Genomic DNA, 121,410 nt, shown 5'->3' with positions numbered 1-121,410 from the left:
TGCCGTCTGATAGATATGCCAACGAAAGGTGGTTTTCAAACTGAAGGTGAGGGCTGCCTGGAAAACAAAACCAAAAAACCAATCCCCACCTTATACCATCACACAGCTTGAGGTTCACCAGCTTCTCCCAGGCCTCCCCGCGGGCGGCTGCACGGGTGTTTGAACATTCACCTCGCGGCCCTGGCCAGGGTGTGCGTGGCTGCGGCCTCCTGATGTGCTTTCCTCCATGTTTTACAATTCCTCGGTTTGTACTTTCTGGGATGAGAAAATGCATCCAGTGACTGTAAAAGGTCACTTCCATCTTCAGCACCATCCAAATCCATGATAATCATAGAATCCTTGGGCTGGAAGGGACCTTTAAAGGTCATCCAGTCCAACCTGCATGCAGTGGGCAGGGACATCTTCAACTAGATCAGGTTGCTCAGAGCCCCGTCCAACCTGGCCTTGAATGAATGGAATGAATTAATACTGGATGCATCTTTACTTAATTTATTGGACAAACGGATGAGAGATGATCTCTAATGATTACAGCGATAACATCTCACCAAGTGATCACAGAACCTAGCTTAAACCCGGGATGGCAACAACGGATGGCAACACCAGCAAGAGAAAGGCATATAGCTCCCATACCCCTGCTTGTTTCTAAGGTTACTCAGTCCCAAGGGTCAAACCATTGATTTAAAATCTTTACACCACTGAGATCTTCCATCCCTCTAAAAGCCATCACTGCTAGCTTCAAGAAACATCTGACAGCACTTCCTGTGTATCCCAAATACTTAGAACCAGAAAGTGTGCTGCAAGTGCTTTTGCTTAATTTTTAAAGCATGATTTCTTCTATTACCTTAAGAAATTCTTCACACCCAGATAAACTAAATCATCTCCTTACATGCACAAAAGTTGTTAATACAAGGCAAAAGAGCAAGCTCTAAAAATCAACACCTAATTCTACTTAGATCTTGCACCAAAACACTGATTCAGCTGAAAACCTGGGAGAAATTAAGGACATAAAGCACATTCTTCGTATTTACACAATAGAAGTGCAACATGAACAGATGGAGGATGAATGAATCCCTGCTGTTACTGCTGGGCTGAAAAGTGCTCACTGTGCTACCTGAATATATGCATAGGGGCCACTGCTCAAGGATGAGTTGTCCTGATGTTTCAAGCATCCATATAATCTTATGTATGTAAGAGAAACTACAGTCTGACAGGACTGCTTATGTTAGCCTTTTAAGATTTGTGGATTTTCAAACATTTTCAAAATATTACTCTTTTTTCAGAGTTTGTACTAAAATGTGTATTAATCTCTCACTTCACGATCTCCTTATCACCCAAATCTTTATTCCAGTATCATAGCGTTTCCACCCATCGGGTGTTAGCTGTATTCTCGGCCTGCAACTACAAATTTATCAGGCAGAGACAGTAGCTCCTTATCTCCTGTATATGAAGGAACTGTACACACACTGTGAAAATGGAGGTAGGGAATGCACAGTTTTCTGTACAGTTCTTCACTTTCTTCCCCTTTTGCTACAGATTGATCCAACTCCTGACACTCTTGTGCTCTTCTACTTGTAACCTATGCTTATATTAGGAACAATGCTTTCCCACCAGTGATTAATTCACATAGGCAATGAAACATAGTCCCACTCAAGGGTCAAAACTGGAGTCTATTATAGAGTTAGGATTTCACACAAAGCAGTCCACTCCTCAGCAAATACTTTTTTGTTGTTGTTGGCGAGGCATATAAATAATCTCTTAAAAATTGTCCCCAAAAACTTTTGTCATATCATTAATGTAGATTAAGTGACACAACTCCACAAAGAAATTTTCCAGAGTCTGTAAAGTATAGAAATGATTTTTATGATGCTTTTTAAGTAGGTAATAAGTGTTGATGTTTGTAAGCTGCTGCAGTACAGCATATAATGCAACAACAACAAAAAAAATCTTCTAAGCGATTTTCTTTTCTCTTCCCAACTTTTCCATCTCCTACAGGATTTTGCAGAATTACAGAACAGTTGAGGTTGGAAGGGACCTCTGCAGGTCCCTTCTTTGCAGCAAGGGCACATTGCTGGCTCTTCTTGTCCTTCAAGTGCCTGGAAACTGTTTCCAGGATTAGTTGATATTCAATACTCCAAAATCATGGATAAAATTAAGCAAGACTCACAAAAAAAACCGAAACAAAAACCCAAACAACCAAAATTAAGTGCATTTTTCACGTGATTCTTAACCTTTTCATTTAGCCTCTCTCAGATGTATATTTTTTAATTGTCTAATTTTTAAACAACTGAAAAGTTTGTCACAGTAAGCAAGCTTCTCTCAGGCACAAAACTGCTTCACTATTTCAGATTTCAACATCTACCCAATACCAATATAAATTAAAAATTATTGCTGTGCTTTAATAATTAATACATTTAATAGTCTGATTATGATAATACCTACAACTGTTTTCTTTCCCTCCTCCGATTTCCTCAACTTAAATTGATCAAAATCATGACCATGTAACATGCATGTTTTTGCCATCAGACAAAAACATTAATATGGGAAGAGGCTGTTATGGGGTAGATTACATGGGCAGCCATGTTACTCATTGTGTAACAACCCAAATAGTAAAGTAGGCAATGGAGGGCAAACCAGGAGGATTTGACACAAAGACCACCACATTTCAAACAAAAGGAAAGCTGACATGGAATTCTCCCCCCAGTTATTAATTATCAATCACGTAATTTAGGTATCCCATCAGGAAATCACTGGGAAAACATTGCTTTACGCATGTGTAATACAGGAGTGTCTTAGGGTTTATCTCCTGCTTGATTTGTATTTAAATGTTTTTCTTATGACAGCAGAATGACTAAAGTAAAAGTGTGGCGAGTCCTTTTACCGTCGTAATTTATTCAGTTTGGAAAGATGAGTAACCCACACATAGAAATAACTCTTTTGCTGCGATATATGACCATCCTAGAAAGATCTGCAAGATGTACTGGCAAACCTTGCTGAGGGTACCAGACTACATCTCTAGTCTAGTAAGTAGGTTGAAGACATCTTCCCCTAGAACTACTTCTCTATTCTCTTCCAAAAACATCCTGCATGTTACCAGGAAGTTACTCAGATGGAATTAAGTTAATTATAGGCACTGGAAAATATCTGCTGGTTCTGGGATGTTCTTAATCAGGACTCTTTCTGTTCAGTACCTTAAAAAGAACACAGTTAAAAATTTCCATCATAAGAGTAAGATTCACCAACAAGTCTTAGCATCCTGAAGTAGTAGCAGAAAGCTGTGTTTTATCTTAATGTCTTCAAATGAGCTTTTCACTAAATGCAGTAATAAATGTTTAGCTCATGAAGATACTTTTCATACTCCTGACCGACTCCATTGTGACTGCCATTGACAGGGCAATGGCAATTGCAGTCACTTCCAGCTGAAATGACAAAAATTACCAGCTTTTAGAATTGCATCGGTAGTCCTTTGTGTTGAAACAGCAAGTATTCTTATCTCCCATGATACAGCTTGCTAAAAGAGAATTCTAAACACACAAGGCTTAAAAATATCATTACTACAGTAGGGCCTTTCAAGAGACCAAACACACACATTCCAGTATTCCCCTAGGGTGGGACCACTTGCAGAAGCAGACCTTTGTAAAGATGTCTTCACAAAGTTACACCAGCTTTACAAGGTTTACACTGAAGCAGAATTAATACCAGATCAAGAGAAGAGAGAAAATGATTCAGTATGTGACAGGACATGATGGAAACAGCCCTTGTTTAGTAGTGATGTATAATATCCCTTCTTTTCTATAACAATCTAAACGCACCTGGTAAAGAACCTGCAGGTCAAGGAGCCTCCGCCAGCTTCAACATACTGTCACCAGCCAACAGAAACCTATCATAGTGGAGTCCTAGTAGTCAAGTTTCAAAAAGCAAAAAAATGCACATGTATGGTACACGCTTAGTCCTGCTTCTTTGGAATCTGCAATTAAAGGAGCAGCTTGTTCAAAATGCTGATTTTGATTTGTTCATTATGCGGTTTCCGTTTCTCAGACTAAAAACACCTGAGTCATCATATTCAGAAGTAGCGCACATGAGGTTGCAATATGCTTTGAGATGGAGGGTTTAAAGCTGCACGTTTCCCAAGTAACAAGAGGCTAGACTTACAATTATTTTCCAGTAAACATGGTAAATAGAATTGCATACATTTATCTGTATATCTGTTCTAGAAAACAAATGAAATAAAAGCTATTTTGAAGCAGAACTCTCCAAATAACTGTAAATGCATGCATTGTAATGTTTAGTTATCTAAAAGGAGAAACTGCATTACGGTAATTTTGTTCTCTAGCACTCATGAAAGACAGACAGACACCAAAGAATAGAGAAAACCAAGTTCATTTCTTTAAACTACAGTTTAATCAGATTTAAAGACACAAATTAGAAAAAAAACATTTATAGGCAAGTTAAAAACACCTTTAAAACATAACAGCATGCTGTTTCTGCAGCATTGCTGAGACAAATTAGAAATAAGTAATTATTAAAATATCACAATCACAGTGTAACTAACAGTGGTATTTTAATTTTACCATACACCAACACTTAGTTTATGGATCTGTTGAAAAATAACACTTTTTAAAAAATATATATCTTGGAATAATAAAAATGAAATTCACCGACAATGCATTATAATCTGAACCAGGAAAGGCAAATTTAGGAATACGGTAGCTATCCACTCTCAGGGGTGTTTTCTCACCTTAACATATGGGTAGTTGGAGGCATAACTACTTCTGCATTGAGGTAAAACTATTCCCTTGAATGTGTAACCAAGGCAGGAAAGAACAAAGTTCCATATTTTAAATTCTTAAATTGAATAACTTATTACAACATCTTCGAATAATGCTATATTTACCCATCTTATACTATTGTTCATTCAGTACATTTTGAATGTTCTCTTCTAACTCATCTAGAACACATCTGAGGTCTGGGATTTAAGAATAACTACCTAATTACTATTGTATCATTTTGACACCTTTGTTACAGTAAGACACATCAGAAGATTCTTCATAGAAATAGTCAACACCACTGGACCAAGGAAGGTACAAAGAAAAGATGTAAAGAGAACTGATAAACATAGAAAGGCAAAATACCCATAGGCAAATACTCCTTAACTTACTGTGACAAAAGATTGTTGCACCTTTAATACATAGTGTTGCACTATTCTGACTACCAGTCTCTAGGCACCCGGTTTCTCTATTTTTTGTTTCAGATTACGTGGTCAGAGTTTGGAAGCCTAATCCAACTACAGCATGGACAGCAGCTGTCTGTTCATATGAGATATTGTAGTGAAACCTAAATGAAAATCCAACTTGGGGTATTTCTGCCTCAGAGAACAAAAGGAAGAAGACTGTGCAGAGGTCTCTCTTACCAAGAGGTTCGTTTGGAGTAAGGTGCTGGACTGAGTCACAACTGATATAACAAGTTTCCTCCAAAAGTGGCCATAACTCAGATTTCAGTCATGTATCTGAAGTCAAATTTTGGATTCATAGCCTGCAGCAGAATATCCTGTAAGGGCAAGTTTTGCAACAGACTGAAAGAAGCCCTTTGCTTTCCACTTAAAAGTGTAACCATCATAACCAGATTCTATTTTCACTTTAGGAAGCAGAAAGCTTAGTACTCAGAGTGGAGCCCAACAGCCTTCAGCAGATGTAGTGTACAAGTGGAGGGCTCAACAATAGCCTCATGTAAATACTGATATGGCCCACTTTAAGTATATATATGCACACTATATGTAACTACAATTTGCCAATTCATAAAGTTTATACAATGTTTATAAAGGATATGCACATGGATTCAGAAAATCTAAAAACGTCAAAAACCAAAACCAGTCCCAAGTCACTGGACACACAGCTAATGCAGAGAAGATGACAAAGTGGCAATATTTACTTTTGCACACTTGTATACCTAAAGTGAGCAAAATTATGTTTTAAATATTTAACAGGATGAAAATTGATACAGTTGATGGCTAGGTTTTGTAAAAAAAACCAACAACAACATACAAAAAGCATATCAAAACAAGTTTTTAAGAAATTACATTTTTCTTTCATTCAGTTTTGACCATAATAAGTAACTGTTGCAATATTTCCAATTGTAACCTTGCAGGGTGACTTTGTGGATACCTGGATTTCATGGTGTTTGCAAAATGTCTAGGTTAAGACAGCAAACATACAAAAAATCCAGGTGGATGTAGCATAGAGCAGCTGCAGCGTGGGTCACAAGCAAGTAGATCCTCTGTCAAGCTCTGCATGTAGGGTTAGCTACCCCCAGGAACTCTGCAGTAAACCCTCCTGGCCACTGACATGATGTGTTCTTACCAGAGACTTCTTCACAGCCAGCTTTTCCACCGTGACTATGAAGAAGACCAAGACTGGCAGTGCAAACTAGCTTAGATCCAGACACACCTAGTAATCCAGTGAGAGTGGGCTCAATTCACTCAGTACCTGCTTAGATGCTTATTCAGCATAGCATTTAAATACTTGTTTAAGTACTTATAGCCAACTGATTTTTTTAACAGGAAATTTAAAAATACTCCCATATGCTGTTCAGAGTATTACTGGACCTAAATAAATATATAAAGGCTAATCATGTAGTGAAATGCTGTGATGAATCAGCACAGAACCAATGTGTATTTTTAATACGTAAAGTCTGCATCATATTGAAATCCTTAAACTTATTTCCAACTGTTTTTCAAACACTGATCACTTTTCAGCATAAATGGCAATATTTCTAAATTTTCATTGAAATCAGAAAATTCTCAGACCTGATTTCAGAATTCAGTGAGAATTACAAAGTGAAAGACTTAAGGATAAGGGAAAAGAAAGCCTAAATTATTGTAACTTGTGCTTTTAAATTTCTTTATCATTCAAGGCCAACTTATAAAGTTGAGCATGTGAAAGTTTACATGTAAGCAACAGTGACGCATTTGCAGGCAAACGTGAGGACACATTTGACCATGTATTTAAACAAATTGTCAACAATTTGTTTGCAAAGCTCCTGAGAGAAAAATCCAGACTCTGTTAAAATTACTTTTGATATGAACTTGACAGGAGATGAGGATCTCATAAAGGTCTCCTCTGCATCAGAGGAGATTTTAACACACACCAAATCAATGCCATCAAAAGAGGCACAACTACCTAGTGCACATCCTGTCATACAAGCATAGCATTTGTAGTCATATTACTTATTGCCATAGGGGAAACAGAACAAGTTATTTAAGTGTAAAATTCTTCTAATAAATAATATACTGTACTGGTAAAACTCATACTACAAGTCAGCATAGAGCAGGGAATATACAAAGATCTCTTCATAAAGTCTTCTCACTAAAGTATGTTTTGTTATCAAGAGCATATTGAAATGCATACCAATATTTTTACTTGGTAATATACTTTAAAATATCACCTATTACTGAAACCTTGTCTACATTTCAACTTAAGGAATGGCCATGGAAGAATAAGCTTCCTGAATAAGAAGGGTATATCTGTAACTGCAATGCTAACAAAGCCTTCTTGATTACAACAGTAGTAGGCACCACTGAAAGTATTATTTAAATATATATCTCTCTTTCATTAATACAGAATCATAAAGGTTAAAAAAGGTTAAGCAAGCAAACACTTACTATCGGGGTGACTACATTTACTAACTAACGTTAACTCATTAAGTGCCTGAATGAATTGTTCACAATAGGCAAATGCCTGCAAAGCACCATAAAATTATGAATGATATGATGTATTTACTTTTTTCATAGTGGACTGATCTGCAATAGAGAAAACACCTTTACCTTTTCGATATACGTTAGTTAGTAAGTGAAAGAATACTTAGAACCATGTTTCCTTCATGCCCCAAACATTTCTAGGAAATTTACTTTCTAGTATTTTTCTCAGCAAGAGCAATAGTAAATCACTGCCATCCTTTCAAATTCTGTATTATAAAATGATGTGTGTAAAAGATAAAAATTAACTAAAGTATCGGGGCTGACTGCTCTTGGCTTTCTGACTGAATTGATTAAAAGGATCCAGTGCGATAGCAAGGCAGAAAAATGGTAAAGCAGAAGGACAGAAACAAGAACAACAAAAAAATGTTAGTTTTACTAAAATCAGAGTGCTGCCATTAAAACAAAAAAAAACCTTTCCATAGCCCCCAAAAGAAGTAATTTGCATGAAAGGCAGATTTTGGTTCAAAGTACTTTAAATGTCATTGCTGAATATAAAAGGCTAAATTCTAGGACATCACACTTAAAAATAAATTCTGTGCAGAACTAATTAATTGTCATAATTTTCTTGTGCTGCAATTATTTGTTCAAACCATGAAGAAAAAAAGTAATTGTATTGCACGCAGACACCAGTCACGCCCAATTTTGAAACCCCTATCTTGCCACTTGTGCCTGACTAAAGCATCTACATTATTTTCTTCACTGTTTTAACTTCCCCATATACAAAAGTTCTGAACAAAACTGTACCTGTGAGTTCACTCACACTGAGCACCAGTCTTTCCTATCCTAAACCTGCTTATTTTCTGGGAGTCCTTACAACAACTGTTTTCATATATCATAATGAAGAACTAGCAAGCCTCCATCGCACATATGGCCGCACATGCCAAAACAAGAAAGCAACAGTACCAGAACATTAATGGGAAAAATGGCACATTAGATGTTGTACTGGCATCCAAAAGTGCTTGTTTGGGTAGATATGTAGACTGCATCAACAAGGTGAATTTAAGTTCAACAGGAACAAATGCTGAAAGAATGAACCCTAATTCTACTCAGCCACCCAGGAATGGGCAATTCTAATTTGTTATTTTATGTAAATGTCCCTTCAAGAACAGAAAGTGGAAAAATGTCTTTCCGGATTCTGTATCTGATAAGGATAATCAAACGTTAAGAAACTAGTGTGCCCTTACTTATAAACCACAGGAAAAAACATAACGCCATTTCAAAGAGTCATATGACAACCACCAGCCCATGTAACGGGAGGTCTCCTTGGGTAATCAAAGTGAGGATTTAGAAGTCAGATTATTTTATCTTAAAGATAACACAGCTGTCACTGACACAATGAACATCGCTGCTCATCTAGGTAGGCTCATCCACTCTCATCTCATACTTAGTTCCCCCTTTCTAACTGTGTTGGTTAATTACTGCTAACCTACGTATATGGAAAAGGTACGTTACCCTCCTGGAGCTTTAGGCAAGGAGCCAAAGGCCAGACACAGACTATCACAGCAAGGAAACAACTCTGACCTGACTTAGGATCTGGTTCTTTAGAGAATAAGCCAGAAGTACTGTGACTATTTTTGCATGGTAGTATCCCCAAAGGTGAGGACCATCACTGCAGTTCTGGTATTAAGCATGTTCACCGCACTAGTGCCAGATACTTGATGAAAAATTTAGGGTTCATAATATTATGACAAAATTTTTCTCATTCATTTGTAGGTTATTAATCAACAAGTTGCATTATTTTTCTCCAGTAGTATTTTGTGTCAGTTTTAAAGCTAAAAAAACCCCATGTGGATAAACAGTTTGTGTTTACTTAAAAAAATTATATGAAAATACAGAATATAAGCAATGAAAATGTAGCCCTTTAACAGTAGTACTCTAGCAGGGACCATCATCACAACAAATGGTCTGGAATAGATATAACCACTGCATTATTCTCTTGACACGCTTCCACAATTCAGCAAGTCAGATGTTCTGAAAGATTTCTTTCTTTCATTATGTTACCCACAAATACAACGTGAACTTTGCATCTAGAATTCTAATTTAAAGAAAAAACGTTTCCTCAAATTCATGTACTTCTTTGGATGAAGTGCCATCAATTACCAGGCATACAGAAATTGGTTATGATAGTAATTTCATGTTTGACTACCTGTGCAGTAGAGCTCAAGGTAATTTTACTATTTTATACTGAAAACATCAACTAACTACTGTATGCCTGAAAATTGAAAACAACTTTAAATATTAAAAAATATTTTTTGTAAAACAGTTCTATTCTAGAACAAGTATTTCTGGTATTTAAGGGTAAAAACGCACTTTTATTGAAATCCTGGTGCTTGCACATAGTCTTCTGCATCCTATGGCTGCCTTTCCTTCTCTAGCTGCAAAGCCCACTTGGCAGTATTCTATTGTTTTTAGGTACTTTAAAGTAAAAGAAACCTAGATTAGAGCTACCAAGCCCTGGAAAAGGTGAACCTTCAGGTGTTTGTTTTTTTTTTTTAATCCATTCAGAAGGGCTATGTGTAATTATACTCTTTATCAAAGAAACCTAGCTATAATTTGGCATCAGTATTGTTTACAGTTCTGTAATGTACTGTAATAGTTTGAGATACTTTAAGAAAACCCTCCAAATACTGAGATGCTTATTGCAATTCCCTTTTAAAGATTCAAGCGCCTTCTAAAGCCTTTGCATTTCCTGTTTTTATCTTCTTTATAGCATATAGTATTATGTGTTTGAAATATGCTTTCCACGTAAAATCAAACTTGAAGATACCCACTTAGAAACAATATTTCAGTAAATAGAGGGTTTAAGGCAAGTCATTCATCTGGAAAAATTAATTTCCATTTGTTAATCCTAGATTGACACAATTTTATTCCACCCCATCAGTACCTTGGGATACACAACGTACATTCAGCAAAGGGCACACATATGACCCTATGGACATACGTTGCAAGTCCTGAGTGCCCATTGAAATAATGGTAATAGCTTCATATAAGGCGTGACCCACAGGGACATGGCATGGGAGGGGTTAATTTGTTTTGTCCAGTCTTGCTATTGTATGTGATTTTCCTAGGTAATGCATTCTTTTCTTACTAAACATCTTTGCAAACAAATACAAACCCCTTTAAAAGGTGCTAAAAATGGGTTTCTGAAAACATACAAAATATATTCATCATAGTATTTCCTCAATCACTGTTTTAATGCTTGATATCTGCAGGTTATTTCTTGCTTCTGACTGAAACTATTATTTGTTGTGGAATAACTGTTCTTTTGCAAAAGATTTTCTTCTTCTAGTTTTTTGGACCACGCGGGCTGGACGCTTTCATGCTTTTTACTTCCTTTTTGAGTTCTTTTCAATGGAAATACCAACAACACCAGGATGCTGGCAATATGAAGACAGAAATAGCAGGAGCTAAAAAATAAACAAAAATAATAATTCAATAAAACTCTGACCATTCTTATAGGATGCTTAAGCAATAAACTGTCAAAACCTACTTGCATACAGTACTTTGCACATAAGACAGGAAAACATTAATATTTCCTTTAAGTAATAAGGGGGAAATCAGAAATTAAGTCTTCCCTCACAGTACTGAGTGCTGTAACAGAGACGTAAAGTGAACACAAGTCTGCTTTCAACTTTTTTTCACAAGTTACTTTTGGGAAGCCATTATCTAGTCTTGCTATAGAATAGTTCAAGTGCATATAGTAATCTCAAAGGTACCCTCTGGTTTTGTTTTTTTTCCCTGCCCCAGGAAAAATAAGTGTATTATGATAGGAAAACGAGAGCACTTTATGGTTTCTCATATACAACACGAACTACATTCGAGCACTAGAACAGACATACGGTTTGCTCAGCTAACAAATTAATCTTATAATTACCACTAAAATAACTTCAGAAATCTTATGCCACAGAAAATGCTTCTATTCCCAGTTAAAGAAAAGAAAAAAGAAACGGGTAAGAATGTGCTTACCTGTAAAAGGTGAAAGAGGGTTTTACAGAGAGCAGTACAAATGGCACGACTGTGTAACTTATTGCTACTTGAGTTGCCATCCATGTTATAATATCATAACATAGTTTAACAGCAGGAGATTCAACAAAATAGTGTCTGATATTGTTTCGTATCTGAAAAAGCAGATAATAGCAAGTTAGCTTAAGAATAAACTTTGAGAGTTATCTTAGTGCACAGAGTTTGTTGCACTTCCACAAAATCCAAAGAATGAATTTAAATGCTACAGTTTGGTCAAGAGTCTTTGAACTATTCAAAATGCCCATCAACTTCAATAGGAGCCAGTTCAAATTCCTTGACTTTTAGGATAGTGTGCTTCATCCAGCACAGGAATTTAGGTATTTATGCATTTAAGAGAATTACGTAAACAAACCCCACCCTAAATCCAATGCAACTTTTGACTGATTGTCTGAATGCGGCAGACATTCTATTCTATCAAGCCATTCTGTAAATAGAGTGTTGCAGTAAATGAAAGCCAGAATGATTGTGTTGAAACCTTCTCATGGTAAGACATTTTCATATACATGTTAATAAGATATAATTTAGGACAAGTAGGATATAAATCAGAATATACAAAACATCAGTTCTAATGACATATTTCCAGAGTCTTAATAACAACTAATATCAAGTGGGACTATTATAAAATGATTCAATTTTCTATGCTGAGTCTTCTTTGTAAAATTCTGTTCAAACAATGGAATACCAAAGGTATTTTAAAAAATCCAAAACCTACATAGGTTTGGGTTCAATTTTCTGTAAGTCTATAATTAAAAAGACACAAGTAGATCTTTTCTCCTCCTTCCTTTGACTGAACTGTCATCCTTGCTCACACTCCTATGTGCCGACAAGCCAAGATGGGCTCCATTCAGCCTTTGTGTAGCTTGGTATCACAGTTGCCACCTTCCAGTCATCTGCACTGAGGTAGTCCTCCCTGACAAGCTGCACACCAAAGTACACAGTTTAGCTTTAGAACTCCTGGTTCTAAAGAGTATGTCCAAGGCTTGCTCCTGCTGATTTCATTCTTAACATAAAAAACCCTTTTTTACCTTTCTTGTCCTTCTTACAGAAATTCCCCTGTAGATATCACGTTCCCAGTCAGCCTTTGTTTAGTTAAGCTATGTAAAACAAGTAATTCTAACCACATAACCTTCAACCTGCCATCTCCCCCCAGTTTCCTCCTATGCTCACATGCAGTGACTTGTTCCTGAGTTCTCTAAAACTTGGATGAAGTTTCACAGAATTTCTTGTAGAGAAATCTGGTGGTTTAGGACTTGAAGGACAACTTTTAAGATAAATCTATAATTGCCCCTAATAAACACCTGATTATGAAATGTGTAATGATTAAAGGGAGTAAAACTAGTTGCATACATGCTTAGGCATGACAGAAGAAAGTGTGGATCAGAGCTGCCAAACTTTGCAGTTGAAGGCTAGCAGAGTTAAATAATAAAACATGCTGAAGTACCTCTAACATATCTTATCAGTTAAGTACCTGTTAAAAAGAAACTAAAAATATTTTTATTTAATAACCTATTTTTGAAACATGTGAAATGTGAATACAACGCAGCTTACTAGTGAAGCCCAGGATGAAGTGCAGTGAGCACTCTTATTTACTGGACTCACCTTACTGAGAGAACACAATAACTTCTACCCATGAACCGTCCCCGAACCTTGGCCTTTGCACCAGCCCCTGGCTGATAAATGTCAAAAGTTCACTATGATAGAGTGGAAAGGAGAAGGGAGCTACACCTATTGTAAAGAAAGGAGTCATTTCTGTCCAACAAGGACTATACCCACATCTTTGTGAAGAAGGAGGAGGAGCATCTGTGTTATTACTGTTAGTAGCAATCTAAATCTGAAGTAGCACCTTCCCCTTGCTATTACAGCAACAAAGAGGGGTCTGCTTCATTTCTCATTCTCCTGGTTCTTTCAACAGAAAAGTGGTCTGTTATGCTGCTCTGAGGTGACATCTATTTGTTTGTTCCTCTTTCCCGTTGAGTAACAGATAAACCTGCCTCTGTTCTTACGCAGCTTTCTCAAGCAGAACTGTGAGGGATTTCTTGGCAGGTTTGCTGGTTCCATATGGTTCTGAGTAGCAGCTGCAAAAGCTTGTTAATGCAACTGCACTGCGGGTTGGTCAGTTTTGAATAGCAATTGCACAAGAGACTTATCTCCTGCTTGAGGGAGAGCATTCTTTAGTTACCATCTTTACAATAGTACTGGACAGAAATTAGGGAGGTGATGGACTCTATAAATACATAGCATTGATTCCCAAATTTTAAGCTACTCATCATCAGTGATTTTTTCATCATCAGAAAGTTTTTTCAAAATTCTTTTAGATAACATCATCCTGTTCAGCTTGGCATAGTAATAAAAGATCAGTTGATACAGAGGAAGAGCTTCCACAAAAAAGATATGCCACGAAGATGTTATAGGCCACATACAGTCTTGCTTGTTTCCACCGATCAACCCTTTCTTACAATTAGTCACTCCCACTGCTCTCATAACTAAAAAAGCAAACACCACGATCAGACAGACTGTGTAAAGTGCATCTTTGGACTACAGAACGTGATCAATTTTCTTTTACAAAACGTATTGTTATTAAGAAGATACTTGGTTGGTACTTACAGCTCGTGCTGCTAATGTCATTAGGACTCCTGTTAAAAACGTTAAATAATATCCGGGGTAAACCCCATGCCAGATAGCAGAAAGGATGAAGGTTTGGATCGTTGGGCTGAAGGTGGCTCGCTCATAGCAGACTCTAGCAAGTCAAAGACAATTCAGGATAAATAACGTGAGACAAATCACCAACAATCTTCCCAGTTATCATTTATACTTTCAGCAGTTTCACTCCAACGCATCATTTGCAATGCAACTGCAGTTTACTATTATTTAATAATGTTGCCGCTCTATTATCACTTACAGAAAATACTTAAAGCTATTCACAGCTCCCGATTTAACCCCTCAGAGCTAACCTATGCTCAGTGACACCACATATGGTACTTACTTATAATGAAGCGATACACAAGCATCCAAAGACGGGTGTTGGTGTTAATAAGGGATCTTGAGCCACCCAAGAATGTGTTTGAAAAGCTACACTGGAAGGCACAAACTACCCCACAAACTCTCATGATGAGTGAAATAATTATTTTTCATAAAATGAAAGCAGTTTATAGGAGAAGGGGGAAAGTAACGACTACCTTCAATTTTGAATAATAGAGAGACGACAGCTGGAAACATGTCTGTGTATGGCAATTAGGTGAGCATGACGCTGAAATTATAATTAATGACTCTCAGGATGTCAAACGAGGAGACATAAGGAATATCAAATAAGGACAGTGCTGAACCCTTATTTAAAACTGGAGACTCTGAATTATTAGGCAAGGTCCTACAGTAAGGAATTCTAGAAGGAAGAAGGGAAAAAGGAATCCGAGAAAGGCAGACTCTAGAAGACAACATTAAATGACACAATGACAAACCATCATGATGTGGAAGAATGATAGCAAACATGGTAAGGTCCTGATACGGCTTCATCAAGAGTTCTTTAATGTCTTTAATGATCTGAAAACCAAAAAGCAATAGGAAATATGGAAACAGATGCACACTAACATGAAGCAAAAATAAACAGCACAAGCATGCATGAACACAAATCTAAGGCTAACATACAAAAATGAATTTTAACTAAAAAAGACCATAGACACAGGTATGTAAAAAGGTTTTATAAACACACGGCAAGTAACAGAGAAACAGAAGAGAATGCACATCTATTATTCAAAGAAGACAACACATTAATGATACAGAGGGCAAAAACATTCACTACTAATGTAAATACTGTACTACAACTTCTGCATATACAAAAGATTGCCGAGACCAAACGATACAACATTAAAGAGCAGAAGGCAAAAAGACAGGATCTGAACAGGGAAAGATCAAAAGCTATTTTGCTACTTTAGCTTATTCCAGTCAAACAGATGTGGTAAGTTTTATCTTATGAGGTCCTCAGTGCACAGTACCAGCACAGCCCCCTCCTCGTGCCCATTAAGGTGAGACCATGGGGCTACGTAGGGTGCAGGCATGTGCATGTGTAGTACACAAAACTATCTGAGCACATTTGCCCAAAAGAGACCACCTCAAAGAGGAAAGCAACATGGGCCAGACTAAACAGTAACCACAGAATTTCAAAGAGACTTTTGAGACAAAGAATCTGTTAGCCTAGAAAGTACAAAAGCACTAGAAAAATTTGTAACAAGTCTGGGAGACACCTTGGAGCAAAATACTAGTCATCAAAACCCGATTTGACACTGCCAGAAGTTGCCCCACCAGCATCATGACCTCTGTCTCAGCCAAGACAGCGCATCCTCCCTGGTAGACACTGAGTAGCCTGCATCCAGCTAGGGGACTGTCAGTGCGGTATGCCATACATCAGGAGCAAGATCTCATCCCCATCAGCTGCACACATGTGAACTCGTGGCACGCTTTTTTAACTGGCATGTTAATCAGGGCGTTCACATGAAGCAGGAGCACCCACATCTCGCACAGGCAGTGCATACAAGCAGGGGGCCCACACTTCCAGAAGGTGTGTTTTTGTACCCCACATGTCCTTGGGAGTGGAAGCACAGTTTGCATGTAACCATGTGTGTGCATGTGGTCTTTTTTAAACTTTGGGATTAGTTACAGAAGAGTGATGTACTGGATTTGCATGACAAGGTTTTGGTAGCGGGGGGCTGCAGGGGTGGCTTCTGTGAGAAGCTGCCAGAAGCTTCCCCCATGTCTGACAGAGCCAACGCCAGCCGGCTCCAGGAGGGACCCGCCGCTGGCCAAGGCCGAGCCCATCAGCCACGGTGGCAGCACCTCTGGGGAACAGAGTTAAGAAGGGGGAAAAACAGCAACAGCAACTGCAGCCGGAGAGAGGAGTGAGAACATGGGGGAGAACAGCCCTGCAGCCCCCAGCCCAGAGCAGCAGGAGGGGCAGGAGGGGCTCCGGGCGCCGGAGCAGAGGGTCCTCGGCAGCCCCTGGGGAAGCCCACGGGGAGGCCGGCTGTGCCTCTGCGGCCATGGAGCTCCCCGGGGGAGCAGATCTGCACCCGCAGCCGGGGAGGGCCCCACGCCGGAGCAGGGGGATGCCCGAAGGAGGCCGTGACCCCGTGGGCAGCCCGCGCTGGGGCCGGCTCCTGGCAGGGCCTGTGGCCCCGTGGGGAGAGAGAGGAGCCCCGGCTGGAGCAGGGTTGCTGGCAGCACTTGTGACCCCATGGAGGGGCCCAGGCTGGAGCCGTCTGTCCCTGAAGGACGGCACCTGTGGGGGGACCCAGGCTGGAGCAGTTGGTGAAGAACTGCAGCCCGTGGGAAGGACTCACGCTGCAGAAGTCCATGGAGGACTGTCTCTCGTGGGAGGGACCCCAAGCTGGAGCAGGCAGAGGGTGAGGAGTCCTCCCCCTGAGGAGGAAGGAGCGGCAGAGACCAGGTGTGATGAACTGACCACAACCCCCATTCCCCGACCCCCTGCGCCGCTCGGGGGGAGGAGGGAGAGAAATCAGGAGCGAAGCTGAGCCCAGGAAGAGGGGAGGGATTTTAAGATTTGGTTTTAGTTCTCATTATCCTACTACTGATTTTGACTGGCAATGAATTAGACAAATTTCCCCAAGTCAAGTCCATTTTGCCCGTGACAGTAATTGCTGACTGATCTCTCCCTGCCCTGACCTCGACCCACCAGCCTTTCGTTTTATCTTCTTCTTATTTTGTCCAGCTGAGGAGGGGAGGGACAGAGCAGCTTTGGTGGGCACTTGGCATCCAGCCAGGGTCAGACCATCACAAGTGTTTAGAGTATGTACAAAATGTAATCTGTTCTAGTACTGATATTAACTCTGAATGTATAGTTCACTGACTAGTGGTTAATTATTTCTCATTAATGAATTGATAAATGGCTTCAATCTTTATCTGGTTTAAAATACCTTAACTAAGCAAATTTTCCTCTGCAAAGCATTTGGTCTGGTTCTATACTTTTATTACTAGCTTGAGTGGTAGACTGAGAAGTGTATTTTTCCTCCCTGCATTCCCTTTCTGGGGGGCGTGGGGGTGTTGGGGAAATAAAGGAGATGGGCACTGTTTTCTTAACAGATAGAGCACTAGAATCCAAAATGATCTTGACAGACTTGAATGATGTTCTGAACTCAACACAATGAAGCTCACAGTATAGAACATCTAATAAGAAAAATGGAAGATGCAAAACAGTACCCATCCCTGCAACATTACAGTAAAAGTGTAGCCGAGTATGAATACGAATCAACAGTATAAAACACTGAGCACCAGCTGAGCATGACTCAACAGTAGATTGCTGCTGCAAAAAAGACAGATGTAATACTGTGATGTATTAGAAAGAGTGTTATCTAAAGAAAAGAAAGGTAATTAATCCACACAAATCATTCAACTCTGCCTGTAACAAGCCAGGGAAAGACCCTGGAAGTCTCAGCAGAAGTACTACGTCCACTGTAAGAAGACAGGAAGTTTGGAAAGATGCCAAAAGGAGCAACAAGAACTACAGAGGTTATGCAAATACGACCAAAGACAAATGGAATTAGATGTTTTCTTTGGAAAAAAAGAATAAAGAGGCTGAGCGGAAATGGCTTTCCCAGACAGGAAACGTTATCGTGATATACTGTTGATATATGCTACTATGTAAATATCTGTTTTAACTTGCATGCTTGTAACAACACCTATGAACTGCTGTATTTTGTGATACACATAAAGAGTTTATTAAACTTCTTTATGATCTGTAGAACTGTTAACTGTGTTTTACTAGGAGTTTCTTTTTACACACAATCAGGGTTTAAGTCCTGTAATTCTGATGGTCCAGTTTCTCTTTAGAGACTATCAGAAAAGAATAGGACAAATGCTGATGTCTGGTATTTCAGGTGAGATAAACACCTAAGATTTTAGGTACTTCTATAAATGGTGAACAAGTGAGGTATTAAAAGTGGATGTTTAAAGTAATACACGAGCTTGTCCTCTATTCAAACTGCTGTAGCATTGCAACTAACCAAATGGCGGTAACACAATACATACTCTGTACCACTATTTATGGTCCTCGTATATAATCATTAAAACAATCTTTTCCTTGCAACAAAACTTTAAGAAATCATCCACCCTTCTCTTGGTTACTATGTCAGAATCAATATGGATTTAGATTATCCTCAAAGATTCTTCTGCAATTGTTCTTACAAATATTTATTAAAGGAGATGCTTTAATTTTTCTTCACGTCTTCTTTCAATGTCACCCTGAGCAAGTGATTTGCATTTTTTTCTTTCTTTCGATTCTTTCAAAAAAGGAGTTTTCATTTAGAATCATTCCATTTAGGAGATTTGAAAGTTTGTTGCAACACAACCTTTTCCTACTAGGTTTTAATACTGATAAAATTCTGTTCTCTAACTGAATTAAAATGCATTTTAAAATAGATAAATAGCTTATTTGCTTTAGTAAATGATATATTTCAATATCTGCAAGCATGCAATTCTTCTTGCTGACTGTCCTAGCAGTAGATTCTATTGCCTACGGAGCCAACTAGACTAATCACATAAAATTCATTTTCTGTTTTTAATTGGGTCAGAAAAATATTTAGGGAAGAAATTATCAAAGAAAGAGAATAAACTATAAAAAAAAATTGATAGAAGAAACATCCTGTTGCCAGCTGTCCTAGAATAACAGATAAAGTCATCTGTGTGATCTGAAGATGGACGTCTCAGTTAAAGTTGCACCTATTGGTAAGAGATCAACTAAACAGAGACTGGGAGAAGGGAAACAACACGCGCACACTATTCAAGAACACTTTTTCACTTTCTAGTTACCAGAAAGCAGTAGTAAAAGCAGAATGATGTAGTTCACTGGGCACTGCACCTGTTTCCCAGACAAGGAAAAATGTGCATCTGAGGGATACACATTTGCAATTTTTGTTGATAGCACATTGTAGGGTTTGATGTTTGCCGTGCAAAAGAAGAAGTACAGAAAGTTCTCTCATGGACTGTATGGAAGTTCCTGTATCACAGTGGGGCTAAAAATAATGCAGAGCTTCCACAGGCTGAGATACACATTTTGCCTGCTCTCAGCAACATGCACTGCTTTGAATGCTAAGAGAGAAAAAAAAGAAAAGAGATGCCTCCGCAGATTAATAGTTCTAGGTTCGCTATGACCAGTGAAGAAAAACAGTTTCTTTCATAACCTGACAGTTTACACTAAGGGAGAAGTCCTAAATTCAGAGGCTTTAATTCAAGTATTACAAAAAGAATGTCCTGTACAGTTGCTAAACAGCTGATGTTTTGTGGCGTTTAGCTTTAAATGTTAAGTAATCTTCAAAGAAATATTTCTCTAAGAAACTTGAGTGGAAAAAAGCTTTCCTTTAAGAAATAAATACCTTTTAAGCCATAGAGCTGTTTGGATATTCCAGTTATCAAGAAACATCTTGAAACTTGTGGAAAACTGTAAAGCAAAACAAAAAGTGTTACAAAATAGTTCAAAATTCTGACATGTAAATTATAAAAAAACCCCCCAATTTTCTGATGAGTTGGATAAGGTATTTACTCAACTACTTATAACCACAAAACATTTTGGAAGTCAACTGACAAGTAGAACATATTCAAAACAGAATCTGCTTTCCACTCTTTCCTAAGGGTGTGAACACGTCATTTCTGACTTGGAACATATTCACTGTCTTGAGGAAGAAAATGCGTAGGAAAAGTTACTGAAATTACAGGCAACTACCTACATGGGCATGTATTTTATTTCAAAGAGCCAGAAACAAACCTCTATTTGCTGGATTCTCAGATTTGATATTAGATCCCAACGTGTAACTCCGTTTTTATCATAGCCTCTAAAACCAAACCCTGCTGCATTATTAATTGCATCTGCTGCAATGAAACAAAAAGAAACAAATTAATTATAAACTGCCTATTTTTACAAATTGTGCATCACAAAACATGGAGTTTGTTCAAAATACTTATCACATTTTAAAAGCTATATATTTTTTTTTTTTAAATACTGAGGATCACTGTATTAGACACTTGAACAAATGGAAAAGAACCCAAGCAACACATTGGCTTTCAATACAAAAACTTGCACAAAAGCAAAAGAATGAAAAGTAGCACTACCTACTTTGCAGTACAGCTGTTCCCTCTCTCTCATACCACCTACTGAGACTTCCTTGAGCAGTTTGACAGAAAAACAAACTCAATGAGATGCTTCAAGACTGCAAAACAGTGGCTGGTTGCAATGATTTGAGGTAGCAGCTCAACACTCAGATGCACATCTCTGGTCTTTGTTATGCAGCAGCAGCGATGTTTAAAGTATATAGATAAAACCTGTTGGAGTGGGTCCAGAGGAGGCCACAGCAATGATCAGAGGGATGGAACACCTCTGCTGTGAGGACAGGCTGAGAGAGTTGGGGTTGTTCAGCCTGGAGAAGAGAAGGCTCTGGGGAGACCTTCTTGCAGCCTTCCAGTACTTAAAGAGGGCTTCTAAGAAAGATGGGGACAGACATTTTAGCAGGGCCTGTTGCGACAGGACAAGGGGTAATGGTTTTAAACTAAAAGAGGGCAGACTTCGACAGGAGAGAATGAAGAAATTTTTCACCAGGAGGATGGTGAAACACTGTCCCAGGTTGCGAGAGGTGGTAGATGCCCCATCTCTGGAAACACTCCAGGTCAGGTTGGACGGGGCTCTGAGCAACCTGCTCTAGTTGAAGATGTCCCTGCTCACTGCAGGGGGACTGGACTAGATGACTTTTAAGGATTCCTTCCAACCCAAACTGTTCTATGATTCTATAACTGCATGATTCACGTCAGGCAGGTACACAGTTGCAGCACCACACGCAGAGCAGTGCCAGCCTAACAGAAGAAAACAGTAATTCGTTAAGCAGTGCAGAGTTTGTCAGATTTCCACTAACGGCACAAGGCCACTGTTAACACAACTTCTGAATGTGAAGTGCTTACGATGCATGCCAAAGGTCAAATAGTTCAAAGCCAACAATACTCTTCCCTAGGAGAAAAACCTGCTACCGTCATGTGGAATATGTAGGAAAATACAAGGGATGTCACAGTCTGAGTACCACCTGTCACTTGCCATCATCACCTTTGCCTCAGCTTTATTAGCTCAGACACTAAAATTTCCTCAGCTGTACTTCTCAAAGTAGATGGTCAATTGCAAGAAAACAAGGTTTTTTTCCATACGTTGCCCCCGTTGAGCCAAGCACTTGGTTGCATGCACCCAAACATGGGCACACATCCGTGAGGCAGAAACCTAACCATGCATCCGCTTCCGTGGATAAATAAGTGACCATGGGGAGAAGAATGCCAGCTCCTCTCCCAGTTCAGCGGAGTCCTGAGGATTTGGAAGCAAGGTAGGCAAAAGGTTCTGCAGAAGCAATACAGATCTAGTCCTCTAGTTACAGGACACGAATTCTGAGCTAACGGAGAGAGCTCATCTGAAGCACTGTAATTAAATTGTCACCTCTTAAATTACAGCTAGTAAGGCAAGAGAAATTGCTCAGTTTGTATTACCATATTAAAAAGGGTTTACTTTATACAACAGTGACATGTAAGAGAAATTAGTATCTTTTGCTTTTTCTTTTCTTCTCAACAACTTTTGCCAACGTATTAATCCAGTGCATTTGGAAAGTAAAAGAAACAATTGACTCAGTTCCTTTCCTGAAGTTCAGTCTCTCCAGTTATCTACCGGTCAGGAAGAGGGCTTTATGACATTTGATTTAATATAGGGTAGTTTATAATATTTTTATTTGCTCATCAATAGCAGTTTTAAAAAACATATTTGAAAAGCAACAAAATTTGCTGCTATACATCTGATATCACTGATGTCGACTTCAATCATTAGACAATGATTTTATGCTCAATTAGAAACAGCTGATGACATGAACTCCATAATTTCTTGCTAGCTAGAGTACAAAGACTACGGCTAAAGTAGTCATTTTATTAACTAGCGTTTAAGTAAGTATTCATTTTAAGTAATTGATTTTATTAACAGATTCTTTTAAGTGCAAAGAATAGCAATGTACAACTCGAAAACATAATATCCAGCGAAACTGTTAAGGCCCCCTCACATTCTACTCATACCATTATGAAACCTTATTAGAAGTTTAAGTGAGGTAAAGTAGAAGAAAGAAGGTTAAAGAAAAAAGTTATTTAGCAAACAAAAAGTACAGTATTTTACCAAAGGAATGTTAGCAAGCACATAAGGAAAAATCCATCTGAAGTACTACAGGGAAAAAAGCAACGAACATTATTCATTTTTCAGATGACTCCTACTCTTTATAGACGATGATACTGGTGCTTAAGAGCACAGCATTTGAAATTATTTCATTCCACAAGAAGCCCCAGAATTACTATATCCATACAAGTGAAAGCACTTCATTCATTGACCAGGAATGAAACCAGCAGCTGTAAATGAGTCATGCTGCTCTGCTACACCAAGGCTTTCTTTATTGCATTGTTTCACACAGATTCTCTCTTGAAAGAATTATGAAACAAATATGTAAAAGTGGAGAGGAGGAGGAAACTGATGAAATCTGTTTTGTGAACCACTTCCAAGATGTCAGCTTACATAAATACAGCATTTTGCTGTTGTATGTGTTGGGTTTTTCTTCAAGTAACGTGAAGTGAAAAGCAAAACATTCTTTAAACTATATCATCTATTCAGTGTCTTAAATCAGTGACTGTGGGTGTTATCCTGTGGGTCAATTAGAACTTTTAGTAAACAAAGACTAAAACTGAAGTGTCACCCATCAAATTCTGAAAATATAACTGTGAATGCCATCTACTATTAGCACCACTACGATATAACTGAATTGCAACATATTCATCTTTTTTTCATGCTTGAATAACATTAAGCAAATTACTGATAACTAATTACAGAAAGAGGCTTAGAGTAACTTTTCAGATATGCCAAAATCAAAGTATTAAAATAAGTGAATTAAAAACAATAATCAGGAATTGTACATCAGACTAGATTTACTACAATTTTTAAAAACCAAAAAAGTCATTGCTCATTAAAGCACTATCACTCTCCAAAAAAACCTTATGTTTCACTCAGATTTATTCAGGAGACCATGATCTCATTTGCAACACTGTCACAACACTGTGCTTAGATTTATGGTAAGTTTTGTTTCTCAAAAAGAGAGAAAGCATTCAATGTACTTTGACATTACCTTGTAATACTTAAATATAATAATGTTTTCCTAAGGCCTCAAGAGGGCACTGTCACTTTTTAATACATGCTTGGTGTGCAGCATCTCAAATTAAACTCAATACATACACTTTCTTTCTTTTTCTTTTTTTTTTTTTTTTTTTTATATACATACTTACCTAAAGTCCATGCAAAATAATACTTGGGTCTGGCAGCCATAAGAGACACATATAGGTAGAAAAACCTTACAGGCCATGATGCTGTAGCTCGGAAGTTATCATCAATGTTGTATTCCACAGGCAAAGTTTTTGTAATAGTCATGTGGAAGAGTAAGGACAGTCCACATATTAAAAGTTTCTGTGCCACGGCTATCTGAAAAGTTTAAGATGGGAGACTTTGTAAGCTTCATTTGTGTTCATCTTCTGGAAACAAAGGCAAGTTACAATATTCCTTCCCCAAACAGACGTATATATACGTCAATTTTTCAGTAATTATGCAACCAACTTTAAAATAGTTGGTAACATTTTACAGAGGCTCAAGGAATATTGTTATCTTGATTAAGTTGTGAGCACCACTTCTGGCAAACACAGCAAATCCAATCTGACTATAGCGAGCCTCTAAAAACTCTTTCAATAACGGGAATATCTTTTACAACTCCAGTTTTTCTTATTTCATTGTCAAATTACTGAAGGAAGTAAGCCATTAAGACATCACAACACAAAGCATATGATCTAGGACAAGATGAGTACAATTGCAGAGATTCCAAAAACAATGGCAAAGCTTCAGTTCGTGGTCAGTAATGAATGGCATAACGCAGGTGTTCAGTTGCTGCCCAACTCAATATATCAATCATCTCTGTTAGATTACTGCAGTATTTAAATTATAAACCAACTAAAAAATACTGAAATAATTTATGAATTTACAGCCAAAATACCTCAGTTCTGTATAACCTGTTTTCCCAACTAGAGTGATCAAGGGGTCCAATAATGTACTCACAGACATGTAAAAATACATTGTTCAGGTAGGACCTGGACTCAGATTTTCCTCAAAACTCAGTTTTGCTATAACCACCACACTAAAGAGTACGTATTTTTAGGAAAACCCTTCTACGGTTCTATTATAAAACAGATAGGGCAATAATGCATAACGTTGACTGCTTTAAGTAGCTAGGCTGATCCACATCCCAAGGGCAGATACCATGTTCTGTGCACGTTCCTAAAGTAACACACTAACCAAGCACCTACAAAAACAAAGTTTGAGAGCTAGTTCATTTAAATGTAATTTTCAAGTTTTGATTTTAAGTAATCTCAATATTTAAATTTAAACATTACAATTTTAATTTACAGTACAATTCTACAAACACTAAGCTTGTCAAGAAAGCAATTGACCTAGCAATTTTTGTTTGAAGCATCAGAACAAAGAGATAACCAGAATCCTTCTTCTGTCCATCCTTCCAAGTACACCTGTCCAAACTTTTAAAGATAACATCCTGCTTCAATTAGAGTGCAGCTCACATACCTAGTTCCAAAATAAAGAGTAATTCTGTTCCATGACACAAAATGGAGCATTAAGTGCCCAACTGAAAACACAGATTTCTGCAAGACACGCAGTATCAAAGATTCACTCAGTCACACAGATGAAAGAGGTGGTGCAAGCAGATAAAAAAAAAATTAGACTTGGAAAAACTGTAAAATAGTGAGGGTAACTTTGGATACGGCATATATTTCAGGTGGCTCATCTCAGAAGATATTTCAGAGAGGATCCGAAAACCCAGATAATTAAACAGACTAGCTAGATAATTCAGGAGGCAACTACCTATTATCAGCTAAACCTGGTGTTTAATTATTTGTTTCTACTTGCTTTCTAATAAACTTCATTTTAATATTTTACCGTTTTACAGAAGTTAAAAGTAAAAGGCATTAACTTTCTAAAAATTTTCCTTTGTTTTTCTAGCAACTATTAATTCATCTCTCTTTTTGCCAGAGCAAAGGAAAAGTTTAGTTGGCTTAACTCCTTCAGGAATTTAAATAGAAATTAATGTTCAGAAAATCAGTTATTAACAACATTAATAAATCTTTAATTTTGGTATGCAATGTCTGCAAAAGTTAGATATTTGTAAATACCGAAAGGCATCACCCCAAAGTTCTGAAGACAGTTGCAAGGACTTAACTTCAAAGTCTAAGCAGTAATGTAAAATCTTGTTCAATTTAAGCCTGAGAAACAGTATTTCTAGGCTGGTAACATTAACATGCAACTTAAAGTATAAGCATAAAAATATAAAATAGGTATTTTCCATTCGAAGATCTCTATAAAGCCTCAAAATATGTTCTGGCAACTTATAAGGAAACATTATCTGTTTAAAGGCCTGCTTTTTACCATTTACCAGTTTTTCTATTAGTAAATACAAATCATTAATCTGTCTATTCAACACAATATGCTTAGTACCTCTTTGAAGGTTTTTAGCTAAATCACGGAGGTGAAAGCTCTTTTCTTTTAAAGAAAAGCATCAGAGTTTCAACAAAATTTATCTTAAGAAAAAAATAATCAACTCATACGGGGTTCTGCTATAAATTGTACTTTAAAATATAAACTCTCCAGTTTTCAATTTGTAGTTGTAGAAAAAATACTGTAGGAGGAAGGTGTTTTAATCTGTTTATAAAGTATTTAAATGATGTATTTGTACAATATTTTTTTTTATCAGCAACGTTTAGGTGTAGGGACAAGCATAACTACATCCAGAAATAGCATGACTTTTTTTTTTTTTTTTTTAAATTTTACTACTTCACTCAATAATTATAAATCCCAGAACCCCCATCAAGCATGCTAATACCACTCACAGGGATCAGTGTCAGGTATATTAGTGTCCTTAGCAAACAGCAATGGAGATAATCTCCTGCCTCTACAAAGACAGAGAGCTGAGCTTTCAAGACTGGTTTAAGCAGCGTTTCTGAAGGTCAGCCCAAACACGGGCTGCAAGGCAAAGAAGCAGCCCTGCCCTGTCTCCTCACCTGGACTGCAAGTTTTTGCTCTTTTCCTTCTAGGGAGTCAAATTAGAAAAGCAAATCAAGTGAAAATTTGAGGCGTTTGCCTTTTTTTTTTTTTTTTGTTAGTGACAAATGAGTTTTAGACTGTATCAAATGATCCAAATCGGGCCATGGTGCAGTGCAATAAGTGCAATATTTGCTACAATAAGCAAAGGACCCAGCACAAACAGCCAGGACCTACCAGATTCAGCAAGAGTTTATACTTGGATTGGCCTAAATATTATAAAATTACAGCCTGAGGATTGTTTCTAGCACTCCAGTTTTGAATACATTTATACAGAAACAGAAGTCCTTACCTGACGCCAAAATAATCTATAGCTCAACTATGTATAGAAATGCATTTGGTAAAACATTAATTCACTTCCTAATGCTTAATTAACTAGGTTATTGATACAAGCTTCTCTGCCAGGGCGTAAATGGGTGATCACTGGATTGCACATTCACAGGAGGGCTGCTCTGTTTTTACAAGGATGAAGTAACTAATTTAAAAGTTTAAAGTTTAATTTCATTCACTCTTTAAAGTTTTCAACATATCAAGTTGAAAAGTAACACCTGGTTATTGTGAAATAACTCAAAAACTACACTTCCCCAAAGCAACTGTTCTGTTAAGGAAGTAAAAGAACTTAAGCTGCAGGATAACTGTTCTCACATGAAGTAGAACATAAAACGTATTTTACAACAAAAAGGTAGAAAGGCTTGGCTCATTTAGCTTTGATGAACAAAAACTGAGCATCACTGTATAAAAATATCAAATGTGGCCAACACGGAGAAGGTAATAAGGTACATAAGCTAAAAGACAGTGCCAGGACAAAAGCAAAATGTGCATTCATTAGACAGGAATATAATTAGGTTGAAAGAGAAAGGAGTTCAGGAACAACTTTCTAATTGAAGCAATAAAGGCAAAACATTCACTAAGCTCAGGAATTTTAGAAAGATATTATTGTATAAACATGTATAACATATATATAAATATGTACCAAAAAGTAGAACAGGATCTTTTAACTTTTTATTTGAATGAATCTGTTATTCTCCTCTGTTGATAAACTATCAATAAGGAGCTCAATATTATATTGAGCTATGTTAAAACATACTATTTTGAGGAGGTTAGCACCTCAGGTAAAAATTACAGGTAATTAAGCAAGAACTTTATAACCTGTAGGAAGAGTCTGGATAATAACCAAGCAAGCAGATATGTGCTGACAGGAATCTTGTATTTTAAGGGTAGCCATAATAAAAAGAAACTTACAAAGACAGATATTAATTTCTGAGAGTTGACACCACTTTGAGCACCAACAATTGATAGCTTGCAAAAAGGCACAATAGGAGGGATATAAGAAATAAGTTTTAATACGTTAACTAGAGTCATTTCACATGCAATGAACACAGCAAAAATACTAAACCAAGGTAACATCATGCAGTCAACACAGGGTATAGAGGGGGAGGCTGGCATGAACTACTCAGAAATGAAACTTACTGTAACTCAGCTGAAGGATTTTTTTTTCCATTTACTAGATTAACATTTGCTGATCCCCATTACATTTCATATTTTGAGTTACCTAACAATTTATTCTTCTTGAAATAATGACATGAGAATCAAGGAATAAATTTAAAGTATTAATGTTTTTTAAACATTTTTCTAGAACAAGACAATGAGTATTTTAATTGATGCAGCAAATGCAGTAAAATTATATCACCCATATTTCTCCAAAAGCACACACTACTTTCTGGTGTTATAGAATGCAGCTAGATTTCTCTAACACCAGTTAGGAGATGAAGTATCAACAACATAGACAGTTTCTCTTTATTTTTATACCAAAACCTAATGCAGCATAAATTGCAAAAAGTTTCAAGCTTCTTAAGAGCAATTAATTTTAAGGAAAACTGCTTACCTGAAAGAAGAATCCATGATAGGTTTACATTTATTTCTACTCTGTTCAGATTGCTAGCAAGATTATGCGGTAAAAACACGGAAGTCCTACCAGGCAGTTAGTAGATGCATGTCCAGAAGTACTGATACTGGTGAATTTGGTTAGTTCTATTTATTTGCAATAATTTTACTATACTATTTTTCTGAAGAAATAGGATTTTAGTACATAAGACGCGATGCCTGTACTGAGCCGACACGATGTTTGAAAACAGAAGTGCCTGCCACTTTGCCAATACAGCACATCAGTGCAGGCTACAGACTACACGGTATCAATCTATGCAAGGAATTCTCTTGTGTCTTTCTCCCTTCCCCAATACTTGCTCCACAGCACACTTCTATGAGCTTAGTTACTTTGTCAAGATGTGGAGAGGTTTAAAGTGTTATCATCCTCCAGCCACTAGTTTACATTCCTGTGGTGCGAGTTACTACAACCACATAAGAAGGGTAGAATGGAACATGCAAAGAGTCCTCATCCACATTCAAAGGATGGAAGTGGCTGGAGATGACACAACCGATTGGGAAGCACTCCCTGTTAGCCCAGCTGTGGGGATGGTAACCTCCAGATGGTAGGATGTGACAAGCAGCTGTATGTGGGAATGCCTTCATCTGCTCCAGCAACAGCTGGTGGTCCATAAGATAAGCAGAAAACAGGTAATTGGCACTAGAATTGTCAAAAGCTATTTATCTGAAGTGTTCCAGTCAACTCCATGATAACTCTGCTTTGTATGTCTGGTAATAATTATCTTAGGCACACACAAATTTAAAAGTCTGATAGACTCCTATTTAAGAGAATATGAAAAGAGTGAAAAGATAATATTCAGTACCCTGAGCATTAAACTAATTGGATTAAACTTTAAAAGCAACAAGCTTCGGGAGCTTTTGATTTTAATCCACGCCATACAGTATCTCTTGTAAGGTATGGTCAACTGGACTTCCTTCTGTATGTATTTGGTCTCTTTTCCAGTAACAGAACAAAGCAAAAAAAGAAATATGTTGTATGGATTACTAGCTGTAGTACTAGGCTAGTACACCTTTTACGACACCTTCAGATCAAAATCCATCTTTAGTACCTCTCTACATGAATGAAAAGAAGAAAAATGAAACTATTTCTGTGAGTGTTTTTCAACTTGTTACACATGAATGTTTTTTACTTGCTGCAAGAAGACATTAAAAAACAGTAGATTTTCAGAACGCTTATGAAACCTTACTGGAACTTTTAAGTCTCATCAGCTTTCAAATGACAAATTGTGCACTTTGTCCTTACCAGGACTTTTTTAATGCTTTGAAGAAAACATGCATAAACTGTTTTAATTTAAAGACTACTTTTTACCACATAAGCTTGTTAGGAAGCTCCAATTTAGTCTGCTTTTATCCACAAGATCCAGACTGGAAACCATGGAGAAAACCTGCCTTAAAAAAAATAAGTATTTAACTTCTTAAACAGGGAGCTATACTGTTGATGAATGAACTCCAGATACAGCTCAGAAGTTATGCCTGTAAACGAACAGTGCAAACCAAGCTTTTCATGCAACGATTACGTAAGCATTGGCACTGCAAGTCATACATCTTACATTTGGAGAAGGATCCGTTTGTTCATATTTTGTATCTTCCTTCCCATTTGCTTCAGACTGTTGCAGTTGGTATGATCTGCCTTCAATGAAAGTAATATAGTCTTTGTAAGAGCATAACGGGCCTGCCAGGATACCCATGAAATTACAGTTGTAACTTAAATACTCCAGTAGACTTGGCATGCGTCTGTAATTCAAAGACAAGCAACTTGTGAGATGGAACGTGTAGTTCTACAGAATTTCCACAGTAGGAAAAGTCATACTCCATGTTATTGCTTACTCTAACTGCAGTAAAAACCACATGTAGAATAGCAGTTTATGTGTCTTTTGTAATCACAGCTTAAAACATTCTACACACAGCATTTCTTTCCAACGCATACTGAGCGTTTTCAGACAGATCTCCAGAACTCTGGTGACTCCCTCCTTGCCCAATAGAGGCATCTGGCTGAAGCTGAGCCTGGGGAAGGAGAAGGAAGGGTGTTTCCCTAACTGTTTTTCAGCTGTTTATGTTTTCCTTTTTTTCCTCAATAACTGAATCAGTAAACAAAGGTTTGTTGTTAACTGGCAGGAAAATGCCTCAAGTCAAGACTGTTTTGCCCAGGACAACATACTATTTTCAAGTCTCCAAATAAAGAAAGGAGAAAAGGTTAAGTTAAATACCAAAAACCCAGACTTAAACAAGCATGTTCCTCCACCAGCTACTTTATATGTGTACTAAGTGTTAACTAGTCTCCTATCTGATATGGCATTAATTTGCATAGACTGTATAGATCTTTGAATTAGTTTCTCAAATAAGAATAAAACCTACTTCTAGCGGTATTTTTGAGAATAGATGTACAAATTAAGCTACAAATATAAAAAGCATGGATCTGTTTTACATGAGTTTGTAAACTCTCTATCTTGAATATGAACTGTAGCAATCCCAGAGAGTATTAACATAGCACACAAAACACCAGTTTCTCCCCACACCCAGAAATGAAACTCTGAGATGTCTGAAAGCCTACCTTACAGCCAAGCACCTCTGTGATGGAGTCAAATCTTCATTTTTCCGAAACATTCCTAGAGAAGACGACAGGAAAAAAGAAAAAATAAAGAAAAGCTAAACCCCCACACATTAATTAGCAGTTTCTTTACTCAGCAGAGCAAGCCTCATGCTGCAATGTAATTTCTTAAGTCCTCATGCAATTTCAGAGATACTATGTCACATAACATTTTTGCTGGAGAGGGATCAAACAATTCTTACTGTTGACAAAATTACAAACTCTTGTAACCTCAGCTATATCCAACAGTGCCTAAACCTGAAACCACATGGGTTTCAGGAAAGCATTGAGAAGGCTTGTAAAAAGTGTTGAGAAATACAATTCCCCGACATTGGTTAAGATTTCAAAGTCTGCAGGTTTTAAAACCCTTTATTCCCAGTCCTGGAAATTGGATAAGCCCCAAACCCCTTTTAACACTGCAGTAGCCCAGGGACATTACACTAGTCATTGGACATTTGATGTATAGTATGAACACAGTCCAAGACAGACTTAAGCAATTAAAAATTTAAGGCAGACCTCAAGAGCACCTTCATGCTGCAAGTAAAGATTGTAAACAAGGTCCAGTGAAGCAGGCACATAGCAAAGGCTGCTCAGGCCTTTTTCATGAGCACTAACGAGAAGCCCTAGCCCCTGCTAGCAGAAGGGGGCAGGCCAAGGCCAAAATCAGCAGGAAGACTGAATTAACTTTCTTGCCATACATGGTACTTTCTGAAAAGCTGGTGGCCTACCCCTGAAAAAATAAGCTTCAAAATTTGTACTCACATAAAAGAGAAAAGTAAAAAATACGACCTTTGACGCTTTAAATTATTATAAAATACACTAATTCAGGGGCACAGAAGAAGCAGAGCTCCTTCCTTCAGACAGCCCTGGTTTATACCAGCCAGCACTGTTTGCCAAAATGACTACTTCAGCTCCTCCTGCAGCCTCTCCACTGGTTCAGACACTAGCACATGCATCCATTCCCCACTACTCACATTTACAAGTTTTCTTTGCCATCGTAAGCACTAAAAAAATTATTTTTTTACGCGCATAGCTTCCTAAAGGAAATATTTATGGAATCCCACTTCAATTATCTTCCTCCCTAGAATGAACAGAGGTAGTATAGATACAGAAATACCAATGCGTTTTATTAAAATAAAATTCAAAAGGTTCAACAAGGCCAAGTGCAGGGTCCTGCACCTGGGTCAGGGCAACCCCCGGTATCAAAAGAGGCTGGGGGATGAAGGGATCGAGAACAGCCCTGATGAGAAAGTCTCAGGGGTACTGGTAGATGAAAACCTGGACAAGAGCCGGCAATGTGCACTCGGAGCCCAGAAGGCCAACTGTGTCCTGGGCTGCATCCAAAGCAGCGTGGCCGGCAGGTGAAGGGAGGGGATTCTGCCCCTCTACTCCGCTCTGGTGAGATCCCACCCAGCTCTGGAGGCCTGAGCACAGGAAAGACATGGACCTGTTGGAGCGGGTCCAGAGGAGGCCACAAAAATTATCAGAGGGATGGAACACCTCTCCTATGAAGAAAGGCTGAGAGAGTTGGGGTTGTTCAGCCTCGGGAATAGAAGGCTCCAGGGAGACCTTCTTGCAGCCTTCCAGTACTTCGAGGGGGCTTCTAAGAAAGATGGGGACAGACATTTTAGCAGGGCCTGTTGCGACAGGACAAGGGGTAATGGTTTTAAACTAAGAGAGGGCAGATTTAGATTAGATAGAAGGAAGCAGTTTTTTCACATGAGGATGTTGAAACACTGGCCCAGGTTGCCCAGAGAGGTGGTAGATGCCCCATGCCTGGAAACATTCAAGGTCAGGTTAGACAGGGGCTGTGAGCAACCTGATCTAGTTGCAGATGTTGCTGCTCACTGCAGGGGAGTTGGACTAGATGACCTTTAAAGGTCCCTTCCAACCCACACTATTCTATGATTCTATGAAAATAGGTGATTCTATAGAAGATCCTCCTCCACTCACAGAAAGGTTGCCTTCAACTCCACCCACCCCTTGATGCCAGTAAAGCCATAGAGGGGAGCCCTTGTATTTCATCTAAGCATAAGGAAAGTTTCAACTGGAGCCTTTTTTTTTTTTTTTTTTTTTAGATACCAAAATCAGTCACGCTTAAGACAAAAAAAAAAGATTGGGGGGCAAGTGGGAAGTCAAACCTCATTTAGTTCTATGACTCATGGAAATACTTATATAAAGCGGACATAACTGTTGTCTTTGTGTGGCTCCAGGAACTGTGACCTATGCATACTTGCAACTAAAACTGTACTTTGGTCTTCAACAAAATTGAGAATACAGAGGGGTTATCAACTTGTTATCTCCTCTCTTCCAATATGACCTGGAAAAGTGCCTTCCTTGGCCCTAATCCTTCACAGTGGAAAATCATCCCCAATCACACCCACTGAAGGCAAGAAACTGAAGGACAAAGCATCACCCCGAACTTCATGCAGGCACTTTCTCTTCCCCATCATTATGTTTTCACATCATCTACTTGGTGCTACAGCAAAGATTTCTACGCTGATAACTGTACTGAATGAAAAACATAGGAGAAGCATTTTGAAAGGTCCGTTAACCTTTATGGCCACAAGTTCTCAGGTAGTAATCTTTGAATTTAACACAAATTTAAACAGAAATTTAACACAAAGACTCCTATAGAGAGGTGCAGATCACACGACGTGACTGGTATAGGGAAGTAGCCCATACAGAGCCACCAGTCTCTCACAGCATAAACAATGCAAACCGACCAGAGCAGGACCCTCCTTCACTGTTATATTCCATATAAGTATTTTACCCTTAAGTCATAAAGAGAAAGCAGTCACCAAGTGTGTCCAAATGAACTTGCATAAAACCAGACTAACCACTAGATAAAGGTAATTAGTCAAATGAAAGATTTCACATCATTTATGTGGTATGAAAAAGGAGGAAAAACCCTCAAACCTGAAATAGAAGAATCTAAGCACTGAAAAATGACCTCTACTTTTCGAGGGGTGAGGAAGAAGAAATTGGCATATTTAAAACAGGTTCAAGTTATATACATACATACATACATGAGAAGTCACTTAAGGCCTAAATAACCTGTTGCACAACACACTTGCTGTCTCAAACATACTGCATACAAGTAAACCTCCATTAATTTTTCATTTTCCTATCTCACTCAGGTTTTCCTCCAGCCAGCAGCTTCTTTGAGGTCAGTTCAGTGGCTTTCCCTGTGTGTTTTTTAGTGTTTGTTTGGTTGGTTTTTTAAATACCTTCTCAGTGTCTTGAAGGCCTATTTATCATCTTAGCACGCAAGAAGAAAACCATTCATCTCTGCCTCTGTCGTACTCTTGAAAGCTTTCAGAAAGCTACTGTTAACATTTTTTCATTCATAGAAAATACATACGGAAAAGGTGCTCTTACACTGGTGCTTATCCAGTATGAGCTGCATTAATACATATACATTCAATATTTCTCAGGCAGCGTATCTGCCCACGGGAACAGAGGGCTCATAAATCACAGCTGTCCCCTACCTACTACACACTGGAGATGAAAAACCCCAGTCCAACAGCATGCTGCTTCTAGGGAACCCATGAAGTTTTGTAACATTTCTCTGGCTAGAATTTGTTTTCTCTTGTCCTAAAGGAGGAGACTATTGCAAAGGCTGCAATCTCCTGCCATATAGGCTTTATTAAGGCTTATTATGACTACTACCATGCTCTCACTGCGATAATACAACGTTTACAATAATATCATAGCACCACCCCAGCTTTGCGGTCAATCTGCTTGAATATATCCACCTTTGTATTTACATGAAATCTGGCTAATCAGTAACTCCTTAGTAATGCTTAGACATAAGATTATATTACATTAATAATACTTAAACGTGGAGATCATTACAACAGCAGGCTCTGTTGTAATTACAGTAAATTTTAATTTCAGGTTCTGAAATGGATCACCAGTGGAGCCCAAATGCATGATGTTATTAAAAATATTTTAAGACCTGAAGAAGACAGACAGACAATAACAGTTTTAGTTGTTACTAGCACATTGGCAGCAACAAAAGCAAAGAGACACAGACACCAGCTGAATAAAATTGCAAAGAAACCTCCAAAAGCAAGAAAAATCAGAAGTCTTGATATCCAGAGAGCTGTGCAAACCAACGCAGGCCCAGAACAACACTTGAACACTCAGGAGGGGAAAAATACAATTCCTTTAAACACTAATAACATGTGCTTTATTCAAACTGATTTGGTAACCAACACTGCAACAGTAAAGACCATGCTGTCATTAACACAAGAGGGAGCACTTTAAAAAAAGATCAAGAGACAATTGGAGAGAGCGAGCGTTAAAAGAAACTCCTAGACATAAGAAGAAAGCATAAAGTTACCAGAAAAATAATAATAAATACACTCCCACACACCACCACACCAACAGCTGCAACTTCTTTGCTGTAATACCAGCATTTACAAAGTGGAACTGGGTCATGACGACCTATCAAAAATCCTTAAGAGTACTTAGTTCTACAAATGTAAGCGCACATTTCTCTTGTCTCAAGAGATGTTCAATTTTCTCTGGCTTATACTTTCACAATAGCAACCATCCAAATACATTTTAAAAAAGAAATAGTAATAATAACAAGAACAATAATAACAACAAAGACCTATTTGAAATCAGAAAAGCACACTGATAGTTTGAGACTTTTATTTTCATAAACATAACAACATTCTTAACTGATCACCTCTCACTACAACAAAAAAACCACCACTTAATCGCAGAAGTTGGCCAAAACACAGTATGTTCCCTTTTACCATAGGGTCACATTGTGACAATCGGCAGTTCAGCCTGGTAATCCTGTTCTGGTTTTGTAGGTATTTACACCCTATGTACAGAAATATATAAGCTGTTCAATGCTTTTCCACCCTTTAAGCAAGAGCAGGGATTGCAGGACAACCAAGGAATCAGGCCCAGCCAGCATGGGTTCATGAAAGGCAGGTCCTGCTTGACCAACCTGATTTCCCTCTATGACCAGGTGACCCGCCTAGTGGATGAGGGAAAGGCTGTGGATGTTGTCTACCTGGACTTTAGTAAAGCCTTTGACAGCATCTCCTACAGCATTCTCCTGGAGAAACTGGCGGCTCGTGGCTTAGACAGGTTTACTATTCCCTGGGTAAAAAACTGGCTGGATGGCCGAGCCCAGAGAGTTGTGGTGAATGGCGTTAAATCCGGCTGGCGGCTGGTCACAAGTGATGTTCCCCAGGACTCGGTTCTGGGGCCGGTCTTATTCAATAGCTTTATTGATGATCTGGATGAGGGGATCGAGTGCTCCCTCAGTAAGTTTGCAGATGACACCAAGTTCGGTGGGAGCGTTGATCTGCTGGAGGGTAGGAGGTCTCTGCAGAGGGATCTGGACAGGCTGGATCAATGGGCTGAGGCCAACTGTATGAGGTTTAACAAGGCCAAGTGCAGGGTCCTGCACTTTGGTCACAACAACCCCATGCAACGCTACAGGCTTGGGGAGGAGTGGCTGGAGAGCTGCCTGGCAGAAAGGGACCTGGGGGTGCTGGTTGACAGGCGGCTGAACATGAGCTGGCAGTGTGCCCAGGTGGCCAAGAAGGCCAACAGCATCCTGGCCTGTATCAGAACTAGTGTGGCCAGCAGGAGTAGGGACGTGATTGTGCCCCTGTACTTGGCACTGGTGAGGCCACACCTTCAATCCTGTGTTCAGCTTTGGGCCCCTCACTACAAGAAGGACATTGAGGTGCTGGAGCGTGTCCAAAGAAGGGCAACGAAGCTGGTGAGGGGTCTGCAGCACAAGTCTTCTGAGGAGCGGCTGAGGGAACTGGGGTTGTTCAGCCTGAAGAAGAGGAGGTTGAGGGGAGACCTTATTGCTCTCTACAACTACCTGAAAGGGGGTTGTGGTGACGAGGGTGTTGGTCTCTTCTCCCAACTAACTAGTGATAGGACAAGAGGAAATGGCCTCAAGTTGCGCCAGGGGAGGTTTAGATTGCATATTAGGAAAAATTTCTTCACTGAGAGGGTGGTCAAGCATTGGAACAGGCTGCCCAGGGAGGTGGTGGAATCGCCATCTCTGGAAGTGTTCAAAAAACGTGTGGATGTGGCACTTCAGGACATGGTTTAGGGCACACGGTGGCACTGGATTAATGGTTGGACTTGATCTTGAAGGTCCTTTCCAACCTTAGTGATTCTGTGATTCTGTAATACTAAAGTTGACCGCATGCCTTTAGAACAATGTGGTGTCTTTCTGCTGAATATAGGAATTATTTGCCTTTGAGAAAAGTAAAAGGCAAAGAATCTAGTTAACTGAAAATAAAGAAGAAATGTTTATACCAACTCAATCAAGAAACATTCTTCAATACTTCTGACACGATTACATTGGTCAAGAAAGAATGTAACAGTTCAAGTAACGGTCAATAGTTAGCTGTTCAAGAAACAGCTAACAAAACCATTACTATCAACATAACAGCAGGTACTGCAGTTTGGATGGGACTGCTCATTAGCTGCAAACCAAGAAGAAATTTACTTTCTAATTAGAAAAAAGGTACATAGTCTGAAAAACCTCCCAAGTGTATGGTGTAGTACCACAACCTGATAAGGCAGGTAGCAAGAGATAATTAAGACTATGGCAACTAATACAGCGCTTGCGCATAAGTTTCTCCAACGTCATCTTTATTTCTTTTTCCTCATCTCCTTCCATTTCCCATGTGTTTCATCTATCCATTGAAATATCTCTCCTTTCAGGGGCTATACTGGACAGAGATTATACTTTCACTATTTTGCAGGGGGAAATAGACTGTAATAGCCTATTTGGAAATCTTACACGTTTGTAATATTACAAAAGCAATATGAGAAAAAACAGCCTACTGTTGGAGCAAAGTAAATGAGACCTAGGGGGAAAAAAAAACCCCAACAAGTAGCATTCCAGGAAAAGCACATTTAAAAATTAGCAACTACAGAGCTGAAACCCAGGGTATAAGGGATGGGAGAAGGGTACACACAGAAACAAAGAGTTTATATTTTTTGTGACCGGAAAGCATGTGGGATAAGCCACTGGGAACTAAGATGAAGCTGACAGACAGAAGAGTCTTATGGTTCTGGTTTCTTACCTGTATCTAGCCACACATTTTTAATTGACAAATGCAACAGAGTAATATAAAGAAATAATTTGGAAGAATTAAATTTCATGTTTAGTAGATGGGTATTTGTGCTGATTTTGGCTGGGATAGAGTTAATTTTCTTCACAGTAGCTAGTATGGGGCCATGGTTTGGATTTGTGCTGAAAACAGCGTTGATAAAACAGGGAGGTTTTCGTCACTGCTGAGCAGTGCTTACACAGAGGCAAGGCCTTTTCTGCTCCCCACACCACCCCACCAGCGAGTAGGTTGGGGGTGCACAAGGAGTTGGGAGGGGACACAGCTGGGACAGCTGACCCCAACTGACTCAAGGGATATTCCAGACCATACAATGTCATGCTCAGCATATAAAGCTGGGGGAAGAAGAAGGAGGTGGGGGGGACATGCAGAGTGATGGCATTTGTCTTCCCAAGTCACCGTTACGTGTGATGGAGCCCTGCTTCCCTGGAGATGGCTGAACACCTGCCTGACAATGGGAAGGGGTGAATGAATTCCTTGGGTTTTGCTTTGCTTGTGTGCACAGCTTTTGCTTTATGTATTAAACCATCTTCATCTCAACCCACTTGTGTTTTCTCACTTTTACCCTTCCAGTTCTCCCCCCATCCCACCAAGGGGGAGTGAGTGAATGGCTGGGTAGTGTTTAGTTGTCAGCTAGGGTTAAACCACAACAGTATTACATTTAAAAAGTAATTTTTACTTTCTTTAGAGTTTTATGTATTATTTACTTCAAATTAGAGAAAAGAAATAAGAACAAGGTTGGAAGAGGCTGTGAGAATCTTTTTTTTTTTCTTCCTTTTAAGTATCAAGTCTAACGTTCCCTAGTCTTGCTGGCTGAATCTCTTCGAGATTTAAAAATAAATACATTGTGAGCTTCAGAACTTCAATGGGTTATGAATATAAACATTTGAAGAGACTCTTTGTTTAAGATTCATTAAGCACTAGAATTAAAGACAAGCTGCCAAAGCGCATACAGATTAGTGAGATTAGATTTGAATATGGACCTTTCCTGTAAAGATCCCTGATCTCATTCAGAATTGTAGTAAAATGAGTGAGGCTCTATTAGGGATGAGTGAGTTATAAGCAAAAAAGGGAGAATGCAGTGCCAGTATCTCTCTTCCTCTCCCCTGATTAAGTTTTCGTACCTTATAATTGCAAGAGTTTCTCTACTTGCCACCATCGCTTAGTTAGAAATTTCTCATGCAGGTAAAATCCTCCATTTTATAGCCCTTCTAAACTGCACCTGCAGACAAGGCCCCTGCTTCTAGAATAACTGTAATGCACCCTTCCTTCTCAAAAACATGCTAGTTCTAAATTTAATGAAATAAAAAAGAATATTCCAGAATACAGGATCTGAAGTACGAAAAAATCCCTTTTCTCCCTTAACTCTGTCATTAGCCTGAAGCGTTGCATAAATAAACCTAAATCTTGCCATAAAGAACGGACACAAGCAGCCTCCAGCTCATGTAAAAACATTTCTGCCTTTAGAATATACACGTGAGATGCCAAAGATAATCAGCAAGAAATACAAAGCAAATCTTAACATACTGACTACTCATTTTTGTCAGTGCTCATTTGAGTAACAACTGTAAAGTGAGGACTATCAAGGGCTTAAGTTCAAAATGTAACTCAGAGTACACCAAAGGCATACTGCAAATTTACCCAGGTGTAATTTTGTGATCCACGCAGCCTTTTGAAAAGTTTTATACAGCAGGCTTAAGTTAATCCTATGTAACGTGCACAGAATTTTCCTGCTTAAAGAAACCCCACTCGTAAGTGCACAGTGTTGTAACAGTTATAGGGGTAGTTGTTACTTACTTATGGGATTCCACACTAGTATTCAACTTGGAATCAAGCATATCCACTCAGCTAGAGAGATTCTTTAATATGCAGCATGAGTGGGCAGCTTTCATGATTACATCCAGTTTTCTCCAGGACCTTCAAATATAACACTGAAACCAGCTGAACACAACAAACAGGCTGCCAGGAAAAGAACAAGTCCAGGAGATTTGCCTTTATCACAAAACCAACCTAACTACAACTCGAGTCTTGAAGCTTACCAAGATCTTCCAACACACCAACACCTTTCTTTCATCTGTTTATTTTCTTTAACTCCCCTTGGACATACTGGTAAAAAATGAGGGAGGAAAATTAAGTAACTGGCGATTGATATAGCCAAGCTGATGTGACTAGAGGCTCAGAGTGCCATTAATCACTTAGTATAACGATTTTCAACATTATCTCCTTCTCTGACAGTGTATCTCAAAGTATTTTCCAGTGGAAGCATGGACCTTTGTACAGTGAACAAAAGCCCATTGACAGCAGGCTTGTTTTCATTAATTTCTTGTGATGGGCCCCTTTTAAGTTGTCTAGGGTTAAAAACCTTTGCTTTAATACAATCTCAGTTTCCCCTGTACATCTTTTCTTAACATCTCCTGACACCAGACTAGCTGCTGCTCCTGAATTCACATTGGTCACATCAACTTTTGAAAGTCATGTTCACACTGTGCTCCCAGCAACAGTGGTCATCCAATTCAAGTCAAGGGCTCTGCTAAACTGCAAATACCACCAGAGAGAAGTTTTCCAATATTACCAGCTACTCCCCCCAGACAAAGATTCTATAAAAGATCTCACATATGAGGTCAACAAGGAACAAAATTTCAATATTGATACTCAGAATTCAACGATATCTACAAGAAATTCAAACAGAAAATAAGCTGGGCTTACGAGGAAAATACAAATTACCTGACTTAATTTGGGGGGGTGGGGGTGGTGGATCTAGTTTAGTTTGAGATGAAAGTTAAGAATAGAGCTGACTAAATGAAACATTTCTTTAAAAATTACCAGGAACACTTACATGCTTGTCCCATACCACAACTCCACTATTTGTGCATGATGTCAGCAAATCAAGAATAGCTCTTTCCCCTAGCAAAATAATAGTATGAGGAAGCATTTACCTTTGATACTAGAATTACTACTTCCTTATAATAAGCTTTGTCCTCTAACTTGTGTACTCTGTACTCTAACTGACTATACCTTGCAAGTAATACAGATACTTCCGAATATATTTCTCTGGAAGTTAGACATCAACTTTTTTGAGCGACTAGATATGCCCAGCATTATTCATTTATTTTCATTCATACCAGAATTCTTACAAAAAAGTGTTTTCCTGACTTTTCATATTCATGAATGTTGTTGCCTACAGACTCCTCTAAGACAGTGTACCTTAATGAGCATGGGAAAAAATGAAACACCAACAGCACTAAAGCTAGGACGCATATGAGAAAAACATATTAAACTCCATACATAACGTTCCTAAAGAAATTTCAGAAAAACAGGTGACTTGATCCAGGTGTCTGAGGCTATAGTCCCAAATCTTCAACTGACAGCTGTAGCTTCAAGTGATACAAGATAATTGGCTAGGTTCATTGGGTGATATTTTCAAATTTTAAAAGGAAAATTACTTTGAATTTAAAGGTAACTAAGAATCTAGATACCCTACACACAAAACCCAACATTAGGATTGATCTTTGTCACAACTAGGGCCCACTTAGCTGATGGATAGAGCTGACAGGAGAAAGACAGAAACATAATTAGATAATCTCCCTGTTTACACTGATGCGTTAGCAGCAAGTGTAATTATGATAATAAACAAAATGAAACATATGAAAAGGTTTTATGAAAATCAGTACACATGGCACAAATCAGGGGGAGATTAACAGTTAGCATTTTAAAAGGAAAGGTTTTTTCTTTTAAAACTTCAACATGCTGAAGTTGCATGTACTTGTTCTACCAATGTCAGCAACAGTGATGACTGAATTTAGAAATTATTTCGCTAACTCTCAGCATTAATACTCCAGCCCAAAAAAAGTCAGTGGTCTCTGGTCACCGGCCCCAGAAGGGTCATTGGTCTTCTGATAAGTAGTATCTTCTGCACAATGTAAGCATTTTCAGAACTTCTGTAGTGTCTGAGCAACATTTCTTGGCACTTCCATTATTGAGCATCAAAAGAATGAATTAAGATACAAAAATATATTTTTCCTAAAACACAAACTGGACTAAAGCAACTCCTTGACCCATGACTAACTTTCTTTAAATTTATTTTGTATAGAAAATTAAACACAGTTTAAAGAAATCTTACCATCATGAATCTCAAATGCCAAACTAGTGATCTTCTGTGTAATTATCATCATCGGACTGTTACAAAAAAGGAAGAAAGAATAATTTAGAAAAAAGTTCAGGATTGTCTTTCACATGTAAATATTAGGGGAAAAAATACTAATAGTCCACATTAATTACTCTCAAGTGGAAGACTTTCAATGCAAGGACAAAGTGATTTTGGAGACAAAGGACAAAGTTTTTGGAGCTCAAACCAGTCATTCAATGCAATGAAAGGAATTTAATCCTTCGATATAGTATTTGATAATGCCTTTTACTGCTACATTAGGTTCCACAAAAACAGCCAAAGTGTTTCACATTTATTTGCTACTAACATAGTTTATTTTTTTTTACAGTGGGAAGAGTAAAGAAAAAAGGACAGTAAGAGCAATTATATGCATTGTAAATTGCAGCAGCAGTAAGCAAAGGAAAATAAAAACATAACAAGGTTGAACAGTACTATCATCTATTTAGATACACAAACCTCTTCCTTTGTTTCTACTAACACGCCGTCCTATGCTTAATTTTTCCGTCTAGAATTATTATTTGCTTCAAGTAAACATACCTGGCAAAACAAAAACCCTGTGTAATCCTGCTAGCTCAAACAGAGTTCAGTTTGTTTTGAACTTGGTACACTTGAGCAGATCTTAAACCATCCAAAAGATATTCTTCTGTGGCTAAGCAAGTCAGCTTTATACTGAGAAATTATACCATCTTCAGAGTATCTGAGAATTTTTGACTGATATAAATCCCAGCATTGCTAACCCCCTAACTGGGTGGAGGAAGAAGATGGGGGAGAGTATAGAACAGGCTACCAGAGTTTAAAAAATTTAACTTTGAAATCAGATCTCAAAAATTTATCAGGGACTGTATTTACCTAGCAGCATCTGAGCTGGAGACAAAAAAAAAAAAAACCCACAACAAAATAACCATACTGTAGGATAGGCACATAAGTTTTTGTTCAAGTCTTTTGACTGCGCTTGGCCTTTTTACAATGTATTTAAGTTGGCACAGAAAAACAAATCCAAGAGCCATCAAGTCCTCCTTCACTGACAGGGCTATGCCAGTATTTTCCCAGATGGCTCAGTCTGTCAAATTAAATTTTTTTTAGGTTATGGTTATTTCAAAGCACACAGTATTTCCAGTCCTCAAAATGCAATCAGGGAAAAAAGTTTTTTTTCTACTGCATTATCAGTGCCCCAAAATCCTCATATCAAGACTAGAGTGTCAGGCAAGGGCCAGCAAAAAAGAAAACTAAACAAGAAGAGACAATCTGGGAAATCCCTCGTATCTCTTTCTAGCATTTAAGCTGTAGACCTGCCTGGTGCTGGCACAAATCCCCAAGTGATTCTGAACATAATGGGTTCTCCTTCTGTAAGTGGACATGTGACAGCATGGCTCCTGCCTGGTGGAAGGATGGAGCGCAGGAGGAGCTCAGTGAGACCTTACATTAATTCGAGTTGATACATCTGTCATTGTTATCATAGCAGATTCTGGTATGTTTTTACGTCTCAAGTGGCTATTCCAGTATCTTCAGAGATTTGACTGAGGAGCAACAATCCGGAGACTAAAAGAGGAAAAGTCCTTCCTGGAACAGTGAGGCTGTGAACCAGGATTTTAACGATCCTTTTTAGGTGCTGGTAGAAAGGCCAGGGAGGCAGTGGAAGGCTCCCTGGCACCTGGGGTCTGTTAGTACTGAAGCCAGGACCACACAGCTCTGCACAAGCAATTGCACCTCCAGCATGAGGTTTCCTCAGCTTTCTCCACTGTCAGTGCACTGATACCTTCCTTCAAACTTTTTGCAGATTTTCTGTGCTTGGACTTGTCAGATGGGCATGGTGTGCTAGGAGAAATACCTAGGTAAACAGACGCTTCAAAGGCCTTTTTGGGGCTAACCATTTATGAATTCATGCCAGCATCTTTGGAAAATCTTGCTGGTGCTCGGGTTCAACAGCTAGTTAGGCAACTTCTGTTATTTTCTTGACCTTACTCTCTTTCCCTGGAACTAGAGAAAGTTGTCAGAAAGCAGACCCCTTCAGGTCATTTTCTTTCTCCTCCTGTTTTGGAAATAACCTCTGTCTCAGACCCCAAGGGAGCTGAAGCAGTGTGTGCCAGAGATTTCATGTTATAATGCATACATCAAGCTCCCAAACTGGTGCATGATGGTTTAAATCAGGCAGCTTAAACATAACATCAGAGAGTTGGATCTAGGCTTCAGAACAGTTCTATCCAGAGCGCAGATCTCATAAATCTTTGGACGTGTTTAGACCTAGCAGAAATCTCTGAGCTAACAGCAAACCAACAGAGCCACAAAGACAGCTGCTATCTGAAAGCAGTACAGTCGCGATTGTGCAATGGCGTGCTCAAGCTCTATTAATAGTTTGAAAGCAGCAACAAAAAAGTGCAATTATACTGTTTCCAGAGTCAGCTCAGAGCTTTGATCACTGCCAAGGTAGTACATTTTGGCCCTACAGTGAACTGGAAGGGACAGCATTTGGATTACAGTTGCACTTGTAATGGTGAAATTGAATTCAATGTCAGTAAACCTACCTAGTTTTATAGTGTCTTTATGTATGTCTATTTTGCAAGCTCACATTATAGCCAGTGGAGATCTAGTCAATATAGTCAGGGGCATCTGGCAAGTGACCCAGTTCACGCTAAGGTAGATACTTAGCAGTGGGTCAGCTGAAATGCCCTCCAGGCTCTACTGTCTACATCGATCAGATCTCCACTGACCACAACTGGAACTTTGATATCTAGCTCGAAGGCAGACACTTGGATGTCGGCATAAATGTAGACGATGTTTCAGAAGGTAAGACCCAGCTAAAAATGACAGAAAAGATGAACTTAACCATAAAAGCTTTTGGCTTCAGCCTACAAGTTAAGCTTCTAGACTATAGGCCTGTTACCAATGAAGGCTGAGAAGCAACAAGGCTAACAAGCACAGCTCTACTACACAGGTAACACTAAACTACAAAGAGCATTGCCATTCATAGTATTCCTGAAAAGTGTTTAATGCATTTTTTTAAGCAGACTAGAAGACATTCCCCATCTCTCTTTGCCAAAACATATACTCTCCTTTAAATCAAGAAAAGCACTCCCAGTAGCAAACTTATTTATAGGAAACATTGTTGCTCCACTTCTCTGTGTCTGCAGTACAAAAAAGAATCACCAATCGGGTTTATTTTTACTTATTTAATTCTGCTCCTATACAGCTCAAGTCAAATATAGGTTTAAGTTCATTATATAAAATGAGAATACATCTAGACAAAGCTTCCTATTTCCAAGGGCTGTGTGACTACTCCACCATACTCTCTCCTTAGCTTTCTCCTTCTGGAACATCTAACATAAAACCAAAAAAGAAAGACGCTAAAAGCTAAATTCCATAAAACATTCAGATTTTCCTCACAAAGTAGTATCAGACTGTGTAGGCATGCAAGTATATCAGACACAATTCAAGTTTCACCACGTTGTCATGGGTGGTAGCAGACTTTAGGGGAAAAAGCAAAGCAAAGCAAAAAAAAAAAATCTCACAGCCACCAAATCCTTTATGCCCTTCAGACAGGAACAGGAGGCAGCAGATAACACATTCATGGTTCTAACAGACACAACTGTTCCCCAAAATCTCAGTTTGTATGATTAAAGCATAGGTATGTATATATTCGTATGTGTGCCAATATGCACACATCCAGCTTTGCCCCCAAAGTTTAAAATGTTGACACAATTCACTAGGAAAAAACCCCATACTAACAGATACAGTATCACATAGGAGGACAAGATGGAAAGATTATTTTTGTCCTTACCCAGAAAAATCAGCAGAATACTGTCCATAATCAAAGATATAGACTCTAGTAATTTGGCACACAGTGAGGTATCCCAAAGCAAAAACAAAGCAATACCTAGAAGGAAAATGGAAAAAAAAAGCTTTTCAATTAAAAACCATAAATATTTCTCCATTGAATAAACCATCTTTTAAGTAGAGTTTAGTCTCCTATTATTTCTAGTCAATATTACATAATTGAAGTGTGTAATTACACCTTCATTCTGACAGGGTTTCTTTGGTAATATTTATTCTATGCAAGCACATAGGCTTAATTTTTTTTTTTGAAGTGTGCAGTACTAACTTATAAATTCTATTGTCACTAGCCAAAATATTTATTCACATAAATAAAGCATAGGATTCATAATTTCAAGTGCCACTGTAAAAAACAGAAGTCCTATAAAGAGAAAATGATTATGTTAAGCTTTCTTTGGTTTTAGTTCAAAGTTAATTTTTGTCTATATGAGTATAGAAATTTGGCAAATTATACATGAAACATCATTTCCACTGAATGAATTTCTATACATTCAAAATTCAGCACCACAAATCCCACCGCTGCTACTTTCAAAACAACTGGAAAAGGCAATTAAATTTCAAATACACATACTAAAACAGACCTGAGTGAAAAAGGAACAGGATGCCTTTATGCTTCCTGTTAATGTAATGCCTCAGTAAATGTAAGAAAAACACAGATAAGAACCACCTTGTGTAAGTACTATAAATTTAATTTCACATATTTTTTTCAGGTCAGGGTTGGGACGACCCCCCCCAGCCCCTTTTTCAGATGTACAACAGTATGCTTATGAGAATGGATTTTGCCAACACACCTCACAAAATCTGCCAGATATTCTTTGCAGTCGAGGCTGGTGAATGCCAGCAGGAACTTAACCAATCTTTCAGGACTTTATGTATGAACTTCACAGTCTTGAACACAACTTAGGAAACATTCATGGTAATTAAATCAAGCACTTGTTTCGTGTTCACAAGATTAATGTTCAACCCCTACAGCAGACCATATTATACATTAAAAATCCAGTTAGAATAAAATTTTCATACACCAAATGGAAAATCATGACTAGGACTGGATTTAGGTGAAATAGCGAGGGACACTACAGAAAGAGCTTGGAACACACTTTTCCGTTCTTTTCCAAATAAGTATTTTTGAAATAAAAAGTGTTAACATAATAAATTCTGAAGTCTTAGAAAGTATTCTTCACTCTGAAAGTTGCCACACAGAACACTAGCAGTTTAATCTTGAATTGAGAATTGTGCCAGATATAAACCATGTAATACTTCAAAACACCTAACTTTCAAATTCCAGATTACCTTATATATCAAAAGTTACATTAAACCACACTTGTTACATTAGGAAAAAAAGGTTTTCGGGTGCCTGTTTTAGCAATAGTTTATTTTCTATTTTCATTAATATTAATAATCCAGAAACAATATTCTCTATTGGGTGGCTAACTGGTACAAAAGTGTTTATAATAAGAATCCAACAAAATTATACAATAATTGCCTCATAATTATACTAAATTATTTCAGCAAGAAAAACAATTTAACACAATTAAGTAGCATGTAGTGGCCCACAGATACCAGCAGTATGATACAATGTAGAACTCTTAAAAAAGCTTGGAAGTAAAACTTACAATTTTAAGAAAAACTACCCCCCTCCCAATCACCCAGTTTTCACACAAATGAGGAGTATGTGGGTTTAGTTTGCCCACACCAAAATCAGTCCCAGTTCTTCCATTCACTAAAAATTCAGTATGATTTTCAGCTTTACCAGCCTCTTGGTTTACATACTAAACAATCCCAGATTAAAAGTAACTTGTTACATGTAGAGATACCTACCTACCCACCCAGAGATACCATACTAAAAAGCCAAGAAAAATTAAAGTAGTAGTTTTCTTTATGAGAATCTTGTTTTATCCCCACTGGCAAGATCATGTATTTATTAACAACAGTTCACAGTATATTGCAATGGGTCTAGAATAAACAGGATTACAAAAGTAACACTAACTACAGCTTTCCTAATTTAAAATGCTATCCACAGTAGCAATACATACTTTGTTAGGATAATAAACACACTTAATACATTAGTCGACTAGGCACACACTCTCAGAGGGAGGAAAACAGACACCAGTTTCCACCTCATACAGTTTGTCTTGTAAAAGATTTACGCTGTTTTTAAACAGGGCATTACAAAGACTTCCTTTTGCAAGCAGAAAAGCCATGCTGAGAAGTACAACTGAATAAAAACTACTAAATATCCTAAAAGAAAAGCCCTGAGAAGTCCGGAAACCTTAGGTTCTTTTCTATATAGTCATTATGACACAGTCCTGCAGCATTATGTGAACATGCAACTGCAAATTCCTCTCACTGAAGAAACAGGTCATTATTCTCCATATCTTTTAAAGATACTGCATTTAAGTTCAAGACGCATCCAGTGATTTTACTTATTGCATGCCTTCCACATGCTGCACTCAAGAAGTCTGGGATTTCCCCATGAGCGTTTCCTCAGTTATCCTCCATGCGTTCAAGTGTTTCATAAAAACTGCATTCCTCTTTAAGATGAATTTAGTGATACTCAATGTTATCCCAGTTCTACATATATGAGGAAATTGAGAAAAAGAGATTACGTGGGTCTGAATACCAAACTGGGAAGATGCAAGGTCAATTCTCGGGTGAACTTAAAGTCAACAGAAAGGACATCACCAGTCACACACAAAGACACAGAAGTTCTCTGTACTTCTGCAAGTCTAATCACAGGTGTTCTGTGCAAGTTGAAAGGGTGTATTTGTAGCCAATACAAGTAGTTTAAACCATGTCCTGCACTTAGGAACACAGACTGAGGCAGCAATGCTACCCAATTATGGAACAGTGAAATGTGTAGGGCAGCTTAAAGGTTACTTCTTCACTTGCTGTGAAGGTTGCTGTGGCTTAAATGCCTTCCAACTTTTACAACACGTTAACTTTCTACGATGAAATGGCCTGGTAGATGAGGGGAGAGCAGTGGATATTGTCCACTTGGACTTCAGTAAAGCTTTTGACACTTGACATCCTCACAGCTAAGCTGATGACATATGGGCTAGATGAGCAGACAGCGAGGTGGACTGAAAACAGGATGAACGGCCAGGACGAGAGGGTGGTGGTCACTGGCACAAAGTTCAGTTGGATGCCAGTAACTAGCAGCGTACCTCAGGGGTCCATACTAGGTCCGATCCTCTTTAACATCTTCACTAATGATCTGGATGATGGGACAGAGTGTAGCCTCATCAAATTTGATGATGACACCAAATTGGGAGGAATGGCCAATACACCAGAAGATCTTGCTACCATCCAGAGGGACTTCAACAGGTTGGAGAAACGGATCGACAGGAACCTCATGGCAGTCAACAAGGGAAAGGGCCAAGTCCTACACCTGGGAAAGAACAATTCCTGGCACCAAAATATGCTGGTAGCCACCCAGCTGGAAAGCAGCTTGGCAGAAAAGGACCTGTGGGTCCTAGTGGACATCAAGTTGAACACAAGTCAGCAACATGCTCTCGCAGTAAAGAAAGCATGGGGCAGGGCACAGAGTTTCCCCAACATTTTTAAAGGAGAAAGTATCATTTGCTATGACACTTGAGCAGGAGCCCCACTGACACCTTGCCTTGAGGAAAGCCAGAAACATCTGTCAGATCTAGCATCTGCGATCCTTCCCAATACCCTCTTCCAAACCAAAACCTAACTTGTCATAGTGAAGTCCAGTTACAAAGAACAGCGACAAAATGAACGCATCCTTTCTTGCTTTCATGTTTATACAGCATTTCTCTGGTTTTGGTATCTGCTGACCAAAATGTCAGCCACCTGGGTATTTCCAGATGTCCTTCGAAATAGAAGTTAGCCATCATGGCCGACATGGCAGGGTTTCTTGCAACATTCAGTTAATATCCACACTGAAGTTATAGCGCAGAAATGGAAGAAAGAAAAAAAACCACCACCTTAAACTTCTTGCTGAGATTCCAGATTCCATTTTACAATCTAAAACAAAAGCAGTCCTCCCACAGAGCAGTGGAACTTGCTGTTATGTTGCATTCACCAAACACAACTATGACTTTGAACTGTCTTCCAACTATGTCAGTCACCAGCTCCAAGTTACACGCAGCTTGGATGACTTCAAATTTTTAACTGATGAGGAAATCACAGGAACTTGGAAACCATACAATGCTTTTCACCTTCCAAGTACATCTCTGCACATTAGCCATGCCACATCACATCCCTTGTTGATGAGAAATGTCATTTAACCAGGGGAAGTACAGGAACATGTTCTCCCTAAAGGAGATTTAAAAGGTTTACGACAACTTGCATCATTCCTGTTGTGTTTCCTGCAGGTTTGTAGTGCAACTTGCTAATCATCTTGGCTCTCATACAAATCCAGCTTTACTTTAAAATATTCAAAACAGATCTGAAAACGCTTTGAAAACTTTCTGAGGTAACCTTGCTGCATGTCTCCTACCCTCTTCAAAGACTCATTCACCAAACAACACCGCTTAGATCAGAATATTGAGGAAGGTTTTGCAGAGCTCAACTACATGAAGTTTTACACAACTACAACAAAATTAATTACAGGCTGTACATGAATGCAATGATTTTACCCAAGGCTAAGTTCTCTCCTCCAGTAGAAAAGCAATTGATCTTAAAAGTCATGTTACTCAGTGAAAAATGTTCTTGTGAGCAGGATGACAGAAGTAATTCACACTGGACATGAACAACTAGAAGCAAGTCACAGTACTGTTATGTGTATTATTATTACTGTATTACTTTAAGACAAACTGACTCGTAATGAATATTGTACTATATATAACAAAAAGACACAAAGATATTAATTTAGAATATGTTTGAGACTAATTCACAGTATCTTTGTCAAAATGACCTTACTTTATGTATCATCAGATGCAACAAAGTCAGACATGTCTGGGAGACACTGCAGTAATGAAGTAGCAGAAAGAACAGATTGTTTGATATGTCTAACTTCTGATTTTAAGTTTAAAAAAAAATATTTTAAGCAAACAATACTGGATAATCTATCATACAGGAAGATAGAATCATAGAATAGTTTGGGTTGGAAGGAACCTTTAAAGGTCATCTAGTCCAATCCCCTGCAATGACCTGGGACATCTTCAACTAGATCAGGTAGCTCAGAGCCCCATCCAACCTGACCTGGAATGTTTCCAGTGTCTCACCACTCTCACTGTGAAAAATTTCTTCCTTTTGTCCAATCTAAACCTGCCCTATTTCAGCTTAAAGCCATTACCCCTGTCCTATCACAACAGGCCCTGCTAAAAAGTCTGTCCCCATCTTTCTTTGCTTGTACAAGTCTGCCATATTATGTTTTAATTCTTCATTATTTTGAACTTCTCAGAAAACTAAAAATAGTATTTAAGATGTTCTATACATAAAATTCTATCATCCCTTTAAAAAGAAATGTATCAAACTAATCAAAGAGGTTTTTTGAAGTATATTCCAACATATTATATATAAAATGTAAATTATACCATATTATACACACGTTACATTATATAGAAAATACTAAGCAGCCTCTCTAAGTAATACTCAGTGCTCAGATAAATGCAAAAGAATCTCTTAATAGCAAAGCAAACAGATTGCCCTATATAATTACTTCTTGTCCAGTCATTTTTTTGTCAATGAATGTTACTCAACAAAAAAGGTAGGGTTTTTTTACCTGCATATCTATAAAGCCAAAAAGCTTCCTTATACCTGTATGTTTACATATATACATACACACATACAGATATACAGCCTTTGGTTTTTTCACATTATATGAACTTTCTTTTAGTTTCCGAACATCTTAATGGAATTCGATATACATTTTCTATTATACTTTCTACTGCTAAACTGGAGTAACCACATTAAATAGACTTATGAAGCACTGTTTCTGCTAATGCAGAAAACCTCAATCAATCTCTAGCCTCTTTACCAGCCCTCTTTTATCCTCCTCACTAGTAGAGCCAACAGAACGTTCACTCCCGTGCTGCTCATCTACTTCAGTGTAAATTGGTCTGATGTTGTTTCAACAGCTGGTTTTTTGGTTTTGGGTTTTTTTTTCCTACAGGCAAAGCCTTTTTATCCGGTGTTGTCTTATAAATTCATTCTGCGTGATACACCTACTATCCTGCCCACCACGTCATCTGTAACAGAGAAGGACAGACAGGCCCCCAACAAGGGGCAGTACTAGGTCAGGCAAAGGCTCCACCTAGCCCAGGATCCCGGACTGCATCCTCCCCAAAGCAGCAGCTAAAACACAGATGCTCAGGAAAGCTGATGAGCGGAACAAGGACAGAAACTACTTCCCAGACTCAAGCCATCAGCTCCTTAAAGGCCTGTATTCAAATATGGCATCCATGCATTCAATAACACTCAGCCTACTACTCTATCAACTTTTTGCTCCAAAGCACACTTTCGTCTTTACCACCCTCTGTTCTCCAAATACACTTGAGAAAGATCTGCTAATTTTTACATTTCAGCATTAACTATGTGCAAATCTGAGAGCACAGAATGAGCCAGCAGAGCCTGCTTCTATAAAGCTTTCATAGTTTTATATTCTGTGGTTTAACAGCAGAACCCCCAGCTTCTACCCATGTCCCTCAGAAATTTCGGGCTGCTGGCTAAGTAAGAGCAAGAACATCTGTAGGTTAATTCTAGAGCTGTGTATCAGCTGACAGGCAAGCCGGGCTGTGCACAGGCCCACACTAACCGTAACGCACACTAACTGATTTTATTTGCATAACCAGGGTTGAGAGTTGCATTTTTGTTCGATTTTACACTTTTGGGGGACTCAGCATCTTAGCTATAAAATATTTGGTCAAGTAACTACCATACCTCTGTTGCACAAAATGCAGCAAAACACAGAACTGTGTGATCTTGTCAAAGGCATGCTTTGGAAGATATCATAACAGTTTCTGTTATTTTAGGCTCTTCCCATGCAGTGGAAGGACAACAGCATGGTATGCTATTTTGCTGGACGAAAGTTAAATAAACCAATCACCGTAGGGCAGTTTTTCACCAGCTAGATGGCACATACTGCAGATTTAGCCTTGAAATAAAAGTTTCATGACTAGTTAAGATCCACTCCTTCCATTATGTTAGGAAATAATACTTTTTTTTTAAATGTGTAATTCTTCAGTTTCAAAGACATGACCACCATGTAACGTTATATTGCTTTGATTTTCAGAAAAGGTGACAGAATAGCCTCTGAGTTTTTCCATGCCCTGTGCTGAAAGCTGCTGCCTGGGTTTGTTTTTCCTACTGCTTGTGCCAACATAAAAAAAATAAAAAAAATAAATTCTTGTCTCTAGGGTCAGAACTGAATTCTTATCAAAATGCAGCTATATTAGTTGTTTTAATTCTCATGAGCATAATTAGTTTTCATCGTTCACATGGAGAAATTCAGCTCCATGCAGTTAGAACATATGACATTTGTTTGCAAAACTTCAGGGGGGGAAATATACATCAAGCAGAAAGGTCCAAAGTGCCAAAGCTAAACATGTATCTAATTCTGTAATCATCAAGTACAAGCGAATAAAAATACTAATTAGAATTAGTTTAGTTTTGACTGTCAGAGAGTCACAAGGTAAGCTAGCCTGCCTCAACCTGCTGCTGTTACACCAAGAAGAGATTCCTATTTACACAATTCCTGTTCAAACTATGGATACATTACTGACATACATCATCAGTATTACTTAGGACATGTATCAATGTTATGATGTAATCAGTAACAGACTCGGAGTGTGTGGCCTTAACCAAGTCCCAATCCTCTCTGTATTTCAAGAAACCACCCTCTAAAGCTGTGAGCAATATTAATCCTTTTGAGCCAGTTGGAAGCTTTCTGATCCACACACTAGTCTGTCCCTTCTGACTACTTCAAGCGGAGATCCAAAATGCATTAAAAAAAAAAAAAAAAAAAACAAAAAACCAAAAAAGACAAAACCAGACTTCCAATGAGCCCATTTCCAGAGAAGGAAATGTTCATACCATCACATGCTTTGGTAACCACCAATCCAGCTATCCCATCCCATCCCTCTTCAACCCTCAGTTGAAGATTGTTAGGTCTGAGCCATTTTAAAGCCAATTTAACAAGTGGAAAGAGTTCTCCAACATTTAGATGCAACAACAGTCCTAGACAACACATGGCGCAATGGCTGCATGCAGCCTCCAATGCCACTTGCTTGACCTGCCTGTCGCTACCACACAGGGGCTTACTGATGGGTTTTGCTAGTTTTGTTTACTACAGATTCACTGTAGACATTATCACTTGCCCAATGTATTTAGATGTTTTGCTACCTAATGGCAACATAATGGCTTGGTAAAGTAAATCTTGACCCAAGCTAAATTCAATGATCATTCCATTTATAGCTGCAGGCCTTATTCCAAGTGCACCATTAATATACTGACAATCATAAACCAGACATTGTTATCAAAAATGCATTACTAAAAACTTGCTATTTTCCACATGCTCCCTAAGTTTACATTCTCTCGGTTTCCAATCTCTCACCCCACTCCCTCCAAACCTGGAACATCTCAAGGACGAGGAGATCAGCTTCAGGCTCTCGTACAAGGGATAAACATCATCTACAACTAAAGGGGGGGCAGCAGGGAAGGTGCTTTCATATCTTCCCTGGGATGGAAGAAACATGTTGTGCGCTTCACTCTTCCTGTAAGTCTCCAAAGGAACATGGATCCAGGAAGGGTGGGAATAGAAAAATTGATTCTATCCCTTTTCAGACACAAAGCTTCAGGCTGAAGTTGGCCCAGTCCAAATCTTAATGTTAAACTGAGATGAGACAGGAGAGGTCACCTAAGATCTCTCTCACTTGGAAAACCATAGTGTGTCATACCAACCCCTATCTCTGCAATCGCTCGAAAGCACAACAATGCAGATAACAGCACCAGATCTGACCTTTACATTTTAAAATAAATTGACAATAGTACATAGCACTTAAAAACACAAAGAAGAAAGCCTAACAGCTTCACAACACAGAATAGGAAAAGGTAGAACTCCCTGATGCTGGAATCTGCCTTACAAAGCTCAGATGAAGGAAGGATATTCTTGATACATCTTCTGACAAAGATGAGTACTTGGAACTCAGAAATAAATTAGTTGCTAAGTTCCACAAATACTTCTATGCTGGCGCTGTGAATTTTCAACTGTTCACTCATTTTTCTATATTAATAGTTTGCCTAGCTATAGGATGTTTTGGCATCATAGCACGCAAGTAACTCTGTCCTTCCTTTTTCTCCCATATGATACATAAGTCACCTTTCGAATATCAGAACCATGCCCAGTAACTTTACTTCTGCAAACCAGCAGAAACCCACAGAGGACATAGCCAGAAAATGGTCTCCTTTTAGGAGCCAGGCAGCAACACAACTTGTAGAATATTTTTAAGGACAAAAAGATATTATTTCAGAGTGTTGACAATAATAGGACTTTTGGAAGTACACCCATAGTGGTTTAGCAACTATAAACTAGAACTGCTAAATACAAAATATTTTGCAAGACTAAATCATTTTGTTTCAGCATAAAGCTTCATACAAAAAACTCACAGCCAGTAAAACAGGACAAGTTCTCTGCTGGCAAAACCATGATGAGGTCAATCATTAAACCCGTTACTGCCACAAACTCGGTACTTGGCAAGTAGCATCTTGGATAAAGATAAGAGTGAGCTGTTATTTTCATTCACCCACTCATCACCCTGCTCTAGCTACACGCCCCCTCATGCCCCGTGCACTTCCCCACGTGCCACAGCTGTTGCTCCTTCCCGGCTGCGCAGCAGAGCAGAGTCCCGGCTGCCTCAGCCCCTCAAGCTCTGCTGCGACCCCACATCCTCGCGCCTGCAGACCCAACACGAGACAGAGAAACAGCGCGACGGCAACACCACTGGGAGAGAGGGGGGAGTTCTGCTCGGTCACGAGGCCATGACAGCTGGAATTTGTGGTCAGCCAGCCAGAAGACATTTTCTGCATGTGTTAACGATGGCAACAACTGGGAAATACACGGGATGTGATCTGCTGAGAAGGTGGCTGTGCAGCCAGAATCAGTGCTCGGGGCAGCTAGCAGATTAATAAACAACCCAAATCCCTGCAAGGTGGTGTATGCAAAGTGAAAGGCCACAGGAATCAAATGCAGTTACAGGAACAGAATATTTGAATTATTCCAATATCAAAGGAAAGGCAGGAGTTTGTGTTAAGAACCTAAACACATCCAGAGGACAGCCGCGTTTCCTTTCAAATCATTTCTCAGAACAAAAGGCCCTCTTTTACAGAGGTACTGAGCAGAGGGCATGATGGAACTCTATTTCCCACCCTACTTCTTGCTCTGCCTTCAGGAAGGAACCACACAGCTTTTTGATTTCAACTGGCCACTGAGTCGACTACACGCCGCACAGCTGGCCTGACCTGCACCAAAGCTGCAGCCCTATTCCTTCCCGAGCTATTTACATCGTCCTGCCATCAGACACACATCTTAAGCAGCACAACATTTGGAATAAAAGCCTTTCTGAAAAATATGATTTACTTAAAATATAGCTCAAATTAAATGCCTGCTTTGCTCTGACACTTAACCTGGGAAGACCTCTCCCTTCAGATGGCTTTGTTTCATTTTTGCGCAGTTTTCTCTCTCACTCCCCCCAACTAAGTTAAAGCACTGCAACCACACCGGCTACTATCTTCTACATCCTTTCATCAATACATGGCAATGTATATAACATTCACATGATGCATCAGCTTCACCACTGTCACACTGTTTGTCATATGCTCCTGCAGAATCACATGTAGAGATTTAAGTCATCTGCCTCCTGCCCCCAGCCTGGAGAAAACCTGTGGTAGCTCCGTTTTCTTTGCTCCATGGTGAAGGTTGACACAGCTTACTCCCGAATACAGGATGTCAACTTCTATTTTCATGCAGATTTCTTTTCTCCCACGTCAGGGAAGCACTACTGACTATTTCCAGGGGTGAATTTGAGATACTACACAAAAAGAGTGATATGCAATAGAAAGGACATGGCAAGAAAAATCCTCAGCAGAAGTGAGCTCTATGCATAATGGTTATTTGTGGCATACGGTAGTCTTATTGTCCACTCACAAGGAGATACTTCAGATTGATGGTTGGGAAGAATCAGTACCTGTAGACTGTTGCATGCAAGTACACAAGGAATCCACTATGAAAAAAGCCTTGCATTTAGTTTTTGGAACAGTTTTCCTTCTTCCAGTTAACAACAGGAAACCGAAAAAAGAAAATTAACTCCTCAGTTACTGTTCAAGTCATGGCACAATCCCCCACAGAAGTGTCATACGTTAACCCCAGGCAAACAATAATTATTCAAAGCTACATTTATGATCTCTGAATTAGGAATCAACTGTATTCTCAGCGTACCTATTTATATATTACACATATTTGTAATTATATAAACTATACTTTTTTTTTTGTTGTTTCGATTTACTTGGATACTGTCATGATCCTGTCTCCATACATCATTTGAACTTAGCTACACTTTCAGCCTACACTAGCTGCGGAACTGCTTGCACTCTACTGAGGAGCAAGGAGATTACAAAGAAAAGACACACAAAACCACTTGTGTTCACGATCTTTTAATACCCTTCAAAATTTTCCCTCTAAATGTCTAGAGCAGTCAAATTCTCTCACAATTAACAAAAAACAGACAAAAAACAAACAACCCAGAATTGCTCAGTTTATTCCAGCCGGAAGAATCACATTGACCTGTCCTTAACAACATCCTGTATAAAGTCAACTAACAAACTTTTGGGTAGATTTAATCACAATATATGCTAGTGGAAGAGGCTACATTTCTGTATAAATGCAGTTTTTGTGTCAATGCTAATAAAGATAAGGAAAGTCAGGCTGTTTATCAATTATCCTTTGAGATATGAAATCAAAATCGGGAATAATTCACCTATATGTACACCCATATTAGTACCATTTGCCTATCACTCCTCATCAAGTTTCTATTACCTTCCTGAATTATTCGCTCTCTTTTATTTCCTAAAGCTCACTACAGATCTCAACTTTCAATTAATTGAATTTATATAATTGACAAAAGTCACTTAAAATTCTCCCAAGGAAAAAAATAATAATCAATCTTACTTTAGCAATTTCTTTCTCCCAGCTTTCAAACACTTTTCATACTCACTGACTATCTGGAAATTTCCTCATACTACCGGTTTATTCTGTTTTGTACAAGTAGGGATTTGACCAAACACAATGAGCCACTCTTTATGAGAGCTAAGTCCAGTTACTTTTCTCGTCACAAACAGGGTGCCCATGCAAATGAACTTCTTGCTCTCAAATCTTTGTAACACTGACTTACCTACAAACAAAATCTTCTGCTGCTAGCAGGACTACGTGGAGGCTGCAGTTGATGTACAAGGAAGGTATCTGCAATTGTTTTGCCAGCTCAAAGCTTCCTTTGTGAAAATTTTCATTACTTAAAATCCTTTATCTACGGGTAACACAAAAGTCACAAGAGAATTCTAAAGAGACATTTATGAATTTTAAACCTGGACTACAAAAAAAGAGACTGAGAAGATAGTTTGTCTTGATTTGTATTTTCCATGACTGGTACTAGTCTGAATTAGGAAATATGCTCAAATTTCTTTTTAATCATAATTCTAGACAGTATGCAGTGAAAAACTCTGTATTTAGACTATCAAAAGCTAAACATCACTTAGAAGCAAGTTTGTTAAACTTAGAGCAACAGTCAAAAAAATAATTTACATAAAATAGTATATACCTATTTGTTCACTGCAAGAAATACGTTACATACATATAGAAGCAGAGTCCTATTATTACAGTGGCAAAGGTCCCACTGCGCATTAGATAGTTCACGATAACATCACTCAACAGCCAGCACAGACGGGCAGAATGACCAAGGAAGAGAACTGAACTCCAGCAGCCTGCCAGACCCATCACAGGCTCATTGGACGGTTACTAACGGGTGACTTAAACCAAGATCCACAAAGCCAGTGTTCCGATTTATACAGTTGTCCTTTAGGCATGCAAATTCCCATTGTAAAAGTCCACAGAACCTTGATATTTAGGACCTAAATTTACAGAGCTATTTCAATCCCTCTGACTGCCCCACCTATAAAAAATGAATTGAAACATCTACCTAGGTCACAAGAGCACTCTATGAGTAAGTGCATTAAAGATTAGGATTCACTAATTGCTTTATGGTCACTATTATAGTAACATCTAAGCATTAAACTTGTCTACTCTCCAAAACAAGTTTTGTTAGAAAGCATCTTAGGTAGAGCAATGTATAAAAATTGTTTTCAAATTAATTAAAATCATTAATTTTCAGGTAGACGAGAACTTTTAATTTAATTCTAAGCATGTTAAACTGCACCCTATAACCCTTCCAGCCTAAAAATAGTGTGATTGCCAGTCAACCAGAAATTTAGCATGCATCCAGAAGCTTCTACGTTGCACTTGCCAGGAATGTCAAGACTTAGAAAAGTCAAATATATTATAGCAGTCAAGACAAAGTAATCTGTAACACAAGCACACTGAGTGCACTCTCCGATTATTCATTACTGTGAGGCCTGGCAGTGTCACTGCAGTTAAGCTTCCTTCTGTGTTTTCATTATAAACCAAATCTGAAGAAAAGTATCAGCTAAATGTGCATGCCCTGTCCTACATGACTTTAAAAAAACAGTTTAACATGTTTGGGGTTTATGACACCTTTTAGTGACTCAAGAATGTGAGGGGAAGCAGACTGTATCTTTTAAGCAAACAGAATTTCATACTGTTTTGGCCACCGAAATCCACAGATATCTATAGTCACAGACTGGAGTAACGAGAACTTCCCCATGAGGGGATTGAATCAGCTATATTCTATTTGCATGAAACGGAAGACATTGTGTTTATATTCCTATTTTTTGCCTTCATTATTTGATCACACAGAATCACAGAATCGCTAGGTTGGAAAGGACCTTCAAGATCATCAAGTCCAACCATTAATCCAGCACCACCGTGTGCCCTAAACCATGTCCTGAAGTGCCACATCCACACGTTTTTTGAACACTTCCAGAGATGGTGACTCCACCACCTCCCTGGGCAGCCTGTTCCAATGCCTGACCACTCTCTCAGTAAAGAAATTTTTCCTAATATGCAATCTAAACCTCCCCTGGCGGAATTTGAGGCCATTTCCTCTTGTCCTATCACTAGTTAGTTGGGAGAAGAGACCAACACTCTCGTCGCCACAACCCCCTTTCAGGTAGTTGTAGAGAGCAATAAGGTCTCCCCTCAGCCTCCTCTTCTCCAGGCTGAACAGCCCCAGTTCCCTCAGCCGCTCCTCATAAGACTTGTGCCCCAGACCCTCCACCAGCTTCGTTGCCCTTCTCTGGACACGCTCCAGCACCTCAACATCCTTCTTGTAGTGAGGGGCCCAAAGCTGAACACAGTATTCAAGGTGTGGCCTCACCAGTGCCGAGTACAGGGGCACAATCACTTCCCTACTCCTGCTGGCCACACTATTCCTGATACAGGCCAGGATGCTGTTGGCCTTCTTGGCCACCTGGGCACACTGCCGGCTCATGTTCAGCCGGCTGTCAACCAGCACCCCCAGGTCCCTTTCCGCCGGGCAGCTCTCCAGCCACTCCTCCCCAAGCCTGTAGCGTTGCATGGGGTTGTTGTGACCAAAGTGCAGGACCCTGCACTTGGCCTTGTTAAACCTCATACTGTTGACCTCTGCCCATCAATCCAGCCTGTCCAGATCCCTCTGCAGAGCCCTCCTACCCTCCAGCAGTTCAACACTCCCACCCAACTTGGTGTCATCTGCAAACTTACTGAGGGAGCACTCGATTCCCTCATCCAGATCATCTATAAAGATATTGAACAAGACCGGCCCCAGAACCGAGCCCCGGGGAACACCGCTTGTGACCGGCCACCAGCCGGATTTAACGCCATTCATCACAACTCTCTAGGCTCGGCCATCCAGCCAGTTTTTTACCCAGCGAAGAGTAAACCTGTCTAAGCCACGAGCCGCCAGTTTCTCCAGGAGAATGCTGTAGGAGACGCTGTCAAAGGCTTTACTAAAGTCCAGGTAGACAACATCCACAGCCTTTCCCTCATCCACTAGGCAGGTCACCTGGTCATAGAAGGAGATCAGGTTGGTCAAGCAGGACCTGCCTTTCATGAACCCATGCTGGCTGGGCCTGATCCCTTGGTTGTCCTGCAGATGCCCTGATTATCAGTTATGTTTTCAAAATGTGAGTAAATCTCATTGTTTGATCTTTAGACCACCAGGTATTCCTCCACCCAGTGCTAAATTTAAATTGAATAGCAATACTGAGTCGTAGCTCTGCAACCACTTATCATGCTGTTGCTCTACTAGTAATCACTCTCCTCCCACCCGTAGCTGTTGGAATAGTTGAGAAAGCATTCTGTAAAGACAGTATTAGTCCAAAAATATATTCTGTTTAGGCCTTTTTGTTACTTGGATGAAAAAATTTAGATTAGTTTAGTTTGGAAAAAAAGTCAAGATGGAATGCTTTTCAAACTTCTGCTACATGTTAGGGACAAATACTGTTTGCTGTAACACCATTTCACATAGAGTCTTATGCCAGCACACACATTCAAACTAGAAAGAAGCAAGGGAAAGAATAAAGTTGGTCTTGTGAGAAGAGCACAGAATTAAAAACACGCAACAGCTAAGATTCATATTTTGCTTTGGTGAGTTCAGCTGAATGCCAGAACCTTGTCAAACTTTGTCTCTGGAGATGCAAAGACAACAAGAAAAGTGTAGAGTGAAAAAGGACAGGGGAAAACATAATGAACAGAAGTCGTCATGAGAAAAAGCACTCTACTTCAAGCAGCATCAACTGTAAACAAGACTTACAAGAGGGAACTTCAGTCTTGCCACAACTTATAGCGAATTAATCTCTTAATAGCTAAAGACAATAGTCTTTAATTTTTCATTTGTTGGTTTATTGAAGTATTTTCAGTCTATATGAAGGCCTCACCATGCCTTCATGAAGGCTCTACCATTGCAGATCAGATATTTCTATTACAACTGATTAGCCTTCAGCTACTAGTAAATTAAAATGAATGACATAGCAAAAAAAATCTACAGCATTCCCTTAAGCTATTTGTACCTTTGCCAGAGAAGGCACTTTTAGGAGATCATGAACATATTAGCACACCTCTAGCCTAAATTCACTATTGCCACTAGATACAGACATGCTACACCTCTGCAATGACTCAATTTATTTCTCAAATTACTTCAGCAGTGAAGAAATAAATCCTGTGAATGTAAATGACGCAGAAAAAAGTACAAACGTGTGTCTCATGAAATCTATGACTGCAAGAATAAAGGGACAAAGATTTTAATCCAGCAGAGTAATTACTCATCACTGGACTGCTGCAAAAACTATGAGCCCAGACTTGCAAGGAAGAGAGGGAAGTCTCAGACTATTAGAACTGCTGTTAAGAAGCCCACAGCTTTGCACTTTGTTTTGGTTAGCCTAAGTTATGTTTTATGAGACGGTAATAAAATACATCAACTACTGTCAATTTTAATTCCATGTGGATGATGAAGCATAGGGTAGGTTTTCGTTCTCAGGGTCCACTTTGATCTTTTATAGATCTACTCCCAGCTGATTATCAGCTTGAAGGAGAACAGCACAGGATAGTGACGGTTATCCAGAACCAACAGGATAAAGTCCTGAATAACCTCATCTGACCTCATTGCTGACCCTGCTTTGAGCAGGAAGCTGCATCAGAGACTTCTTGAGGTGCCTTCCACCTGAAACCTCTTATTCTATGAATTTACTCAATTTATTTAACTGTTAAATTAACAGTTTGTTTAACTGTTGATTTTCTAAGATTAAAATGTGGTAAAGAAAAGGTAAAGGAACTTTCTTCTGCTAAAGTTTGTAGCTGCATTCCAAGCATAAAATAGTAGTGTCTAACAGCTTTTTGCCCCAAAACAAGTTGATTTTCCTCAAATAATCAAAATCCTTCCCAACACTTGAGAGAGGAGAGTTGTGGAAGAAGGGTAACCACAGGATGCAGGGTGAAGCAGACCTTACTGAAAGAAGTTGCACTGCAGTGATCAGTACTGGCGTACAACTGAGATATTGCCTCATGAGATAAACACACCAACAATGATACTTCTGCACATAGTTTCGTCTGTACAGTATCTATACGTCACCATATAGTAAGTTATAAAATATTGTTCTATTTATGGAATTGTACTAAAAGCAGCAAGTTTTAACAATCCAAATATTTTAATGTAATAGTAGAAACATGTACCTCCTATACAACCTTTTAAATTCCTAAAATGTGAATTTAAATAGAAGATTCTATTGCACTGTAAGCATCACAGTTAGATCTCCGATTTCTCTTATTGTTCTAGCTACAAAACTATTTATTCCCAGATACACATTTTTAAGTTGCAGAAGCCGGTATCTACAAGAACAAATGTCTCATCTCAACTTTTAGTATAAGTGGCAGAGATTGTAGAAAAATGTACATTTTTATTAAATATGCCAATTTGTAAAGATACTTGAAAGAAGTAACAGGAAATGACAGGGAAGCATCTGAGAGAAGAAGAGTCAAAAAGATGATTTAGCAACCATATGCTCCAGCAGTCACTACGATTTCTGTGGGAAACCATCATTAAAAAACCCTCTACGTGTGCATACCCCAAACCACTTAGAGAAGGACAAGAGTTATGCAAAGCACCCAGAGTTAGCCACAGTTTTAAAATTATGTGTCTGGATCCCCCCATCTTATAGAAAGCTTTCCAGCAGTGTTATAAAGGCTTTCTATTTGGGGGGAGAGGATGGGGAGGGGGACAAGGGATGAAACACAGCAAAATAAAAACAATACACACACACAAGCACTACCAGAACAAGAACTAGAAGCTTAAATTTTAAGCATAAAAATCTGAGAGCAAGTAGGGCAGAGAGAACAACAGCACATCCCTCCCTCTGTTCATTGTGTCCTTGGCAGACAGGCCCATACTTCCAGCCAACTCCACTATTTTCTGAACAGTGGCAGATTCTGCTCAATTACCCCCAGTCCCTCGGAAGCTCTCCCTCTCCGAGGCCCGGCCGCTTGCTCCTGGCTCTTCACCGAAGCCTCGCAGGCTCTAGATGAGCCACAGGCATCAGGAGTTCCCTCTGCGACTCTCCTTTTGTCCCACTTGAGAAATTTCTCAGTCTCTTAAACCCTAAACAGGCTCTCAAAGGAAGAAGCAATTTCCCCCTCCATACAAGAGATCCACCTAACCTCGTCTTAAAATGAAGAAACAGGTCACAATGGATTTTGTTCACTGCGATTTATTTTGGTACTTCTTAGGCAATTTTTGCTTTACATGAACAATCAAACCAATGGCTCACCTAACTCTGTAGCCCTGTAAGGAGCAGATAAATCAGAAGAACTTACGACAACCACATGGCACAGTAGCTCAGACTAGAAAATACCCAGTTAGAAGACAAGCATTATTTTCATAGTGAAAGAATGGGAGGTCCATTAGGAGACCTATTAAAAAGGCAAAAAGCAGGCAGGCATAACAGGAAATAATGCCAGGAAAATAGCTCAAAAACATTCAAACTAGAATCAATAAAAGCTATTACGGGAATCAACTTTTAATGGAAAATATTTTCTGATTCTCAGAATCTTCTGCAAAAGCATCTGATCTTGACTGTGAAATAAATTTAATTAAACAAGCTATTGGCTTTAATAACTGTGGGAAATACCATGTCTGTGCTATACCAGAAGCTAGGTAAGATGAACGTAAAAATCTGCCTTTAAGAGTTTACCCTTATCCTCATGAGGGCTTTATCTTAACTCAACAACCGGAAACTATTTTAGATTTCAATACCTAGTATTTATAAGCCTTCCAGAATTCTTTGTCTACTAAGGTGTGGTGGGTTGACTCTGGGTGGATGCTGGGTACCCACCAAAGCCACTCTGTTGTTCCCCTCCTCCGCTGGGCAGGGGAAAGAAAAAGTAACGAAAGGCTGGTGGGTTGAGATCAGGGTAGGGAGAGATCAGTCACCAGTTACTGCCATGGGCAAAACAGACTCAACTTGGGGAAATTAATTTAATTTATTGCCAATCAAATCAGAGTAGGGTAATGAGAAAATAAAAACTGAATCTTAAAACACCTTCGCCCCACTCCTCCCTTCTTCCCCGGCTCAGCTTCACTCCCCATTTCTCTCCCTCCTCCCCCCGAGGGGCGCAGGGGGACGGGGAATGGGGGTTGTGGTCAGTTCATCACACCTGGTCTCTGCCGCTCCTTCCTCCTCAGGGGGAGGACTCCTCAACCTCTGCCCTGCTCCAGCATGGGGTCCCTCCCACGAGAGACAGTCCTCCACCAACTTCTCCAGCGTGGGTCCTTCCCACGGGCTGCAGTTCTTCACCAACTGCTCCAGCCTGGGTCCCCCCACAGGTGCCGTCCTTCAGGGACGGACGGCTCCAGCCTGGGCCCCTCCATGGGGTCACAAGTGCTGCCAGCAACCCTGCTCCAGCCGGGGCTCCTCTCTCTCCCCACGGGGCCACAGGCCCTGCCAGGAGCCGGCCCCAGCGCGGGCTGCCCACGGGGTCACGGCCTCCTTCGGGCATCCCCCTGCTCTGGCGTGGGGCCCTCCCCGGCTGCGGGTGCAGATCTGCTCCCCCGGAGAGCTCCATGGCCGCAGGGGCACAGCCGGCCTCCCCGGGGGCTTCCCCAGGGGCTGCCGGGGACCCTCTGCCCCAGCGCCTGGAGCCCCTCCTGCCCCTCCTGCTGCTCTGGGCTGGGGGCTGCAGGGCTGTTCTCCCCCATGGTCTCACTCCTCTCTCCGGCTGCAGTTGCTGTTGCTGTTTTTCCCCCTTCTTCACTCCGTTCCCCAGAGGTGCTGCCACCGTGGCTGATGGGCTCGGCCTTGGCCGGGCGGCGGGTCCCTCTTGGAGCCGGCTGGCGTTGGCTCTGTCGGACATGGGAGAAGCTTCTGGCAGCTTCTCACAGAAGCCACCCCTGCAGCCCCCGCTACCAAAACCTTGCCATGCAAACACAGTACATGAGGATATGGAAGCCCTTCTTGGCATTTTGCTATGATCTTGGCCCCAGAAACATCCTGGAAAATTAAAATCTAGATTCCCTCTCTGAACTGAGATAGAAGCAAACCCTTGCGCCTTTTGGAAGTGGAATTTTAAAAGCAATTTGGTTTTACATTCTTCATGAGAGAAAAGTTAACAAGCTGACTTTCCCATCCTGTTCATATACATCTCTGTATGAACAGGTGTATCATTAGAGCCCAAACTAGGTCTATCATTAGAAGTACACACTTGCTTAGGGCAACAGATTGCCAGGAACAGAAATACTTAATTTTAGAAATGGGTATCCCTATAGGATAGGACAGTCATATCTCTTCCTTCTTTTATTTTCTCAGCAGCAATAGGAACATGAAAACCAGCTTTCCATCCCAGATCTGATCACAGTCTCCTCATCGTTGTCCTACAACACAAGTGCAATTTCTCCTATGCAGACAAACAGATTCAGGCAGGTTCTGATCTTACGTCCTTCTAATTAATTTCCTTTTCAAGATAACCAACTCAAATGTCCTCAATTTCTCATCTGAGTTTTCCATGCCTCTTGGGTTTTTTTACTGACCTTCTCCAAAGTCTCAGTGATTGTGCAGTACTTCATGTGAAATAAAGTCCTCAGTAGTAGGCTCTGTATGACACCACATCCCCTATCCATGCAAGAACAGTATGTCTTCCCTATTACTCTCCACGCAGTTTGTTTTATGAAGCTTCCTTGGTGGTCCTCCATGATATTCAGACCTCATTCCTAATTTCAAGCCAACTATGTTGTGTGCACTGTTGAACAGCCTCAACTCCAGTAAGTATTGTTTGCTTTTTCAGTGCTGAACCAAGCCTGACATTTTTTGTCCATTTATTTTCTTCTATTAGTTCTAAGTTCCTCAAAGTCTTCCTTTGACTGAAGAAAACACTATTATCTGCAATTCTTTGCTGAATTAGGCAAAGTGTTGCCAGCAGATTGAGGAAAGTGATCTTTCTCCTCTACTCAGCGCTGGTAAGGCCACACCTGGAGTACTGCATCCAGTTGTAGGCTCCTCAGCACAAGGGAGACATGCAAATACTGGAGTGAGTCCAAAGGGCCACAAGGATGCTGAAGGGACTGGAGCATCTCTCCTATGAGAATAGGCTGAGAGAGCTGGGACTGTCCAACCTGCAGAAGAGCAGGCTCAGGGGGATCTCATCAATGTATATAAATAACTGAAGGGAAGGCACGAAGATGGAACCAGGCTCTTTCCAGTGGTGCCCATTTGACAGGACCAACCGCAATGCGCACAAACTGAAACACAGAAGGTGCCATCTGAACATCAGGCAAAATTTTGTTACTGTGAGAGTGAGTGACCACTGGGTCAGGTTGCCCAGAGAGATTGTGGAGACTCCTTCCTTTGAGATACTCAAAAGCCATCTGCACATGGATCTGGGCAACATGCTCCGGGTGGCCCCACTTGAGTCGGGTGGCTGGAACAGATTGACCTGCAGAAGTCCCTTCCAATCTTAACCATTCTGTGATTCTGCAATTTTTAATGTCTTTTTCAGATCATTAATACATCTAATTCTGAGTTGTGGGGTTTCTGAACTTTTACCCAGAAACTCTATTTCTACTAGCTTCCTATTAGAAGATGATACTTAATATACAGCAGCCTTTCGCCTCTAACAAACACTTAATGCTTAAGAGCAACTGACAAGAAGCTACTTTTGATCCATCTTTCATTCTGACAGTTACAATACATTCAAAATCATGCAAGTCAAATAGTCTGTAAATCATAAAGGCATTATTGCCAATTTCAGAGGACAAATTCAAAGATACAGTTCAGAGACAATGTGGAGAGATAAGAGTTGACAAATCAAAATGGAAGTAGAATTTTAAGTTAAATGCAGTTCAGTCATATTTAATAATTGTCCACAGAGAAAAATTTAGCATGGGTAAGATTTCCTCAAAACTGAAAAAAAGGGCTAAGGTTCTTTAGAACCTTATCTTTAGAAGTAGAAAGGGGAACCCAGAAAATTACAGACCTATAAACTTGATATCAAATACTATAAAGCATTCTCTTGGTTTTGTTTTTTTAACCCAGTATATATTTATAAACACCCAGAAGGTAAACAGTGCAACACAACTGACTCAAAGGCTTGTCCAGAACAAATACTATCACAAGAGCCTATTTCTAATGATTTTTTAGATGACTGCAAGTAACAGACATGGTCTAGCCCTGAGCCACACCATACACACATAAAGCCTAATGACTGTCATGATCAGATCTACCCTACCACAGCACAGGCAGTGTGAGGTACGGATATGCATACAGCCAGTTACTCTGTCTTTATCCTAATGTTCAAGCTGCTGGAGACTACCTACCAATATCCAAATTATACAAAAAAAAAAGGTATTGATGAAATGCCATCAAATCATAAGGATGTATCGGAAATGGTTCTACTAAAGCAAACATAATAAATGTTCCTGATGTTTTGATAAGTATTCCGGTAAAAGTAAGTACAGTAATTAAAACTGCAGGTGGGCATTAAATTATAAAAAATGCAAATACTTAGTTGATCAGAAAATCAAGTCACCTGGGAAAAAATTAAGAAAGGCTTAAAAGCATCAGATGGAGTTGAATTAAATTGTGCACAAAGCACAATTTTGTCTGTAAATAATCAACCATACAAATCTGTAATGGAAACCAACTATTAGGTAGCATTAGAGCAGAAAAGGATCTGTGGAAAGTCACAGCATTGCTAAACAGACAGAATAAGCTTTTTACTCTGCTTAGCATTACAAATAACTCAACCTGTTTTGAAAATCACATCTCCAAATGACATAGAACAGCTGAAAGAAGTCCAAAAGCAGCTACACAAAAACAGAAAGAGGCCTTGAAAACATAACCTTAGGGAAGATTTAAATAGACTTGTTCAGGCTTTACCAGAGTGAAAGAAGATAATACAAATAGAAGACTGCTGCAAAAAGCAAGGGAATTCATTTCCATACACAGATGAAGGGGCTCAAGCTACAGAATATTTAGGCTAAATTTAGACTAATTTCTATGAGAATCTAACCACAAGCATAGTTAAGCACCTATACAGATTGCCTAACAAGACTGGAAATTCTCCGTGGATTTTTTTTTTATTATTATTTTTAAGATATCTCAAACTGCCTTTGATTAGAGGCCCAGATGAACTCTCAAATCCTTTCCAGCCTCCTTTTCCAGAATGCTATTATTGGGTTTTGTATCCCAAATGAACATTTTAGAAATGAGAGAAAAGGAATCTGCCTAAAAAATGATGCAGTAGGTAGATGAAAAGACTTCTGTATTTAAAGTATTTATTATTTAGAGCCTGTTAAAAGCCCAGATGCAATAAGGAGGAAAAACAGCTGTGGGAGCCAGTCAAGATGCTGATGATCTGGCAAGGCAAACTCAAGAATAGAAATGAGAGAGACACACCCATGGAGTTGTTTTTGTGTCAGAACATATTTTAGTACTACTCAAATTTCTTTTAAATGTTTCCAACGTCGTCAAACCAAGGTTATGTTTGCTGCAAAGATTTCACATTTTGCATTATATAATCACATACCTGTTTTTGAACACATATTCCATACACTAAACATTGTTTGATTTAGGAGTTCATCTGTGCTGTGAGGGCGGGCAGTCTACACCCCTCTTATCTCATGATCAATGCAAACAAGTATTTTCAAGTGACAATGAGGCTTTAGCATCAGTAATTTCAGAAATTTTCAGTATGTTTGGTAAGAGGGAGGTAACCCACAATCTTATTTCTATCTTCTAACTTATAAATTGTTCAAATACTTTCTGTATCAAATTTCTCTACAATAAGCCACAGAACATATCATGAAAGGCAAAAATAAAATGCAAGCAATGCAAAAAATTGAACTCAGTTGAAGTTCTCACACACACTTTTTTTTTATTCTACATGTATCTCTCATGTACTTCACATGTTTTTCTCCTGGAAAAGCCAGATGGACCATTTCTTATTAATACCTTTGGGAAAACAGGGACTGCAAGAAAGAGGACAGACTCTCTGAAGAAATTCAGAAATCCAAATTCTATGCTTAGGATACTGGATTCCTTAATTTCTATAAAAACGGGAGAAAATATTGAGCAAGATATAAATCTAGTAATAGAAATACGGCATCTGAGTCAGCACCATCCTAAATGAGGATATAAAGTCTGCGACCAAAGCAACATTGACAACAGCCCTCTGTGAGGCAAGTAATTCCTAAAACTTTCACTAAAAAAAGCAAAAATGCATATTTACCTCAGGAACAGATTCAAAGAAGTTGTGGATTAAAAACCTGAAAGTAACATTCCTTCAAAAGCTTTGCTCCTCCTCATTGAGCAGTGATCTTGGACTCTGCAGTAGAACTGCACCCACACATTGATTCTCACAAGACGTGCCCTGATCAGCACAATAAGAAAGAAGCAGGCAGAGAAGCATGAAGAAAGATGAAGGCATCTTCCTTCAAAAAGGTACTTCCAGGAGTGTTAATCTGCTGACATAAGTCTTATTGTTTTCTCCTTTTCAGCAACTGGGAGAAGACAGTGTAGGAAGAAATGGAATATTGTTTCTGGTCTACTCCTGTCTGTTCCTGTTGGTCTCTTCATATTCTACCTAGTCTGGCAAAGGGAATAAAAATCAAAACCAAAGTAATGCACTTAAATACAGAGGCTTTCTTTGTTTTTAAGGAAAAAAAAAAAACAAAAAAAAAACCACCAAACACCACACCACACTACATTGAAAGTATTTGTAATATACTGCAGCTCAGAAAAAGCCTTCCATTTCTAAATAACATTTTAATAGTGACAAATCATCAAGAATCAACCTCTTTCTAAAAGTCCAAGCTCACCTAAAAGGAAGGTTTACACTTGCTTCATTTAAATGGTAAGCTCCACATAAGTAGTTGGTCGATAAGACTTTCTGCACCCTGTATTTTAGGCAGCTTTGTCTGACAGTGGAATACCTGGGAATAGGACAGCCAGATGTCTGAAATAATTTCTAGGTCACCAAGGAAGTCCAGAAATGCTTTCTTACTATCTAGATGTGTTTCCTGTGGATTTTGAGCTCTATTTATGCAATCTCTGGAAATCCCATTTCATTGTATTTATCTAGTTCAAATAGCAGGGATATCTGAAGTTTCATGAATGATGTATCTTTCATTACTGCAGCCAAAATAATCTCTAAAATAGCCTATGACATTTAAAGGGTAAAGCTGCTAGTCCCCTTTTAGAAATTAAGTCACCCCCCTCCAAGGTTTAGCTGGAAAGCATGATGCAAAGATTCTCTTTTTAAAAATCTCACAAAATATATCGGCAAAAAAAAAAATTAACAGCTACCAAAGCCCATAAACTAACTAAGCCAGAGGACCTTCTCCCAAGTCTCTCACCTTTCGTGCTGTACTTCCCTCTTCTCAGCTTTTGGTATGCTGAACTATGTCAGACTACAAAATGACAACAAATACCCAAGGACTCGGTGGGGTTTTATTTTGTTGTTGTTGCTGTTTGTTTTGGGAGATCTTTGGTTTAGTTTTGGGTTGGTTACGGGTTTTTTGGTTGGGATTTTTTATTTTGGTTTTTGAGGGTGTTGGGTGTTTTTTTTTTTTTTGTCTGGGTTTTTTTTTTGTCACCTAAGACACCCTAGCAAGGAAAATGATCTCAAAAGTATCTTTTAAGAGAACCCTAAAGGAAGTGAGATTCTGCTACATGCTCTGATAGCTCTGGCAGAACAGCCAAAGCAACCAGTTGCTGCAGAGAAAGGTTCACTGTTGAGCCTTTAGCAAGAACTGTCTGGCTTCTGTTGAGGCTACCATCCATTTTCTCCCTCTGCCTCCTCAGATCTCGTGGCATCTAAAGCATCCAGCAACCAGCATCCATCTGGCAGGAGTCCCATTCTGGAATCCTTCAGGCTCCCTCTAAGAGACAGAGAATGCTGAACTTCTCTGGCAAAACTAATCAATATTTCCATTTGCAAAAGATTCCCTTTGACAGAGAATCCCTGACTGACTACACTGATAGTTCAAGGATTGTCTGCTAAAGTTACCCAATGATAAGGCCTGATTACTCAAAGATAAGAGACCAAAAGGTCAGAACAACAATAAATACACAAAGTTTGTAATTCAAGTACTAATTATTCTGTTTTGGCTGTTTGGTCTCCTCTTTCCCATCACATCTTCGCTCAACTGCTGAATGAACCACAAGTTGAAAGAGTTACCTGTTAATCACTACCTACTACAATTCTTAGGCATACCTGCACACAGGGACACGAACACTGCAAGAATTCTCACCGCCAAGGAGAGCAAAGGAAAGTGACCTGTACAGACTGGTCAGGTATCTGCTCAGTGACTTGATCAAATGCCATTTCAAACATACGTCATCACTGCAAGCGTCCTGCGACATGGAAACTGAGGCAATATATCCAGAACAAACCAGACACTCTGCCACAATGTTCCTGTGCATTTACAGATGGTGAAGAAGAAAAATAATAATTAAGATACAGACACTATCTTGCTGAGGGCTCACATTTTCACTCTTACTATGAGAAAATAAGGAAAGAAAATCAAATATGTGATTATGCAACACTGGAGAAATACACAATGGATAATCAGATAACGGCTTCATTTCATAATGAACACAAGTACACAGCAGGTCACTACTGTTCTGCGAAAAGATACTTTAAACAAGTGGCTCCCAGTACTGATCTGAAGAGTAAGTTTCCAAGAAATCTCTTGAATAATAGCTGTTCCTACATCTAGTTAACACCTACAGCAGAAGATTCAAAAGATTAAGAATTATTTTACTTCTTCATTGATTCTGCTCATAAACACAAGGTGATGCTTGTGAGGAATGGATGTATTAGCCAACACTGGCATTACTCCTACCATTGCCCATTTTACCAATTTTAGAAAGCATCACTTGCCTCACAACCCAAAGCATTATTATTAACTGCCAAAATATATCGGGTTTACTACTTCCAGCAAAAGGATCTATCATGAGAACTGGACATGGACTGCATCTAGAATTCTCTTCTAGAACAGAATAGAATATTTCAGTTGGGAGGGACCTACAATTATCATGTAGTCCAACTGCCTGACCACTTCAAGGCTAACCAAAAGTTAAAGCATGTTATTAAGGGCATTGTCCAAATGCCTCTTAAACATTGACAGGCTTGGGGCATCAACCATCTCTCTAGGAAGCCCATGTTTGATGACCCTCTTGGTAAAGAAATGCTTCCTAATGTCAAGTTTAAACCTCCCCTGGCACAGCTTTCAACCATTCCCACACATCCTATCACTGGATACCAGGGAGAAGAGATCAGCATCCCCCTCTCCGCTTCCCCTCCTCAGGAAGCTGTAGAGAGCAATGGCGCTGCCCCTCAGTCTCCTTTTCTCCAAAACAGACAAATCTAAGGTCCTTAGGCGCTCCTCACAGGACATGCCTTTCAGCCCTTCAGAAGTTCCAGTTTTTGTGTGTGTTTTAGATGATTGATGTTGGACTCTGTATCTCAATCCTCATTCATAAGAGGATAACGTTGAGGTGCAGAAATCATTTCATAGTCTTGAGGTACTTGCACTTCTACAGTGCAAAGGGAATACCTTTGCAGGACCTTTGAAAAACACACTGAGTAGTTAAGAAGCAGTATAGTACAGAATCATAGAATTTTTGGGTTGGAAGGAACATTTAAAAGTCATCTAGTCCAACCCCCCCTGCAATGAGCAGGGACATCTTCAACTAGATCAGCTTGCTCAGAGCCTCGTCCAACCTGACCTGGAATGTTTTCAGAGACAGGGCATCTACCACTTCTCTGGGCAACCTCTGCCAGTGTTTCACCATCCTCCTGGTGAAAAATTTCTTCATTCTCTCCAGTCGAAGTCTGCCCTCTTTTAGTTTAAAACCATTACTCTTTGTCCTATTACAACAGGCTCTGCTAAAAAGTCTGTCCCCATCTTTCTTATAGGCCCTCTGTAAGTACTGGAAGGCTGCAAGAAGGTCTCCCCAGAGCTTTCTATTTCCCAGGTTGAACAACCCCAACTCTCTCAGCCTGTCCTCACAGCAGAGGTTTTCCATTCCTCTGATCATTTTTGTAGCCTCCTCTGGACCCGCTCCAACAGCTCCATGTCTTTCCTGTGCTGAGGGCTCCAGAGCTGGACACAGGGCTCCAGGTGGCGTCTCACCAGAGCAGAGTAGAGGGGCAGAATCCCCTCCCTTGCCTTGCTGGCCACAAGGCTTTGGATGCAGCCCAGGATACGGTTGGCCTTCTGGGCTGCGAGTGCACGTGGCTGGCTCTTGTCCAGCTTTTCATCCACCAGCAACCCCAAGTCCTTCTCATCAAGGCTGCTTTTAATCCCTCCATCCCCCAGCTTCTATTAATACTGGGGGTTGCTCCAACCCAGGCGCAGGACCCTGCACTTGGTCGTGTCGAATCTCATGAGGTTCACAGGGGCCCATTCCTCAAGCTTGTCCAGATCCCTCTGGATGGCATCCCATCCCTCAGGCGTGTCAACTGTACCACTCAGCTTGGTGTCATCTGCAAACTTGCTGAGGGGGCACTCGATCCCACTATGTCACTGATGAAGATATGAAAGACTACTGGTCCCAATACGGACCACTGAGGGACATCAGTGGTCTCCATCACCGATCTCCATCTGGACACTGAGCCATTGACCACTACCCTCTGGATGCGACCATCCAACCAATTCCTCATCCACCCAACAGTCCACCCATCAAACCCATCTCTCTCCAATTTAGGGAGAAGGATGTTGTGGGAGACCATGTGAAAGGCCTTACAGAAGTCCAGATAGACGACTGGTAGCTCGGTAGCTCTTCCCTTGTCCACTGATGTGGTCACTGCATCACAGAAGGCCATGAGGTTGGTCAGGCAGGACCTGCCCTTGCTGAAGCCATGCTGTCTCAAATCATCTCCCTGCCCTCCATGTGCCTTAGCATAGCTTCTACAAGGATCTGCTCCATGATCTTCACAGGCACAGAGGTGAGGCTGACAGGTCAGTAGTTCCCAGGGTCCTCCTTGCTACCCTTATTAAAAATGGGTGCAGTGTTACCCTTTTTCCAGTTTCCAGGGACTTGACCTGACTGCTAGGACTTTTCAAATATCATGGAGAGTGGCTTGGCAACTATATCAGCCAATTCCCTCAGGACTCTGGGATACATCTCATCACGTTCCATAGACTTCTGCATGTTCAGGTTCCTCAGGTGGTCTTGAAGATGATAAGTCCCTCCCTCTTATAGTGGGAGGGACTTTCCTCCTCCTGTCCCCGTCTTCCAGGCCATCTACTCCAGAGGTGGAGGAAAAGACACTGCCAGTGAAGACTGAGGCAAAGAAGTCATTGAGCACCTCAGCTTTCTCCTCATCATTGTTACCAGTTTGCCAGTCTTGCTCATCAGGGGGTGGGGGTGGGGTGGTGTATATGCTTGCTTTGACCTTCCTTTTCTGGCTGACATACCTGTAGAAGCCCTTCTTACTATTCTTTGCATCCCTTCTCAAGTTCAGCTCCAGCTGTGCCTTGACCCTCCTGACCTCATCCCTGTACAAGCGAACAGCATCCCTGTACTCATCCCAAGATACCTGTCCCTGCTTCCACTGCCTGTGCATTTCTTTCTTGCCCTTTAGTTTGACCAGCAGGTCTCACTCAGCCATGCTGGTCTCTTGTCTTCCTTTCCTCATTTCTTACACCTGGGGATCAAGAGCTCTTGTGCTGTGTGGAAAGAGTCCTTAAAGATCTGTCAGCTCAGTTCTACTCCCTTGTCCCTGAGCACAGTTTCCCAAGGGGTCCTATTGACTAACTCCCTGGTGAGCTGGAAGTTTGTTTTCCTACAATTCAGGGTCCTGACTGTACTTTTCGCCTGCCCCTATTCTTCAGGATTGCAAACTCCACCAGTGCATGATCACTGCAGCCCAGGCTGCCTCCAGTACTGGCATCACCAATTAGCTCACATGTGTTGGTGACCAACAGGTCCAGTATGGCATCCCCTCTGGTAAGACTGTCTATTACCTGGCATAGGAAGTTATCTTCCATGCATTCCAGGAGTCTCCTTCATTGCTTATAGCTCACCATGCTACTTTTCCACCAGACGTCAGGTGGTTGAAGTCCCCCAGCAGGATGAGAGCCTGCGAGCGTGATGCCTCCTGGAGCTGGAGTAGGAAGGCTTTGTCAATAGGCTCCCCCTGATCAGGCAGCCTGTAGTAGACACCAACCACAAGGTTCCCTCTGTTGCCTTGGTCTCAGATTCTTACCCACAAGCTTTCGACCTGCTTGTGGCTATTCCTCAAAGATAGCTCTTCACACTATTCATTTCTTGACGTAGAGGGCAACGCCTCCACCATTCCTTCTACGCCTGCCCCTTCTGAACAGCCTGTAGCCATTGATAGCCACGCACCGGTTGTGGGATTCATCCCACCAGGTTTCAGTAATGGAATAGTTAGTTAGGTAGTATAGGAATAGCAAACATAGCTGGCACAACAAACTAAACTCAATCTGCTTCTAGGTGCCTTAGGCTCCTTTATTTAGACCCTTCTACTGTTTATATAGATTCTGTCACATACACCAATTGCTCAAACATGAAGTGTGGAAAAATGCCAGAGAAACTAACCAGCTTCCAAAGCCACATATCAAACCAACATCAGAATAAAGCTTTATTTCAAAAGTCACCTATGAACAGTTTTGCTTTCACCCCCTTTTGAAAGGTTTAGAAAGCCTTAGCTATTTCAGTTTGGAGATATCCTGCCTGGATACAGATGTTGTTACTTCAGACATTTATATAAAACACAGCAAAATCTGTCACTCTGCTCTTCAGCAGCTAGGAACACTGAAGAAGCTACTGGCTTCTGACTGCAGCTCTAATAGCAGCTCCACAGCAAGGCCCTTCAGTTCTTCTGGAAAGCTCCCTCAGGCCCCGTAATACAACATACCACACTATGTTCACATAGACCGATTCTAATTTTGTTACCATATAAAGTGGTAAAAAGTTATTGTGGGAACAATTCTTAAGAAATCACAATCACACTGCTTACATGAATTTCTGAAACCTTCAGTGCAACTATTGCAGTCAAGAAAACTGAAAAACAATGCCTTCCAGACCACAGTTTTACATGAATGTCCTCTGCCTGCAGAAGAATGTGCCTACAGCATTTACTGGTCAGCCTTCCAGATCACCAGGGTCACAGTAAGAAAGCAAGCCATAGAAGCCTGGACTTAGACACAAAAAGTGAATACTGCCAATCGATGAGACCTACACCAATCCTGGGGGGGGGGGGGAAGATGGCTCTATAGGTTTTTCTTTTTATATCAAGTTTTAGCTACCTTACATAGGGAAATGGTAGAATCTTACTAGTTCTCACTATACGCATACCACCTCATTCATAACTCACAAGATGTCCTTAAAGCATTCAGTAGATTGTGAGCTGCTTTGAAGACAAAAAGCTTTCTACAGAAACTATCATACCAATCACAAAAAATTAGCACTTGATATCAAAGGCAGAAGACAGGGATTAGACACATGGATGATGCCACAGCATACATTAAATGTGGTATCACAAATGGATACCATGGTGGAGGGAAGGAGAAGAGGAACACCTGATGAACCGAAAAGCCTGAGTACTTACTAAGGAGTTTCCAGTATACAGGATTTAAAACGTCAGACTCTCCTAGAAGGGCAGAATACTAAGAAAGCCAGTTACATGACTGTTGTTTAAAATTATGCATGACTTGTATGCATTGTGCATTTCCAGGTGATATAATCTATTAATAAAACAGATTATTCACTCTTTAAGTAATCATACACTAAAATACCCAGAGCCTCCTTCTGCAAGCCTACTGACTTCACAGTTCCTGTTTGTGCCTGCGATTAGTAATGCCCATGCGAACTCCATAGCACTTGGCTATACTCAGTAATTTTTATTTCTTCGCCAGTTTTGGAGATTAACACCATGCTACATTGTCCAAGGTACTTGCATCTTCTTACCAGATATAGACACACAGCAAACCTTCTTCAGTACCATACAGCCAAAACTTCCCAGAAAACCGAACACCAAAAGCTCCACCATCACTTGAGTCAGATTTAACATGGGAATTAGAGTCATTTACAGTATCTTTATTTACCCATTTCTTTTTCAGCATGCTCAAGTGCAACTTTTAAACAACAAAGTTTGAAATTACTGTCATAAACCAGTAAATTTCCCAGATAAAAACTATGCCAACCAGTATACGGGGAAATAGGATTTCTTGCACATAGCCCTCAAACTTCCAGGCAATTCACCCGTATTGAAGAGAGCATAAGTAAATCCCTTACATATCTTCTCATGGCATAGAAAAGAAAGGTATTCTTGTTTGAATACTGGAAACACATTTGCCTTCAAACTCAATTGAGAAGTGAACTGAAAGTAAAATCAAACCTGAAGCATAAAATACTACCTCTGATATTTCTTTATTACTCAGACTGGATTCCACCTGCTTCTACTCAAAGACACAAGTGTTACATACTTTCTCCTGGCATACTCTATGTTTTGTGTGTTTTGCCCTTACCCCCCTTTTTATTATTGATACTCTCTCTTATAAAAAAGAGCAAAGAAGGAAGAAAGACTACTACTGCTTGTTGCCTGTTTCCTCTTACCCAAATAATTGTCTCAATGGCAGTTGTTTTATTTCACTTTAAATTGAAATGAGCCTAATAGATTTTAGTTAACAATGCTAGATCTATGCAATTTCCTTGAATTTTGACAATACTGTGCAATTATTGGGTGCGGGGAAATTAAAGAATAAGAAAAGCTTTTGTAGCAAGTCCAGATCAGAACAGAAAACTAAGCTGCATGAAGTCACCTCAAATAAATTTTAAGCTATAACAGACATTGAAGCAAGACACCAAAAGGAAATGGCTAGCATGCTTACGACAACTGGAGCTATCCAGGATCATGTTCGTGTTAAGGAAGACTTGGGTTTCATAGAGCAGCCTGCTCTCGTTGATCCTGATTTGGACTCAAACGCTTCCCTCCTCAGCTATTCTATGACTCTGTGATCTCATCTTTGACTTCCAGTAAAGGCATTTGACCTGCAAAACCGATCAGCTTCAAAAGCTATAAGAAACTTATTAACATTTTTAATTGAGACATTGGATTTTAAAATGAACAAGTTTGTATATTTTAAATATCCATGCTTTTGATTTACATCTCCCTTCCCTTAAAGGAAACAAAACACAAACAAATTTTTTGTGAGTTGTTGTGCATCTGTTATTTCTTCAAATATCTTTTAGCTCTAGCCCAGATACTTTGTACACCACCACTCGCAGTTCTGCAGCCAAAACGGGCTTGCATAGTTTACAGCCAACATTCCATTAAGGACAATGAAATGACTGTTTGCTGAGTTTGTCATAATTACTCAAGTGAAATTTGTCTCAAATACAAGCTTTTCACCAAAGAATAAAAAACTATGCAGAAGCACCTGCTTGGAGAAGAAAGTTGACTACAATATACAGAATCCTTGCATCTAATCTCTCTATCAGAAAACACTACTGTTTCAATTCAGTCAATGCCATGCAACCAGAATTTTTAATCAACTCTTATTAGCAGCAATCTTTGCCAGGAGCTGAGAAGAACACAGCTTTCCCTGAACTCTTCTAGGTACAATTTATTCTGCCACTTCATTTTGTAGGGAGCGTGATTTATTTGACATCAATAGTTTGTTGAGGTAATAAACCATGCAGCAATGATACTATGACTCAGAGATCATTTGCTAGCAGTCAAGTTGCTTGGCAGCATGACAGGCAGAGTAATGTGCTTTGAAGAAATATCTATATAGATGCTACAGCTTTCCGAGATTATGAAACAAATACAGATCCCAGAAAACATTACTTTATTCGCACTATCAGTTTTCTTTTGCTTGATTCATTGTCCTCAGCTTCACTTTGAACACAACGATTAAAAAAAAAAACTGTGATCTATGCAAGCCAAAAAGCAGTATCTACTCCGTCCCAGCAGCTATCTAACAGACCCTGCCATTTTACACTACTACTACTTTCTGAGAAAAGGTTGTCCTCTATATGCTTATAGAAACCAAGCACACAGTGTGAAAAAACTAGCTATTAATTCAAAGTTTAAGGAAGTAAGAGAACTCTCTTTCACATAAACATCAATACTCAATAACATATAGCTACTTCATAAAACAGCAGTCCAGAAATTTTTTCACCTGAGTTTTCTCAAGTGTGATGATAGAGGCTTTGTATGCCAACAACATCATTAAAATGCCTGTTCTTCTGAGAGATCCATTCTTTGCATAACATCAGCAACCAACTCAAAAATGAAAAAAAAAAAAACCCCAAAAAACCCCCAAACATTAAAAAAGGAAGGAATTTAAAACCAGACTAATTTAGACTCTTCTCCCTGGAAACACAAAGCATACGATCAGAATTTTTTCTAGCTGCATAAAGACAGCATATGCCCCTTTTGTACCAAAGCAACTGAAGTGGCTACTACACTTCAAAAATGCCTTATTTTGCATTTTTGTTTATTAGCTTTATCAGCCTCTGTACTTAAGTGTCAGCCTTCACAAAGCTGCAGACACTACACGATTCCTGTCCTTCCTTCTTTCTCGCTATATATATGGGGAAGAGGGGAGACAAAGATTGAATAGATGTATTTAATCTTTATTTAAAGATAAGTGCAAAAATGACAGGCACTAAAAAATAAGAAAATTCCATTCTATTTTTATGCAATTTCTGTAATTACAAAAATTATGATCAATAAAGGGTTTTCAATTCAAACATTCCAATTTTAAGAAGGATAATGTGTAAGTTGAAAAATAACTTGATATCTTTATTGTTTCAGTGAATGCATTCAGTTCTATCCAAACACAGCCAAGAGAGTTACAGGAAGTTATTAAAGTGGATGAACTCGTAATAGCTACTTAAAACAAATACTTTCAAAAGAAATTCATAAGTATTACTAGGAAATTCCTCCACAGTTGTTTACTTCAACAAGTGCTCCCTTTTCAAGTCATTGAAGACAGCCATCCATTTACATGGCTGTGTTTGTTAATGCCCAAATCTTCAAATATACAGAATCACTGCTTGGTGCTACTCAGTGTTTCCATCCACACTCTTCAGAATACAAAAAGTCTGACCTCTAGGTAAGTATCAGAAAAATCAAATATTTAACAAATTATGATGATAAATAATTCAATAAAGCACACTCAAGAAAAAGAAAACAAACCTCTAGCAACATTAATCTCAGTTTCTAAGCTCCACAAAAGTGAACTGGGATATAGGGGGGTATTGTTTTGTTTTTTAAATGTGGTAGGTCAGTTTTAAACGGTGTGTGGTCTTGATGAGCAATTTGATGTAGAAGTGATGCAAAGAGCATGTGGGAGGCAGCTATTAAAATTAAAAGAACTATTGGATATGCCCCATGCAAGTCCTATCCCCACATCTTACCAAGGCAGCAGAGCAGGATACAAGAATATGAGTTGTGCAGAGCTCTCATCTGCACAGTTAACTCAAGTTAAAGGCATTCTCAAGTAGATCATCTGATTTAACCATATAAAGAAGAAACTCGGCAGTTAAGAACAAAATTAGCAGCCATGAGAAATTTTAATGAAACATGAAGCCTATTTCAGATCACAAGCTTCAGTTATCTGTGATAGTTCTATTTTAACTCTGGTTTTAACTTTTTAATATATGTGTATAAGATAAGCTACATTCTTGAAGAAAAAAATTAGTGTTCACCTCTGCAAACAAGCAAGAGAAGTCTGTGCCATTACATAAGCAAGATCTCAAAGATTTTATCCAACTAGAAAGACCATCTTAGAAGACAGACCATATGCTTTGCTATTAAAAAAAAAAAATACTAACCAATTTAACAAGAGAGGTGAAGCATCCTTCTGCAAAGAGCCATAATAGAATTTCTGATGGCAGAAAAGAGTTTCCATCTGAAGGAAAACAGCTTTCAGTACCATTAACTCAACTTTTTGTAATGCTTCGTCTGCTAAAATAGAAGTCCTCTGCATTTTTATCTCCCATTTAAACACTACTGTCTTGCAGTTCCTTCATAAGAACCTGATTAGGTTCTTAATGCTTGGTTTCCGTCCCCCCAAAATCATTGCTATGGCTCTGGACATGAGGTCAGTATTTCTGATACTGGCTACTAGAACGGGACAAAATTCTGCAATCCCACCACTACTTTTGGAAATAAAAAAAACTGATTAACTTTTTTATATATTGAAGATTTGCATTGGCTATTTTAGCTACAACACTACTCATGCTGAGACATACACATAATGACCATCTACCCTTTCTTAAAGGGAAATAAAAAAATGTAAACCCTTTTCTTTGGGAAAAGGCATCTCACTTCAAAATGGAAAACTAATTCTTTTTAGTTGTTAACTATTGAAATATCCTCCTAAATACAACCATTTATTAGCCTTGGTATTTATTTCTAATAAAGAAGGATAAAATTTCTATGCATACTGTAGGAATTATACTGTTTAATATGTATTTGATTCTCATCTACACAAAAATTACTTTTTAATTGCTTTTTACTCAAATACAAACTTTATAATTATAAAATGTTAACAGTTTGGGGGTTTTTTGCATTTAACATAGATCCGATAACAACAAAAATTGCTTGCAGTGACAAAACAGCCGGCAGTGTGCCCAGGCGGCCAAGAAGGCCAACAGCATCCCGGCCTGTATCAGAACTAGTGTGGCCAGCAGGAGTAGGGAAGTGATTGTGCCCCTGTACTCGGCACTGGTGAGGCCGCACCTCGAATCCTGTGTTCAGTGTTGGGCCCCTCACTACAAGAAGGACGTTGAGCTGCTTGAGCGTGTCCAGAGAAGGGCAACGAAGCTGGTGAGGGGTCTGGAGCACAAGTCTTATGAGGAGCGGCTGAGGGAACTGGGGTTGTTCAGTCTGGAAAAGTAGAGGCTGAGGGGAGACCTTATTGCTCTCTACAACTACCTGAAAGGGGGTTGTGGTGACGAGGGTGTTGGTCTCTTCTCCCAACTAACTAGTGATAGGATGAGAGGAAATGGCCTCAAGTTGCGCCAGGGGAGGTTTAGATTGCATATTAGGAAAAATTTCTTCACTGAGAGGGTGGTCAAGCATTGGAACAGGCTGCCCAGGGAGGTGGTGGAGTCGCCATCTCTGGAAGTATTCAAAAAACGTGTGGATGTGGTGCTTCAGGAGATGGTTTAGGAGACATGGTAGCATTGGGTTAATGGTTGGACTTGATCTTGAAGGTCCTTTCCAACCTCAGCGATTCTGTGATTCTGTGTTTTTCAGTCTTTGTGTTACCTAAGACCAGTAGAGCTCATCTTCCTCTACCTTGCATTTATCCTTGGCTGACTGGTAAGAACATGCATCTCTCAAAAAGTTTCTTAATTTCAAATAAGTTTATCTTATTTGCACTAACTGTAGAAGCAGAAATGCAGAAAATCTGTGTTTGCATGTGCAGAACAGTTCACAGCTATGAATACTTCAAATTCTGAATCCAGGTATTCTCAGTGCTATGTCCACTGTCCTTTGGCAGCTACCTATGTACCAGACATTTTTATTCAAGTTACATAAATAAATTACAGATTTGTAACTGAGAAGTTATACCAGATAGCTTACAGTTGTCTGGATGCCCTCACACCCTCAAAGAACTGCAATTATATTGGCAGACTTCCAATCCTAGATTAGCTTAAGAATTGTTATTAGAAATTGATGGCATTTCTTAGTCAAACCCTTAACAATTGTTAAATATTGTTATTTCAGTCTATTGATTTGATGATGACTAATTTTAGATGTCACTTCATATCCTCTTCTGCAGATTAAAAAAAGAAAAATCTTTATCCACATCATGTATGTTCTTCCTAGACTAAGACACTGGTGATCAAAAGCAGACAGCAACAAAAAAAACAACCAAACCACACACACACAAAAAAACCCCACACAACAAAACCAAACCAACAAACTTAACTTTACCTTGATCAAGGGCCTTTGGAAAAGACAAAAGTTCAAAAAACAGCCTAACGCCCATTTTCAAAAATTCATTTCAGCTTATGAATGCTCTCACTCTGAAGATACAACGATGCTTACAAAAACCTTGCCAGTAACTCACAGGTTGAGAGTAGTTTGCTTGATCCATTTTGTATTTTACTGACACCATAACTTTTAAGCAATTTCTAACTTAATTTTCATAGCCATCTAAGTCGTAGGCTAACTTAGCAGTCTAACTTGTCTAGCAACGAGTCATGACAATCAACATTATTAAACACCTGACTGACAAATTAAGTACCTCGATTAACATGCTGAGTGAATTAGTTCACTCAGATGAACAAGACTTATTTGTCTCAATCCGAGATTTCTAAGATCAAAGCATCAGTCTCCTCCACCCCTCCTTTGCCAAATCTCCCACTGTTTGTCAAAGCCACAAGAGTGAAAGAAAATGGGAGCAAGGCATTACCCTGTCCTGGTTCTGGCTAGGAGGCAGAAGGGAACTTAATGAGGACTAACATTCCCAAATCCCCAACGAAAGAGATGACCAGGAAGTACCTCCACAGGGGCCAGACCAGTTACAACCAAAGTTTGTTTCCTCAAATTCAAGTATCTCTTTACATTACCATGTTCAAACAGCTCACATACAGTTATTTGTAATGTACCTACACTCATGTATGTGCATCAAAATAAAATAGAACCACAGAGCAGTTGAGGTTGGGAGTCATCTCCGGAGGTCATCTGGTCCAACCCCTCTGCTCAAGCAGGGCCACCCAGTGCCAGCTGCCCAGGACTGTGTCCAGAGGGCTTTTGAGTATCTCCAAGGAGGGAGACTCCATAACCTCTGTCCCAGTAACAAAGTGTGTCCCGCTGTTAAGATGGCACCTTCTATGTTTCGGTTTGTGCCCATTGCCTCTGGTCCTGTCACTGGGCACCACTCAGAGCCTAGCTCCCTCCCTCCAGGTATTTATACACATTGATGAGATCCTGCTGAGCCTTCTCTTCTCCAGGCTGAACAGTCCCAGCTTTCTCAGCCTTTCCTCATAGGAGAGATGTTCCAGTCCCTTCATCATCTCTGTGGCCCTTGTACAACACACACGTCAGCTCATTATGTATTTACTGATACTAGTTATCTCAGGTCTCTAGGTCTTTCATTAATTTACTTTACATAACCTAAATATACCATAAAAACAGTTAAGTGAATTTTTTCTAAAGCCAGAGATAACCTCCTTAAGTCTTAGCAGTTCAACTCTAGACTTCTGGAACAAGAACAGTATCATTCTGTGACTTTAAGCATAACACAGAAGATATCAGACATGAACAGCATGTTTATCGCTTGATTTTACATTAGTATATTTAAGAAACTTAAGTGAACAGTTTAACAGGAATGATTTTAAATAAACATTTATTTTCTACACAGACACAGCTGGGACTTCTATATTCTGTCAGTGAAGTCACTGAGAAAACTGAAGCAGCCGTGAGCCCTATAATTAACTTTCCTGTCCCCATGGGCTGAGGACATTATTTACCAATCATAAAATGAACAATCAAGTCAAAAGAGAAGAACTTACCTAGAAACCTCAAAAACCTTGCCATCAAATCATCTGTGCAAGCACTGCTTACACAGTTCTTAGCTAATGGTAGCCAAATGCTCTAAGGAAAAAACCCTGTGGCATTTGGGGTTTTGTCTTTTAAGACAAGTAGCAATTTCACAACTATAGAAGAGACAGAATAACTTCTATAGAAAAAAAAATTAGCACCGTATCAGTTACCAAATGCAAAGTCACTGGAATTGGCAACTTGTTTAAACACATTTTTCAGTTTCGCAATTAACTGAGCTGTATATACACACACACCCCCAGTGAAACACTGACTGGGCCCTTCTCCAGCCCAGAGGCCAGGTGGTACCAGCTACATCCTACCACACAGCACCTCAGGTTAAGTCTCCCCTGGGCTCCATGAGACACGTTTGTAACCTGAAGACAAATACTCAGGTGTGGAGAAGAGTCATTCACATTAGTTTTTTTTCAGACTGCCTAACAGAAAGTTGCAAGTGGCATTTTCATAGCAGAAAATTAAGAGCATGTGATGCATTCCTTCGGTAAAAGGTACAGGCACACAGGGACACCAAGAAGCATCAGCCCTCCTGGGATACTGTGGCAATGGAGCTAGCAAACATCCTACAGTCTTGCCTGTATCACCTCTTAGCTCCTGGAGCTTCCCATACAGCACCCAAGCATTGTACATGCAAATTGCAAATTGCTCCATTTGTTACTTTTTTTTTTCCCCTCCACTGAAAAAAGAGCTTTCTAGTTTTATCCAACAGTATGTTAATTCATACCATGATACAGCAACACAAGCCCGGTAGTCAAATCTAGGTTTTACCCTCCCACCCACACAGTAACCAAGAGTAACAGAGAACATACGTACACAGTTGCAAGAAAGGGGGTTGTGGTGAGGTGGGTGTTGGTCTCTTCTCCCAAGTAACTAGCGATAGGATGAGAGGAAATGGCCTCAAGTTGCGCAAGGGGAGGTTTAGACTAGACATTAAGAAAAATTTCTTTACTGAGAGAGTGGTCGAGCATTGGAACAGGCTGCCCAGGGAGGTGGTGGAGTCACCATCCCTGGAAGTGTTCAAAAAACGTGTGTATGTGGCACTTCGGGACATGGTTTAGTGGGCATGGTGGTGTTGGGTTGATGGCTGGACTTGATGATCTTAGAGGTTTTGTCCAACCTTAACAAATCTGTGACACTATATAGAACAGCAAACATTTCAGCAGAGCAGGCCATGCAGTTGTTAAACCAGCTGGTGTGAACTGAGAGGATCAGGAACTAGCAGGTTCCCTTGCTCTAATGCAGGAATGTTAAATATACACATGCCTGCCTGCCTGCCTCTCACTGTTAGGGAAGTACAACACTGCGAGATTTCCTTTTACAAGAAACCTATGTAATTATTAATGCTAAAGAGTAAAGTATTCCTGCCTGGTACTTCCCTTTGCAGCATTTAACTGCATTAATAATTTCTTTTAAAATATTAAGCTACATAAGTTATAACTTACATTGTTACAGGTCTTAAGAAAAATTAGTATGAACAAATTGTTTTAGAACAATTTCTAATCAAATAAACCATTAGAATATAAAGCACCCATCCAATCAAATGAAGTTCTCTCACACCTGCTCTACTTTGATTATATTAGGCTTTGTAGAAAATCCTGAAAATAAGAGACTAATATGGCTTATTTAAAAAAAAAATTATATTCAATAGAAGACTATGAAGAAGCAGAGTGTTCCAATAGGCAGGATCATGAACTAAGACCACTTTCTGTGTAAAGCAATTTTCCTTTTTGGTTCTTTTACCAGCATCTTTTCCTGACAGCCTCACATATTTCAGGAACCTACTGAAGCAAGGATTTGCTATTTGACTAAACATTTATGCAGGAATTAACCCAGTGGGAACCTAATTTGGTTCTGATCTCTAGACTAGTGGAATAGTAAAACATATGCATACAGTAGTAAAATTAATTTCTTTCCTGCTTTTAAGAATGATTGAAAAAGAGAAACAAGTGCCATTCTATATGGATTCAGATACTGCTAGTCTAATCATGCATTCAAGCAATCCTAAAATAATGGTCTGTGTACACAATTTTATGGTAGTATTCTTAACCTAAGACACCATTCACACTGCATTATTCTTACAAACAAAAAAAGGGTGTGACAAACACTTAATACCTAAAAAAATTTTCTCACATAAATTCTGTTCCCTTCAGACATCTTCCTTCCACTAGCACTGTCTGTTATTAAATTCATTTGTATAGTCATTTGTGAGACACCTAGAATTATTTATGATTAAGTAATGACAAAAAAAAAAAATCAGAATGCTGAGAACACAAAAGAAGTTTCAGTGGAATATTACCAATTGTAGCAAGCTTCAGATGTACCAAAAAGCTGGCAAAAATATACAAATAAGCCACTTTCTCTCCTGGAAATAAAACCATGGTTAGCAGAATTCAAATACTGAAATATTATGAAACAACCAGACATACGGCATATATGCATAGTTACAAAAAAACCCCTAAGCAGTAGCATTCTTGTACAAGCAAAAAAAAAAAAACTTTAGAATGGAAACTTACTTGTGCATATTTTCCACTCCTATTATGATCATGATATAGTAGGAAATTCCACTTTGTATAACAAAATGTAAGGCATACCTGTGGGGAAAAGAAAAAAGTAAACCCCCATGGCATTTTCATTAATGACAATAACCTGCATGTATTTATTTAATATGAAATTAAAGAGGTTTGTCAAATTTTAACTCCATCACTGCTTCCAAAAAACCCTTTTGTTCTATTTTGGTTTTCTGCAGCCCTCCTTTCTGTTGAGAGCTTCCCCCTTTAGCATAGCACAGATGGCAGTAACGAACAAAAACTACAGACATAGCTAGAATTCTCCAGCTCATAAAAAAAGAATATAGTAAATGCTGATAATCCTTAAAAACCAAAGAATATGTCTCATAATACTTCCATTTGGGATCATTTCATATGTAAGTAACATAAGTGTTTTGTGTTTCAATTTCCATACTTGTCCTTTTACCTGTTGGCAAGAATAGGTATCTCGGATAATACCAATATTTTAGTAGCCACAATATCACTACATGGGAAGATTTACCAGTCAACAGAAATGGTAACTCTGTCCAGCCAGTCTCTTTCCCACGGACCATCAAAAACTGATAAAGGGATGGTGCTGATGATTGTCTCACACACAAACAAAAAAACCCTACACACCAACAACCCACAGACTTATTTCACAAAGGTGCTCTAACCGCTTCTCCTTATTTGTTTTCCACAGGTTACCACCATAGCTACCACGCCACCATTATTCTGGGGCTTTGGGGGTTTGTTTTGTTTTTTTCAGAGGAGTTATACTTCAGTAAGCTACAGCACTGGTAGCAAACCATTGCCAGTGATTGGGCAGTTGATTCCAGTAAGTTGATTCACTTCCACTCTGGTTCTTTAAGTGCCTCAGTAGCATACTTACATGCGCTCAAGTGACACACTGATCTAGTTTTGGATTTTTTTCCCACAAAAAGCAGCCTAAAAAGCAACTGCTACTTTGTTATACTGATACTGTTTTCTTTCAGCTTATCATCAGCAACTTCCTAATTTCACTCCTCATCTATCATTATAAAGAAACATCTTCAGAGACATTCAGCAAGAAATCCAGTTCTACCCAGCTAAAATCCTACCAAGTCTATACATGACAAACTGAGGGAAAACAATTCACTTGGATATTAACTGACCTTGAAAATCTTGACTTTCTATGGAAGACTCAATCTGCACACGCTCCCATGCTTCATTACTAGCTAGTCTCATTCTTAGATATGACTACCTGAAATTCAAACGCACATTTAATATAACCAATTGCCAATTAAAAAAAATTTCCCTTTTTCTTTTCCTTTTATCTGCCAAATATTAGCAACACTGTGTGGCAAAGACAGGCATTAGTGAAATGACAAAAGCTTAAGTCTAAGAGGTTTGCTTCTTAAACATAGGAAGAGACATAATAAGATATCAAAGCTCAAAAAAATTTGGTTTGACATTGAATACCATATCAAGATGACAGTCTCTGAAAATATTTCTGTCTACCTGGACTTTAGTAAAGCCTTTGACACCGTCTCCCACAGCATTCTCCTGCAGAAACTGGCAGCTTGTGGCTTAGACAGGTTTACTCTTTGCTGGGTAAAAAACTGCCTGGACAGCCAAGCCCAGAGAGTTGTGGTGAATGGCGTTAAATCCAGCTGGCAGCCAGAGTCACAAGCGGTGTTCCCCAGGGCTCAGTTTTGGGGCCAGTCTTGTTCAATATCTTTACTGATGACCTGGATGAGGGGATCGAGTGCTCCCTCAGACAGCAAGTTGGGTGGGAGTGTTGATCTGCTGGAGGGCAGGAGGGCTCTGCAGAGGGATCTGGACAGGCTGGATCGATGGGCAGAGGTCAACTGTATGAGGTTTAATAAGGCCAAGTGCCGGGTCCTGCACTTGGGTCACAAAAATGCTATGCTTCTTAAGAAATGCTATCCCATGCAATGCTACAGGCTTGGGGAGGAGTGGCTGGAGAGCTGCTCGGTGGAAAAGGACCTGGGGGTGCTGGCTGACAGCCGGCTGAACATGAGCCAGCAGTGTGCCCAGGTGGCCAAGAAGGCCAACAGCATCCTGGCCTGTAGCAGAAATAGTGTGGCCAGCAGGAGTAGGGAAGTGATTGTGCCCCTGTACTCGGCACTGGTGAGGCCGCACCTCGAATCCTGTGTTCAGTGTTGGGCCCCTCACTACAAGAAGGATGTTGAGGTGCTGGAGCGTGTCCAAAGAAGGGCAAGGAAGCTGGTGAGGGGTCTGGAGCACAAGTCTTATGAGGAGCAGCTGAGGGAACTGGGGTTGTTTAGTCTGGAGAAGAGGAGGCCAAGGGGAGACCTTATCGCTCTCTACAACTACCTGAAAGGGGGTTGTGGTGACGAGGGTGTTGGTCTCTTCTCCCAACTAACTAGCGACAGAACGAGAGGAAATGGCCTCAAGTTGCGCCAAGGGAGGTTTAGATTGGATATTCGGAAAAATTTCTTTACTGAGAGAGTGGTCAAGCATTGGAACAGGCTGCCCAGAGAGGTGGTGGAGTCGCCATCTCTGGAAGTGTTTAAAAAAACATGTGGACGTGGCACTTCAGGACATGGTTCTGTGGGCATGGTGGTGTTGGGTTGATGGAAGAGACCATCCAACCTTAATGATTCTGTGACTCTCAGAGTTGTTAACAGTAGCAGTATGATTGATCTCCAATTCAAAAATTAAAAGGTATGCATTTAAAATTTACTGTGTCATATCGTATTTAGCTACATACAAGGGGTATTCCAGGCCTTTTATGCTATTTGCTACTATCCCAAGGGAATTATCCCTTCTCTTCCTGTCCCACATCACCATCACAAGCACTACAAAGGCGACTGAGAACTAACATGCCTGAAATTGAAGACGACAACATAATGACTAGGAAATATTCTTAAAATGGTGCAGATTCCAAACTATTTCCCACATTTAGGTTTGCACGGGATTTTCTTCAAATCTAGATTTACTATAAACACTACATAAGAAACAGGAACAGTTTCCACCTTGTACACAAACATTATAACACAGATGAAGAGTTGCTGAAGGTGTACCATGGGACTGTAACCTATACATATACTTGATTCCTTGAAAAGGGGTGAGGGGAACCAAACAAAACAAAATCTTAAGAAACATGCTTGTATAATACATACTTAAGCAAAAGGAAAAAGAGTTGGCAGAAGTGCAACAGAAGTATCAGGTTTTTGGTTTTTGATTTTTTTTTTTTTTTAACATCTGAAATGATGTTCTTTCTTTTTGGAATTTTTAAAAAGTTTTTGTTTCCGTGACTGTAAGAAAAAAATCCTTTTAGTAAATAGAAATTCACTGCTAAAATAATTGCTTTAAGTATGATCTAAAGCAAACTAGATTAATCTGGATTTCTACTATGGCAAGAGTTTTGCCAACAAGAGGCTTCCACAAATCTTTATTTATATCTTTTGGGGGTGGAGGTTGTTCCTTTCTAAAGTCTCCCATCCCCAAATTTCAGATATTAATATATTATTAACACTTTCTAATTACAAGCTACAATAAGTGATTTCCGTTTCCAAAGGAATGGATACAGAATGTGCTTCTAAAGCTTACACAGCTCTCAAAAACACACGTGCAGTAGCAGCTGTTTCCCATGCCAGCCTCCTCATTTGGTGCTAAGACGGTAAGTCTTTGATATCAGTCATTCTATCAAAGCAGAACACCATGGCCAAAAGTTTAAGAAATGCATGAGAGTTATGGAATTATGTATACAAGTAAATTGCACATGTAAATCCAAAGAATAAAACTTAAAATTAGGATAAGAAAAATCAATAAAAGCAATACATATCAAGTAATGTTGAGAAGCCTCTGCAACATGCCAATGTAGAGGCCAAATCTGTGGTTTGGAATTCCAAGATTTATTAATACATACTCTGTGTGTGCATACACTGTGTGCATCTTCCCACCTGCACCTGCCTGATTTTCCCCCTGTGTCCTGGTTTCAGCCAGGGTAGAGTTAACTTTCCTCACAGAAGCTAGTGTGAGGTTATGTTTCAGATTTGGGATGAAAAAGTGTTGATAATGTGCTGATGTTTTGAGTTGTTGCCAAGTAGTCAAGGACAGTCCAGCTTCTCCTGCTGGCCTGCCAGCGAGAAGGCTGGGGGTGCACGGGCAGCTGGGAGGTAACACAGCCAGGACAGCTGACCCAGGCTGGCCAAAGGTGTATTCCATACCATATGACATTATGCTCAGCATATAAAGTTTGGACGAAGAAGAAGGAAGGGGTGGAGGGACATTTGGAGTTACAGCATTTGTCTTCCCAAGTAACCATTACACGTGATGGAGCCCTGCTTCCCTGGAGATGGCTGAACCCCTGCCTGCCCATGGGGAGTGGTGAATGGATTCCTTGTTTTGCTTTGCTTGTGTGCACAGCTTTGGTTTTACCTATTAAACTGTCTTTGACCCAAACCATGAGTTCCTTCACTTTTACTCTTCTGATTCTCTCCCCCATCCCACCATGGGGGAGTGAGCGAGCGACTGTGTGGTGCTTAGTTGCCGGCTGGGGCTAAACCACGACACCCTAGTTGTAATACTCTACAACAGTCACTATAAATAAGTCTTCTATCTACTTAAAGCTGAGCAAGCACTTTGTTTACCATGCAAGAAACCGAAACTGGCACTTAACCAATCTTAAGCCAGCTTGGAAAGGGGAGAGCCATTTAGTATGCTAATTTTAAAGGAAAAAAGTTCACCACACTAAATGCATACCCTTTATTAGCCCTGATAACATTCTGACTCACTACACACTCTGAAAAGATCAAGATGTGGAAACAGCAGTCACAGAAAATGCTTAAAAAACAAAACACCAAACCACACCATCCCTCCAAAACATAAAAGAAAAAAATACACACACAAAAACCAAATAAAACCCCTCTCAAATAGAGGCCAGCTCCTTTCCAGGTGTTTTATATTACTAGGAGCATCATCAGTACTGCAGTTCCAGCCACTCTTTCTACAAATGTCAGATTATAGTCAATATTCAGAAAAAACACAGCAAGTTATCTCATGCCATGACTATTTAAGAGAAATTATCTTAGTCATCACATCTGTGCTGTGCCTCAAGAGAACACTTCCCAAGTAAGTTTACAGAAAAACTGGTACAAGCTAAACAAACTGCAACTGCTCCATCCTCCCAAAACCACAGGAAGACAGTATACTAGTTATCAGTTTACAAGTGGACTATCTTTCAAAATTCGTGCACTGCATCAGAAAATTTAAGCCAATTTCTGTACACCTGCAGCAGCTAAAAACCACAGAATTAGATAATAAGGTTCTTCATAACAAAAAACTTTGTTTCCCTACAAGCAAGAAATTAAAATCTACAAATACCTGAAAAATGAATTTAAGTGCAACTTACCATCCAAAACAAAAAAGTGCAAGATAAAGGCCCAAGAGAGTTGCAACAACATGTCTTATAAACGGGCTAGTTTTGCTTGAATGAAGGTAAGTTCGAAACCAAATAGCCGCAAGCAAGGCAAACAGTTGGCACACTACAAAGTTGACCTGCATAAAAAAAAGAAAAGAAAAAAAACTTCTTACACATTTGTGTAACAGAAATATTCACACATTATTAGAAATTTCCAGAACCTTTGTCTCTGCCATGGCTCTTACCACAGCATGTCAGCCCCAAAGAGCTTCTCCTGAGAACCCCTCCCCTCCTAAAGCACAAAACAGTGCTTGCCTGAGCAGCTAAGAAGAAAAAAATACACCAAAACCGCAGAGGCACTCTATGCATAAATCAATGGGAAAAAAAATTTACATATTTTCCTGCAAATTTTCTATATAACCAAACCACTCTATCAAACATGGAATCATTTATACTATCCTGGTAATGTAAAGATATGGGTTGGGGTTTTACTTGGTTTTTTAAGTGAGCATGACTTGGAAATACGTATTAGCTACACAAATCACTAGTTGATCACTTCAGCAGCCTGTGCAGAAACAGGGCTCAACAAAGTGCACTTCAGTGGCTCGTAATCAGATCAATAGCTTGGTTGCACACTGGATTTTCTTCTTGTACATCCAAGTAGGACAGTTTCAGAAATTCCTCGCCCCTTCAGGCCTTTTATTCTAGAAGACAGAAAATCTCTTGTATATTTAAAGACATTAGGGCACTGAAAGGGAAAGCAGAATTAAAAAAAACCAAACCAGTGAGTAAGAAGAATCATTCTGACTGTGGCCTGAAAAAGATTTAACCGTAAGGGCATGTTAAATAAATAATTTCCTCAAATACAGCAACTGCTACCAAAACTGGGTAAGCTACAGAAAGCCAGATCAATTCCTCTATTTAGAAAAGAACATTTCCCACCTCATAGTTTTTTTTCTTCAAGAGAAAACTGCCTAACAATTGTCTGTGTCCAATAGCAGCATCCCAAGTCATCACAAGCAACAGCTTGGGGACCACTCCTTCAGGTCGTAAGCACTTACTTCAACACAAGAAACTTGCACATACTGCATGCTCGACTAGTCCTTAGCACAACAGTGTTTTAGCCTGTTTGATGTCACTTAACTGAAACATGCATTTAATCTTAATACCACAGGGTACAATGACAATGCTATTTTTATGTTCATGACCGCAGGCCTAATATTGACGTTTGCAGCAACACAGTGCATGCCTTTAGTCCTATAATTCAGATAGTTCATTCCATCATTTTTCAGCCAAGCTTCAGGCAATAGCAGGTAAAGGTGTGAGAGTATGCAAACATGGTTGCATTTAAAGTAGAAGCTAAATAACACCAACTACCTACATAACTCTCATCTTTGTAACAATTGCATAGATTACCCATTTGCAAATCTAAGGATCATTCCCCTTTTTCTGAACCACTCTAAAACCTTCTGTAATAGCAAGCTACACCAGCTTTAAGTGCTAGCAGGGAAAGAGGTTCAGAAGGTAAAGATGCTCTTCTTAACAGGAGCAGTTCCCTAAACTAAACAGTCACATACATTTTGCCATCCCTTCCTCTTACTCCCACATTTACATTATACTTTTAAAAGTATTTGAAAAATCCTAAATGAATGAGGAGATATTCTTTCAGGGCATAACCTGACCTGGTTTCTCTCCTTTATAAGCAATGATGCAAATGAAACAGAGCGAGGTGTGTAACTCAGGATGAGTCTGGATTTAGTGGAAAAGTTTCACACAAAACAGTCAAGTTTAGTGAACCACAGAAAGGGAAACAAACCGATAATGTTTTTAAAAAGAGAGCAAGAAAGAAAACTTAAAGACAAAGTAATTAACTATGAATTCAGTATCGACATTTGTTTTGGGTATTCATTACAGAAATTATGCTATGTATACCACAGAGCATGTTTCTGACCCAAGGAACTCACACCCTAGGAAGACTAGAAGGGGGAGGGAGACAGAGGAGAAATTTGGGACAGATATGCAGTGAAGCCGAAGTGAAGAGACAGAGGGAAGAAATGGGCATGAATACTTGGCTATAAGCAACAGCACAGTGGACAAGTTCGCATTCCTGGTTGTAATGAATGTCCAGAAATCACTGCTTTGGCTGCATTACAGATGATGTGCCAACTGGTGTCTCAGGATACCCTTCGTTTTCGGACTACCCCTCAAAGCAAGCTAGCGAGACCCAGGGCAGAACAGTCATCACCTGGCTCCTACTATTACCACGGCAAAGGGTAGAAGCACTTGGCATCTCTGACCTGCATCATCATCTCTGTAAGAGCAGACAGAAGCAAAACAACAAACCTTGAATTTCACAATTCAGGATGAGTGGGCAGGTTAAAGAATGTGGAAAACCCTCATACAAAACATGCAAAGACAATCTGAGAAGTGTGACCCCTCTTCACTCCCTACCTGCTGACTCCTTTCCTGGGCACTTGCTCTTGCTTTAGCTATTTATTCAAAACACCAAATCCATATCTGTAAAACAGTATCCCATTAAGATAAAGTTATATAAAAAAGCAAACAAACAAAACAAACCACCAAAACAAAAAAAAAAAAAATAATCACCTTCCCCAATAAGAATATTTTGAGAACAGCAATGAGATGCAGGATATCATACCTTTAGACCAAGCCCACAAGCAAAACTTCCAGGGATGTCAATTCACAATGTTGGTGTTTTGAACACACAACTGACTCAAGCAAACATAATCTTGTTCTGAAAGCCTTCCTCACAAGTGACTCCAAAACTACCTGTGGGTATTTTTAAACTGCTCTTCCCAAAAAGTGCACAAATTTGGATAAACAAAAGACATCAGCACAACGTTCACACATCACCCAGCATTCTTTCTCCACTCTTACCAGTTCAATCTTGACACTTGCCTCACAGCGCACCAAAATGCAGATTACAAAGCACCAATGGTTTTACAGACTTGTATCACATCAAATTCTCCCAAAGCTTTAAATACGGATCTATAAAACTGAGCTATGGAGCAGTTAAGATTTGAAAGGCAGGCAACTTCAGTTTAGCCCTTATACATAGCTACTTCTGATAATATTCTTTCTGTTGCTTTATTTCATTTTCCCTGGCAGGATTTCTGCTTCATTCAGCAAATAGACAATTGCCCAGTTCTTGCCCTCATCCTGTGACCCATTAAATGCTTACCATCTGCATCCTACACTGAATGCAAAAATCTTACATTTCCCTACAGATGTTTACGCACATCTGTCCCTAATGTGGGAAGACTATATACAATAAATGTGACTTTGCAGGATCACTATTCCTGTTCTAAAGGTGGGTGAGTGGCATGCAATGATGAAAGGCTAAAAATAAACGCCCACTAACTTTGGTTGCCCAATTTCAGACGCTCAGTGCCTAGTTTTGCAGTCAGTACTTTTAACAGCACTTTAATAGGAGCTGTGCTTTGAAAAATACAACTTCAGCTGCTATTATGAATATCCAGCATGCCTATAAATCAGGCTCAAAGTATCTCAAAATGCAAGCAAAATTGAAAAAGTGTGACATATTTTCATTTTATTGTTTTTCCAGAAAACAATCTCTGTCATTTACTAGCCATTTGTATTATGAATAAGAGAAGGAACTCATACGGAAAAGTTTGTGACCACTACTGGTCTGTGTTACAGTCATGTAGGTAACCTTCATCTGACAGTTTTTTCCAACTTTTAAGCATCTGCTGTCACAGGCTACCTATTCACTTAGTAAATATTTCAAATATCCAATTCCTTATATTTTAAAAATAAAGAGAAAACACAGAATTTCTACCACACAGTCAACACTTACCCGTTTGTGATTACCTGTGGCTGCTTAAGTCCAAAGCACAGATTTCTACCACTTCAGCGATCAGAAAAACATGCTCACTTCCACACGGAAATAACATTAATCCCTTGCTGATGCTATAAGAGAGAAAAACAGACTCCCTGGACTCCCAAATTCTCCCCCATTCACTTCCAACTCCAGCAGCAAGACAATGCGCACATCCAGACAGCATTTTAGTTCAGATCTGAACTAAAATGCTGTCTGGATGTGCGCATTGTCGTGCTGTCTGGATGTGCGCATAGTCTTGCTGTCTGGAGTTGGAAGTGAATGGGGGGAATTTGGGAATGGGCTTCTGAAGCAAGGCGCCCAGTCATCCTCACTTCAGATGCTTTGGTGTGCATTGTACAGCGGTGTCCAAATATAAAAACTCAATTTCTTTTAAGCTAAACTGAACTAGAATATCTGCTCCAAAGGTAAGTGGACATTTAGCCTACAGACTGGCCTAGGCAAGAGTAGGATTTCCCCAAATTATTATAGCATCAATGTTGGATCCTCAACGACAACCACTTCATTCCACAGAAACTCCTGTACTGCACTAATTGCTGAAGTAAACAAAGCCAAAATTTAACATTCAGCCTTTTCCCATTTACCTCTCCCACCTTTACCCACAGTGACCAGTGTGGAGCTCCACTGTATGTATCCACACACTGAGATACTGAAGACATACAACTTGTCTTGAAACAGAGCACAAAAATTATCTGACTTCCTAGAAGACAAACAGAACAGCCATTCAGCTAGCAAGCGAGTAGCAACAAGGACAGAGCTGGACATCACCATCACGAAAGCCTCCACAAAGACTAGGTGCTTAATCAAACAGTTATTTTGTTGGCAAATGTTATATAAAGCATCTTCAACATCTGGGACTGGTATACTTGCATACCTTTTAAAAACTTACATCAAGTTCTTATAACATCATGAATATGGGCAAAATACAACTTTTAAACACCTTATGACTTGGCAAGTGTAAGCAGAACACCCACAAAGATGACACATTCTCAAAAGCAGCATGATTCGTTCCTCAAACCAAATTTTAGCTTGCCTCCCCAACGTCATAAAACCTATTCCAATAAGCAGCTCCAGTTTTATAGAAGAAATTAAAAAAAAAAAACAAAAACCACACACCACAATCCATTTAAAGCTGAGGCTTTCTAGTGGAAAAAAATTCCAACGCAGATGCACGGTATGGTACGTTTCACTCTGAATAGTTATAATTTAGCACATGTATAAGAAAAAAAAAAAACACAGAATTTTTTACCTCCTCAGGCACAGTTCATATCAACAGCTCAGCTTATAATTAGAGTAACACCTCAAAGTCCCATAGAGAGAGCAATGTGTAATGGAAAGTTACGTGCAAGTAAGAATAAAAAAAACTTAGAATGATAATGTAAATTATCAACACCAGTTATTCAGCAACGATTAATGCAGGTGTGTGTTAAATAGTACTTAGTCATACTAAGCTATTACAAAACCTGCTGTATGTATTCTAGCAATTTCAAAATTAAACCCACTATTTTGGTGCAAGACCAGTCATACAGCCAGTACAGTTTACAGACACACTTTGTGCCAAACGTAACAGTAAAACATGAGCACAAATTTACTGTTTCAATATTTGAAGTAGCTACATAAAATGCAAATCCATCATATCATTAACTACATTAACCTATCTATACAGCAAATTTTCCATTTACATGAAAAGTCAATAGAAAGTTTATAATAAAACTTTTAAAGACATTTATTCTAGTCTTTAAAAAGTTTTAATGTAATTTATGCCATGCATTTGTAAAAACAAAGTTATTTCTTAAGAAAAAAGAGGGTTTGAGGGGTCAGTTCTTTACATAAAGCAGAAGAAAAGGAGAAAAGGGTCACTGACTGCTACAAGGTTTTTCATCACCAAGAGGAATTTTTGGCAAAACATTTGATTTGAACAGCTAGAAATTGCCAACCTTCTGACATAAGCAGCATCTTTAATAAACGATTAAAGAAATGTTTAAGTCCATGTTAAAAAGAAATACAGAAGAAAAGACTGTTTTTCTTATGAAACTGATTTTTAATATTTGCAATTTTTATCCACTAATTCAGATTTTAGGCTAAGCTTCCTGCTAGAATCCTGCTACTTCACAGCAGAGAAGGCATTTGCCTCATTCAGAAAAGGAGCCAAAGCAGCGAGGGAATTTCACTGATATAGATAACTCCTAACTGGCATACAGGCCCCCACAGCCTACAATCCACTGAGAAGCAGCAACATGATTGTATAAAGTTTTGCTTACTAGCTCTACCAAGGCACTGAGAGTCACTCAGAAGAACAACGTGGACCTTTAGGACCTCACAAGATAAACAGTGGTCTAGCAGGTGGAACACCAAGTAAGATTCAGGAATACTGCATTTTACTCTCTCTTCTGCCAACAACCCACACAAACTCTTTGGAAGTTACCTTGTCTTTGTGCTTCTTCATTTTCTAATTTTTAACAAATCTTCTCTGATCAGAAGAAAAAAAGTATTCAAACTTGTAAACTGCAATGAATGCCTATGGCCTCAATAACACACTTTGGATGAATTAATGCCAGTATGGGGCTTTTGTTTGATTGGTTTACTTGGTTTTGTGTGGGTTTTTGTGGATTTTTGTTTTGTTTTGTCAGGGTTTTTTTAAAAAAGAAAAGAAAAAAGAAGAAGGTAATTTAGTTCTTATTACTGATGAAATAGGCTTTGGAAAAAGATTATCCAAATACAAGCAGAAGCACTGAAGCCTACCTGACCATGCACAGAGCCTAATACAAGATTTTAAGATTTTAGATTCCAAGATGCAAGATGCTTCACAGGTAACAGTCAAGAACCTGTGGAGATGATTATTCTGCAGCCAGAGATTTAGGGTTTCCCTCCCATTTTGCCACACCGTGGTATGTTTCTTCCACAGAATTCAGGTTTTCTGAGCTACAAGATGCCAGCATGACTTGTCTCCCTGTCTATAGCCGTTTTTGGTCCCCCACTCTACCACAGAAACAAAGTTATCGTACATGCTTCCTCCTTGGCTGATAGGGCTAGTGAGCAAGGTGCATTGAGCAGCATTCCTATTCTCCTACCTTCAGCCCTACTTTTCAACAACTATAGTTATTAGGGAGAAAAGACTTTAAAAAGAAAAACACTTTAGAACATGAACTGCAAAAACACTTTGAAAAGAGCTCTTGCAAGAGCTAGAAGATCAAGACAGAATAACGTACATTTTCTTTAACAAGAAGCACTGATCTTCAAGCTGAGGCTTTTATTTTTTCTAAATCTGTAGGGTTATTTGCGCAGTAACATTTTACACACAAACCCCTCCAAGCATCGTATTTGTTGACACATACTTGTCAAAAGTTGCCAAACCTTATCACAATTAATGAAACCTCGGTTGTGAGCTTGTTTCTCAAACATCAGTATTTTCTGTTCTTGCTGCCGGTTAGGTCAAAACCATTTCCCTTTTCCACCAAAACAGTCAGCTGAGGAATTAAAAACATCTACAGATGTTCACAAAAAACTACATATAACGCAGGAGAGCTCATGCTTCTCCACAGCAAACAGACAGCAGTACAGATGGATCATCTTCTGCCCAATTTCTAACCTTCATCCAGTATAAAAGGAAGAAACAGCTTGTACAATTATCCAATAATTGCCTACTGCCAAACCACTAAGAACTGAAGAGTGAGACTAAGTATTATTTGAAACCAATGATCAATTTTCCAACTATTTCCCGAAAATATCTGCATTGATATTAAAAAAAACAGAAAAGAACAATTTCCATGGTAAAGCTGAAAAAAGCAATTCCATGAGAAGAATCAAAATTTAAGTGTTTGGTAATTTTCTTCAATTTATTGGGAAATGTCAGAAAGATGAGTCCAGACACACTGACACAGGTATCTGAAAAAGTTGAAGGATACTTGAGAGGAATTCAGGGAATGTTTCTTCTCTGATAGGAAGAAAGAGGTATTCCTCTTTTAACTCAAAAGACTGTAAATCTTGTGGCAATGCTTTCAAATGCATTTCTGATTCAAATAATAACCAGCGTCTTGCATGATGAAAATGTAGCTAATTACCACTCCTGCCTTGACATCTCAACCTCACTTCATGGGTGAAATATGAAGAAATGGAGGATAAGCAGCAGTGGTTATTTTGGGGGAGTATCAGTATGAGAGACATTTATATTAAGGCAGTGTGTTCTTTGTAGCAAAGAGCGTGTTACTGCGTGTTTATACAGCACCCAATGTGAAGTGACACTCTTTTTCAGATGAGACTTCCAAGCAGCCATTTCCTTGAAGTCCCTACTCTAACCATGTGTTAGTCAACTTTAACAACACTGGCAAAAGTTTTTTAATGTTGCATGAATATACTTCATCTTCATATGAATTCATTGGCAGCTGTAAGGACTTACTCATCAGATTCTGAATGCTTTCTTTCCAAGCAAATTTCAGTCCAAAACAAAGACAATCATGACATACGTTAATAATAGTATTTCTATTTCCAGTATTAACTTCCATTTTCTAGCTTGTCATTTGTAAGCATGCTGGAGAGAGGGAAGAACATCATGATGAACACAACATAGGCACTAGTAGTCTGGTTTGTGCACTAAATAAGCATCAAAACCAACAAACTTTTTCAAATAGGGCTTACTAAATTACTTTACTCAGAATCACTCTAAGAAAAACCATATGACTGAAGTTGTAAAATGAAACATCAATGTACACATTTTATAGTGAAAACAACAAAACCTGATTTATTAAGAACAGGAAGATATCAGCTGAAGGGTGTTCTCTCTGATCGGCTCTTCAGGATTCAGCATTATAGATACTGAGCGGTCACACATAACAGGAATAGTCAAATAACATCATAAGGAATAACACATATAACATCCACAGGAATAGCCAAAATCTAGGAAGCAAGTTTGCTTCCAAGCTAAGAATGCTGGCTTGTGCGTTTTTGCTGGCGTGTGTTGTTTTCTTCTCTCCTCAAAAACATAAATACTTGCTTTTGTCGAGCAGCAGCTGGTTCAGCCAGTTAAGGGTTGCAGAACTCAGACTACCAAGGCAAAAGGGTTTATAACATCAAAACACAACAGCCCGGCATTATGTTGGCAAAACAGAGTTCCAAACCAAGACCAACTCAGCTACTGCAGAAGTGTGGCTTTTTACCACATGCACATGGTACACATGCACATAGTGATTAACCTCAGAATCTCTACTCTTCATCACATGAGTATCAGCAGTTTACATGATATTCAAACATGTATTTGAACAACAAGTTTTTATTTTCATGCTCAGAGGGCCACTACAGTGCCTGAAATTTTGTAAAAATTTTACAAGTTACTCACTTTCCTAGCCATTTAACAATAAAGCAAAATAACTAACACCTATATCCTTCTCAAATGCAACCAGAAACAGACACTTTCTCCATTAAGATCTACTTCAGTACTAGTATATTCTGCCACTATGTAAGAAACTGAAATCCATCATAAAATAAACAACGAAACATAGAAAGTAACACTCTACTGTCCATATAGCCTGCAGAAATCCAGTAACAGCAGCAGTCAATTTAATCAGCAACTAAAACAAATATTCTCCATCTTTAAAATGGTCAGCTTCTCAATATTGTCCATGGAAGGAAAAAAAAAAAAAAAAAGAGAGAAGGACTTCACCACACTCTGCCTTGAATGAACTACTGTTCACTCAGACAGTCTCTCCTCCTCCATGTCTATTACCCTCCTCCTCTTCCCAGTTCAGGAATTATCTGCATAAAATCAGCCACCTGCAAAGTCTCCAAGCACCACAACAACAGCCCTGTAAATATTTGCAATACACAGCAACCTGCAGAAGTAATGGACACTACTTCGAGCTGTTACAGCTTTCCAAATTAATTCCATTTTCTTTTGTAATAGTTCAGTAACATTTAGAATTATGCTTCTGTATTAAAATATTTTATCTAGCTTTTTACAGTCAGTCCTGTTACAGATAATCATTTGTTAACATAGCCTAAGGCTAGACCTTCCACAGATCTGGTAGCCATCACTGGGCTTCTAATAAATTGCTGCAGATTCACAGCGGCCTCACCTTTTTCCCAGCATTTCCACCGTGAAGAATAAAAACCCATTCATTATACTCTGGACTGTCAGTTCACTTTTTGAGTGACATGCTTAGTCTTCACTGAATTATTATTTTTTTATATATATATGAAAAATATATATTCAATATAAATATATATATGAACGATTGATAATAGAATCAAGAGCATGGCTCAGCCAGAAGGCAGGACAGAAAGATTAAGAATTATCTATACAGGTAGCATTTCCAGTATAGCATATAGCACTGTAGTTACACAAACAGTGTGCTCACAAGCCATGTTTCAGAATAAGAGCTCCATCTTGTTCAGCTTAGGCCACTTTAAGTAGAGGTAACAGGAAACACCAAATTCCCAAATACAGCAAATTACACCATTATAGCCAAACCAAAATAGCTTCCTCACCTTTAATATATTCCAGAATAAAAGGCAGAGCAATGGAAGTTTTCCTCCAAAAAAGATGGCTTAGCTGCTGAAAACATGACTTAAAACAAGAAAGCATAAATTTGCAGACAAATTGAAATTGCCGAACAGCTCTGTTCACTTGAACACATGCTAAAGGACTAACAAGAATCACTAATGTTGAATTTAAAGTAGTTTCCAAGGGAAAGAAGGAACATGAAATATCCATACTGAAAAAAATGCATCAACATCCTTTGTAAAATACTGTAAAGATGCATGTGTTAAGTAAACAGGTTTTCACCCGGCTACAGGTAGTTTTCTCACTTTCCAGGTGAAAGTAAAACTTCAGTCTAGACTCCCTCATTCAAAAGCTTGGAAAACCAGGAAAAAAAGAGGTCAACTGTTACTCATTAAAAGTGCACATTAGTCAAAATAATAAATGTGAAGAAGACATGCCATAATCAAGGCTGCAAAGGACGTATCACAGTGTCTCGTTAGGTCAACCCAGGAACACATATACAGGAGGTAAAGTCAACAAATATAAGGGCTAATGAATGATAAAGATGACTCATTTATTCCAGTTTCATCAGTTTTCAGAACTCTTGTTTTAAGCCAGCACTGTACCCAAGAAAAAGCCCACAGAGAGAAAAGATCTACATAGCTGTGGTACAATAGATTTACAGCAGTAACACTTCAAAAAACTGAAAGCAACACAGTGGTAACCATGTACTCAACAAGTAAGTGACTCTTGTCATCTTCCCTGTGCCTTACTGTTTTTTCTTTATTAGCCTGTTCTTTGGGCATGCCAGTATTTCTTTTCAACATCCCAGAACCACGGTGTTTTTGTACTAATTTCTGAATGGCATTTTGAATTCAGAAACAGCTTGTACCGTGGTGAACAGAGGTAAGTGTTCACGCTTACACCACCTAAATGAATTGCCCAAGGATGGGAAAAACAATTGGACAAAACAAAGCAGGTGACTATAGGTCAGGTAAAGACTGTTTATTTTAGATGTTTACTGCAGAAACCTTGCGCTGTAATTGTATTTCAAGTTTTTCGACTGCTTCACAAAACCTGGAGAAAACATACGCAGTATGAAAATGAGCGAGTATATTGGAAAGAAAATTCACTGCTGTCTCCCTAAAAATTGAAGAATTAAAGTAGCTCTAGACTTTACATCCTTACAACAATATTCACAAACCTGAATTAAACAGAGGTATTTCTTTCTTGCACTAAATCTTTCTACCACTTAATAGATGGCTCATCTTTTCCAACACTGTAACCAGTGTCTGCTTTCTTTTCTTTTCCAGCTCTGTTCATTACACTTCCTTCCTTCCTTCAGGACAGTCACTTTCTCTCACCAATTTTTCTCTTATCCCAACAGTTTCATCCTTCTCTACATATTTTTCATTGCAGAGTAATTTCATAAAACAATACGTGGAGAGTTAAGTCAACACTTAAACACCACTACTAAAATCTGGGAAAGGAGTCACTGCAGAGACTAGGACCCTTCGGATGGTACGCTCCCTCCCTTGCACGAGCAAAGGGAAGTTAAGAAACCAGTAAAAACTTTGCTAGCAAATGCAAACAATTCAAAACATCCAGTCATTGAGAACAGCACATACAGAATGGAGATGGGGACTTTGTTTTCCGGCTTCTTTTCACCCACTACAGTCTCCATATACTGTCATGGGAGATCATGCTTTGCTATCCACCCTTTGTTCTTCTGACTGCTGCGAACAGGAGATAAAGAAAGTACAGGGCAAAGTAGAGGCAAAATTTTCTTATCCTACCACTCCCTTATCTTCATTGTATAGATTTCACACACCCATGAATGCTACTTTTACTCACTTTTATCACTCATAAGTTTCCTGGATCACACCAGAAAAATCAGTAAGGTGCTGCTCTGTTATTTCACAGCTGCACACAAGAGTCTAAGAATCAATGGTGAAAGAGAATAAAACTTGGGACACTCTTCACTTTATTCTTTTTTATAGTTTCATAACACTTAAGACAATTATTAGGCCATCTAAATTCTGGACAGCTATACAGTATAAACTTTTTGATTTCCGCTCCATGTTTAGACAAAAGCATTTTTATCAGACTAAAACACTTCAGTCTTCAGGAGGCTATGGTAGGTTGCCGTGACAGAAAACAAGGGAGGCTAAGGCATCACTAATGCCCAAAACTTTGAAATAACAGAGAGCTAACTAGGAGACACATCCAGATGTTCCCTGCAGGAATATCAAGCGCATACTGCTTCTCAGCAAAATGCTTCCCTACACCACACTCAAGCCTGGTCTTTTCGCTAAACTCCATCTGTGGCTCATCTCCAAAGACAAAAAATAAAGTAAAAAAATCTGCAGATACATCTTGCCAATCACATGTGTGTAAGAAATAAACATTTCATACAACCATACAAAGAGAAAAAAAAAATCCTGCCCACTCTCCTTGAAGGCAACAAGGTGAAACATGAAGGATCAACATACGTCAATAATTGCTTTTATGTGGAACTGAGTGCATTGAGGGCATGTTCAGAGCAATTTGGGTAACCCTCTGTGCAAGGAAGCATACGCAGAAAATTATACAAAGATGTAGAAGCAGCAGACTGGCCTGTGATCACTAAGTTAAGGAAGTTCATATGGTTTATACAGTTCACATTTAGGAGGAAATGGATATTTACACCTATTCTTATTTTTAAAAAGTTGGTCTAATTCTTTGAAGGTTGATGGCACTTATGTAGAAAATTATATTTATGCTACACAAATGAGCTATTCAAATAAAAGCTAAAACTAGACCGTGGGAAAAAACCTAGAAATGTGTGGAAATAGCAAGGAATTTTTTTTACTTTTATTGAAAAAAAAAACCCCACACTGCTTATCTTTACACCCTGTATTTTAAGTGAAGTGCATAATCACAAGCACGACATTTTATTCAGTTCACACACGTAGCTATACTGTTCGCAGTTGTAACCATACTCTTTCTTTTCTTATCCAGAAGATAATCGCTGAAGTCAGCTTAGTTGAGCCAGTTTTCAGCCCATATTTCAAGATCTCAAGATCAATCTCAAGATCAATCTCTTAGACAACCTGTGCAAAAAGTTGACGCTCACATATTGTCACAGTCAATCTCCTATCTCTTCTGCTCAGCTATTCCTCTACTACAGTTATCTGTTTCTATGGCAAAGGAAGGGCAGTAATAATCCACATAATTTTGGCCCATTTTCAGAGAAAAATTTTGCTCTCTCTGGTGGAAGCTGTGAAAGCAAAGATCATTCTCTGAATTCACCCCACAGAGACCTAAAGCCAAGAAGAAAACTTTGCTCTCCTAGAACCATTCTAACTTCACAGCAAATGTAAATATCTCCAATGTAATGACAGGTAAGCTGACATGTCATCAAGAGAAGTCATTTGTCAATAGACAATCAGCAAGATAGTGCCAGAACTAGAAATGGACCAAGGTCCAGCGCACTTCACCTTCAAGAAAGAAGAAAGCGGCAGAGACATAAATACAACAGAGGTACAGACAAGGAAAAACAGAAGGCTAGGTGAGAGACATAATAATAAAATAATAAAATCATTCAGGTTGCAACCTCGATGCATTATGCAATATGTCATTCTCTAGCAGCCAAGTTTTTATGATAATCCTTCCCATACTTCTCTTTAGCTGTCAGGGCCAGGAAGGAAATAACTACTTTTGTTCTCCCTCTCTTCCCTAACAAGACAGAAGGAATACTGCGGTACGTGAACATTCATTCACTCATTCATTAACTTTAAGGATCCAACTGTTGTCAACAGGATGCTTCCTTTGCTGAGCGGCAAACTCATGTTCTCCAAGAAGTGAAAAAGACACAATTCTTATGAGGCTTCTCACCCCGCAAGGAGTGATTCCCCCCGACACACACACAAAATACAAAATAATGGTGTGCAAGTTTGCCTTCCCAAATCTACACTGGTAATTGTAGATTCTTGTCCACACCACCATCTTCCGTTGCACCAAACAACTGAAAATAACAATAGAAACGTTGGAACAAGAAGCCTGTCAAAAACACATCAGCTTTTCCAAGTAGCCATTTCAGCTAGCTCGGTGCAAGACAAAACAAGAGCCAAAGGAAGGGTTAACTTGTCACTCTGTTATCACGTAATAGCTTCTTGGGGGATATACACAGAAGTAGAAAACAAGTTGTTCTCCATTCCTATAGCGAGCTAGTACTTTAGTACCAAGAAGAAAGCTCTAGGAACAGCCATCTGCTAAAGCAACAAAGGTTTTCTCTTGCAACACAGGGCCCATAGAGGAGACTGTTCTTACGCATGTCTAACGGCTCTGGTGGAACTGTCATCCTCCAGCTTCTACACGGATCTCCAATTAGCACATAACCAACACTGTTCCCAACCAAATCCGTACCTCTAGTTCTACCAATGATTAAGTCAAAAAATAATTAATTTATCACACTCAATCCACACACAGATTAATTAGTTCAATCTTAGAGAAAGCAGCTGCTCCTTTATCTGGAATTTCCACTTCCATTCACTGCCAAATAGGGAAGGTTTTTCAGTCCATTTGTTTGATCATCCAGACAGTAGAGTAACATTCACACGTGCTGCCTGGATTTGTCCCCCCAGAGGTACATGCCTTTGCCTTCACTAAAACTTCATCGCAGGATAATTAGACAGTCATGGCTTAAACATAAATCACAACCACATTTTGGATATAAAGATACTTATGCTCAAAACTGAAACGTAGAAGCGGGGAAATCTTGTTCATCTCCATCAGCTCTGAGTGCTGGTATTATTCTGGAGTGCCCATTTCAAGTACCTGCTGTATTGGTATGACTATAGTCACAGTACAGATTTGGATCAAGTAGTAGGAACAACCGACTAAATAGAAAACCTTTAGTCTTTATTAATTTTTTTTCAAAGCACTGCTGCATTTCCATATCAAGTATGCACATAGTATCACTGAATGTCATGCATAACCTTTGAGCACACACAAACCAAAGAGTAGCACAGCTTCCTTCTCTGCCCTCATTCTTTCCATTACTACCTGTGGTTTGATTACACTGAACACATTTCATATTATTTCTGTATTACAAACTTATTAGCGAGATAGACTCTGAAGCTGAGAGGTTACAAAAAAAAATCTAACTTTGCCGTTTATTTTTAATCAGTTATAGCTGCATTCTCCTTAGCGCAGCATAATTTGGTAACTATTGAATTCATACTCCTGGTAACTATTGAATTCATACTCCAGTCATAATCCGTGCTCTTCATATGCAACTGGACCTATATTATGTATGGTCCACTGATGTCTAAAAACCAAAGCATGTACGATTTTTAACTGCTTATAACAAACCTTTACAACTATGTATTTAGCCACCCTCCATTGTGATTATCCCCAAAAGCTTCAACAGAGCTCAAAGAGTATTTTATAAAAACATCCTGTCTTTACAGGAGCATCTGTTGCAACACATTCAATACAGGAAAATTTTCCAGGCTGTGATAAGAAAGATAAGATGCCACATCCACAATTTAAAATGCATTTGGTAGAAGCTGTGCTACGTCACAAGGCAATTAAATTTATGACTACTATTACAAATAGATAATTACATGACACCAGCGTCATGCCATAAAAAGATGGTCGTCTCTTACTTGTTTTACAGTACCTCACGGACACTACGCGCTTTACGGAGATAAACACACGGCACTGCCACGAGTGGCTCAGAGCCCACGCATGTAAGGCGCTGAGCCATGCGGTGCCAGTGATCCCGGACACAGGTATCACTAAAGGCGAGTTGTGCGCAGTATCCATTCCGTCACAGCGAGTTCCATTTAAACCTGCCCATTTTTCCCAGCATTCTAGAAGATACTTTTTCAGGTGTATCCTTAACCTAAGGTTCTCTCAGCTCCATTCAACCTAGTGGCTGGGGGCAGGAGGGAGAAACTGAGTGAGCGTGTAGTTCAGTCACTGCCAAAACTCTTTCACTAGACATGCTCCTTCCTCTGCATTTCTTTTCCAGCTACTTTTCTCACTTATTAGGTGTATTTTGTAAAACCAAACCAACAAAATCTCTCTCTACACGAACACAGACCATTTTCCTTGATGTGTTTCATCCATTCATACATAAATGGAGATTTTTTTTTTAATAAGAATTCCTCATGTGAAATTTCCTGGTGCTACAAAATTTATCAGAGGAGTTACTGAAGGTTAATTTACTTATGTCTTCATAAACACATAAATATTCTGCAGATTTAGGAGGTCTAGACCACTTCCCCCATAAACAAAACACTTGGCACAACTTGTCATTCAACTCTGCAGACCTGTTTCCCAATCGTCTTTTGTTATCTTCTGCTGTTCTGTGGGGACGACAGGATTAACAACCTTCAGGAATTTTTATATCCCTCGGACAAAAGACAGCACAGGAACGCTCTGCCTACGAAGCGCACACGAACGCCCGACAGCGTCTGTGCCGGAGGCGTTCCTACTGAACGCAGCATTTAAACAAAACCCACCAGCAGACGCCCCTGGGCACAGCGCGTTGCGCCGCGTCTGCAGTGAGGACCCAGCCTTTACCTCGCCGAGCCGGTACCGGCCCCGGTTCCCAGCTGCGGAGCCACACGCGGCCACAGGGGTATGCCAACAACCCGGCGGGCCCGCCCGCCGCCGCGGCAGCCCGGTACCGGCGGGCGGGGCGGGGCCGGGCCGGGCCAGGCCGTGCCCGAGATGCGGCCGCGCTGCCCCGATCGGCAGCGGGGCGGGCGGCGGCGCGAGCGCACCTGCACGCGGAGCGCGGCGGGAGCTCCCCGCCCCGGCGCCCCCCCGCGGGCCACGGCCGCGCCCCCCTCACCCGCGGGCGCGCGAGAGAAACCGCCGCCGCCGCCCCGCCAGGCGCTGCCCACCCGCTCGCCCTCCCCCGCCCCGGCCCCCCGTCCGGCGGAGGCGGGGAGGGTGGAGGGGCCGCGGGGGGATGGGGAGGGGCCGCGGGGGGATGGGGAGGGGCGGCGCGGAGCGGGGGCGCTCGCCCGGCGCCGCCCCTCCCCTCCCCTGCCCGGCGAGCCCCCGGGAGGCAGCGGCAGGGCAGGCGCCTCCCCATCCTCACCTGGTCGACGGGCAGCCGCACGGCGTTGCTGAGGGGCTGCAGCAGCGTGGAGCCTGTGGTGCTGGTGGCCATGGCGAGGGCGCCTCCTCCCGCGCCGGGAGACGAGGCCGGCGGGACCGCTCCCCTCCCGGGCTCCCGCGGCAGCAACAACGGCGGCGACGGCGCGAAGAGCCCCAGCCCCGCACGGCGCCGTGACAACAAGGGGCCGGCGCGGCCCCGCCGCTGATCGACAGCGCCAGCGGCCAACCCGCGCGCGGCGCCGCCGCGGAGTGGCAGGCGAGCTTGCCCAATCCCCGCCCCTCGGCGGGCTGGGCGGGACGAGGCGACTCCCCTCCGGCGGTCGCGGCCCGGCGCGGAGGGCGGGAGGGGGAGGATGAGGATGGTGTCCGGGTGGGCGGGGGTTGGTGATGGGGCAGGCGCGGCAACGGCAGCGGCAGCGGCCTGAAGTGGGGAAGGGAGGCCGCCCCGCGCAGGTACCGCGCAGGGCCCGGCGCGGCCTCGCCCTGTGCTGGGCGGGGCTGCGTGGGGCGGTGGCCGCGCCTCGCCTCGCTTGGCCGCGGCGTGCGGTGCTCCGAGCCGCGGCGAGGTGTGCGCGGCCCCGCTGAGGGCGCGGGGGCGACGGGCAGAGGGGCGGATGGGGGCACCTGAGGAGACGTGGCCCCTTACTGCGCGGGGTGGGGAGCAGGGGAGCTCGCCAGGGAAGCGGGCAGCGCAGGCGGGGCCGGTGCCAGGCGGCGGGCCGCCCAGGTGGCAGCGGCGGCCGTGTCTGTCGCTATCTGTCGCCGGGGTAGCGCGGAACCATGCGGGCGCGCAGGCGTTTGCTGAGGTGATCATCCCTCGTTCTGCGCCTAACCGTCCCCCCTCCACCAGCAGGCAGGCGAAGGCACCGAACTACCGAACGGTGGACACACGCAGGGCGTGAGGGTGGCCTGGCACCCTGAAGGAGTTGCAAAAAATGGGTAAAAAAAACCCTGTTCCATAGGAAGTCTGTCTTGTCATGGATATAAGCCACAGTTTTTAGTGTATTAACGTCCTGCTTCTTCAGTACAGAAACCTGGAATGGTACAAGCGTGAGTACTCTCAGGCTCAGCCTAGCAGTGCGGTTTCCTTAAAGCAAGTGAGCAGCAATGTGGTGATGCCGATGATAATAAATTGGTACGCAGCACAACTCTTCCACTTGTCCAGTCAACGCTATCCAATGCAAAACAAAGAGTGAAGTCTTGAGTGAAGGCTTCATATCAGGAAGTGCAGCAGATTCGACCAAATGAGCTTGTGCAGTAGACTTTATTAAATCATTCTGGTTTTGTGTCCTGCCTGCCTCTTTGACGTTAGAGTTTTCTGTTGTGTTAATGTTGAGGTTTTTTCTTATGAAAGAAATATAACCTTAATTGTTCTAAATGATGTGGTGAAGGAGCCTCCAAAGGAATATACTGCTCTTACCTATAAAACTGCTCGAAAATCTTGGCTTTTTTGAGAGAAAACTGCAGGTTATTCCTTGCACTTCATTAAACATTTTTTATGATTATTGTATATTACATCTCTAAACCCTACTGTGACCAGTAGTTTACCCTCGACAAAAATTTCACCGTTTTAAGTATGTGAGAGGTGAAATGCCTGGTACAAAATCTGCTAACAGTCTGAACCATGTCTGAGGTAGTGGCTAGGTACAGTGATTTACATAGCCATTTAAGTTCATTGTTAATGCTAATTGGCAGTAGCAGGAAAATGGAGGTAAGTGTAATTATCTGAAAACACCCATTGTTTCTTTTACTGAATTGGAGACCACACTTTGTACTTACATTTCAGGTTGTGGTAAGGTCTTTTGTCTGCGTTTAAAAGAGACTGGTTAATAGGTACAATTAAGTGGTTTTAATTAGATTTCTTTACTGTGTGACAGGCAGTTACAATTACAGTAGCATCTGCAGCTTCTAAAGCAATAGCATGACGTTTTTGTAGTAAAGCAAAGAAAAAGAGCTGCTTTCAGCAAGCGGAAAAAAACCCTGAACTTTTCCCAATTAATTCTGCATCAGTCCCTTAAATCTAAATCTGAAAATCATATATACATGTGAGTAACTTCATAGGAGCGTGGTGCTGCTAGGCTTAGTACAGTCTGCATTACACTATACATATGTATATAAAGACTAAGCTCATTTTATCTGGTTTTCCTTTAGTAGAGAGACATATGCCTATGCAGAAATCTTTGGAAACCTTAACCTAAACATTCTCGAATGAAGCCACAAAAAAAGCTGCTTTAGAAAAGGCTGATAGCTAATTCTGAATCATAGTCTAGTCACAAGAAATGATTCTGGTGCATCTATATAAATCCATGGAGGTGGTGTTACTGAGACTTTCATGAACTATTTGCAGCAAATAATTGACCTACTGAATGAGCCCCTTGCTTTCAGTTAAACAAAATGCCTGAGAACAAGCTCATGCTACCACAACATAAATATAAGTTGGTTTTAAAACACAGCCCTTGATTTTCTGGTAATTTTTATTCTTTTTTTCAATGTATATGTTTATGCAGTGCTCAGAAAAATACAAAAATACGCTTCCCTGCATGATTTGTAGGACCTTAGGAGTTCATACTTGAAAGATACATTTGTCTATACTGTAAATCACAGTATTATTATAAATAGTTTGCAGCTATGGCATTAAGTTACATAATTACATCTTCCACAAGCTTCCACTGGAGAAATGCGGTGTTTTGGGAGATGTTCTTTTGCTTTTACTTAGGAAGGTGTGCGATGAGGAAGAAAACGTCAAAGAAATACATCTTGAAAACAGTCGCAAAATAATAGTCCCTTCGTAGTGACAGGGGAGACTGGTTACGTGAAAGAACAAAAGGGGTCCTGCCCACAGAGCTTAAAATCTATGTTCGCAATTAAAAGTGAAGCATACAAATGTTGATCGAGAAGAAAGTGCCTGGAAAATAAGCAATTTCTGCCAGAGAAAAGTAGCCTGTCTTTGATGTCTGCTGTGAAATCTATGGTAAAGGCTTTCATGGGCACTGCAGTAAAACTAGGTCTTATACTTTTCCTTTTTTTTTTTTTTTTTTTTTTTTTTTTTTTTTTGGAAAGAAGATTTCATTACAGATTTCATTACAGGTGTTTTCAGAGAACTTCCTGCCTGTGTGCGAATACTATGTTGTGTGTTGGAAGATGAAGCACTGGCTGGCAATAGGTAGCATTCCGCATCACATTGACATGGTAACAGTGCAAATAGTCCTGAAAGGTAAATGATGCTGTGGAAAAGAAGGTGAGTGATACAAAGAAGCCAGTGTACCCAGAGTGGTGAATCTATAAAATTTCACATAAATGGGACAGTTTTCAATAAACATCACTTACTTCCCTACTGTTTTAAATTTGCATCTAAATGAACAAGAAGTGGTGCTTTCACAAATTCTTTCTGCCAAAGGCTGTCGGTCAAAATGCAGGAGGACTTGTTGATTTAAGTAATCCCTGGAGGGTGGCTTGGCATAGCATGAACTTCTTCTGATGCTTGTGATTTAAGTTTTGTGCTCATAGTTCTTGCATATAAAAATAATCACAAAGGCATCTCTCAGCCCTCAGAGATTACTTAATCTGTCAGAACGATGTAACATTGATGTAACAAACACTAGAGGTTTCCTGTAAACTTTGTTTATTTGAATGACAATTTAAGATATTCCAGTGTTTACAATACCGGTCTTCCCATATTCGCATATGATATTATACAATAAAGAACAAAGAGAAGAGCTGTGGCAGAGGACAGGAAGGGACAATGGGACAAAGTTACTGGATGCACCATTGTGTACAGTTCTTGTTCCTCTATTTGTTTGATAAGGTCATTCTGAAAACACATTCACAATCAGAAAATAAGAACAATTATTGAATATCCTTTTAGCAAAATAGATAAAAAGGAAAATGAGTTTCAGTATTAGCTGTAGAGAGGTGATCACTTTTCCACAGTGAAGTCTTATTTTAGCCTTACCTGTCTGGCTTTGCTTAGCCTAAAGTATTTGAGACTTCATTCCAAAGAGGAGAATATTTCTGCAAAAGCTGGTGCCGGTCAAACGGAATTACTGTTCTTTAAAAATCTACTATTGAAATTTTGGCATTTGTTTGTATCTTTGTCTCACTTTTCTTCCAAAGCAGTCTTTTGCCATCCCTTCAAATATTTCTCTACAGCACAATATGCATGCATCAGCTGTTTTCTGAACTAATATAATCTTTAATTAGCCAGTTCTGCTATATTAGTAGTTTTGTGCCCAGTGTGATTCCTGTTAATATTAGTAGGAGTTCTTCATGATGACACTGTTGATTGCCAGCTCGAGTAACATTTTTTTGGCTCTCTACTTATTAGGAAAAATATAAATACCTTTCTACAGTCTAGCTACAGGATAGCTAAAATCTCTCTTTGGTTCTTTTAGCAGAACACTTTGGCTTTAGATTTTTGACTTGTTTTGTTTCTGTCTTAGAGCTGCTCTGAGAGCAAGGAAGCTTTTCTGTTTTTAAGGCAGCAATCAGTTTCTATCATAAAATTGATTTGGACTAACTTTCTTTCCTCTAAGTTCTGTGATGGGGAAATGCATCAGTGTCTCTTGAAAACATAGACTCAACCTTCAGCTCAGACCATTTTGCTTTTCAATTGTAGCATGATGTCTGTTAACAAAAGCAGGCAGAGCTTGTAAAGAAGGATGGGTGAAAGCTCACTTTACTGTTCAGCTGTAAATATCAGTTCTCAGGTAGAGATCTTAAAAATTATGTTTTCTTCACTAAAGGATCTTTCTGCTTTCATGCCAAAGACAAACCGACTTCAACAAGTTGTTACTCGGATAAATGAGTGACTTGCCTTTTCAAAGAAAATTCTACTCTAAAATACTTCATGGGAAACAGTACAAACTGACAGTGTACAGCATTTCAAAGTATAATAACTACTGCCATATGCTATCGCGGTATCATTGTCACTCTGATGATTGAAAAGTTTGGGGAATAGAAGCCCTTTTTTCAGAACTGAAATAAAAGCAATGAACTTCAAAGCTAAGTTACGAGTTTAAGAACAGTTGTTTTGAGCTTAATTAGATATTTACCAGACTGTGAGAAATACAGTGGATGGGAGAGGCTGGTCAACAGTAGTAAGAAACTGACAAGTCTACCTATTTTATTGATTTAACTGTAAAAAGAGGTACATTGTTATTAAATTCATATGAATAAATGTACAGTGAATGCATAATTTAGTTTAGTTTCCTGTCATACTGTAACAGCAGGGCATGGAAATAACTGCTTCTAACAAGTTTCTCAGGTTTCTGGGCTGTCTTCATATTCTGTCTCCTTGGCTCAGAATCCTGACTTTTCTCGGTATCTGATGTTACAGGTTCTCAAACTGATCCTTGTCGCTCAGAGAGCACAGTTTCCAAGGTTCCTCCCACTTGCCCTAGGTGAGTGCAACAAGATAGGACTAAGACTCTTCTTTATTTGGATTAATTGTTTCTGAAATGATAATACACTTTATTCATCCCAGAGTTGCTTTTAATGCCAAGCTTGATAAGCTTCCAGAGTAAAGTGAGTTTATTCTAAGAGCAAAGGTTGATGTGTAGGAAGAGGTGCAAAGTAAATAATAAAAATGCAATTTAAAATTAAGCTTAGGAAATAAGTTTCCCTTTCAGTTGCTTCAAGTTCACAGTTAACTTAAGGGAGAAAAAGGGAGGACTGTGGAATTTTCTTTTTCTGTCCCCCAGGACTGGCTTGCCCTAAACAGCTTTCTCAGTCCATATGGTCAATGCTACTTAGTTTGGGATGGTTCTCCCTGTTCTTATGAATTAACATGTTCAATCCTGATCATATTCCATTTCAGTAAGAAGTAGGATTTTTCCCTTGAAGGGTTTCTGGTGTTAGTCCTTCTGCATTCATTTGAGCTTAAATTACCCTCCTATTTTCGGAATATTTTGTAAGTTTTTGTCATAAGACATCTTCAGTATCCATGCATCTTATTAGCTTTATTTGCTGACAGTCATTTTAAATTCTTTATAAAAACTGCACATATCAACACTAGAAAGGATAGGGTTGGTTGTACAACACTTCATTCCCATCCCTCTTATCATTCCCACTATCTCCTTTTCCACACATAGTTCTGAGGCTCCTGCTTTTAAAATTCTTCCCTTGCTGCTTCCCACTCCAACAGCACCAGTTAAGCACAGCTTGAGGTACCTCCTGTTTGACAGCCAGTAAGTCATGACGGACTGTTGAGTGGCCAACATTGGTGGTGTGTGTCAGAATCGGCGTGAGTGTCAGGTGATGAATGGGCCGTAGGTACTCAGGATGTTAGAGCTGTCAGCCGCAGCCTGGAAGAGCCCAGTGCAGTTGAACGTGTCACTGGGTCAGAGCCTGAATGTTTCTGCAGTTGTTCCAGCACCCACCTGCTTCCCCAATGCCTTTCTCTTGCTGTGTTTGACAAGCAGGAAACCGTCGCTGTCTATTCTAGCGGGTGAGCCTTCACTTTTCAGAGAAGCAGGATAGGGGAAGCTTTGCTCAGCTCGTAGGTCTACAGACCGGAGAGCCTGGAGCCTCGCACTGGTCTGCCACTGAGTGTAAAGATACTTCATTGCCATTTGATTTTGTTAGTTGCATCTTAGCTTGATGTCCCATCTGCTAAGTGTCCCTCTGCAAGTATGTGAACACTGTCCAAACACAAATTTGTGAGATAATAGTCATAATAACATAATCCTCCCCACAACACGCCCAAAGCTTTAATGAGTAACGTTCTGGGAACAGTAGCCAAAGATGCATATTAGTGTTCATGTTTCTGAGAGTTCCTTCAAGTCATATGCAAGCTGGGATACATGTTCCATTTATATAAGCAGTGTTATTTGCATAAGTAAAGCCATGAGTTTGTTCAACCACTCAGTCAAGCAGCAGTCTCTCTAAAATTGCACTGTGTGAACATGAAATGCTCTAGGATATAAATTTCATTTTCAGAAAACCTATCTAGGAGACTGAAGAAACATTTTAGTAAATTGAGTATACTAATTGATATTATATAAATTCATATCTTTTCCTTGACAGTTCAGTTAAACGATTATCATAGCAGATGTTTTTATCCTGCTGTATTTTATACACTGCTTCATTCTTTTGACCCCTCTAAACTCTATGTAAGAGCAGAGTTTGGCTATTATGTCCTGCATGACTTTTGAAATTTATATTTATGGTGATAGAAAATATAACATGTTTCTAAATTGTACTTTAATTAGGGGGATGATTTAATTTAGGCCCATGAAAGTTTAAAACGGCCTGAATGAATAGGCAGTATTCCATCTCTTGCTTTAAGTTGGTAGCAGCTTCATTTCTTCTATGAAGATTAAGATCTATGTCTGCGTGTAACAAAAACTGTTCATAACATCAACTTTGCTGTACTCTGTTACAGAGATTAGAATAGTCTATTTCACAACATTTTGTCCACATAGCTGTCTTGTAGAGAGCAAATCTGTCTGACATGTTGCTGCTTGTTTCATTTCATCCTGCTCTTGGTTTTGGTATTTTTATTGACTAATTATGATTACATTTACTTTTAATAAGGAATTGCAAGTACTGAAGATTTTGTAGGAGCGCTGGTTATATCTCCTTGTTTAAATGTGAAGTACAGTTATTGCAAAATTGAGTGAACAATTAAGAGCTTAACTGTTCTTGTTTTTCTTCTAGAAGTAGCATATTAAAGTGAAATTCTGTGAAAGAATGTAGAACAGACAACAAATTTAAAAGGATGTAGTTATTCTGTGATAATCACTAACAGAAAATAAAAGCTGGTTTAAATGTATTTTAAACAATGCCAGCAATGGTAGACATAGTTTAAAATTACAAGGGGTATAAATCTTTAAGCCTTGGCCTTTTAGATATTAAGCTAAGCAACTGTTTTCTGTGGAAGAAACTCATGTGTACGTTATTATGTAATTAACTTCTGAGATTTTTTTGGACCTTTTTGAAAGATGCTAGAGAGAGAGAGAGAATGCTAGACCACTGTTCTGATTCCCTAGCACTGTGAAGTAGTTCCATGTCTTCCTAACTGTACCCATTTCTATGAGACAGTTACTGTGTCACGGTGAAGAAATACTAACTTCAGGATCCTGCAGTATATAACATTGCAGGGGACGCTTGAAGCTGAATGGAGCCCTGTTCCTGTAACGCTCCAGTCGAGTTAATATCACGAACCATATGATTGATGTTCTCAGGGCTGCACTCCCTGCTGTTTTAAACAGGAAGCTCTTCCAGTATCGCTTCAGCTCAGCGAACAAGGCCACTTCCTTAACAGTACAATAACAGGAATTTGATCAGAAACATCAAAATTCAGTTCTTGAAGGCATGAAAATGATTGCTTTTATTTTTGCATCATCTCCAATATTTAGGTATAAAAACTATGCTTTTTTTTGGGAAAAAAAATGCTTTGCGGATGAGGGGAGAGCAGTGCATGTCATTTATCTTGACTTTAACAAGGCTTTTGACATTGTCTCCCACAACATCCACATGGACAGACTAATGAAGTACAGACTAGATAAATGAACAGTGAGGTGGATTGAAAACTGGCTGAACTTTTGGGCTTAAAAGGTTAGGCTGGGCAGAAAGTCCAGCTGGAGGCCAGTCACTAGTGCAGTACCATGGGGGTTGATGGTGGGGCCAGTACTGTTTAACATCTTCATGAAGGATGGATGATGGGGACAGGGTGCACCCTTAGCAAGTTTGCATACAATGCAAAGTTGAGGGGAGTGGTTGATAGATGAGATGGATGTGCTGCCATTCAGAGGGACCTCAACAGGCTGGAGAAATGGGCAAACTCCTGTTCATGAACCTCATAATGTTCAACAAAGGGAAATGCCAAGTCCTGCAGCGGGTGAGGATTAACCCTGTGCACTGATATACATCCCAGTGGGATGGGGGAGAGAATCGGAGGAAAAAAAAGTAGAACTCATAGGTTGAGATAAAGACAGTTTAATAATAGGATGGGGGGAAAAAGACAATAATAATAATAATAGAATATACAAAATAAGTGATGCACAGCACAATTGCTCACCACCCGCTGACCGATGCCCAGTTAGTTCCTGAGCCGTGGCGCCTCTCCAGCCAACTCCCCCAGTCTAGATGCTAAGCATGATGACATATGGTATGGAATATCCCTTTGGCCAGCCTGGGTCAGCTGTCCTGGCTGTGTCCCCTCCCAGCAGGCAGGCCAGCAGGAGAAGCTGGACTGTCCTTGACTACTTAGCAACAACTGAAGGTATCAGTATGTTACCAACATTATTTTCATCCCAAATCCAAAACACAGCACTATACCAGCTATTAGGAAGAAAATTTAGTCTGTCCCAGCTGAGACCAGGACAGTATCCACCCCTTATTCTATACCATCTATGTCATACCCAGGTTCTACACTTTCCAATACATTCCAATTAATCACACTTCCTGTCTTTTGATATATACACACAGATATCATTCCCTTAGTTGATGGACTATCCCTCTAAAATGTCCGTTGAGGTCATTTAGTCCATGACTTTGGGCTCCATCTGTCATAACAAGTCTCTCAAGGCAGGAGAGATGGTGTGTGGTGTTGGACTGTTGCATACTGAAGCCAGTTCTGATCCCATCACTGCTGCACTTTGTTCAGGTTATTATAAATCACCTCCACCACAGCTAATTCCCTCAGGTACTGGATACCTCTCTCCAGGGTCTCACTTGCCTGGGTGACATATAACATTTTCTTTGAAGGGATAC

At 39.8% G+C, this 121,410-nt stretch overlaps 1 protein-coding gene across 1 annotated transcript; it reads right to left on the bottom strand.

Annotated features, from left to right (window-relative positions):
* Nucleotides 1-10,934: 10,934 nt before the first annotated feature.
* Nucleotides 10,935-111,748, bottom strand: MBOAT2 (membrane bound glycerophospholipid O-acyltransferase 2; the record flags this gene model as incomplete). Its single annotated transcript, XM_081997078.1, has 13 exons — nt 10,935-11,157; nt 11,717-11,868; nt 14,378-14,510; nt 20,152-20,216; nt 20,541-20,644; nt 24,110-24,302; nt 30,473-30,656; nt 31,474-31,528; nt 42,760-42,815; nt 46,580-46,675; nt 88,819-88,896; nt 94,214-94,359; nt 111,677-111,748. The coding sequence occupies 13 exons, from the start codon at nt 111,746-111,748 to the stop codon at nt 10,935-10,937; spliced, it is 1,557 nt and encodes a 518-aa protein (XP_081853204.1).
* Between the last annotated feature and the right edge of the window lie 9,662 nt (nt 111,749-121,410).

The sequence above is a fragment of the Phaethon aethereus genome (assembly GCF_964289735.1).
Source record: "Phaethon aethereus genome assembly, chromosome: 3".
Taxonomy (NCBI): domain Eukaryota; kingdom Metazoa; phylum Chordata; class Aves; order Phaethontiformes; family Phaethontidae; genus Phaethon; species Phaethon aethereus.
Note: the sequence above shows the minus strand (reverse complement) of the source record. Positions and strands in the feature narration are given on the sequence as shown.